The 144,179-nt window shown below is 36.8% G+C and overlaps 1 pseudogene; it reads left to right on the top strand.

Annotated features, from left to right (window-relative positions):
• Positions 1-54,088: 54,088 nt before the first annotated feature.
• Positions 54,089-103,461, top strand: LOC113077214 (nephrocystin-4-like; annotated as a pseudogene).
• The last annotated feature ends 40,718 nt before the right edge of the window (positions 103,462-144,179 follow it).

Raw genomic sequence — 144,179 nt, 5'->3', positions numbered from 1 at the left:
TTCACCAATTAGAGCACACCAAGAGCTAAATTAAGATGTTTTTGAACTGTTTGTGTGAAAATGAAATATTCGCGGCTGCCTATCTGAAATCACTGCCTGCGATCAGCGCGCACAGTGTCACAAGTTCAAAACTAACGTATTTATTCTTGTTTAAGAGCTTTTTAAAATAAGTTATTGCCTTAAATGCACACAATACATCCATTATAACACAACACGAGCTAAATGCAGGTGTTTGTGACCCGTTTATGTGTGCAAGACTATTTGAAAGTGCGACTGGCAGAATAACGTATCTCTGGAGCTGCAGGTTTCTGTCTTTCGTCGTACGAACGAACACATCACGGACAAGATTATTTCAAAATACATAATAGCTTGGCGAATATAAACGAAAACAGCCACGTGAACATAAACTGTTGAGTATTAAATCGGAAGTGGATCTACTGGATTTTAATATTAAGTGACCGCATATACCAGCTGCTTCTGTCTTCAATTTTAATCTATATAAAAAATTTAACTCATTCATCTTGGCTGCTTTTTTAATGTGTGTACGTATTTATTTATTATTTTGCTCTAACAAGACTTAATCTATATTTAATTAAATCAATTACATTTTATTTTACATTTGATTTGTCCATTTCTGCATCTAAACGCCTAAAAACCTAAAACATGCTCTATTATACTATTGTTAGCAATTTCTTTATCGTCCAATTTATCTGGTGTACACACTTTTATTTTCATAATAAACTTGTTTGTTAGATTATACACAGTTACAGTGGTCTATAATAAATATTGACAGGTTTTATTCAAGCTGTTTAGAATGACTGCAGTAGGCTAATTTTTTAAAATGTAAATCCAAAAAAAAAGAAAAAAAGAAAGAAAATTAAATAAATAAAAAACATTGGAAAAGAATAACTGTTGTACTTTTTTATACATTTTGTATAATTTCATAGTTTATGCATTATAGTTATAAAAACAAATAAATTTAGAAATCTTAGGCCTTATCCTTTTCTGACAGTTTTAGGGATTTTAAAAATCCTAAAAAACCTTATTTGTGCTGCAAATAATAATTTCAAACTAATTTGATACTGACCTCTGACATCCTGTGACATGATATTTATTTGAATTTACATAATCTCATGGATGTAACAGTAAATCTGTTCAGCTCACAGATCAAGACTAAGCTCTAATGCAAGCAGAACTTTCACAAATGCTTACAGGTCAATAAAATCATTACAAAACACTTACAAATAATTTAAGGGATTTGATAACACTGTAAAATAATGTCTAATTTGTTAACATTAGCAAATGCATTGGTAACACTTTATAATAACTGCACTCATTAGTAAATAGTCAGTTCATGCTTCATAAAGCCTTGTCCCAATATTAATAGTCAGTATTAAGCAGTTTATAAGTACAGCTATAAATAGCTTGTTCTTGGTTTATAAGCACATTTATTAAAAAGGAGAGTAAAGGGTCAGTTATCTTCCTATGAAAAAAAATCAAATAAAAATAAACAAACAACAACACAGATTGATACAGAACTCAGAAATGTTATTGTGGATTTATGATAAACTCAGCCTGTAAATGAATTAATTCTCCTCCAAGAAGACACAAGTAGTTCACACCAAACTGTTTTAACATGAAGCCATATACTGAAGATGTTAAATTTCGAATGGGTTTAGGATACCTTAAATGGTGTGGCCATAGCGATTTATTAAAGTAACATAAAAAAATACAATAGTTATTTTACTATATCTTTAAAAATTTTAATTCCAACTCTTCATAATTTTTTATATACGTAGAAGTCATCATTTGAAGGAAGCACAGTAAGTTTCATAGCTTTATCATTTTCAAGAGCCAGCATAAAATTAAAACTATCATAACTTATAAATCAAGCTGGCAATTCTTAGTACCAATAATGGCCACCAGATGGAGCGATATGATTACTTTTAAATAATTATTGTAGAAACAAGTATGATTTAAATAATTTATAGAAATCTTTCAAAGAAAAATAATATGAATTTTATGTATTTTACTGATAAAAGGACCCTCACTTAATTAGAAAAACAAGCTGAAGTATTGTGAACCGTATATTAAGAATAATTCTTTATAGGCTTTATGGACAGATACGTTTTCAGAGACTCTTGAAGGATCAGCACCACATCCTCTTTTACCACTGTTTAAAGAATGTATCTTACAGTACAGGTGCGGATGAATTGAATAGCTTGAATGGTTTTGTCGTGGTGATTTTTTGAAATAACAGTAAAAATGTAACCAGTAAATGTCTTTTTTTTTTTTAAGTGCAGCTTCTAAACACTTCAAAAAAATGTACACATAGAAGACAAGTCATTCTGAGCAAATATGCATAGTTTCATGACTATACAACACTATATGGATGATAGAAAATTAAAAAACTATCATACATCTGATGTCACTCTGTCCCTCTGTCACTGTGGGTAATGTGTGTGTGTGTGTGTGTGTGTGTGTGTGTGTGTGTTAAGTGAATTAGGTGTGAAACTATCAGGGAGCATTTAGTCTCCAGCGCCAACATTTTACAGAACTGCCACTTTCCTGGAGTCTCAGAATTACAATGTGTCAGGTTCTGAGAGATCTAAGATTCCAAAAAATGATTTAATTAGAATACCATGAAGTATTGTGAAATACTATATATTAAGACTTTATATATAGGCTTTATGAACAGATTAGAGTGACTCGTGAAGGACCAGCACCACCTCCTCTTGTTCGATGGTTTGAGGAATATATTTTCCTGAATCCGGGATTAAGATTTAGGAGCTCATTTTTATTCCACCTCCTTTCCTGAAAGTCTGTCTTGCAGAATTGACTAAAAATTTATCTTTACATTAATTCCTAATTATTTTGCAATTATTTTTGTCAGTTCTTCTTGACCTGTTTTTTTCTTCTTCTTTTCTGACCTCATGACCCAGTCAGCATTTTTGTACAATGGTCAAGTCTTAACTTATCCATTTCTGTATTGCATTTGTGTTTGATATTTCTCATGGGTATTTCATAATTTTCGACTTTGAGTTAAAACAGTTTGAGTTAAAACTCTTTTTTAGCGCATTTAATTTGTAAAAGAAAACATGGCTAATAATTCTGCACACATGAATATAAGGAGTTTTTCTCTTCCAGCTTTCCTGGACTATTGTATAGCACTCATAAATGATTAAATAAAAAATAATGGTAGTTATTAAGATTGATATGGTTTGGAATTGGTAAAATGTGCTTGGAAAAAAATCACAATAAAACAATGTTTTAATGTTTTAAAGTTTGGAATATTAACTGACATGAATGAATGCTATATAAATATTGTTCATGTTAACATAATGTTTATAAATGAAATCTTATTGTAAAGTGTTACTAAATATATATATTGTTCTTTGAATGTGATTTTAAAGTCTAGATGATTCGGATTAACCCTTTAACCGCCATATCCTTTAAAACCTCAATGCCAGAGGGATATTGTGAATGCATGTGCCCGCTGGACACAGTTTACCTGATGCCACTGGGGTGGCGATGGCATTGGTGGCTTGAGCCCGCCATCGCTGCTTGCAGCTATATTTATTATTATTTTTATTTTTTATTAAACCTTCCGGGGTGTTTTGGGGGCCTTAACATGCTCAAAAACTCTTGAAAATTGGCACACACATTGGAATCTGCGGCCATCAGGACGCCGCAGAGGTTGGGACCAGGGCGTGGCACAGGGGCTCTACAGCGCCCCCTGGAAGACAGTCAGAATTCTTGAACCATAGCTCACACACACTTGCATGTATTTATATGAAACTCGGTACACTTATAGATCTCATTGAGCCGAACAACTTTCACACTTTATGTCATAGGCTCCGCCCAACAGGAAGTCAGCTATTCAGGGCTGTTTAAAAAAAGCATGCTCTGGAATTTGAAATACTCCTCTGAGGTTTTCAACCCGTTCGCCACGAAACTCGGTGAACATGATCTCAAGACATTGAGGATGAAAAATTGCGAGGGGATTTTTGATATCTCGAACGGTTTGCCTGTGGCGAGGCGTGGAACTTATGGCGAGAAATGAGAAACAGGAAATGTCTAATAACATCCACATACATTTCCTGAATTTGATCAAACTTCATGGGTTTGTTCGTTGTATGATACCGATTGTATATATGTGGCTATTAAGAGTCAAAGTTATAGTGCCACCAACTGGCAGCAGGAAGTGTGTCATTTTCCAAATGCTTTGAATTCAGCATCTTATTTTTACTCGATTTACTTAAAACTTCATCAGAATAATGACAAAACACGGCCGATGTAAATCTGTTGTGGGGATATTGATAATCTGATATAGTGTTGCCATGGCAACGTGTCAAACTTGAATGTTCTGTTATGGTGAGTTTGAGGCAGACAACAAGCTCAGATTTACATGAAACTCAAAACACATCAGTATTAGTGATAGCTAGACAATGGCAAAAGCTTTTAAAAGGGCGTGAAGGAGGCACTCTATAGCGCCACCTTTTGTCAAAAGTGGGGGGGTTAGTTTTAGCTATTAACAGGTTTTATTCAAGCTGTTCTCTATAGTGTACAACTCCTCACAGGGGAAGTACACTATACACACCAAACGTTGTCTACATGAAGAAAAAACATCGAGGAACTTAAATTGCGAACAGATTTTGGTTAGCTTGAACGGTTTTGTCGTGGTGATTTTTTGAAATGACAGTAAAAAGTGAAACATTAATCGTCTTGTATTTTTAAATTGCAGCTTCCAAACCTTTAAAAAACATTTTTAATTTAGAAAATCAGTGATTCTGAGGAAATATGCATAGTTTCATGACTTTACAGCACTGTATGATTAAAAGAAAATTAAAAAACTGTCAGACATCTGATCTCACTCTGTCACTCTGTGTGCTGACTCTGTGTGTGTGTGAGTGTGAGTGGGGGAGGGGTGTGAGCTGAGTGGCAGACAGACAGAGAGAGAGAGAGAGAGAGAGACTTAAACATCTCTTTAATCACCAGAAAAAAAACTGTATTTTAAATAGTTATTTTTTGTTGTTGTTGCTAATTGTGCTGTTATCATTACATCTTAAGAAATATCTTAGGCCTTATCCTTTTCTGACAGTTTCAGGGATTAAAAAAAATCCTAAAAAACCTTATTTGTGCTGCAAATAATAATTTCAAACTCATTTGATACTGACCTCTGTCACCCTGTGACATGACATTTATTTGAATTTACATAATCTCAAGGATGTAACAGTAAAACTGTTCAGCTCACAGATGAAGACTAAGCTTTAATGCAAGCAGAACTATTTCACAAATGCTTATAGGTTAATGAAATCATAACAAAACACTTTTAAATTATTTAAGGATTTGGTAACACTTTAAAATAATGTCTCAATTGTTAACATTAGTAAATGCATTGGTAACACTTCATAATAGCTGCAATTCTTAGCTAAGCATTAGTAAATATTCAGTTCATGCTTTATATAGCCTTCTCCCAAAATTAATATTTTAGTAAGCATTTTATAAATACAGCTATAATTAAATTGTTCATGGTTTATATGCACATTTATTTTGAGGAGATTAAAGGCTGTAATCTCCCTAAAAAAATGTAAAATAAAAAATAAAATAAACAAACACAGAACTCATAAATATTTATTTCAAGATGCAATAAAAGAAAACTGTACACTTGAATTTATATATATATATATATATATATATATATACACACACACAATTGCATAAGTTTATATTTAAAAATGTTTAGCAAGTGTACAGCTAATAATAATAATAATGCATTTTATTTAGTTTTAGCTACAGACACCAAACTCGGTACTTAAATTGTTCTTATCAAGACGGACAACTTTCTAATTCACAGTCATAAGCTACGATCAACAGGACGTCAGCTATTTTGATTTGAATGTGTATTTTTGAGATTTTACAGTTGTGAATTAATGCATACTCCTCACATGGGAAGTACACTATACCAGTGTTAATTTCGTTGACTAAATATTTTCGTCATTATTTTCGTCACGAATATATTTTTGCGGACGAAAACGAAACGAAAACTAAAAAAGAAGGCACTGATGGAGACTAAAACTATGACTAAATTGATTGACATTATCGTCAACGAATAAAGGACGAGACGAAAATAGACTGTGACGAAAATCAAATCAGCAGACGGGAGAGATGCGAGGAATGAACAAAAGAACCGGGCAAAACGGAATAGGCGAGACTGCATGAGAGAAGAGAACCAATCCGAGTCTGACTTATTGAGACGTGAAGCGAAGGTTTTCAGTTTTTAAATGAGCTCCCGGGAAGTCGGCATTCGAAGAGGTGATGTCTAAAAGAGCGACAAAATGTCCACAGCTCACTTCACGTTTGACGACGAACAAAACAAAACAAAGTGTATAGCACGCGGAGCGCTCATTCGTGGCAAGAACACAACCAATTTGAAAAGACATTTACAGACGAGCCACCCGGACATTTTCTCAAATGTAATTTTACAACGATGTTCTTTTGTTTATTGAGCTAAGCAAAATAGGAAGACTGCAGTGCGTAGATGTTGTAGCATTAAATATTACGAACTGAAAAGTACTGTAAAATAGCCCCTTCTTCAAGTTAGATGAGAGCACAATACTAATACGTAATAGTATGATACATACATTTGATTAATACTAATGTTTAGTATATTTTATAATGTTCTACTTGTTGACAATATCACAAATATTTCTATATTAGTCATGTGAAACGTGAATGTTCACATCCTATCATTATACATACTAATCTAGCAATATTGTAGTATTTAAAACATACAATATTGCTAGACAAATGAATACCTTATAAAATCTTGTTACTTTTTTTATCCACCCAACTTATTAAATATTTACTTTAAATGTATGCACTTATTGTTCAGCTCAGCTGTAAGCTTTAAGGTCCTGGACCTAACTTTATTTTTCTTTTATTGATGGTCAATTGGCAGCTAGTTATTGTTTACATTATCATGACAGTGTTTGTTGCTGCATAAAAGCTTTTGAATCGAAATAAAGACACAGTTGTGTTGAAATAAAGTTGAATTTGTGTTTTATATATTTTGGTTAAGTTTGTTTCCTATACCAGCTGTAAAAAATTGTCTAGTAAATCTGTTATTGATTTTAGTCTTATTTTAGTCGACTAAAATACCAAGCAATTTTAGTCGACTAAAATACCAAGCAATTTTAGTCGACTAAAATACCAAGCAATTTTAGTCGACTAAAATAAGACTAAAATTAAAACAAATCAGATGACTAAAACTTGACTAAAACTAAAAAGAATTATAGTCAAAAGACTAAGACTAAAACTAAATTAAAATTTCGTGTCAAAATTAACACTGCACTATACACACCAAACTTTGACTACATGAAGAAACAACATCGAGGAACTTAAATTGCGAACAGATTTTGGTTAGCTTGAACGGTTTTGACGTGGTGATTTTTTGAAATGACAGTAAGAAGGGAAACATTAATTGTATTGTATGTCTAAATTGCAGCTTCCAAACACTTCAAGGCATGTTTTCATACAGAGATAAAATCATTCTGAGGAAATATGCATAGTTTCATGACTTTACAACACTGTATGGATAAAAGAAAAGAAAAAACTGTCAGACTTCTCAACTGACATGATCTCACTCTGGCCACTCCGTCTGTGTGAGGAAAGGGAGGGGGAGAGGGAGGGGGAGTGTGAGTGTGAGGGGGTTGGTGACTGTGAATCTTTGGTGACTGACAGTGTGTGTGGATTGTAGGGAGGGGCTGTCTGGCAGAGAGAGAGAGAGAGAGAGAGAGAGAGAGACCTAATCATTCCTTTAATAATCAGGAAAAAAAATATATATTTTAAATTGTTATTGTTTTTGTTGTTGCTAATGGTGGTGTTTTTTTCCTTTCATTACAGGTTAAGAAATCTCTTAGGCCTTATCCTTTTCTGACAGTTTTAGGGATTTAAAAACATCCTAAGAAGCCTTATTTGTGCTGCAAATTATAATTTCAAACTCATTTGATACTGACCTATGACAACCTGTGACGTGACATGACATTTATTAATCTCATGGATGTAACAGTGAAACTCTTCAACTGACAGATTAAGCTGCAATGCAAGCAAAACTATTTCACAAATGCTTATAGGTCATTAAAATCATTACAAAACACTAATAAATTATTAAAGGGTTTGGTAACACTGTATAATAATGTCTAATTTGTTAACATTAGTAAATGCATTGGTAACACTTTATAATAACTGCACTCATTAGCTAAGCATTAGTAAATAGTTCATGATTATAAAGCCTTTTCCCTTAATAATAGTCATTATTAAGCAGGAATACATCTCTAAATACATTGTTCTTGGTTTAAAAGCACATATATTACAAAGGAGATTAAAGTTTCAGTTGTCTTATAAAATAAATCAATAAACACAACCCAGTTTGATTCAGAATTCAGAAATATTTATTTCAAGATGCAATAAAAGGAAACTGTACACTTGAAAAGGTTTTGAGCGATTCTTGAAGGACTAGCATCACCTTCACTTGTACGATGGTTTGAGGAATATATCTTCCAGATAGTACCGCCGCTCCCTATATGCAGAGTATGCAGTCTTCGTAGAGCACCAACTCCCAGAGGGGGCACCAGTTGCTCAAAAAAACAAAAAACAAATATGCGCCATTCTCCCATCCGCGCTCGCGACCACTCAATAGCATTTGAGAAGAAAGACTTGTAGTCACAAAACAATTGTAATGTGTTCATATAGGTGTCAGCTACAATGCACACCTTATACATTTTTTATACATTTTAAAATAAAGTGTTACTAAAGTTATATATATTGTTCTGTGTATGTGATTTCAAAGTCTAGATTGGTCGGATTAACCCTTTAACTGCCACATCCCTTAAAACTTGATTGTCAGAGGGTTACTGTAAATGCTTATGCCCGCTGGGCACAGTTTTCCCGATGCCACCAGGGTGGCGTTGCACTGATGGCTTGAGCCCGACATCGCTGCTTGCAGCTATATTATAATTTTGAAGTTTCAACGAAAAAATAAATTAAATAAAGGAGGAGCCGTTTCTGCACGTGGAAGTTCTTCTGCCATCTTTGGCCAATGGTGACGCTTGAACAAGGGGTGTAGGAAAATCTCATTAATATTCATGATCTCCTTTATTTTTGATATCAGTAATCACGTGGTTACTAGTACAGACGTCGATTCTTGATATCAACAATTTAATTCTTGATATCAACAATTTAATTCTTGATATCAACAATTTATTTGTCACTAGTAACAATCTTAATTCTTGATATCAACAATTCGATTTTCACTAGTTAAAATGTTGATTCTTGATATCAGGAATTAGATTTCTACTAGTAACAACTGCTATTTTTGATATCAACAATTTAATTTCCACTAGTAACAATGTTAATTCTTGATATCAACAATTCAATTTTCACTAGTAACAATGTTAATTCTTGATATCAACAATTCAATTTCCACTAGTAACAATGTTAATTCTTGATATCAGGAATTGTATTTTCACTAGTTAAATGTCACCATAGGCTTCCATTCAAATTTAATTGTTGATATCAAGAATTGCTTTCTTACTAGTTGAAATTCCGACTTCACATATCAGAAATACAATTCTTACTAGTAAAGAACTTTATTTTTGATATCAGTAATGACACGTTACTAGTACCGACGTCAATTCTTGATATCAACAATTGAATTGTTGATATCAACAATTACATTTCCACTAGTAACGACACGTATTCTTGATATCACAAATGACGTCATCAGAAATGCAAAAATGTGTTTATCATATCAAAAATGAAATTACAACTAGTAATACACATAATTCTTGATATCTTTAACTTAATTGTTACATGTTAAAATTACATTTTCACTAGTAAAAATTGTTATTTTAGTTATCATGAATTCCTTTTTGGATATGTGCATAGCAATGAACTCCTTTTTGGATATGTGCATAATTTAATGACGAGTGCAACCTTTTATGAATGTTTATGGCGGATAAACTTCAAGATTCAGAGCATAAAAGAGAACGGGCACATTCGATTGCCCTCTCATGAAAATAAAACGCTCCTGTAGGCTATTTCTAATAATTATTTTGCTTTTATTTCGACAGGGACTATATAACTCCGCCTACAAACGTAGGGTAGTGTTTGTCAAGGATGCCAAAAAACATTAGTATACTGTCGTTTTCTGTGGCGCAGACTATTAAGCGTCAAACATGTGCGTTTTGACCCGACGGACCCGGGTTCGATTCCGCCTTTTGCCGAGCTCTTTCTTTATCCTTTTCACGTCCCGTATCTCATCGGAAAGGCATATATTTTCAATAAAACTCAACGAAATTATCGAAAAGTGAAAAATAACATGGATATTGTGTAAGGTTAGGGCTAGTTGTAGGAGCTCCGGAAAATTACCGTTTGCATGGCATTTAATTTCAAATTAAATAGCACTAGTGTGCATTGCATACATTAGAAATACATCGATTAAAATTTGCAACCAGACTTATGACGTTATATTACTTAACATTTATTTAAGACACTTTTTCGATTATATATCGAAAGCAATTTAGAGAGAAATGGCTATGTGGAATCTGTGTACTAGGAATATGTTACTACATTCCAGGCGGTGTTATGCTAAATAGAGTGTGGTGCTGATGTGCATGTTTCTAATCTTTTTCCGCTTTTATTTATACAGTTGTGTTTGTATTTATTATCGTTTTCAGCTGTTTGTCATGTATGAATTATTCAGAATGATTATTTTAATAAAACATGTTTGTTTTTGTTTTTTTTCACCGTCATTGTGAATTGTACCTTGTTTAATCGGTTCTGTGCATTACTGTAACTTCAGGGTATTACTGGAACACTTGTATAGGTTGTGGATGTTGTAAAAATAAGTACTTAGCTTTTTCTATCTAAAGTCTTACATTACAGATTGTAGGGATTGTTGGACTGGCTGGCTTTAAGTACATCTCACGTCTCGTATTTTTATTATACCTTTTCATATGACAGCACTGAAGAAATGACACTTTGCTACAATATAAAGTAGTGAGTATACAGCTTGTATAACAGCGTACATATATTAGAGGTGTGCGATACCGCTAGATTTGGTATCGATCCGATACCAAGTAAATACAGGGCCAGTATCGCCGATACCAATACCAATACCAATACTTTTTAATAATTAAGGTGGATGCGTCTTCAACCTAAATCTAAATGAATTTTCATGACTTTTAATTTGTTTTTGTGATTTGCATTTTGGGTTATTAATCAGTACTACAAAAGCTTTTGTTCAGAAACAACTTTTGGTTACTTCTGTTTTATTTGAATAAACAAAGTTACAAAATTATTACTTCACAAATATAAAAAAACATGTAAAAACAAATTCTCTTTTCAAGTAGCATGTTAATAAAAAAATGTTTCTCCTCTTTAGTGCACTTCTTTTCAGGATTTTTTTTCTTAAACAAAGTCACAATGTTTTACTTCACAATGTCAAACAAATTCTCCTTGTACAAAATTCCTGAAGCCGACATCTTCCACTATGGAAAGAGGCTGCAGGTCCTTCACAATCATTTCTGAAAGGCGCCTTGTAATATCCACTGCTCTTGGAGAATCAGCTATTGATAAAATAATAAATAATAAAAATAATTAAGTCTGGTGCACATCTATGTGTAGTTTAAATATAGAAACTAGTATCCCTTTCACAGCTAACACAAAAAGGGTAGATCGGCCTGAAAATACAGCCATACAACGCTCCTCTTTCTCTCCGCCTCTGACTGACTGCTGTTAGAAATGCGCGGCTGAGCGGTGCGCGCGCCTGACTGCTGGTGGTAGCGCTAGTGGTGAGTCACGTGACGGTACAACACAGGAGAGGGGGAGGAGAGCAGTGTCGAGCACGAGCAGCACTCTTGAGAGCTTGCTCTGCTCTGTGACAGTAGCAGCATTTTGACAAACACGGCCAGGTCGCAAAACGAAAGAAACTGAAACTTAAGTATCGATATTTTCCCGTTGGTATCGATCAATACCGATACCAACGTTGATATCGATATTATCGATATTAGTATCGATCTGCCCACCTCTAACATATATATACCATTCCTCTTGTCCACCGATGCTTGAAGAACCAGATAACATGTTATATAAAAAAATATTCCTTTTAGGACACGACTCATTCATGTAGCCAACGATAAAAAAAAAAAAAAAAAAAAGTCCAGTAAACCGTTTGTATGATGCATTGTTATCTGTTATATTTTTACTTTAGATGTATTTTTTATTTGATGTATTAGAAGAATGTGTAATAAAAACAAAAATAAACACCTGAAAAAGCGACATGAAGTTATTTTAAAAACTAAATTAATGCCTTGTTCACGTTTCCTTTAATTATACGAAGGACTTGGTGGCCAATAAAAGGAAACAGCATAAACGTAATTATTTTATTTTTTTTTTTTCTTTTTTTTTTTTTTACAATTAACAACATTTTTTACAAATGAATCCAGCCATAATATAATTTTTCAAGTTTCACTGACAAAAATAAATAAAGGAGGAGCCGTTTCTGCACGTGGACGTTCTTCTGCCATCTTTGGCAAATGCTGAAAAAGGAGGAGTGTCGAAAATCTCATTAATATTCATGATCTCATTACCATAGCTATTCTTACATGTAAAAATAGCATTTCTACATATCTGTAAAAGTATTTTTACTAGTTAAAATGTTATTTAAGATATCAGTAATTCTATTTTCACTAGTTGCAAGGACAATTTCAGATATCAACTGCCTTTGTTGATATCAATAATTACTTTGTTACTAGTAACAATGTGAATTCTTGATATCAACAATTTAGTTGTTACTAGTTGAAATGTTAATTCTTGATATCAGTAAATGTATTTCAACATGTTACAATTGTTATTTTTGATATCTGAAAAATAATTTCTGATATCAATATAATTTCTGATATGTAAAATGGCTTTCTTACTAGTAACAATCACATTCATGATATCAGAAATGAACATTGTCACTAGTGACAATTAAATTGTTGATATCAAGAATTAAATTGTTGATATCAAGAATTAAATTGTTGATATCAAGAATAGACGTCTTTACTAGTAACCATACGATTACTGATATCAAAAATAAAGGTCTTTACTAGTAAGAATTGTATTTCAGATATGTGAAGTTGGAATTTTAACTAGTAAGAAAGCAATTCTTGATATCAACAATTAAATTTGAATGGCAGCCTATGGTGACATTTAACTAGTGAAAATACAATTCCTGATATCAAGAATTAACATTGTTACTAGTGAAAATTGAATTGTTGATATCAAAAATAGCAATTGTTACTAGTAGAAATCTAATTCCTGATATCAAAAATTAACATTGTTACTAGTGGAAATTGAATTGTTGATATCAAAAATAGCAATTGTTACTAGTAGAAATCTAATTCCTGATATCAAGAATTAACATTTTGACTAGTGAAAATTGAATTGTTGATATCAAAAATACATATCCTGCGAATGAATAAAAGTTAATTTGGCTTACCTATTGGCATTCCCAGGTTAAAAATAATTGATATCAAGAATTAACATTGTTACTAGTGGAAATGTAATTGTTGATATCAAAAAGTATAATTGTTACTAGTGGAAATGTAATTGTTGATATCAAGAATTAACATTGTTACTAGTGGAAATGTAATTGTTGATATCAAAAAGTATAATTGTTACTAGTGGAAATGGAATTGTTGATATCAAAAAGTATAATTGTTACTAGTGAAAATTGAATTGTTGATATCAAGAATACATATCCTGCGAATGAATAAAAGTTAATTTGGCTTGCCATAGTGTATTACTAGTTGTAATTCCATTGTTGATATGATAAACTTATTTCTGCGAGTGATGACGTCATTGTTGATATCAAGAATACGTGTCATTACTAGTGGAAATGTAATTGTTGATATCAAGAATTCAATTATTGATATCAACAATTAAATTGTTGTTATCAAGAATTAAATTGTTGATATCAACAATTCACATGTTTAAATGTTAAAACGGCGCCAAAACTATTACAGATATCAAAATGCATTTGTTACTAGTTACAATTCTAAATTCACATATCAGCTTTGTATTCCTTACTAGTAAAAATATAATTTTTGATATCAACAATGACATTTTTACTAGTAAAAATGTGAATTCTTGATATCAACAATTTAGTTGTTACTAGTGGAAATGTTAATTCTTGATATCAAAAATGTAATTGTTACTAGTGACACTGTTCATTTCTGATATCTGAAAATTTATTTCTGATATCAACAATTGGGAGGGTAATTTCTGATATCTAAAATGGCATTCTTACTAGTAACAATAACATTCATGATATCAGAAATGAACATTGTCACTAGTGACAATTAAATTGTTGATATCAAGAATTAAATTGTTGATATCAAGAATTAAATTGTTGATATCAAGAATAGACGTCTTTACTAGTAACCATGTGATTACTGATATCAAAAATAAAGGTCTTTACTAGTAAGAATTGTATTTCTGATATGTGAAGTCGGAATTTTAACTAGTAAGAAAGCAATTCTTGATATCAACAATTAAATTTGAATGGCAGCCTATGGTGACATTTAACTAGTGAAAATACAATTCCTGATATCAAGAATTAACATTGTTACTAGTGGAAATTGAATTGTTGATATCAAAAATAGCAATTGTTACTAGTAGAAATCTAATTCCTGATATCAAAAATTAACATTGTTACTAGTGGAAATGTAATTGTTGATATCAAAAATTCTAATTGTTACTAGTGGAAATATAATTGTTGATATCAAGAATTAACATTGTTACTAGTAAAAATTGAATTGTTGATATCAAGAATACATATCCTGCGAATGAATAAAAGTTAATTTGGCTTGCCATATTACAACTAGTAATACACATAATTCTTGATATCTTTAACTTAATTGTTACATGTTAAAATTAAATTTTCACTAGTAAAAATTGTTATTTTAGTTATCATGAATTCCTTTTTGGATATGTGCATAGCAATGAACTCCTTTTTGGATATGTGCATAATTTAATGACGAGTGCAACCTTTTATGAATGTTTATGGCGGATAAACTTCAAGATTCAGAGCACAAAAGAGAATGGGCACATTCGATTGCCCTCTCATGAAAATAAAACGCTCCTGTAGGCTATTTTTAATAATTATTTTGTTTTTATTTCGACAGGGACTATTTAACTCCGCCTACAGACGTTAGGTAGTGTTTGTCAAGGATGCCAAAAGACATTAGTATACTGTCGTTTTCTGTGGCGCAGACTATTAAGCGTCAAACATGTGCGTTTTGACCCGACGGACCCGGGTTCGATTCCGCCTTTTGCCGAGCTCTTTCTTTATCCTTTTCACGTCCCGTATCTCATCGGAAAGGCATATATTTTCAATAAAACTCAACGAAATTATCGAAAAGTGAAAAATAACATGGATATTGTGTAAGGTTAGGGCTAGTTGTAGGAGCTCCGGAAAATTACCGTTTGCATGGCATTTCATTTCAAATTAAATAGCACTAGTGTGCATTGCATACATTAGAAATACATCGATTAAAATTTGCAACCAGACTTATGACGTTATATTACTTAACATTTATTTAAGACACTTTTTCGATTATATATCGAAAGCAATTTAGAGAGAAATGGCTATGTGGAATATGTGGAATCTGTGTACTAGGAATATGTTACTACATTCCAGTTCACCCAGTAGCCTATTGCAGGCGGTGTTATTCTAAATAATGCTGATGTGCATGTTTCTAATCTTTTTCCGCTTTTATTTATACAGTTGTGTTTGTATTTATTATCGTTTTCAGCTGTTTATCATGTATGAATTATTCAGAATGATTCTTTTAATAAAAACATGTTTTTTTTTCTCACCGTCATTGTGAATTGTACCTTGTTTAATCGGTTCTGTGCATTACTATAACTTCAAAAGTATTACTGGAACACCTGTATAGATTGTGGATGTAATAAATATAAGAACTTTGCTTTTTGTATCTAGAGTGTTACATTACAGATTGTAGGGATTGTTGGACTGGCTGGCTTTTAGTACACCTCACACGTTTCGTGTTATTATTATACCTTTTCATATGACAGTACTGAAGGAATGACGCTTTGCTACAATGTAAAGTAGTGAGTATACAGCTTGTATAACAGCGTACATATATATACCATTCCTCTTGTCCACCGATGCTTCAAGAACCGGATAACATGTTATATAAAAATTATTTCTTTTAGGACAAGACTCATTCATGTAGCCAACGATATTCAAAAAAAATAAATAAAAGAGTCCAGTAAACCGTTTGTATGATGCAGTGTTATCTGTTATATTTTTTCCTTAGATGTATTTTTTATTTGATGTATTAGAAGAATGTGTAATAAAAACAAAAATAAACAGCTGAAAAAGCGACATGAAGTTATTTTAAAAACTAAATTAATGCCTTGTTCACTTTTCCTTTAATTATCCGAAGGACTTGGTGGCCAATAAAAGGAAACAGCATAAATGTAATTTTTTTTTTTTTTTTTTTTTTTTTACAATTAACAAAAATTTTTACAAATGAATCCGGCCATAATATAATTTTTCAAGTTTCACTGACAAAAATAAATAAAGGAGGAGCCGTTTCTGCATGTGGACATTCTTCTGCCATCTTTGGCAAATGCTGAAAAAGGAGGAGTGTCGAAAATCTCATTAATATTAATGATCTCATTACCATAGCTATTCTTACATGTAAAAATGGCATTTCTACATATCTGTAAAAGTATTTTTACTAGTTAAAATGTTATTTAAGATATCAGTAATTCTATTTTCACTAGTTACAAGGACAATTTCAGATATCAACTGCCTTTGTTGATATCAATAATTACTTTGTTACTAGTAACAATGTGAATTCTTGATATCAACAATTTAGTTGTTACTAGTTGAAATGTTAATTCTTGATATCAGTAAATGTATTTCAACATGTTACAATTGTTATTTTTGATATCTGAAAAATAATTTCTGATATCAATATAATTTCTGATATCTAAAATGGCTTTCTTACTAGTAACAATCACATTCATGATATCAGAAATGAACATTGTCACTAGTGACAATTAAATTGTTGATATCAAGAATTAAATTGTTGATATCAACAATTCAATTGTTGATATCAACAATAGATGTCTTTACTAGTAACCATATGATTACTGATATCAAAAATAAAGGTCTTTACTAGTAAGAATTGTATTTCTGATATGTGAAGTCGGAATTTCAACTAGTAAAAAAGCAATTCTTGATATCAACAATTAAATTTGAATGGAAGCCTATGGTGACATTTAACTAGTGAAAATACAATTACAGATATCAAGGATTAACATTGTTACTAGTGGAAATTGAATTGTTGATATCAAAAATAGCAATTGTTACTAGTAGAAATCTAATTCCTGATATCAAAAATTAAAATTGTTACTAGTGGAAATTGAATTGTTGATATCAAAAATAGCAATTGCTACTAGTAGAAATCTAATTCCTGATATCAAGAATTAACATTTTGACTAGTGAAAATTTAATTGTTGATATCAAGAATACATATCCTGCGAATGAATAAAAGTTAATTTGGCTTGCCTATTGGCATTCCTAGGTTAAAAATAATTGATATCAAGAATTAACATTGTTACTAGTTGAAATATAATTCCTGATATCAAGAATTAGCATTGTTACTAGTGGAAATGTAATTGTTGATATCAAGAATTAACATTGTTACTAGTGGAAATTGAATTGTTGATATCAAAAATTATAATTGTTACTAGTGGAAATTGAATTGTTGATATCAAGAATTAAAATTGTTACTAGTGAAAATTGAATTGTTGATATCAAGAATACATATCCTGCGAATGAATAAAAGTTAATATGGCTTGCCATAAGAGCGGCCTCTCGCGGCTGTAGACGGTAATGTTTTCTCTTGGTTCTTGGTTCTAAATAAATGCGACTAATAGTCCTTATATATGTTTTTTTCCTCATCATGACGTATTTTTGGACTGATGCGACTCATATTCAGGTGCGACTTATAGTCTGAAAAATACGGTACTGGCCACGAGTCCCAAGGAGAGATCACACATCAGCTGCGTCAGAGATGAATGGAGCACGAGCGCAATCCTGTGACAATCTCGGTCGGTAATAGTGGAACGCGTGAAGGAGAGGTAAGAGGCACGATTCACGAACACTGTTCAAGATCTCCATTAATTGGTGCTTGTAGTATTTTAATGTGTGTATATATTTTGAAAGCATTGAATTGTTATAGACATCGCGATTCATTAGATTCTTAGATAATCTTTTAAATCGATTACTGTCCAAGATCGGCGAGCAAGCCAGTGCTTGTAATCGATACATCAAGAAAACGAGTGAATCGTTACACTTCTAGTCCATAGTGATAAATGCATTACAATCGAATTTGTGAAATAAATTTAATTTGTGATTTTTAATTTGCCATTTAAACATAAAGCTAAGATGAAAACACAAAGTTCACCCGGAAAATTAATTTCTGTCTTCATTTACCCTGAAGTCATTCACGCTTTGAGTGCCTAGAACAGCGCTATATAAATGTAATGTATTATAATTATTCTGCACCTGTTTGATTCTCTTTGTATAATAATCAGTGAATAACGACTTAAATTACAGTGTATTTCTCACATTTCTCACCTTGTATGGCTTTAGCAAACTATATTTTTGTCTCTTAGTCACCATTCACTTTATTTAATGCAAAAAGAGCAGTTTGAACATACTGCTAAACATCTCCTTTTGTGTTTCACGGAGGAGATAAAGTCATACTGTTTTGGAGCAACATGAGGGTGAGTAAATGATGACAGAATGTTCATTTCTGGGTAAACTTTCCCTTTTTATTTTAGTCTTACAACTTCAGTCAACTGCAGATTACATTTCACAGAAGTACATTTAGTCTCAGTGTATTTGTCACATAAAATCATAAAATGAAATGTACCTCACAAGTCATCATTCACATCTGTATCACTGAACCCATCAGACTCTTGGAAATGCACAGATCTGTCCTATTAAGCCATGAACCAGGCACAAAATTACAATTACATCCACTTAAAAGAAGGATTCAGCAGTACTCTGGTGGTTGCTGCATTAGCTGGGTGATTCACAGCGTTAAGTGGGATACGCGTGGACTGCTTCTTGTAGGCCTGCATATAAAACACCACACAATTGATATGCTAATTGGAGGAGCGTTGAGTGGGAGGCCTGAGCAGATAGATGTGACTCTCGCCCTGAGGAGAAGTGAGAGAGAAAAATTGTTAGTCCCAGACATTATTTTACAGATCCTCTGTAATGCTGCAATTAATAACATCTGTCTGCTTCTTCCACAGTGTCTCAGAGCTGATGCACCTTTGAAACACCAGGTGTCTGCCAGGAGTTGCCACACAATGGCAACAGGCTGTCATCTACTTGATGTGTTATTGTAAACATGTCAGGATGCTGACTTACAGAAATAGCTGCTGGAGTCGCACCCCAATACTTAACAACTGGTGACAGTTTTTGGAGACTGGGGTGCAAGTACCAGTGATGTTTTGTTACACTATGTAACGGGAAGGTATACTAACAGCCAGAACTTTTCTCATAGCTCCTTTCATAGGTATTTGTTTCTTCAGTAACTCCAGGGCTGGTGGGCATCTAAACTACACTTTTCAGTACAGTGACCATAGTTAAGAAACTGTTTTTAAAACAGTGTAGCTATAATTTTTTACATCACATTATTATTATTATTATTATTATTATTATTATTAGATAAGGCAATTAAGCACAGCTTTATTCATTTTGGGGAATCTGTTCATTCAGATGATTCATGTAAATGAACTGGTTCATGAACCGGGTTTTTAGGGTAACACTTTACAAGTTAATATTAGTTAATTATATAAGTTAACATGAACTATTAATGAAAAATACTTCTAAAGCATTTTTTTTTATCTTAGCTGATGTAAATTGCAATATTTACGAATGTATTATTAAAATAAAAAGTTGTATCATAATATAATTTAATGGACTTGAGTTAACATTAACTAAGAAGAGTTGTATTTTTATTAAGTAACATTAACAAAGATTAATAACTACTGTAACAAATTTATTGCTCTTTGTTAATGTTAGTTACCAATGTTAACAAAAGGAACATTATTGTAAAGTGCTACAAGATTTGGTCGAATGTAGATTAACCAAAATAATATCATTGATTGATTGATTGATTGATTGACTTTATTAATCCAAAAGGGGAATTTACATGTCACAGCAAAGCTCACCACACAATAGGTAGATAAAATAAATTAATAAAAAATACTGCACAATACTGTATTTCATAAATCCTGCCTTGTTTCAAGCTTGTTCAAGTATGCAATACATGTTATACAAAATAAAATTTAAAATTCTACATCAGTCATCTAATATGACATTGATTATATAATCTAATGGCTGTCGGTAAAATTGACTTTTTTATATCAAGCTTGTTATTCAAATATACACCCAGGTACTTATATGATGTGACAATCTTAATTTCTGGCCCTTGTATATCCACTGGCGCTACTTGATGAAGATATCTACTAAAATCAACCACAATTTCCTTAGTCTTACTAGCATTAAGCCTAAGACAATTTGTTTCACACCAGTCCACAAAACTCTTTAAAGCCTCCCTATATTCACTCTCATCGTGATCCTTTATATAGCCAACAATTGCAGAATCATCAGAACATTTCTGGAGATGACAGTTTTTGGTGTTGTACTGGAAATCTGATGTATAAAATGTAAATAAAAACGGTGCTAAAACCATTCCTTGAGGAACACCAGTGCTACTCGTAACTTCTTGGGACACACAGTTATGCATCCTTACATTCTGTGTTGGTTTGAGAGTTGGTCCATCATAGTCCAGCATTATCATGTTGTTTGGGAAACTACAGCTTCAAAGAAGCTTCCCCAGTAAAGATAAAGTAAGTTTCCAGCATCAAAGAAATTCAAGTGAATTGCTACAAGAAGTGGCAAATTAATTTAAATTAAATTGTGAGAAGCAGGGTTTTGGAACAACTTGACATTGGGTGGAGCTACCGCACAACATTAAAAAAATCCATTCAGCTGACAAACTGTCTTCATTGCTGTCACTTTAATACATCTTGTCTCAGAGCATATAGCGACATTGGAAAGACTGTGGAATCTGTGGAAATGAAATGAATCCCAATGTGTTCCTCATGACTTTCTCTGCACTGAGTCCATTTCATTCTCTGTATCTTTTCCCCTGTAAGTTCCACACTCCCTGCTTACCAGAGAAATGCCATTCAGATTCAGTCCCGAGGATAGAACAGATCAATAGAGCTTACATGCCCCTCTCACTTTCCAGCACAGAGCAATCATAACTGTGCAGCTTTCAAATCCACATGTTCCATTCCCATACCTCCTCTGAGGCTTAACTGTTAACAGACCCTGCCAAACACACTTTGCTCTATGGCAAAACATGCATGGAATTGTTTCACATGTCTGTGTACACAAACACATGTTCCTGTAGTTATGCATAAACGTCTGTTGGTCAGAATGGCTTTTGAATTTCTTATCACGTGTGTGTTTTCCTGATCAGAACAGGGGTGGGAGGGAAGTTCCGTTGTGGTGCAGGAGCGCAGGCTGCTGGTTGGGGTACATGGTGGCTGGGGTTGAGTGGAGAAGCCTCATGTGTTGGTGCTGGAACATGTGGCCAGAGGGATCGAAGGGGCCAGGGCTCATGGAGCCATCGCAGGCAGCAGCTTCAGGCAGACCTCCACAGATAAACTCAGGTGGATACTTGGCCCATCTGGCCTACTAATTTACCTTAATTCTGAGAAATGTTTCCATACTTTTACTGAAATTATTTAACCAAATATCCTGGATCTTTAATGATCTATTTTTCTTTTCAGCTGCTTTCAACTTCAATGGTCTTAATTTTCATAGTTCTGATAGTACTGTCTATAAAGAGATCATTGATTGGTCCCCTTGTCTGTACTGAAAATCTTCACACCTGTATTTATTTTGAATGTTTCTTGCTGATCTTGCAATGCAGGTGCGGTCAGGCTCTAAAACTGACATAAATCAACAAAAACGTGGTTAGCACATAATATTTTGCCACCTTCTAAGTTTTCTAATAGCTTTGATCCAGGAACAGTTTGAAAATTTTATTTAAATAATTTCATTATATATAAATTACATTATATGCCTATACTGTCACTTTCAATTCATTTAATACATTCTTGCTGGAAAGAAACATTTCAGTATATTCCACCCATTTTATTATCTATTTTATTCATAAAACTTGAAATATAGTGCATAAAGTCAATGGATTACTGTTATGCTTATTCTGTTTTAAATCTTTATTTTATCTTTATTTTCAGGAAACACAGCAGCAGGTTGTTCAAAACGTCTTATTTTGTATTCCAACCAAGAACACAAGCATTTTTGTTAAGCATTTTCATTTTGGGGTAAATTATTTCTTTAATATAAACACACTATGGTCTCTCTGCGGCCTCCTCCAATTTAATACTCCATCTGTCCTGTTTCAGTGACTTTAACTCTCAAAGCCACACTGGTTGTCCTCCCTAATGCTTACCCAGCAGAGTTCCCTTTGTCCTCTCCCCACCTCGCTGGTTTTTGTCCCAGTTCCATCTCTTTTTCAACACAGTCCTTATCAAATATGTATATATATATATATATATATATATATAATTATTTTTTTTAAAGAATCTTTCCCAGAAAGTATTAAAAACAGTTCCACTTTCTAAATTAAGGTTTCTTGTGTTTGCACACTGCGTTTAATTACAAAGCCAATAAGCTGTCGCTGTGCATCACAAATGAGAAATGAGGGTTTGATTGTTGATGTCTGCTTCACTCCATCTGCTGTGAAAAAATGAGCCCCGCCCCCCTACCACCACAGAGTCACTGCCATGTGAAATCTCACTGAAAGAGTCACAAGCACTGTTCATGTGCAGTGAGAGAAAAAGGTCTATGATTACCCAATGAGAGAAATTAGGTGTCTGAGAGAATGGAGCATCACATTTTGCCCTTTGGAAGAGATAGAAATTGGGTGTAATTATGGAGACGTTAGCAATAAAAAAATTAGCTGCACGTTCTCAACAACACTGCTGTGATGACTGTAGCGAATGTGTATATGAGAGTGTGTGAAAACCCGTCAAGAATGAGGCAAACAATCTGATGCCAACCTGTCATTTCCTAGATTAGATTTTGGCACGAAACCCTTGCTTAGAATTTCAACACTTTGTAGTAACACTGTCTGAAACAAACTTTTCTGAGTCCTTTGAGTTGTTTTTCTTTGTCTTCCTGTATGGAAAAATTGATGTGAACTTTTATTTTGATGTTTTAAATTTTTTGCACTGTGTTGTGCTCATCTAAGATGCTGTGTACATTTTCTCTGTAGTCTATACCTGCTTATGTAATAATCTGCAATCATTTTTAAATGCTTTTTTGAGATTCAGAATCTGACTATAAGGATATGATGACTACAGAATGCATCATAGCACAAACAAAACAAATAAATGGAATATAAATGCAATTTGAGTGACTTACCATATTAGAACGATAATGGTTTCATTCTAACGTTGCACAAGCATTAAACTCAGGACAGAAAAACAAACTTTTTTAGTTTAAAGCTGTGTATGGTTTGAAAATTGTAAAATACAACTGTTTAACTCTAGGGCAGTTGGAAAATGGGCCCATTTTCAAAAATAGTGGAGTGTTCCTTTAATTAAATAAAGTACCATTCAAAAGTTTTGAGGCAGTTCAAATGTTTTTCATGTTTTTGATACAAGTCTCTTATGCTCTCTAAAGCTTACTTTACAATATTTGATCAAAATGTTATTGCAGTTTAAAATAACTGTTTTCTATTCATATATATATATATATAGTGACGTCTTGAAATCCTTTTTCAGTTGACAGTTGGAAAAATCATGGAAATTCATTGTTGAGCATGTGTGGGAACCCTGTATAGGGCTTTATTCAGCAGTGCACTATATGGGATTCATACTGTGATTTCCAAACTCATAAAACAGTGAACTGAGACACCTGTGTTAACGAATGTCACTCAACTAGTTGTGTTTTTGGGTCAGTGTGGGTGTGTAGGTTCATTACTCAAGATTCCATGCTGATCTGTGATATTTTGGTGATCTCACGCTCTTCTTTCTGCCTCCTGCAGTGATGGAGTGTCTCTTCGTGGCAGTGTTGAGCTGAAGATGATGAGTGACATGGCGTTCAGCATCGTCTTCCAGCTCCAGTATGTTTTCTCTTGTCCTCTTACCACAGATGGGCAGGTGAGTCATATGCTAATGATGCACCTCTCAGCATTTCTTTCTCGACTTCACTCAGGTGAACAAAATTCGAGGAGTGAATATCTTATTTAATGGTACTTGCACTATGTATTTTTTTTGTAATCAAACTAAACATTTGGACAATTTTGCTTATGAAAGAGTTCAAAAATTAATTTGGGAGAACCAGATTATTTACTTGTGTTTACCTGGCACTAGCAGCTGTTGAAATTTTCCTGAGAAGAGGTCAGGGCATTTGTTGTGATTGATCAGTTTTTGTTGCTCCTTTGATTGTGTGCTTGAGTGTAAAGTTGATTGTGATTTCACTAAGTAGAATGTAGACATTTCTTTAATACTAAGGCTGCGTCTGAAAACAGCTGCCATATGAGGCAATGACTTTACAGGAAGCGTTTTTGCAAAAAGGCACCTCATGAAACTGATTCCGGACAGACTTCTAAGGCAGCTTAAGGGTTTAATGATCTACAACAAAATAGAACAAGTTTTTGTGATAACTAAATTAATATTTAATTACTACAATACTGATTTCTTGCAAGAACTAGCATCAAATGTGCAAAAAGTTAGTCAGAAATATACTTTAACACACAAACTGACCACCAAACGCCACTTTCAGATGGCATCTTTTTTTTAGCTCAACCATCATGGAATGGAGTGCACAGGATTGTGGAATATCAAAGGTAATGAAGGATACATCTGTGCTGCCTTCAGAATTAGAACAGAGGAAGGTACCTCCGGAGACAGGAAGTAAAACAGAATTTGGATATGAACGTGCCTTGATACCTTCCTGCCTTGGAATGCATCCTCCGAAGGCAGCATTTTAGAGTTTTCGGGTGCAGCCTAAGACATAGACGCTCACTGGCCACTTTATTTTGTACACCTGTTCAATTATTTGGTAACACAAATTACTAGTCAGCCAATCACATGGCAGCATCTCAATGCATTTAGGCATTTAGATGTGGTGAAGATGATCTGCTGAAGTTCAAACCGAGCATCAGAATGGGGAAGAAAGGGGATTTAAGTGACTTTGAACATGGAATGATTGTTGGTGCCAGACGGCTGGTCTGAGTATTTAAAAAAACTGGTGATCTACTGGGATTTTTATGCATAATCATCTCTAGGGTTCACAGAGAAAGGTCAAAAAAAGTGAAAATATCCAGTGAGAAGTGTGGATGAACATGCCTTGTTGATGTCATAGGTCAAAGGGAAATGGGACTGGTTAGAGAAAGGCAACAGTAACTCAAATAACCACTTGTTACAACCAAGGTATGCAGAATACCATCTCTGAACGCACAATGAAAATTGCGTGCTGTTTCTCCATTGCAGAACTTCTGAGGGGAGATGAGACAAAAATGGAGTGCAGGTAATTGATTTGCTGTAGTTAGTAAACTTAATTTAACATAGTAGCCAGTTATGCACAAAGTAGATGCACATGCCTGATATGTAGTTTATGCAGCTTTGCTCTAAGAAATAGAGACCAACTCAAAGAGTCATGTAAAATAATCCATCAAATCCTGTCCCAAAAAAGACGTAACTTTGCCTGAATTAAATAATATGCAGCCATGAATGATCGCATGTTGGAAATAAAAGCATTGAATTTAATTCTCTCTCGGTTGCCTATGCTCATCGTTAGTCTTGTGAAGTTGGAGTCACTTAAACCATCCATCAAGATCCTCTCCCAATAAAGATGTAACTTTGCATGAGTTAAATAATACTGCCATGAATAAGCGCATATTAGAAATAAAAGCACTGAATTTAATTCTCTCTCTGTTTTAAATTTGCTCGTCTCGTGAAGCCACTTTCATATTGCTGTTCACTCAGCGGGTTCATGCTCAGAAAATGCTCAGCACGGCCACTGCATGTAACTTTTAAAAAGATTAACTTGTTTAAAACAAGTTACAAACAAACAATTCAACCTAAATTGAATTAAAATGTAATATATAACCATTATTTTGCTAATTAACATCTAAATAAATACAAATCTTTGGAAATTAATTATCACCGCAGGTGATCGTAGTTGGAGTAGAGTTGTGTGTAACTGCACAGATACATGGCGCTGTCAGCAGGCATTTCATAATCTAGAAGGACAAAAACATTATTAATAATTCTAATATAACATTCCAGTTGAGAAATGCAATAAAACTTGATCTTTTATTTGTTATATTCCAATACTCCAGAAAATATTATTCAGTGAATTAACATTATCCAGTGAATTATTCTTTACTCTGTAGCTATTAAACAGCTTATAAACCTACTAAAACGGTAGTTTAAAATGAAGTTGATATGACTCCTGTCCTTTATTTATTTTCTCCATTTGAAAACATTATACATTCTACATTTATTTTGCTTATTGTTAATATTAGTGTTGTTTCTGTTGATGCTTTTTATAAGTCAAATGTTTTTTAATATTGTAATATAAAGATTGAATTAAACACTTAAAAAAAAAAGATGACTGAAAAGAGGAAAACCCAAAGTGAAGTATGTTCTTAACTTCAGTCATTTATTTACTTTATAACAGTAAATAAATATTGTTTCCGCATATCGTTTATCTAAATAATTATATAATTGGTATCGGTAAAAAAACAACAACAACACACACACACACACACACACACACACACACACACAAAAATCGGTCGATAACTAATGTCCATCCCTTTATGTCTACAGTGTACCCATCTTCTGATGGCTACTTCCAGCAGGATAATGCACCATGTCACAAAGCTCAAATCATCTCAGACTGGTTTCTTGAACATGACAATGAATTCACTTTACTCAAATGGCCTTCACAGTCACCAGATCTCAATCCAATAGATCAGCTTTGGGATGTGATGGAACGGGAGATTTGCATCATGGATATACAGCTGACAAATGTACAGCAACTGCGTGATGCTATTATGTCAAAATGGACCAAAATCTCAGGGGAATGTTTTCAACACCTTGTTGTATCTATGCCACGAAGAATGAAGGCACTTCATCAGTCTTTTGTTCATTATCTGGCTCGGCTCAGTGTTCATCTTCAGTTCTCTCCTCACAGCAGTTCAGTCAGTGTACTGTTTGAGTAAATGAATTACTCCAGGATATTGGTTTGTTTTAACTCAGAGGGAGTGTCGGCCACATAAAAAAAAGTTAACAGCTTAAGTCATTTGTGGATTAATGCGTATTAGAGATGCGAACCGTTTAAAAGGATTCAGTTCGATTTGGTGAACTGGTTCAAAAAGATCCGGTTACATGGAATGATTCGTTCATGAAACGGATATCACAAACTGCTTTGTTTTGAACTCTCTCTCACAACAGACACGGAAGAGAAAACAATGCTGAATAAAGTCGTAGTTTTTGATATTTTTGGAACAAAATGTTTTTTTCGATGGTTAAAAAAATTCTAACTGACCCTCTGATGTCACATGGAATACTTTGATGATGTTTTTCTTACCTTTCTGGACATGGACAGTAGACTGTACACACAGCTTCACTGGAGGGACTGAGAGCTCTTGGACTAAATCTAAAATATCTTAAACTGTGTTCCGAAGTTAAATGGAGGTCTTACGGGTTTGGAACGACAATGAGGGTGAGTTATTAATGACATAATTATGATTTTTGGGTGAACTATCCCTTTAATGTTTCATGTGATGGTGAAGGTGAATTAACCCATGTCAGCGATTAACCCATAAGAGCCTAGACCAGTTTTCAGTCTTCAGTGTCACCATGTGATCCAGCAGAAATCATTATGCCGAATATATGTGCACAGATCATATTATTTTTCATGTTGAAAACAGTTGTGCTGCTTAATTTAAAAAAATATATATTTTTACCATAAATTTAATAACATTTTTTTATTAATAAAAAGTTCAAAAGAATAAAAATAAAGTTAAATAAAAATCTTTGTGTAACATTATAAATGGTTTTACTGTTACTTTTGAAACACTGAATGTATCCTTGCTAAATAAAAATGTATTTATTTAAAATATATTTATATACATACATATACATCTTAGGCCAGACATTTGAATTGTAGTGAATATGTAAATATATACAGTATATCACCATTCTGAGATTGTCATATTCAACATTTTGGATTAGCGTTTTCCAAATAAAGGACTCACTGACTACCTTGTTGCATCAGAACAATAAATATAGAAGTTACTATTAGATACAATAGTTAAGTCTGAGACCTCCAGTACAAGACCCAACTACTCTGCAGGGATGTAGGAGAGTTTGCCTTTTCTGTCCAGAGCTCTTTCTAATTGAGAATGGGTTTGAGAGATAACTCTTACTGTCACATGCTCACTCTTTCGCTTTCTCCCCTCCCTTATCTCGCTGTCTCTCTCTCTCTCTCTCTCTCTCTCTCGAGCATTGCCATGTCTCTCATTGCCTCTCCCTGAGGAAATTAAACAGCCATCCTTGACCAGACAGCCTCAGTAAATAAACATATTCGGGGTAGAAAAAAGGGAATCTCAGGTTCCAGGCAGCAAGCACAGAAGCAATTCAATCAGGCTTTATTCATCCGGCTGGACCCCCATCCTCTCGTTTCTTTGCTTAAGGCTCTGGTTCAGCCTAAACACCCTCAGGATTAGCCCTCTCTTATGAAATGACACAAATGTGGCTCTTAAGTCTATCTAGAACAGTCTCAGCACATATGCAGTTGTCTGAAACCCCAATACGTCTCCAGAGTGCTTGTTTTTCTCTGCCAGGAAACACAGAAGGCTTTTAAAAACTCTCGTCTCTACAGATAAGTCTTGAGAGATATTCTGCCAATTACACGTGTGGGCGGAATCGCCAGAGTGCTCTATGGGATGGACACTCTTCGTGACCAGCAATATCATTTCCCACCTGCGAGGGCTAAAGATGTCGCCAATTAAAGTCTGTCAGAAAACAATATGCCGTTCCGTAGGCATGTTAAATGATAAATGCTCGGTATTTGGACTAAAAATGCTCATTTCTAAAATTCTGGCTCAGTTGGAGCTGAGAACTCTTCACCATTTCAGATCGTTCACGAAGATGACATTTTCAAGTAATTATATGCAAGTCCAAAGCTTTTTTGGAAACTGAGATTTTCTCGGGCTGTCGAGGCTCCTGGTTGAAGAGACAGGCAGAAGTGTTGGACAAGTATCGCCTGACATGATCTGCACTCTCAAACTGTGCTGAGTTTGAGGTTAAAATAGAAAATCTGAGTGTGTGTGTGTGTAAATTCCTAATGATGTGTGTGAGCGAGAGAGGGTAGACAGACAAGGAGAGACAGGGAGGGATGGAGTAATTGCGTTATAGGTGTATTTATAGAGCGTGCTGAAGGAAGGTGTCTGGAAAGTCATCACAGTGACTAATAAAGGTGGGACGAGACTCGACCTCCTGAAGATAGAATGACCTGCCCTGCAGAAGCATTAAAGAGAGAGATTTTTCTTTACATTTGAACAGCTAATGGATTGAGAACACAGGCTTTTCTCCTGCCATCGTATTTTAGTATAATGACTTTTAAACTGTACAGTTAATTAAACAGATAAGTGATCTTTCTTGTCACTTAATGAAAACATTTCAGCTCAAAATTAATGTTTAATGTCCATTTATTTGTTTGGCAACCAACAAATACCATCATTGTCCTAATAATTATCTTACAGTCTAACACTGTCATCATCATTATTTTTATTAACAATAATTTACTATTTTTATGTAATATATAGTGTCTGGGACCACATAAAAAAAAAAAAAAAAAACACAACAGCAAAAAATAAAACATTGGAAGTTTAATTTAAAACTAGCAATAAAGTCTCAGGACTTTATAACTTCTTTATACACTTATTAATATTTTTTATTCCTAATGCATCATTCATCATTACAACAATTGAAGCACACACCAAATACTGATAACCTATTAACTAAGAAAAAAAATGCAGTCTCAGACTCATTAATATAGATGTATGATTTTGTATACTGTATACAAATACTTCATAATATATAAATATAATTACTTATATACAGTATATTATTTAGGTATTTTTATAGCATGAGTCCTCAATTAAATTATTGTTTGTTCATTTTAATAACAATAAAACAACAAAATGCTCTGTCTCCTTCCTCTGTGATCTACTGGTGTGCTACTTTTCTGCATGAATGCACTGTGATTCCCTATTAATCGGTTCATAATGGCTCATGATGGCCCAAATGCTGTTTATTTTTTCCTTTCTTCTGGAGTCACAAGAGGTAGAACCTGCATTTACTGTTTCACCAGAAGGTGGAGCTGTGTAACTCACAAACAGGCTTAGTAAGAGAGTGTGCAGTGTTGAAGTCATACTGTGTTGACCACTATTTACTGCACCTCATGTCTGTCCAATTGCTCTTGTAATACGGTCTGATATATTTGCTGAATGGAGCAACATTAGGTCGGCGACTAATTAACAAATCCACCACAAAACAGACTGCAGTACCTCACTTTCAAAGGATGTTAGAGCTCCAAAACTCTGTCTGACAGGCTCAGACTTAAGTTTGAGGAATTCTGAAGTGACTGTTTCATGCTTGTGCTTTGGTTCTTTTACTCTTTTCTTTATAGTGGTTTGGTGGACCGGTACTCACATCCTTATCAATATGCACATGGAGAAAGTGAAAGAGAATAAAAGAAGAAAAAAAAACCTAGAGGAAAGACAGTGAGAGACACTTTGGCAAGTAGAAATGAAAGTTGAAATGTGTATGTGAGAGGGATACAAGCTCAAGCAGCACTGTGAATCTCTTCCCAGCTGGATAGAGAGACTGAGGGCCGAAATCAGTTGTGCTTAGAAAATTTGAAAACCCTGAACCTCCCACAGTGCATCTTAACCGCAAAATGTGATGAAAATGCACCGCACCTTGAGCAATTTAAGGAAGTTATTGTCATTGTTTTCTTTGCAAAAGATACATGGCAGATTGTGGCATCCTTTTCAAACTGGCAGTCAAAACAAGCCAGCATTTTTTTGTTTGTGATGTTTTATCTTATTTGCATAATTCTTTTACTTAATCAAATGATAAAACAGCATTGACACGTAGCATGTGCAGATAGACAGCGCTATCAGAGGAATCAGTTCATTCTGACTCAGTTCTCACTGAGGAACTTCAGTGTAGTGTACTTTAGATGAGAGAGAGGGAGAGACTGACAGAGGGAGAGAGAGAAATATGAACTGCTTACTTGGCATGGTCTGATTTGACTCAGCACAAAGAGACTTGTAGTGCTAAATCTTGAGCACCGAGAATCTCCATCATCCAAGCCTCTGGCCTAAAAACACCATCTCCATAATATTGCTTTCTGCATTACTCTGATCAGCTTTTCTGTGCCTTACTAACGTATATGCATAACATTCCTTTGGAAAAATCCTCATCAACTTCATCATCTGATTGACAAAAGAGGTGGTAATTTCATTAAAAGCAGACTTGGACTGTTACAATCATGTCATTTTTGGCTGATGATTAAATAATTGTCAATAAATATTTTTTTTTAGCTTGTTCTTGTTTTGGCATTCGTTCATTGTTAAGTATAAAAGTATAAAAATTACAAGTATTTAATATTGTATTATACTTGTTTATGGAACCCTGTCAGCCATTATATTATGATATATTATATTACTTTACATTATATATTAACACAATATTATCCTGAAGAGGACACAAAAACCGCTGCAATAACCCAACCATTGGGTTACGTCTGACCCAGGAGCACAAAAACACAAAAACTACCCACACACTAATGAAATAACCCAAAAGGCTCAACCCAGCATTTGGGTTGAAAAAATAACCCAGGATTTTTCTAGAGTGCATAACTTAGCACAAGGTTTATTTATACTCAACACATTCTCTAAGAATTGTTTGGTTTAAGTGTTGTGTTTCGTATGGCTAAAAAACTAAATTTATTGCATGTGTCTATTTTTTATTATTGGCAATATGTGACTTATGGTAATTTAATGTGCACGTTGATCGCTGTTATCTCTAGTAATTGCGGTCTGGTGATAATGTAGTAATCATGTCTGCCTCAGTGCAGGCTTTTGTCTCAGTCATTACCATAAATTCTTCTATTCTGCTCTCTATCTTTTTCTTTTGCTCTGTCTGTTGTTCTCTGCTTGAGTTGCAGCTGTACAAGACTGACAACTGATCCCCTGCACAGATAGCTCCTAATGCTGGTCTGTCAACACCAATTCTGTTACGAGGCAGCTCGAACGAAACCAGTCTTTGGCTTGAAATGCTGCTTTTAATGTTCCTGGATGAGCATCTGTCAGTCAAGCCGCACTAATGTAATAAAGTGTTGCGTGATGCTGAGGGACAGGCCAGCTTCTGGGCGATGTGGGGTTTTCTTGCCGGTCCGCCGCTAGCTGTGACTCATGGATAATATAGAATGAGCCAGAGACTGAGACTTTCCCATTCCTGTCCTGCGGCCAGTATATTATTTGTGTTACAGCAGCTTTCATGTGAAGACACTGATGCTGGTGTGAAAAGGGGCTTCTCCTCTGAGGCCTGGAGGAAGGGTGAGCAGTTTCGGTCACATAATTGTGATTTGTAGTAACAAATGCAATGGAAACGGGTCCTGACATGCTCACGGACACACTGACGGTTCTCCTGCAATCCTGAGTGAGTAATGATGCCCCATTCTATCTGGTGACCTACAGCAGTAAGAAGATTAGTAATGAATAATGATTTAAACATTAAACTGTTCCTCACACAAAGCTATTTTTAGACTTCATAAAACATGAGTCATTTGAAATAATTTTTATTGTACTCTTATTCAGTCCCTCAAGATTAATTGTATGTTGGTCTATTTATTGTATTTCTATGTATATTTTGTTGTTTATATTACTTTGGGTATATTACTTTATGACCGAGTGCTACATATTTCTGAAATGAATTACTTTATTTATTTTACTGTTGTTAGGTGATGTATGTGTCCTCAACTGTGTATGTGTAGTGGACTAGTCCTTTGTGTATAAGTTCCCCAGATGTGTCGTTTGGGGGAATGTTGTTTGTTAAGTTAAGTTAAGTTAAGTTAAGTTATTTAGTTTGTAACTTTGTTTGGCATTTAATAAATGATTTTCTTTATTCGGAGATCCTGCATTCTTTGCCCTTGACTACTTGGTCCCTCACGACAAGCATTAAGCAAACCACGGAAACAAACTCAATTCAATACTCGAGCTGACTGAGACATACCCAAAGCATGTAAATCAATCACTCATAAACAGTCGTTTATGTCTTTAATTAATCATAAACAGTTAGGAGAAAATCTAATGTGTGTCAATTAGAAGTCTGCACAGGCTTTAAACTGAAGGCCGAACCTGGCCCGTACCTCAGATCATCTGGCCCGAACCGACCCGAGTTCTGCCAATTTGGTAAACTAAAAATAATCAATCTTCATTTTTTGTGTTTTTTTTTTTTTTTTTTTTTTTTGTGTTGTATGATTTTTGTACATTTAACGTGGTATAATATGGGGAAAAAATGATAATTTTCTGGTATTTTCCAACAAAAATTTGCATAGCAAAAATCATGAAATCCTGGTGGGAGTATTTAGTGTTTTTATTTATTTATTTATTTATTATTATTATTATTATTATTATTATTATTATTATTATTATTATTATTATAGTTTGACATACTTGTTTGTTTTATGGACTGGAGCTTGTGAAGAATCTCTCCTTTTGTGTTCCATGGAAAACATAACAGTATGCATAAATGGCTGAACTATCCCTTTAACCTCTCTGGCATTTGTAAAAGAGTCTCTAAAAAAACAATGGAGGAAGTATGAAGTGCTTAGTCAGATTAACCTTCAATGGAATTCATACCATAAGGCATGAAGACCAACTGGAATCAGGCTGTGAGATCACCTGCAAGTTTAGCAAGGATAATGATCCATTTCGGATTTGACAGCAATTTCTCAACATTTTACTCGCAGTGGAGAGCCGCAGAGGAGGACGTTCCAACGGATGGAAAAGCATGAAAAAAAGAGCTTCTAACTGAACAAAGCACTTCAAAATCAAATAGACCGCAGCGGCCATGTGGGTTGAAACATACAGGGGGCGGACACAACAGTTTTCAAAAGAACAGCTCTTTGACAGCGTCTGAAAATTGATATTAATACATATGGAACACATTTTCAAACAGTGCTCTAGTGTAAATGAAATGTAATGTGTCTTGCTGCAGAGGCAAATAAGAAGGTCACCAGTGACATGCTGCAGGTCAAGGAGGTCTATGATACAGAAAAAAAGCTTTTTGCTAGCATTCCCATTCATCTCCATGGAAGTTGATTGACTGACGCGGAATCTTGTGGAAGTAGTTGGTCTGAAATTTGACACTTATGAGCCGAATCTATTTTTTGCACATTTTTTCAACCAAGTGAATTATTCAGTCACTTTCAGTGAACTTTAGACAAAGTCATGTGACTTTATCCACATCGTCCTGTTTGAATATAGGCAAAAAATAATAATAATATTAATAATAATAAAAAATCTGTGAATGTGGTTCCATAGTAAAAAAAAAACTTAAAAAATGTAGTGTTTTTCAAATAATTTAAAATCTGTTATTTTTATTCTAATTTATTATTGTATTTAACTGATAAATTAGGAAAACATCAGACAGCTATTTTTGGCTGTAAATGTAAAACGCATTTGCCTGCACAATTTTATAGTTTTATAGTGAAATTTATAGGCCTATCCTAGCCGTACTAAGCATTCAAACCTTGAACCCTTGCTGTGGGTAAGTTAATGTTCCATATCACACAATTCTAGATTAAGATCTTAACCAACACTCTAAGAGCAGCGAAGCCATTGGAGCAGAAATCAATGGAGCCTCTACAATTGATTTACCACTAACATTCAGCTCTTTTACAACAGCACTGCTACATGATTTATTTTTGCAGCTAAACCCTGCTGATTAAATTTCAGCCTCCATGTTCCATCGAGGAAGACACTTCTTCTGTTAGTCAGTGTGACCTGCATGAAACTCGGGAGTCTAAGAGCTTGGTGAAGCTCTATTAGCCCTACACTTTGCGTTGAGTAAATCATGGCCAACTTACTGCTCATATGGCGTATAAATTATGCAATGGTATCTCACTGTTGCACACCCCATATCAGTTTAGATTTACGCATGCTCCTTCACATCTGTGGCAAAACACAACAGCATTTCTGCATTTTTAAAAGGTTGCTGATGTTTTTTTAATTGGGATCAAGTCTTGCGCTTAGTTTTTTATGCGCTTGATAAATTATTTTCCTCTGTCTCTCTCTTTCTCGGTGTCTACGATGTTCATTCAGTTCCTCATTAAGGCCTGATTTTCTACAGGCTGTCTGACTGCCCTCAGTCAGTCCTGCGATAAAAAGACGATTGAGGAGTAGTAATACTTATTTATACATGTTTCTTTTATTTAAATGTTTTCCCGTTCTGTCGGAAATGTCACACAAATGTTAATTAAATGTTAATCAGACATCACACAGTAAGAGAGCCCATGTCTTCACCATTGTGCAGATATATTTAGCAGTACAGAGAGGTCAGTCTACAGCAGGGTCTGATGCCTTCGCTCCAGGGGTTTGCATGGGAGAGCAGGAATAGGAGAAACAATGGTCAACTAATTAGTATGAATGTCAATTTCTCCTACTGAGAAGTTCATAAATCTACTAAACAGCCTACTGGGAGTTCACCCTGTCACACTGAGCCGCACTTTCCAGACCTCCCCTGTACATCTGCCTGCACTGATCAATGATTCCATAACATACTTCTAAGTGTGCGGGAGCATGAACAAGGCCCTTCTGGAAAGTGAACAGAAACCTGTAGGATATTCCCATCCATGCAAAAGCTAAATATCTTAAAAAAAAAAAAAAGAAAAAAAAAGAAAACGTAAATTTGTAAATAAATAAATAAATAAATAAATAAAACCTTTTACTAAACTAATGTTTCAGATATTCGTAAAACAAAATATCATGGGGGCCAACTGGCAACTTAAAAAAAGAAAAACGCCGGTGTATAATGAGTTGACATTGTTTTTCAGAAAAAAAATATTTTAAGATTGTATTAAATAAATAAATAAATAAATAAATAAAACCTTTTACTAAACTAATGTTTCAGATATTCGTAAAACAAAATATCATGGGGGCCAACTGGCAACTTAAAAAAAGAAAAACGCCGGTGTATAATGAGTTGACATTGTTTTTCAGAAAAAAAATATTTTAAGATTGTATCCCATCCATTGAGAACCACAGAGCTAAGTACTGTTACCTTTGTCTTCCTACTAAGTACCTCTAAACTTGTTTTTACACTTGAGTTTCTCTCAGTCACATTGGTTTTCTCTATTACCTTCCTTCTCATTTTTTACATCCCCTCCATCTCTTTTCCTTAACTATATCTCTCTAGACTTTACCTAATTTAGGGTCTTTCAACAGAGTTTAATACTTCACCTTTTATCTGTGTGATTCGGAATGAGGATAATCTCACAGTGGGTAGTATTCCAAATTCAGCCGTTTTTCATATATTGTTATCACATTGTCCTTATATATTATTCATACGTTTTGTGTTGAGTTCTTTTGATGTCTGAGTTGAGTTCACTTGCTTGGTGTGAAAGCATTTTTCTGCATCAACAACTTTTTCATATGGATCTGATTCTGTATGAAAACAATTCATCCTAATTTCCATAAGTTAACTGCTGTTGATGACACACACAGTATTATTCAAAAGTTTGGGGTTTCGTAAATATCTTATTTTTACCAAGGCTGCATTTATTTGCTCAAAAATACAGTAAAATTGTGAAATATTTGTACAGTTTAAACTGTGTTTTTAAACAGTAGTGTAATATACAAGCTCTGGTTTGAATAAAGTAATAAAAACAAGTCTGAAAACTACTTTTTAGACTTCTTAGTTTTGGAAGTTAGAACTACATTTAAATGCAGGAGTGGCTCCCATAAATAACCTATTCATGTGTGATGAACACAGGAGTCACTCCTGAAATTGATACTCATTTTGATGTCTTGCTGCACTAAACAAAGCATGAATATGAGGAGAAACCTATTTAATTTCGCCTATTTTTTGTTGAGGAAAATTTAAAGAGAGACCCCTGGCAATTGTTAGCTGACGTGTAAAGGCACAAACTGTAAAAAGCCGAAGAGTCCCACAGAGTCACTGAATTACATTTCTGCACACGCTTAATGTATTAATGAAAATTCTGTCACTATTCGGAAAGTGGACAGCTCTGTTTAGCTGCTGTGTAAACAAAAACCAACCAACCAGCATTTAATAGGGAGTAGCAGTGGCTCCTTAAACACTCTTTTTATTCATTGAACCATGCCATTGTCTTTTGTGTTTCTCTCTCAAAAACGGTTCCTCTCTTTTTATTATTTAAAACAAAGTTTCTGACACATTCATCACTGTTCCTTTGGAGAGTTTTTAAACAAAGACGAGAGACAGTTCTGCGTTAGTGATCTGAGAATGTCCTGAGCTAAAGACTCGACACAGCATGTGCAGGAAAGGTCTGGCATCAGCCTCTCACCATGACGGCGGCGAGAGCCAACAATGTATTGCCTTGTCCCTGCCACCCGCCACATGCCTGAGCCTTCCCTGAGGAATACGCCAGCCAAATGTCTGAGAACACAATTTCATTCATCAGTATGCTGCTGTTTCTGCCGTTGCGGTGGAAAAGGAGTTGTCAGACTACAACAGTTTCACTGTATATTCGAATCAACTTTCGGTTTTAGTGTTATTTCTGCAAAAGCTAGATGAAAAAATAAGGAGGACCGAATGATCTGTCAGACCTAATTGTGTGTGTAGTTGTTTTGCTTTTTGTAATTCAATATGCCTTCCTGTAATCGTTTTGGTGTCTTCTCAGCAGTCCAGGCTCTGTGGCTCTCAAATGGATTTTTAGTGTTGGATTTCTAGAATCTTCCATTGCCTCTCTGATGTCCTGTTTTATGAATTATGGATATTCAGCTGTCTTATGGCTGTGAATTCGCCGGCAGCCATCTGTCAAAGACGTCTGGTCTTTCACCTTGATTGGTTTATGCATTTATATACAATTTTTTTTTGTTTTTTGTGAGGACTCAAACATTTAATCCGTTTCTAATGATGAATTTGGTCTTAATTCACTCTTTGCAGTTTTTGTTGGCATTTTTATGCTTTTTTCCGCTTATAAACACAAAAAGCTTAATTTCTGCCTCTGGCAATTTCCTGTTTATTGTAATTGTATTCTTGCATGGCAAAGTTTTCCTTGTTTGCCCTTTAAAATCATTTTAGCATTTATGTTCTTCAGACAGAGCAGCGATGTTGTGAGTTTGATGTGGAATTCCTGTTAGTTATGTGCTACAGTGAATCTCATCCCCGGCTGCTTTGATTCGATTTCTCTTTGACACTTTTCTTTGTCTATCAGATGCTCTCTGCTGCATTGTTTAAAATGACATAACAAGGACTTCATAAGTGTCTTGCAAAGATAATCGGACATGAAATATAAGCCATGTGAAGAGGTGCACTATTGTAACATGCTTATCAAATTATATAACTACAGTTATGTTCCAATGGGGTCTTTCATAAATTATTATATGATTATTTTATTTAGTTCTTAATACGTCGATATGTATAATCTTTTCCCCCCTCATTAATTTGTTTTTTAGAAGTTTATTAATATTTAAAGGGGTCATGAGTTGAGAAATCAACTTTTACTTCAGCTTTTGAAATGTAAGAGGTCATCATACTAAAAGAATATCCCATAAGTTTGTACTTTTTTTGACTGCAGGCCCAGTGAAAGCCAGATCCTTGAATCTGCCTACCTACAGTATGATATAATAGATAGTTCAATCAAACTGTCAAGTATATTTATTACAATTATATTGCAAACAGTTAGTGTTGGCGGTATGGTTATGTTCTGGGCAACACTCCACACACCTGTCCATGCAGCCGTGCTTGGACAGAGCAGGGATAGCAGCGAGACAACCCCCCCCCCCCATGCATAGATATATGCATACATAATTACATTTCACAGTAACATGAGTTGTAAAACACAATGTGATAGAGAATGCATCCAATGAAAAGAACTGTAAAGAAAGAACAAAGTTAGATCAGATTACAGGTTCAGTTGAGTGGAGTTGGGGTTGGAGGAGGGAGGTAATTGCAACCAGCGATGCGATGAAAGAGATGCTGAAGAATGGGAATTTAAATCAACCGCTTGTGATAGGTGTCAAGACTGGATTGGTACATGTCAGGAACAGCCGACTGTCCGCTGATGCCAGCTTGACTGACATGGCCTGCCTGAACTAATTCGATGCTGAATGTTAAACACCGCCTTCACAAAAGAATATCAACGCCTAATTCTGAACCCCCGCACACTGATTTGCGCATGATATAGTAAGTAAATAACATAAGTGGCGCTAAACCAGATCGAGCAACCAAGGATGTAGGGTTTCAGGGCGAACCGCTTGAACAGCTTTAAACATTAGAACAAAAGAACAATTATCGACAATTCCAATTCGGAAAGGAGATTTTCAAATTTGGGGCTAGTAATCAAGATTGATGGTCAAAGAGATGTACAGCATGACCATCACATGTAAATCCATAATAATAATCATGATCACAAGCTCTTTGGATTGCCTTTACCCACCTAGAGAAAAGAAACAGACTAAAATTCCTTTAAAGGGACGTTTAACCTCTGGTTAGGCACTCAAAAAGACTGTAAAAGACTTATAAATTAATGTCAGTCCATTGCGTGACTCCATATCATATATGTAACTCACACATTGGACTACAATGTTTCTAATCACTTATTGTGGATGTCTTTTTAATAACTTGAATAGCTTAAGGGTTCATATTCATGTTTAGTATATGTGTGTTTGAATCTTCTTGCTTGAAACATTTCTGACAATCAAATCTGTGTCATATGTATCATATTCTTGTTATAGGAATCATGTCCAAAAGTATACACTGCAAGAGCGGAAAAATTTGGATCACATGATTGATAAGATGACATTTGATTTATGAATGGGAAGGAGGAATATACAACGCCCTGAGCAAAGACAATATCTAATTGGTTGAGACACCATTTGGGAGTTGTCCCGCAGCTTGGTTCAAATATTCAGGAAACCATCAAATTATGCTCTTAGCTTTTGCTTTAAGTGTTAGTTTTTAGCTTTTGCTTTTAGTCATGCCAGCCTTTTAGCTCTTTAGCTTTTTGGTCATGGCTTGTAGCCGTGGTTTTAGTCAGCACTTTCAGCCATGCTTTTTGCCATTCCTTTCGCGTTCTCTGAGGGGCCTTCCAGCGTGCTTCGGCTTGCATGCCCGCTGCTACTTAGCCACAATGAGAAGAAATGCCACCTAGTCTTGTCAAACTTTACTTCTATTCTTTTACTTTAGTTTCTTTTCCATTGAGAGTTTTGTGTTCTGAGTTAAGTTTTGCCAAACGCTATGTCTTCGAGTCCAACCTTGAGTGCCTGTCTGAAACTTCATCCAGCCCACAACTCTGTATCTTCAGACAATTTCCAATGACTGGCTTCCCAAGACGTCACTTCAACGACTACTGAACTTCCAGCCAATCAGCAACCTTGAGAAACCCTCTTTTCGACAACAACAAAGGGAACCCCTTTACATAGGCAACACACGTAACTTACCTCCAGATTCTGAACTGAGCTGATGCATTTCATATAAAGTTTAACCTCACTGTGGAACTCAATGCGAGGGTAAATTAAGTGATTGATGGTTGTTCCTGTCTACGCAATTTCACGTTTTCTGTTACAGTAATTGTTTAAGTTAATTAAGGAATAAATGTTTGGTTTGTCTCTCCCTGCTGGCTGCTCTCAGAATAACGCTGTCGTTATCATGTGACTGATCATGTGACTGATCATGTGACTAACAAGGAAATTAGCGCTTACCATGCTGGTATTCTATTCTTGAGTCAGGACACAGTGAATCAGTATCCATCTGCATTCATCCTTGGCCTTTGATAGCTTTGTCGGTATGTTTTATTGTTATTGTTCATATTACCTTCAATTGTATTTGATTAATTTGAAGTTTTGTAATTTGTATTATTTGAGTGCATCTTAGATGTATTTTCTCGTTAGACCATATGAGAGCCATTGATACATTTATCATTTTCATTTGCCTGACAGTGTATTTTTGTGTTATCTAATAAGCAGAAATGTTTGATCTAGATTACAAGATATCTGAAAGACTGATTCCTTTATGTACACATTTGGAATCACAATTCATATTGTTTATTGTTCTCTTCTTATTTCATAGTTTTACTCTTCCCTTATTAAAGTATGAAAAAGGACATTCCATATCTGTGACGTTGATAAGGGTCAGTTTAGGACATATACTGTATGGAAAACAGTACACACGTATTGCTATAAACTTGGGATTTAACATTTTCATTTTATTAAACTCATTCTTTACTTTCTATCTTCCTGCAACTTTTATCAATGTGTTGAATGCGTTCGTAAAACATTGATTCTGTCCAAATTCCATATAAAACCTCAAATGATTCCCTTTGAACTAAATTACCTGTTTCCCTTACATCGAGCCTCCAAGCAAAAAACACGCCGTTGAAGATTGCAAAAAATTGTGCTGTTCCTGGTTGTGGAAGAACACAGTAACTGCATAACCTTCATTCCGAGTCAAATATTAGGAATGCATGGTTGAACTTTATTTTTAATGAAGTTTCAGCTCACGTGAGTAAAACATTTGTTCGCTTCATTTCACAGCGGATTCCTTTGTAAACAAGACATAGGTCGATGCTGGATTTGCAGAGAGACTGAGATTAAAAAGCAATGCTGTGCTGTCTATATTGGATCCAACAGGAATGGCACAGCACACTTACGTGAGTAAAAAATACTGTTCTTGTAATATGTGTCACTACTGCTTTGTTAGGGATTGCTTGGCTTGTCCTGATTAAGTGCATGTGTCTAAACAAAAAAAGGACATATCTTGTCAAACAGACACACAGTAAGTTGGTTTACTATGCAAAACTGCTATCATAGCAGTAGGCGTTTACTTCCAAGTCTTCAATGTGACACGCCCATAAAAAAAAAAAAAAAAACTAGCGTTTCTCGAGCCAGCCTCAAAACCTGGGTAGATAATAGCCTATTACTTATTGATTTTGATGTTTGTTTGTTTTTTTTTTTGTAAAAAACATGCACAAGTAGACCACAGACAACAGTATAAAATAATAATAAAGCCTGTTCATGACCCCTTTAAATTAAATTATATAATATGGAACTTATATATGCATGATTTTTATATTTAAAGGGGGGGTGAAATGCTCGTTTTCACTCAATATCCTGTTAATCTTGAGTACCTATAAAGTAGTACTGCATCCTTCATAACTCCAAAAAGTCTTTAGTTTTATTATATTCATAAGAGAAAGATAGTCTGTACCGATTTTTCCCGGAAAAACACGACAGGCTGGAGGCGTGACGTGTGGGCGGGGCTAAAGAATCACGAGCGCCAGTAGGCTTTTGCGTTGAGAGCGTCTGGAAGCTGTGACACAGATCCAGAGGCTGAAATTTAACAAGAGCAGCATCAGCAAACGACGTCTCTGTGGTATGTACTAAAACTGTATATATTTGCTTAGCGGTTTTGGAAAATGACTAAGTTCCACTTTATGTTTTTTTTTTTTAATTTTATTTTAAAGCTGTACATGTGGAAAGTGCAGTTTGATGACAACATCGCATGTTGTTTACTTGATGTGCTTATGCACCGATAGCTAAGTCAACAACACAGAGATATTTGAAGCAGTTTTACTCACCGCCTGCGGTTCCAACACACGATCGTGACCCTTTTTCGTTGGGACTGCATTATCCTTAAGAAATAAACGATGTACAAACCCGGCGCCAAACTGGGCTTTGTTTGTAAAACAAGCATCTTCGAAATGCAGGGAACAAACAAAAACACTTGCACAACTCCGTTGATGCTCTGTAAAAATAAACTCCATCCACTGGTCCCTTAATGCTGTTTTTTTTTTTGGTAATCTGTGCAGGGTTGTCTTGTCCTGGCAACCAAAAACAGACTTCTGTGACATTTCGGGACGCTCTCGCTCTGATCAGTGAAGTATGTGCTCAGCCTCTCAGTGCGCTGCTATACGGGAGCGTGCGCTCTTCCGGCAGAAGTGCCTTAGGACCCATATAAGGAAATTCCGCTCCATCTAACGTCACACAGAGCCATATTCGAAAAAAACTTTCCGAAACTTGTGACAAACCGGAAGGAGTATTTTTGGAACAAAAATACTCCTTCAAACGTACAACTTAATTTTTGAAACTTTGTCCATGTTTAGCATGGGAATCCAACTCTTTAACAGTGTAAAAAAACTCAGTATGCATGAAATAGCATTTCACCCCCCCTTTAATTTTAAGATTTGATAATTTTGTAATTTGTAAAGAAATGCAAAATGTATTAATTTTTTTATTCAATTTTGTTTTATTTTCAAATTTTGTATAGATAAATGTTGGTGTAGTTAGTACATTTACCAGTAGCTTATATTCTGAAATACTTTTGTTTTGTTTTTTTTAACAGAACTGGTAAGCATTAAAGCTTCAGAACAATTGTATGGTAGATTCTGCTTGGATGTTTTATTTAGCTGCTTTAAAGCAGGTTCTTGTGCAATGGCAACACCGTTCTGACTGAAGTTTGCTACATGACTGGACTTAGGGAAGGATACTTCATTATTATTCCGCCTGCTCATCCCCTTCCCATCAGTCCTGCTGGCAGTTCCAATGTAGCATAGCGCACACCCGCTGACAGTTCTTCACACTGGGCTGCAGCTCACGGCCTCCCTACCCGAAGCCTCGCTCCAACCTCCACACCACCAGCCACTTTAATAGCTCAGCTTGTTACCAAAACCAGCAGTTATCAATTTGTTCTCAGAGCTGGCAGTGATTCCGCCCTGCTTTGATTTATTGTGTGGAAGCTGAGGGTAAGGGCTGTTGAGATGTGTGTTTTATGATCATTGTCTGACATGGGTGCCATGTCATTGTTACTGTCTGGGCACATTTGAGTTTTCTGCCATTTTAAAGAGGCGTATGTCCATAGGGTTTGTTCTGAACAGTGTTGAAATCATACGCAATACCCTAGATTCTTCACAATTCTTTGAAAAGCCACAGCTTAAGTTTATATCTAGTAATGGTTTGATTTATTATAATTAATTCTTGATTTTCTTGCAGGTCTCAAACAAACGCTGGATGCAAATAGTTTGAATACCTCTAGATATTTTGAGTGACTTTTTAACAGCCATGTTTCAGTCTACCATTTACAAAAATTCAGGCCACATTCATATTTCTGCAAAATATTTAATTAATCCAGATTTCTCTGAGCCTCAATGTTGTTGTTGTATATCCATGCCATTTCTCATTTTTGAGGCAATAGGCAGGAAAGATAGCGATTAATATGTTATATAAAAGACATAGTTCTAATCAGAGACATCTCCAGAGAGATATTCAGCATCAGTCTCCTCAAAAGATTTTGCGGGAAACGTTCCAGAATGAAATCTTGTTGACTCCAGTGAGAGGGGAACTTGGGAGCTGACAAGAAGGATTCAGGGTAAATTATGTAGCAGTGATTATTTTCATCTTCAGACCATGTTAGGTTGAACAAAAGCTGGGGAACTTCAGTCTAAATATCTGAAGTGTTCTAAGGATTTTGTAAGGATTTGTAGGAATCGTCTCCATAGTGGAAAATATCTATATGCCGAGTCTACACCTTCATGAATAGAATGCTCTTAAAAAGAAAGTGTTTCTTGGAGCTGGTGCTTTAATTAGAAATATGGTATTGATATCCCAGCATGTGCTATGTACCTCTCCAGGTGTCAGTAATGGAAAAATACATATGAGTTAATTTTGCTTTAATGACAGCACTTGAGCTACATCGGCTCCACAAGGTTGTTGATGATCATATTCTTACACATGATTTAAGAATGAGCCAAAGAGCATCTTGAGCTTCACTGGAAGCAAGAACATCTGACAGTTTATTCAAATTAGTTTAAATTATAAACACCACAAATTTGGTTTATTTGATTAGTAATCTAGAAATAGTACAGTCTTAAAAATTATTATTCTCTCTCTCTCCTTTTTTTATTTACATTATAATGCATATTTAAAAAAAAAGAAAAAAAAAAGACTTTGAATCACAGACTTTCACTGAGGCCTAGACTTTTTGCTCCCCATTTCTAAAATGTGTTATATGATGTTATTACATTTTATTATTATTAATAATAGTATATATTATTAATTAATATGAAAATAAAATGAAATATTTAAAATGTTGCTTCTGTTATTTTTAAACAGTAAATATATTAGTAATAATAAAATATAGCACTTATATAAATATATATATTTAATGTATATAAATTAATAATTTCAGTCAATTACATATGTTGTATTTTATTCGTTTTATTGTAGTTTTGTCTGCACTGTGATGATGTGCACTTGTCTGTGGCTATGCAAGGAAATTCTGAGAGAACAGGGTTTATTTTGAAAGATCATAATTGAGATCATTTGTGGCATTTGTACTCGAGACTGATTGTGTCATAGTGGGTCTGAGATACTGAGGGACTGTTAAAGGTGATTATAAATCTCTTACTCGCTCTTTCTCTGTCAATCAGTGTCTCTCTCTCATGCTGTGAAGTGTAAAATACATCTCTATGTATCAACGCTTTATGCTGAACTGGATATTTAATATACAGCCTGAGCCTATATATCACTTGCCAGATACATCAAACCTCAGAGGGAGGTGGCAATGAGAGAAAGGGGGGCTGTATAATTCCTTCTCTCCCTTGCTGTTTTTCTGTCATGATTAATTACGGTGAGCTGAGCCTGACCAGCTCATTTATTGATTAACTTTAATGCCTGATCCCAAGGGATCATAACAAAGCCGAGGGGAGGCTCAGTTCTCCATCTTTTTCTCTCTCGTTCTCATTTTATGTCATCTTTATTTTATTTTTTTTATTTATGACATCCCCAGCTGTGCACAGAGCAGCGTTTATGCAGTGTGTGCGTCGGTGTGCTTGGAGTCTGTTTTCGGATCCTGAGGGCCCCGGAGAGAACGTGTGCCTTGACTTGCAGGGCCGTGCTCTCCCCAACCCTTGGGGTGACATGGTCTACTCTGCAAGCACACAGCAGGTAATGATTGAATACATAAAACCACACACTGGAATAATGGTAATATCACAAGATGTGCCACTCCCATGCAGGCTGTTTTAGAGTCCTTATGCAATGCCTCTAATCAGGAGGTTGCAATTAAATTAATGGTGACAGACTAATTATGTAATTATACATTTAGAGAATAGTGCTAAAAGAAATCTGACTCTATTGTGGCATTAATGGCACTGATTAAGAAGGAAGACAAAACAAGAGCAGTTGGATTATATCACTCATAAGGAACACATTTTTGGATTTTTTTGTGTTTTTTTGTTTTTCCCTACAAACATTTTTAATTGTTTATTTTGCATGTTCATTGTAAAATAGTTGCGCTGCTTAATATTTATGTGGAAACTGTGATACTTTTTTTCTGAATTCTTTGATAATTAGAAAGTAAAAAGAAAGCAGTATTTATTTTAATACGCCAGCATGCAGATTGTTTTATTTTATTCGGTTATGAGGTTAATGGGAAGCTAAACACTGTAAAACTGTGACAAAATGTACCAAGCAGATTTTTTTGGATAAAATCAACCTTATTCAGAATTGGTACAGAAAAAGGTATTTAAATATTGAAAAATAACAAAACTAGGTTGAGCAGTTGAGAGATAGAAGTACTCAACATCTGGTAAACCTTCATGAATACAGTCCCTTGAAAGAAAGTTTAGCAATTTTTTCACAGACTAATTCGGGGAAATGTGTCATCATGTTCAAGTTTTCATCTAGTGTGGATGTGGAAGGAGCTTCTTGCAGCACGGCATTGAAAGTGAGCCGCCGGGAAACGACACCACCTAAGAAGTTACTTTCAGCATCCCAAGGTGAGTCAGGGTTTATTGTTGTTTTTCTGCTAGGATGTGAGACCTTTCATTTGTGCCTTGTGCGGATTTACAAGGCTGTGATGCTCCATCCAGAGAGATAATCAAAGTGTCTACACAGAAATGAAACCCCACTCTCAGTAGGTCTGTCTTCAGCGCTGCTACATTTCCAGCCAATTTTCTTGCATTAGTCATTGAAATACAGGTGTTTTAAAGTCTTTTACAATAATATTTTTACGGACTATTGTATAGGAAACTCAGAAGCAAAGACCTGGAGACTATTTTGTACCTTCAGCAGGATTCTTTATTGAGAAAGTGATATGTTACGCTGCAGTCATCATAGTCTGACTAGGGATCTGTATGTTGCGCTTCGAGACAAAGCACCTGGGAGACATCATCATCTGATGTCATCATCTTTACCTTAAATATAAAATACAATGTACTTCACCTTAGTTTTTCATGTGATGTTATGCCAGGACAGATATTAAACTGATTCTTAAAATGGTATTGTATTCTTAAATTTGTATTGCAATCATCTAAAGTAATGGGTTACTCAGTTGTGTTGAGTTGTTGTTAAACATTATGTACTGTTTTCCCATAACCAGAAGTATTAAGAATTAATCTGACATTTTTGTTATGAATTGTTGTGGATTTGATCTTGAATTGTTAGAGAAAGAATTGTCATGCCCAAATGAATCACCCTTAATATTTTGTGAGGAGGTAATTACAAAATTAATAACTACTAATTACTTTTCCGTCACAATCTCTGCCTTCCAATTAAAAGGGAGTTTTTGCATATTTCACATTTCCCAGTTTCTGATAGAGATCGACTCCTGGTGGGTGAGATGTTTGGAGGTTGGGGGTCAGACCCACCAGCACAACTTCTGAAGTGCTGTACGGGTGAAATATGTTCTGGTCAATTTGAAAGCCTCAGGGTCATGTAGTCAAGGGCAGAATGAAAAAAGACCGTAGCATATGTTTGCAGTCTTCTTCTTTTAATTCCTCCTCACTTGAGCTCTGCCTTCTTTGGCAATGAGGGATGAAGCTTCTGGCCTGAGGGCCAGGCACTCGGCCAAGTCTATAATTTCTCCCTCTCTCTTTCCTGAGGCATGGACTCCCTACATGCATGAGTCTTCAAACACCTTACCATTTTCTTTGCTTATGTCTCTGAGATTGCTGTCATAGGTTGGTCTGCAAGTAATGTTTTGATACTATTCAGGTGGCTTATTCATTGTTGTCTTTGTGTATTAATCTGGTATTTTTATATAAAAAATGACATGTTTGGCTTTAAACGCTTAATTACAAACTATTAATATTTCATGAACTACCGTATCAACTTCTAACATCTCTTCACAGCAGACAGGAGAATTGTTTTGATGTGTGCTGATTGTCAAAGATCTGGAGAGCAAGAGAAGAGTGTGAAACATGGGCAGCGATGATCAGAATTTGTTCATTTCTCTCTTTGATGTTGGTTGTTCTATTTACTTCCCATGAACGCTGATCAAAAGCAAAAAGATCTCCTGTGATTTTGCCCTTTAGCCTATAGTGCACAGTATTTAAAAATGCGTGATGAATGCACAGTCGTAAGCACGTCCATGTGTATTTATGAGGGTGGTTTTCATAGTGCAGATGTCAGCAGTTCAATTAGCCTGTGTGAACCACTGCCAACGTGGCAGCCTGTCCATCCACATTATGCAGGAAGTCAATCAAGAGTTGATTGGTTCTGTCTCCGGAGATCTCGTTTCTGTGTCTAAATTCTTAGAAGCGGCTGAGGCTGCCGATCAATGCATATATATATATATATATATATATATATATATATATATATATATATATATATATATATATATATATATATATATATATATATATATATATATATATATATATATATATATATATATATTTTTTTTTTTTTTTTAGATCGTTTTTTAATGCAGTGTTTGAAGTGATTTTTGATTTATGGAGTGAGCTGTCAGAATGAGAGCAAGATGTGAGATAATTGTTGATCTCTTGTCTTTCTCTCCATTGTTCTGTCATATCAGGATTAATGAGAAGAAATGTATTGTATTTTGGAGTTTCTCCAAAAACCTCCCAAAATTTGATTAAATAGAGGAGAGTAGGTGTAAATGAGAGTGAAGGTGTAAGACAGTCAGAAAGTGAGTGAGTGATGAGTTCACACATGCAAAAGAAACAGATTGAGCATCAGACTGAGGCATTACTTAGAAACATGTTGTCACCCAACAGTGTGGTCACCTTCATTCGGCAAGGAAACGTCACCACTTACGCTGACACATCTCTGGATGTCCTTTTTGACAGTTCCAGTCCAACAACTGCGCCTGATGTGCAATCATGTAGAGGGAATGCTATTTTATAGTCGTTCAGAGAATGCATGGAATTACTTTATGAATATTTAAGCATTGTATAGCTTGGTTAAGTATTTATACTAGTGTCTGAGTGAAATATTTTATTTGGATAGTTACACTAATAGATTTTTTTTAACTAATCAATACTTTTATTCAGCAAGGCTGCCTTAAATTGATCAAAAGTGACAAGGATGACATTTATTAAGCTACAAAAGATTTTAGTTTCAAATAAATTCTGTTCTTTTATTAATCAAAAAATACTGAAAAAATTTTAACACAGTGTCCACCGAAACATTAAGCTGCACAATTTTAATAATTGATAAGAAACGTTTCTTTAGCATACGAGTATGATTTCTGAAAGAAACTGAAGATTGAAGTTAACGACATTGAAAATTCAGCTTTGCCATAACTAAAATCAATTAAATTGTAAAATATGTTAAAATAGAAAACGGTCATTACAAATTATAAATAGCACCCTAAATGACTTTTTCAAAAACATTAAAATCTTACTGACCCCAGTCTTTTGAATGGTAGTGAAGGTGGCCCATTGGGGATGTATTGTAATCCAAACAGTTTTGATACTGATAGAATTTAAAGATGAAATGTTTAATATTTTCATGTTTAATGTTATGACTGTTAAAATACTAAAAGTAAGTTAGTTACTGTATACCGTATCTTGTCACATCCCTCTGATTATCAGACAGGTTAATCATTAATGTTCCTGTCACAAAATAAAAATCTCCATTAATGTTCCCTTCTCAAACAAAAAAATCACCAGGCAGGTTTGATATCTGTTCCAGACAGGGAGGTGAAAATCCAGCTGACAAAGCACACTAGGGTGGCTGAGAGAATGTTCTCCTTAAATAAAGATCCATCCAGAACATTTACTCAGTCAGGGTTTTGGGAAGTCACAATAGCCTGAAGAGCTAATCCCCTCAGGCCTGTTAACCAGGGGTATTACACTTAATTGATGGACACATCAAGGGTCTGTCATTCAATATAAAGCCTCACAAAAGAACTATTGCTTGTAGCTTATACACATTTTCACTCTTAATTTTTAAAAGAGAACTGATTAATTAACACTTATTTGTTAACCCATGTCCCATAAGCACAGATGGTTTAGCACATTCTGTAAAGTTACATCACCACCATTGGTGTCAAATCCCAGGCGCCCAATTTTAGACTCTCACAGGATTTCACACTTGTCAGGCGCTTATTTTATAAAAATCAGTTACCACAAAAAACAAGAGTGAATCATAAAAGGTGTCTGGTTTAGCATAAGGCAGCTTATGGCCTTCTCATCCAAGGATCTGTTAATTGTGTTTGAAGAGGTTTAGATCAGACAAAGGAGCACAAATGTGCAGCAGTCGTTGAAGATGACAATCTGTCATTCAGTTTCCTCTTACTCTGGCACTGTTTACACCCAGTGTTAACATCCGTCTTAGGTGATCCGATCCCAGGCGGTCAGACGAGAAGATTTTCCAGTTACACCTGTTGGTAACACGTCTCTTGTGTTAAATTAAATTGATTAAATTAAAAGTAAATATATTGACACAAAAAACAATGCTTCACATTAATTGTGCTTTTGAACTTTCTATTCATAAAAGAATCCTTTTAAAAAAATGGTCATGTTTTCCATAGATCTATTAACCAGTTCAAATATTTTGAACATTGATAATAAATATGAATATTTCGTGAACAGTAACCCAGGATATTAGAATGATTTCTGAAGGATCAAGTGACACTGAAGACTGGAGTATTGATGCTGAAAATTATGCTTCAGAGGAATAAATGGAAAATGGTAATTTATATAACAATATTTCAGTTTTTACAGAATCTCTGTTCAAATAACAAAAAGACTTCCTTAAAAACTTGCTCCTGCAAATAAACAGAGACAAAAAAAGTACCCCATTTATCTCCACTATGCTTAATTTTCTTTCTTTTTTTTTTAAGATAACTGCAGCCATTTTTTTTAATTGTGTCTGATTACCTGAAGTCACCGCATCCCATAATTTGTAAAAATACAAATAAAGCTCAATGTAATCTGTTTTTTAAATTTTGTTTTGTTTTTGGTTGACAGGTGAGGGAACAGCTTTATTACTCGCTCAGACTAAACGACGTGGGAGTTGAGTGTGCCTTCTCCACTATAAGGTGAGGGGACAGGCCATTAAAGTATGTGGCACATGCCTGTATGATGTGGCCATATGCTTTTTAAATTACAACTGAATCTTATGTAAATTATCACTTTGCACAATTCTTTGCATCTTTTTTAGAGACTGATGTTAATTCAGGGTATAAACCAGGTCTCTGTGTGAGGTAATTCGTAGTTGCGTATAGAGCTGACCTCATTATCTGATTGAGCAAATGATGTTCTGTTAACTGTTACTCTAACCTCATCTCTTGCCAACCCAGACCCTTTCTACTACTGCCTGGCTTACGTGACAAATGTGATTCATTCGGTGGGTCATTCGGGCTATCTTTGCACCATGAATGCAAATGAGTATTTACCACATAGCCTAAGGCCATAAGAAATGCCACCCTGAGCCTTAGCAGTCCTCAGACTCCACATTTTGCTGACGTAATGCTGTGTAAACTGGGATAGACACACATGCTGTGAACAAATTGGACAACTCATGGACAATGCACAGCTATTATAAGTCCAAGCATGTGACGAAAAAGAGGTACGTCCCAGCGGTAAGTCACTTGAAATCATCACATGCCAAAAATCTCTCCCAGGGCTCAGTTTGTTTCTGTGGCACCAGAATGACAGCAGTTTTAAAACAAACTGTTGTATCCTGAATGTGATGTTGTAATGTCTGAGAATCTGCGCTAGACAAATCAGAGTGGCCTTATCGTTGTATTCTGCTGAGCTAAGCAGATGGGCAATGGTTTCTGTGAATTACGGCAGCATTGCACCATGAAAGCTTGAGAAGTCTGACGAGGGTTTGCAAACTGAAGAAAAAGGTATCGAAGGCCAGGATGGAGAATGAACCACTGTTCTTCATATAGCACACTGTATTTTTTTTTCACGAAGCTCACGACCCCTGCCCAACTAAGAAACATAGTCACTACATAGTACACTGCAAGTGCACATTCAATTCAGTTAAGCACACTTCTTTTAAAGTATAAAGTACATAATTTGATTATTTATTATGAATCAGCATCTTTAAAATGTTCGAAATGTGTGTAAGACCTACAAGGTGTACAAATATACCAAGCCAACTATCAGATCAAAATTTTTGGCTTTGTCATTTTAAAGCAGGGATGTCCGATCCTGCTCCTGAAAAGCCAACATCCTGCAGATTTTGGATCCAGCCTGCCAAAAACACACTTGCCTGGAAGTTTCCAGTAATCCTGAAAACTGAGATTGGCTGGATCAGGTGTATTTAATTAGGATTGGAGTTAAACAGGACAGTGGCATGACTCCCCTTAATTTAAAGTATTTGATTTGATGCAATGTAATTTTGACAGAATTTGATTTGTTACTGCTTTGCTTTGATTTTATTTTATTTGGATACTATGCAGTGTGAGCTGATTTTATTTAATAAATTCATTATTTAGAATTGTATTGTAATTGACTTGATTTGATTGCTTCAGTTTGATTTAGTGAGATTTGATTCAATTTTAAATTGAATTTGATCCAGTTTGATGTGTTTTGATTCAGAATTGATTTAGGTTAGGTTCTATTTTTGATTCAGTGCCATTCAATTTTTGTTTATTTTTGTTTCTGGAATTTGGCTACAGTGGTCATTTTCTTTTCTTTGTGAACCTGATTATACTTGTTGTCTTTGCATGCAACCCAAAAGGTCAATTACACACACACACACACACACATATATATATATATATATATATATATATATATATATATATATATATATATATATATATATATATATATATATATATATATATATATATATATATAAAACATAGAACAGAGTCTGACAATCTCTCAGCTCAACATTATTTATGTAGGATATATAAAAACTAGTTGACAAGAGTGCTTCACAAGTAGAAAAAAAAGGTGAATTGACAAGGCTGCATACACTACTGCAAATGCAAAGTGCAATCAAAATCAGAACAAGTATGTCAACTACCAAAGATTGACCCAATTCAAATACAATGTGTAAAAAAATAAAATAAAATTAAACCTGAGATCTAAAATTTTACATTAATCTGACAAATAAAATGAGTTTAGTCATAGACAAACACTGAATACATGCAGTCAAGTCTTTATTTTCACTTTAATGGCTGGATAAACCCCCTCCATCTTCAAATGTGTATTGCAAGTTTCCCAACAAAAGATTTTGTTGGCTCATAAACTTAAATGTGTTAAATGCAAAGCCTGATTTAACACTTCAGGAAAACAAAAGAAAACAAAGCAGATGCTGTCAGACCTTAACGACCCTTTAAAATATCCAGTGACACTTCCTAGGCTCCTAGGATGGATCTGGTCTCCATCGATTTTGGTACGGCACTAATTTAGAGGGACACCAATTTGGAAAGGTTGATTGGAGCTCTTTTTTCACCGACCCTGCTGCCTGTGTTTGTTCACTTTGTAAAGCCTGAGTCCCTCACTTAGTCTGGAAAAAGCCTGTCAAGGCTGTAGCACATCTTTCTGATTGATGGGCTGCTCTGTCTCGTTCTCAAATGTTCTCTCTTTTTCACTCACACTGATTCAGAATGGCATGCACAGACTGGTTTAGTCATTCTGCACCTTGCGAAGGATGCTATATTTTACCTAATATCAACTAGTTTCATAAATGTTTCACACACATGTGTTTGCTTTTAAATGAACATATATCACAACTGTTCCATAACCCAGTGAGTTTCCTTCTGCAGGCAGCATTTTATTAAGGCATCATATGTGCGCTCTCAAAGTCAAAGCTATTTTTGGAATAATTCTATGACAATGTCACATGCATCCTTCATGGAGAAAGAAATAGCATTGTGACAAGCGTTATGAAAAAATAAAAGTAAGCTATTTTAGTTATAAGCAGACTATAGCAGACTGAATTTGTTATAATTCAATCAATACTGAAAAGAGTAAAAGGGTTTTATAGTCAATAATAATTTATATTGTATTATATTATAATGATATTTATATTATTATATCAATATAAATACAAGATACATTTCCATACATGCCTCCATTTAATCATTTTAACGGGTGTTTGCTTTTTGTTTATACTTATTAAATTATTGCATCCTGTCATGTCATCTGTTTTAAATGCAACTCCATCAAATCTTCCTTTTGAGTGAACACTTGGTTTCCAGAAGAAGAAATTATTTTCTCCTTAGAGACATTCACCCACTGCCAATAAAAAAAAAAAAAACATATTAAGTCTTAGACTTTTAAATTATTTATATATATATATATATATATATATATATATATATATATATATATATATATATATATATATATATATATATATTTTTTTTATATATATTAGATTGATTTGCATATATACATGACATTGTATGTATTAGAAAATATGGTGAAATAATCTAAACAACTATTTGAACCAAGGTTGAAAATATAGGCAGTCACTGTTCTGCTCTATTAATGCCAATGATTTTGAAATAAAATTTTCAAAAAGTGCTTTTGGATGTGATGTTCAAGTGTACAGTCCCTTGTTGCATTCCTGACTTACTGTATGGTGTTTTAATGCGCTCTATTTATAGTTAATGCTTTTTAAAAAGAGCCTTCATCTCTCTCTCTATCTGTTTCTCTCACTCTCTTTCAGACTCTATGGCTCCGTTATTGATTTTATGTTTTTAGTATGCATGAAAGTGAGTGTATGTCAAACAAGAGCTGGCTTTGTGAATATTGACGTGCATGGTTTTTATTCAAACCATGCGCCTTTTTTGTTGGCACTGTGTCTGTCAGTACTTCTGCTGTCATGTGGATCTGTCTTTTCTATCCTCTCCCTCTGTTTTCTTACTTCTCTTTTCGCAGTGATAGGTGTAATAACTCATTGTAGTGAGAGCCATTTGTTTTTGTATCTGTTGTCAGACGGGGATCACAAATATTGTTGCTATTCATCAGTGCAGCAGAATACTGATATCAGTACAATGTAAACTATGGCTTCCCAACTTTTTTTTTTTCTTTTTTTTTAACAGAATACATTTTAAATATTAACCTTAATAATATACAATAATTATTTGTTTTAAGTCTACGATTTCAGATGTTAATATATATATATATTTTTTTTGCAATTGGGATTCCTTTTGAACATTTATTGTTCATGTCTTTTAAATAGCAGACGTGTTTATTCAAATTAATATAGATTGCAACATAACTTGTTGGTTGAATTGGTGCACTACAAAGTTTCGAGGGGTTCACGAACCCTCAATTGGAAAGCTGTGGTCTTAAATTCTTTTTATGCAGTTAGTTGATCAGTCAGTACTGGGTGCCGCGTGAGATTCATTGCTCACTGTAGTATATGTATGTGTTTGGGCATTATTGGGGGCAGTGAGTCATAAATTTATGCTGTTTTGGGGTCAGTGGAGAAATGCTTTTAGGGTCTACTGGCTGTCAGTGATTTAGGCTGTATTGGAGGCAGTTGAGTCATGAGTTTAACACCGCTGACCTCATCACAGTCATCTACTAGATCATCACACAGCCTACGAATCCATCAGCCTTTCTTAAGGGCAGAGAGGTGCTTTACTTCAGCAACTGATGCATGCTAAAGTCAGTACAGATCTCTGAGCATTAGCTCTGAAGGAAGTCTTTCAAACAGTAATATCTGACTAAATCTGATTATAAGCGGCACAGTTACATCCCTGTCTTCATTTAGATAAGCATCAGAGTGCTTTTTATGATTACTATTTAATATATCATTGCTCACTGTAATACAGGGATGCAAACTTTTAACCTTTCTGTGAGTTTGGATCGCTTGTAATGTTCATCTTAAAACGCAACACATGCCAACCGTGTGTCAACGTTAAACTAACTGAAATGAATTAATGTCAATATTGACAAAATATGACAAAATGTCCAAAGACAAAAACTCAAAACTAACAACAACATATCAGAAACTTGACAACTGAGATGAATAATATCAGAATCTCAAAGCTGATGAAATTGGCTGCATCAGAGAACTCTTGTGCATATTGGTGTTAAGGTGTAATGTTACTTTTAACAACAATAGAGTCTCAAAATAAGGCTGGAGGCAAATAGGAATGGTGAAATGCTCTAAGTGAAGAAAGAGAAATTAGGGCTTGTATGAAGATATGTGCATACTGAGACCCAAAACCGGATCTGTCACATTTATACCTAATCAGGTTTCTAATTTCATCCCGCTTTTGTGTTGGCTGGATGTTGGCATTATGTAGATGCCAGCTGCGGGAGATTGTCAGACCGTCAAATGCTTCTGCCCGTTGTTTTGTATGATAAATATGGATTAATTTCTTTCTTTATTTTTTTCTCTCCTTTCTCTGGTTCTGTTGTTCAGCTGTTTCTCTCTCAGCTGGTTGCAACTTCACGCTACCCAACCATGAGCAACACGGTGGGGTCTCCATGGCAACAACAGCTCCCCTCTCTGCTTTCTCCCTCCCTGATGGCATCGGCCCACCAGCTGTCACGTCGTAAGTTTTCCACCCACATATGTATGCACACACTCATACGACCACACAAATGTACATATGCTTTTTTTTTTTAAACAAAGCACAGAGATACATTCATGCAAAGGAATAAAACACCTACACTCAAAACATATGGCATAGAAAAAAATCACATACATTACCTTAGTAAACAGACACCTGTACACCACAAAAACCACAACCTGTCGAGAGCAGAAGAAAATTCATATTAAAGCAGGGTTTTTTAACATGTTAGAGCTGCAGCTGTTCACTACCATTTTGCAGGTTAAAAATTCTGTATCAAACTACAGAGTACTTCTTAGAGCCCCATTAACTGTCCTATTGGTTTGATGAAATTAGCTACTCCATGATAATGTTTCATGCTTGCCAAAGATCTACTGTAAGTGCCACTTTCACATTTTCTATACTGCAAAAAACTGAAATAGACCAGAACTTTAAAACTTGATCAGGTTCAGTGAGTGTATGCCACTATATTGGAAAATCATGCAAATTAGTTTTATATCCATCAGTGGTCCCAACTGCAGTTCAAACTGCTGATAAAAACATCACAGTAATCCACAAGTAACTCATGTTAAGTCTCTCCATTAATTTGTAGTGAAGTGAAAAGCTGCATGTTTGTAATAAACAGATGTATCATTAAGGCTTTTTAACATTTAAACCATTGCTTCTGGCCAAAATCCATAACAGCACTTTCTCCAGTAAAAAAAAAAGTGCATCGCCTGTTGCCTTCTCATATTGAAATCTAAAACATGTTTAGAGCCATTTTGAACTGCTTTCACTAGGTGGATGATCTGTGCAAACAGTATTTATTTTCTGATTCAGACAAGACTTCTTTTTACTGGAGAAAGCAATATTATGGATACAGGACTCATACTGTATATAAGCTGAAAGCAATGGTTTGAAGTTACAGACATCTTGATGGATTTATCTAATACAACTACAAAGATTTTATTTTAACAATACATTAATTGGTGGACTGGAGTTGTGTGATTTACTTGTGGACGATTGGGATGTTTTCATAAATTGTTTTTAAAAGCTGCATTGGATACATTGGTGAGCAAGGGATGTAATGCTAAATTTGAGGAAACAAACTCATCTACATCTTGTATGGCCTGCAGTTGAGTAAATGTTCATCATATTTTGGGAAAAACGATTCTTTTACCTTACTGTTCGTACTTCCTATGTAAAAATATACTGTGTCTGTATTATACGATAAAACCATCAGTGCATTATTACAGCTAGCCATGCTGAGAAATCAGGACTGGGAACGGTTTGTAATGGTAATGTACTTTTTTATTTTATTTGAAATACAGTGTGGTTATATGCAGCCGGTATAGAGAGGGTAAATATCACATTTTGCCCAAAGATATCCACAGATATTATGTTAATCATGTGTGGGAGCATGTATGTTTGTGCCGTTGCCTTTAGTCATGCAGTACATTTGACTATATGATAGTGTGTAAATAAACATATAAAGTGCTTTGTTACCGCCTCCACATTTGTTTAAGGCTGTTTGTGCCACACATGGACTCTTCTGCATAGATTAGGGAGGACATTCCTGCTATGTTCAACTCCATTTCTGGGTGATTCTGTGATAGTGTTAAATTATTCCCTATGCTTTTTATTTTTTGTCTATGAATCTCCCAGTCTCATCTTTAAGCTAGAATTTCAAAATCATTTTGGTTTTGGTTGCAGCTGACTTATTACAAAGCTTTGTGAACATCCTGAGCTGTGCCCCTTTTAATACAGATATGCAGGATGTTGGAATTCACTTGCAGTTTTGCTGAAGTGCTGTGATTGTGTTTTTTTTATTAGTAGTATAAGTAGTATTAGTAATAGTATTTGTATGTGTGTGTGTGTGTGTGTGTGTGTGTGTGTGTGTGTGTATTTGACTGGATGTGATTTTCAATGCATATACCAGCATGCCATACTAAATCTAGACCTGCATTTATTCACTTTGCAAATGAGGATCACTACCACACAAGCAATTCATCAAAAGTGGGCACCAACATTAGAAGGGTGATACAAAGAGCCAAGGATTGCCAGAAAAGTACAATCTTATAGTTAATATAATTTATAGTACAGTACTGTTCTATATCAAATGTTTTTTTTTTTTAATTAAGTCTGTTATGCTCATCAATGTTGCATTTATTTGATGAAAAATACAGTAGAAACCATTATATTGTGGTATATTAATACAGTCTAATAACAGTTTTACAATTAACTGGCTTCTATGTAAAAGCCTTTACTGTCAATTCTGACTAATGCATCCTTTCTGAATAAAAATATTAATTTATTTTCTTTTTTTCTTTTTTTTAACTTCTGACAAGAGATTTTTGTATGATAGTGAAACGTATTCATCCATCCATCCATCCATCCAGTCATTCATCCATCCATCCATCCCTTTTAAGAAAGGTTTTTTGTAATGATTAGTCTTACTTTGACTGTTGGCATCTTTCGTTTTGTTTGTTCATTTAGGAGTAGGTTTGTCTAAATAATATGATTTATCTGATATGGCACTTTCTTAGACCACTGAGGAAAAGTGCAAAACTGCGTTAAGCTATTCCGCTATAAAGAAAAACTATAAAGAAAAGTCTAGAATTTCTGTCCATTATTTCACAGACATATTATTGCAACAAAACATCCAATTCTATTTGCATTAAGTTAGTAGTTTCAAACTGATCTATCATATATCCAATCTGATGTCACTAACCTTGCAAAAATTTTTGTGGGGGGGGATTTTAGTACTGAAATTTCCTGACAATGTCTGTATCTGATCTGTTGTCCTCTTTGTTGTCTTGACATCTATTCTTTCCCCTAAAATATGGATTTTTTTCACATTTTAGAAGGTGCTTTTTTAGATTTGCTGATGAAATATTCTCAGTAATTTTCAGAGTCCTCACAGAGAGAGAGATAATTGTACACTGAAAATTTATGAGCCAAAACTTCATCAAAGCCTCTGGGGGGGGGGGGGGAACTTGAGTCCAAAATCTGACCTTCGCTCCAGTGCACGCCCCTGTCATCACCCTCAGACTGCTGGGTGAGAACCAGACAGACACACACACTAACAAATAATTCAGTTATACAGTGGCCATATTCTTCACTTTTGTAGCATTGCTTTTTTTTTTCACTTGTGATTCTGGCACTGAAAACAGCCTTAGGTTTATACCCATATTCCTTTGTCATTTTCATGACTGCATTTGTTTCTGTTCCTTTTTAATTTTTATAAATGTAAACGCAGGCACACTAAGTGCTAATACATGTGAATGTTGTTCAACTAGAGCCTAATTTGCTGAACATTGAATAGATGTTGATATGTAAAAACACAGTAATATGCTCATAGTTCTGACATCATTAACCAAAATGAAAGATAAATGAAGATGGTTGATGATGGATAGATGAATGGATGGATGGATGGATACATGAAAAGACAGACTATTTCTTTTCAAAAGAGTGAGTAAAATCCTTTTTTCCATGATATATCCTCTTTAGAGCATCACTCTCCCCATCATGCATGAATTTGCTTCTTTCTCTAATGCCAGTTTCTCTCTCAATATCCCTCTATGCTGCCGTTGTTCCATTTTCAAGACACCAGCACATTTGTTTATGTCATGTTTATTTTAGCTGAAGTATTTCAGGGCCCTGTCTGTTTTTATATGTGGGTTTGTGCTGTTCTTTAAAAGTGGCAACAGTTCTGCTGAAGCTGTTAGTTGAGATGTCTGTTTAAAGTCTGTCGGAGTGCAGAGTTGTCATTCAGGAGCTGTTCGGTGTCAGTTCATCATCTGACTCTGACCAAAGACAGTTGACGGGCCAACATTATTTACATCTGGCCCTGCAGATTCACACAGCACACGGAACAGAATTGTGTCACATGAAACTTTATTCAAAATAAGAACTCTTATTTGAATCGGCTGTCATATCTGATTGAGAGCCTTGAAATTCAAATTTGAAATCTAAATACTAAACTAGCTGGAAAGAATGAAGTTATATTCTACTGAAGGTGAATTCAAATTATTTAATTAAGGGACCTTAATTTGGTCAGATCTGTATGCCTGTATTTTATAAAGAGCTCAGACAATCACACACAAGGACAGAAGTTCTTTTGATTTCCCTAAGACATTGTGATAAAACATTTGCATAATACATCTCTTGTCTCGTGTTCTAAAGGTTATAAATGAGCTGCTGGTTACAAGTCCAATTCCCCCGTAGTCCTTTGTCATTATGAGAAACCAAATGTCATTAAAGATGCAGTTTTGAGATCAAGTTTGTAATAACTAGAACTTTTTTTTTTTTTTTTTTAATAAATGTAGTTTTAATTTTAATTTAATCATGCTCACTAAACAAAATTTTGGTATGGATTGCTGTGGACTCTGTAGGCCAGTTATAGGATAATGTTCAGTAATAAATTAAATTAAATTGAAATTATTTATACATATTTTTACATATTTATAAATTACATGCGCACATACATAAATAAATAAAGCTCACTTTATAATGTTTATTCAGTAATTTTGTCTGCCACAATAATGTTTTGAATTATCTTCACTTGTGAGCATTCCCCAGCAAATATTGATAGTGCTAATTAACTATGATTTATGTTAATTAGCATATCATGTAATTCAATATTTTTTATCCAGTGTACCGATTATGCATTAATAATGGATACAAATAAAGTTAAATAAATTGTTACCGAAGCATTTGTTTGCCTTTGCCTTTGTTTATGTCTCTCTTCTTTCTCTTTCAGTCTTAATCTTTTTTTTTTCTCACCGTATCCTGGTAAAAATATATTGGGCAGGTGAGTGTGGGAATAATAAACAAAGCTTATTAATGTGTAATTCAGCAGAAAAATGACCATGATCCATAGGTGATATTATATTCCTCATATAACATATGTTTGTTTTTTCTTATTGTTGGAAAAGGGCTTCGTACACCATCAATAGAGGGTCAAATATTTTTATTAAGGAGTCATATTAAGGGTGAAATGTTTTACATATATTTATTTTAATTTTTAAATTATTACAATGAAACGCTTTTTCGTTTGGAATAATAATATGCACCCTCTATTAAATCATAATAAGACTTGCACTAAGGAAGTAAACAGTCAATTTTGACATCGTGTTGACTTTTATTTTCCTTATTCAGAGTTCAGCAGTAGATATAAGCTCTAGCAATGGAAATCTATTGCTGTATTGTGTTCTCAGATCTGTACTGACAGCAGGCAGATTGTAGTTCTGAACTGTTAAATAAACTACACACATATATAAAAAAATCCACCATTTCATATCTTGTGCTGCACAATTCTGCGCAACAGCTGTTACACTACCCTCATTTTTTTGTATTTGCTCCGTTTTGCTTTCTCTCTGTGTGATTTTCTTTCTATGTCTAACAGAATATATTTCAAGTGCTTGTATCTGCAAGCATGCAATTCTTCCAGGAAAGAAGTCATTTATGAAGTTATGAAAGTGGTGCTTGATGTAAGCCTCATAAAACCATGGATGATATCTCATGTGTGAGATGCCATTTAAGATATCACAGCAGGACATATTACAGATCACTCCAGATTATTTCACTGCAGCTCTGACATTTGACACACTTGTACATGTGAAAAACTGTGACGACATATTGAATGTATCTGATAGCGCACAGTAGGCTGCCGCATCTGTTTACTGATCTGTGTCCTGTGTTGTCTTGACAGCATTTGGCAATTCATGCTCTTCAGGTATAGTACTGTAACTAAAAATCTGTCTAATCTAAAAAAAAAAAAAATTCTACAAGTCACACACAGAAATGAATAAGACACAGTATGGTATTTGGTAAGAAAATGCATAGGTAATTGGAAAAAGCTACATTATCATTGCAAATCTCGTGAAATTGTATGACGGCCAGTTTTTTTTTAGGTTTTTCATTTTTTTTTTTTTTTTATAACTGTGCAAGTGTGATTTGTCTATCGCAGCTCTTCCAGATCGACCTCCTGGAAATCTTTGGCACAGTTCTTCTCCTTTGGTTTTTCTCAGATCCTGGACATTCAGAACCTGGTGGCCGAGGTTCTGGATCCTTCTGAGCCTGTGAACTTTAACCCCCAGAGAGAAGAAACAGATCCTCTGCAGGCCAACACTCTCATTATTTAGTTCTTGGCTTTATCAGGTAATTCTAAATGTCAGGCCATAACATCACTGATTGCCTTTCATCTTATTTTATTGTTATATTGAGTTATTTTCCAACATGTTTTTTTTCTGTATGAGTTATATATTCATCTATCTACGATAATTCTCTGCTTTTATCTGTGGGCATTAAAATTTGCATTTAAAAAAAATAATATAGAAATGGTTAACTAAAAAGGCTTTATGCTCGTTAAACACATTGTCACTGATTACTTCCTTGCATGCAATCTATTTAAATTATAAACGTGTCTGGGATAACACAGACATTGTGTTTTTATTTTATTTTTTCTAACATCATCCGTCTGGAATAATGTTGTTTATTTAAGTACTCCACTAAATTAAATCATTATTCCAGGAAAAACTGTTCATATGGGGAAAGGCCGTAACATAGCACTGAAAATGTATAATGGTATTAAAAAATGAATATAATATATTAGATTTGTAATAGTGAATTACAAAATGACAATCTGCTTAAAAAGATTCACATGCAGGTATGTTACAGAGCAGTATGTTTTAGTCTACAGCCTCTACGAGCAGTGCTGAAACTCTAGTTTTTAAACGGGAGATATCAGATCCTTTAATTCTATAGTAGTGCAGTTAGGGCCAAGCATCTCTGGCTAACTTATCTCTGCCTCCAATCAGCCGGTGTTCTTATATCACTCAAGTATTGATGCTAACTTTTCTACATAAGAAACAGCACTTATCAAGTGTGCTTGTGACAGACTGAGGCACTTCTCTGTTCTCAGATCAGACATTGTTGGATTTAAAGGCACACTCTCCCTCTCTTTCTCCTCTATCTCTCTCACTTGTCTCTGTCAAATCATTGTTTTTCTCAAATGGGAGATAAGGTGATTAAATGTGTCTCTTTTCAACCTTGAGATACATTTAATACAAAATGACATACATATAATACCTTTTAATAATCTTTTATTATATATAATACATTTAAATTGTGATATTGCTTAATGGCTATGATTTAGTCTAATGCAAAAGATAATTTTTGAAATTGTGTAGCCCTATGCTGTAAATCATTGCAAAGTAAAACAGTCAAAACACTTTAAAATATACACTTAAAAATATTAAATATTTTAGTTCACTTATATTTCATGTGACTATTAACCAACATCAGAGAACCCCGAACAAAATAATTTTGAGAGTCCCCGGTTTAATGCATTTAATTTACCTGTTTTATACTGAATTTATGATATCATGTAATATTAAAATAATAAATTGATTGATAGCCCTAATAATATAATAATTTATATAATGTTCATATGTCTTAATATGAGGTTATTGTAAAACTCTACATTTGAGATTTATTTATTTCTTGTCTTCAAATTTGATGTAAGAGAAAGAGTGCAAACACTTTGACAGGCTAATGGATTGGATGGATTGGTTCAACATTTTTTTGTAAACGCTCAGTAAGAAGGCTGGTGAATCAACTGACATGACATTGACCTACTACTGGTTAGAGGTAGATGGAAATACCTGAATACATTTTCTGTTTTGTAAAGGAAATAGAATTATGACATTTATCTACTTAATGAATCTCAATTTTAAAAGGCACCATTATTGTTTATGTGTGTGCATTCTGCATTCCCTCTCAGAAATTTCCTCTCACCATGCTGAGCTATCCAGCCCTTTGTTTACCAGATGAATATAAATGTGAAATCCTTGCATAGCTGTAAGGCCTATTCTTTTAATTGAAGAAATCAAGTCATTTGATTGGGTCTGAGGTCAGAACTGACATTTTGAGTGAATAGCACTTAAACTCTGGAATTGTGATGTGATCGCGCTCAGTGGGCCTGCCAATTGTCCGCACTCTAAATAGTTTCTATCCTTATCTAATTCTGAGTGATTGATTGCTAATCTTGCTCTCAAAGAGAAAAGAAACCAATCATCTCTCCCTAATCTATCCCTCTGTTTTAATTCATTCTGCTGAGGATGGAGGCGAACTCTTCACACTGCCCTGACAGCTCTCAAATGTCACCTAGGACTTTGATTAATTCATTTATATCATTTAATTTAATTATTTATGTCTTTTGTTTATCCTCGTGTTCATGTAACGGCAGCCTGGGGTTCTAAGCCCATGTTGGTTTTTAAACTTCAGGTTTGAATGACTAAACCCATCGCCCCTGAGCTCCTGGTGTTGAATGAAGTTGTTCGTGTGGAGCAGTTCAGTGATGGATGATTATTGCTTGCATAAAATGCAGTGGACCATTAATGGATAATTAAATAGATTTAAAACATTGTGTTTTTAAGGAAGTATCTTCCTGCTGCTTCAAAAAAAGTCCTGCTTCAACAAATCACAAATAACTGTATTTATATATTTATTTCTTTATTGATTTTTCCTCTACTGTGAAGGAGCCACAGTGCAACGAATTTGAAAAGTTATTGATTTTGCTTTCAGGAAATGCTGAAGCTTCACATGATTAAATGGGAAGTTTTGTTTTATCATTTACCTGCTCTTTCTGATAAAAAAAAAAAAAAAAAAAAAGGATACTGTTTTATTGTTTTAATCAGGTTAGCGGTTCAGTCAGGCTACTATTCTTTATTTACATTATTATTATTATTAACTTAATATTATTGACATTATTTATAATTACAATAAATGTAATAATGTTAGTGTCAGAATGGTTAAGGATTGCATGTTAGTTTTAGGGTTATACAATTTAGTTCCCCATTGAGGGAAAAAAATAATTATATTGTGTCCTGTTTCCTATTTTTGCCAAAAAGTTTAAATACATGGGAAGGAAGTTTTCGTTTTGAAAGTTACAGTTTGCTTTTATAGTTCAATAAACTCCTCATCTAAAAACGATCAAGGACATTTTGATTCCTAGTGATATGCCCTCTGTTTAAAAAAGAAAAGTTTAAATCAGTTACTATTGATCTGGTGGAAAGGAGTTTGTCATGGAGTGACAGATTCTTCATGATAGAGTCGCTTGAACTGGCTTTCCATTATTGCATCACTGATACTGGTTCTTCTATGAAGGAGTCACTCACACTTGCTCTTTATCATCAAATTACTGAGATTTGATCATCATTGTGAAGTCACTCAGATTGATTCTTCATAACAATCCACCACCAAAGGACTCCTAATAATATCTCTTTTAAATCATTTGCGATGTCCTTACAGATCCAGTTGTATCTCAATGTATATCAAAATTTATTTTCAATTATGCCACATGCCCCAATGCCAACCAGTTGTCTGTCTCTCCCTAGGGTCCCTCAAGCTAGTGTGAATTCAGACTGGCCCAGCACTGTCCATTTCACCTTCCAGCTTTACCGATTCCTCCCTGTCACCACAGAGCATCTGAAGCTGCTTGACCTGGAAAAGAACAGCAAGCTGAAATCCAACTCTGATTACCCCTGTGTCCTCTCTGTTATCAGCAAGGATGGCACACTTAGCTCTGGTATGATTACATCCTCCTTCAAATGCTTTTTGATTCTCTTCAGCATTCCACAACATTATTTCATTTGAATAATCGTTTTTTTTTTAGAAGCATCCATGAAAGCAAATTTATATTTCTAAAACTTCTCAAAATCACCACTATCACTTTTTTTGTTCTGTTGAATTCGATCAATGCCTGTGTAAAACTTTACAGCCGTAGTTAACTGCAATGCATGCACTGTTTCAATTAATAAAGCTCTAAAAAATGAGCAATTAGAGTTTTACGGCTCTTGGCCGAAGTCCAGTAATTGCTTTTAAGAAGGAATCTTCATACACAGCAGCCCGCTGAGGGGAAGTGTAGAAGCGGCATGACTTTGTGATGAACTTGGTCATGCTGAGAAAACAGTTTTGGCTCGGCTGGTTCATACGGCTGCCAAAAATACTTATTACCTGCTCCTGATGTGAGTTATTTTTATCAATAGTTTCTCACAGACTGGCAAAAGTGGATATTTCAAAGCACCTTAACATTTTTAACTAAGAGCACTTCAAGTACACTTTTCCCACTGCCAGAGTGGGGCTTTTTGCTCTCATTTTATACAATGAAAATCTTGGCTAAAGCTCATTGCCTTGATTTATTTGTGTTGCAAGCAACATCTTGCCTGAACAAAACTCCCTCTATGAGGGAAAACTGTAGCTGTGCAGTAATATCACCAGCTGTTGCATTGAAATGGCCTTTACTGATTAGCTAGATAAAGTATCCAATGAGGTGGAACATACAAGACATGAAAACGTGTCTGTCTCATGCGTAGACAGCCTCTCATTTGCCTACAGAGACCAGCGGTTCTCAACCTTTTTTACTCCAAGGCCCTGTGTCTTCTCCAAATCAGTAGTGCAGTGCCCCCCAACCTCTTCCATTAAAAAAAACCCTTTGTTTTCTAGTGTTGTTACTTTTCTCAGGGTTCGGGTAGAGTGATTAGGCAAGGACTCAGTAATGCAGAGAGAAGGGCTCTTTATTAATATTAAAATAAACTAAACTAAAACTACCATGTAGGGTAAACAGACAGAACTTGACTTGCAAGGCAGGACACAAGGAGCACAGACAAACATTCGTGAATGAACTCCCACAAGACTGCAAACACAAGAATAAATAGGGAGCTAATGAGAGCAACGAGGGAACACATGTGGGGCAAATTAAATCAATAATCAGGTAACAAGATTGATGGGGTCAAGACAGTTGACATGAGAGCACATGGCACACAGAAACTAAGAAAAAAAGCCATGTGCTCACACAAAACAAAAACACAAGCACATGGTCAGCAAACCAATCACAAGCCATGTGCTTGAACAAGACAAACTACAAGAAGACAACAAGAAAAGCATGCGGCCAAAAACAAACCATGTGCTACACAAAACACAACACACGTGGACAGAAGAGCGCACGGACAAGTGAACTCGAGACCGCATGCTCGCACAACAAGACAGAACATAGAGCACGAGTGTCCGAACCCTTAAACAAAACCGAAACTCAGCAAGACATGAATGCCAGGATCCGAACACCACGCTTCAACATGAAACAGGACACGCAGACGAGAGCGCATGGCATCCCTAACAAGGAACACCCAAAAACAAGACAGGAACATTACAGTACAAACCAGAACACACATGACAACACAAGACTGACACACAACAACAGAAAACAAGACAGGGAAATCAAAACACAGATACAAACAGGGGAGGGGAGCCAACAGGAAAACCCAAACAGTAATTAAAGGGACCAAGGAGGGGCGGGAGGGCTAAGCCAAGGAGGCGTAGGCAGTCCAGGAGTCCTGGCAGTGGGCCAGGGCAGAGCCGGAGGGATGAACCAGCCAGGTTCCAGATCCCAGCAGACCACCAGGGCGGAGCCAGAGTGATGAACCAGCGAGGCTCCAGCCCAGGGCCGTTTCTAGGCATAGGCAAACTAGGCGGTTGCCTAGGGCGCAAACAGCTGGGGGGCGCCAGTGAGAGCCCCCAGCCCACCAATAGTTTATATATATATATATATATATATATATATATATATATATATATATATATATATATATATATATATATATATATATATATATATATATATATATATACAAATCTTTGGTGAGGGGGGGCGGTTGGTAGAAATCTCGCCTAGGGTGCCAAAAAGGCTAGAAACAGTCCTGCTCCAGCCTATCAGGAACCCTGGCAGTACACCTGGGCAAAGACAGAGGGGCAGACCCGAGAGATTCCAGCCGAACAGGAACCCCAGCAGGTAGCCAGGGCGGAACCGGTAGTGCCTGGCCATGTGGGATGGACGAAGCCTTTTTCTTCCTCTGTTTCCAAGACTTTTCTGAGACAGCTGACAACTTTTCAGTTTTATGTAATCATTTTTAAACAAACTAATTAAAGAATGTGCAACATCCAAGAATTTTAGAATACATGATAACACTAATGATGATATGATTTATGTCAGTATAACAACAATTAAAGTATTAACACTTGGAACATTTTAAATAAAGATAATTGTTTTTACCAAGTTCAAGATTGAGGATGGTTCCGACAAAACTATATTTTCTGAAAAACACTTTTAAATTTTCATAATTTACAATTTATGTACAAAGTGCAAAAGAAAGAAAAAACTGTGAGGGAAAAAATAAATGCACAGGAACAGGAACACATGAAGATGCCAACAGGCCACTATGCCAGTTGCCTTAACCTGAATTTACGGACATATTTACGCATCCATTAAGAATTATTTAACAGAGCAAAACACAAATTAAAAAAGCAAATAAAAGCTTCTTTCTTTGTTTGTTGGCATATTAATAATAACAGACTCACATGTCTAATAATGTATGATTGCGTAATCATCTTTACCTCCATTACAATCATCTTCCATCTAAACTTTACTGGTGAGATACTGGTTTGATTTATTTAGCACAAACAGAATAGTCCTGACTTCATATTTCTTATTAATATAGATATATTTGTCCCCACCAATCAGTGCACAAGTTTATGTATGATGACGAAAGCACGTTAGTGCTAGCCCTCCCGGAACTCATATGCAGATAGTACACGTATGTCTGCAAGAAATCTGTTAAAGATCTCTTCATCTGGAAAGTATCTGCCATGTACAAACATCTGACAGACGTCTCTAAGATGTCAGTTTTACATACACATCTTAAAGACATTTTCTAAACATCTATTTGACATGTAACAGGAAAAAGATAGAGATCTCCTTTATGTATGTGTGCTATCTGGGATAGAGATTGCATTGTGGTCCCCACAGTTAAAAATAAATAAATAAAATAATAATAATCTCTGAATGGAAATCTATGAGAACAGTTTGGGCGATTCTCGGCCAGGGGTGCGTTTCACAAAAACATAGTTGCTAATCTGTTAGCAACTTAGTTGGTTTGTGTAATGAAAGGTTCAATCAGACTAGAGGAAGGAGACCAGAGTCGGCGTACGGGGCTCGTGAGATGCTTTATTTCCAAAAAAAAAAAAAAAACAAATAAACAAACAAGCGCGGCAGGTGCGCGCACTCTCTAACTGCACTTTGGCAACGGTTACTGCGTCTGACTGGCGCTATCGCTCTCCAGCTTCCTCCCGCTCACGAGTCCCCGTCTCTCTCTCCTTTCGCCGGCTGTCGCGCTCCTTAAATGCAGGTTCCCCACGCCAATCACTGAAACGAGACCCAGGTGTTACTTGTTTCTCACCTGAACCACTTATCGCCGCTCGTCTCTTCACTCGCGCTCCCGTTGCAGACTTCGCTAAACCACGCCTCCGCCACATACCCCCACCGCCCGACTCAGGCCGGGGAGCCATCCGGCCTGCAGCCCCCCCCCCATTCCTGGAGAGGAAATCGGCCACAGCCATCTGCGCCCCCGGCCTGTGAATCACCTTGAACTTAAATGGCTGTAAAGCTAGATACCAACGGGTGATTCGCGCGTTGGTATCCTTCATGTGGTGGAGCCACTGGAGGGGCGCGTGGTCCGAGCAGAGGGTGAACTCCCGTCCCAGGAGGTAGTAACGAAGGGTGAGAACCGCCCACCTGATGGCCAAACACTCCTTCTCTATGTTGCTGTACTTAGTCTCTCTCTTGGAGAGCTTCCGACTAATGTACAGCACCGGGCGGTCTTCCCCCCCCACCTCCTGGGACAGGACCGCACCCAGCCCCCTGTCCGATGCGTCGGTCTGCAAAAAAAAGGGGAGAGCAAAGTTAGGAGAGTGCAGGAGCGGCCCGCCACACAGGGCCGCTTTAACTCGGGTAAAGGCCCGTTGGCACGGCTCCGTCCACTGGACCGTATCTGGTACCTCCTTTTAGTGAGGTCAGTCAACGGGCTGGTGAGGTCCGAATAATGAGGAATAAACCTCCTGTAATATCCCGCCAGCCCCAAGAACTGCCTCACCTCCTTTTTGGTCTTGGGCCTGGTACAGGTTGCAACTGCTGCCGTCTTATCAATTTGGGGATGCACCTGCCCGTGGCCCAAGTGGAAGCCCAGATACTTTACCTCCACCCGCCCAACTGCGCACTTCTTCGTGTTGGCCGTTAGCCCCGCCCGTCTCAGCGCCCTGAGGACCGCCCTCACATGCTCCATATGCCGCCACCAGTCCCCACTATAGATGATAATATCATCCAGGTAGGCGGTGGCATATGCAGCATGGGGCCGCAGCACTTGATCCATGAGGCGCTGAAACGTAGCCGGGGCCCCGAACAAGCCGAACGGAAGCGTAACAAATTGGTGTAATCCATACAGCGTGGTGAAGGCGGTCTTTTCTTTGGATATGGGCGATAAGGGGATCTGCCAATAACCTTTGGTTAAGTCAAAATGTCGAATAAAACGAGCCGTGCCTAACCGATCGAGCAACTCGTCAATCCGCGGCATTGGATAAGCATCAAATTTGGAAATTGCATTCACCCTGCGATAGTCTACACAGAACCGTACCGAGCCGTCCGTTTTGGGCACCAAAACTATCGGGCTCGCCCAATCGCTGTGTGACTCCTCGATTACTCCCATCCCCAGCATAGCCTCTAATTCGGTCTGAACTACCTTTTTTTTGTGTTCAGGTAATCTATATGGCCGGCTGCGAATTACGACTCCCGGCTCTGTCTCAATATGGTGCTGAATCAGGTCCGTACGGCCGGGTAGGGGCGAAAACACGTCTGCAAATTCTACCTGCAACTGCGCAATGTCAGTGAGCTGCGAGGGCGAGAGGTGGTCCCCTCCTAGAGCCAGTGCGAGGGGTTTTCCTTTAATAATCGCCTCTGGCCCGAGATCCTCCTCCCCACTCACTACCTTCGCTAGCAACACTGACTCCTCCCCGCTCCATTTTTTAAGGAGGTTGAGGTGGTAGATTTGCCGTGAGTCGCCTCTATCTGTCCGTACTACCTCATAATTGAGATCTCCTATCCGCCGTGTGACCTCAAATGGTCCTTGCCACTTGGCTAACAATTTGGAGCTAGAGGTTGGCAGTAAAACGAGCACTTTATCTCCCGGTGCAAATTCTCACAGCTTAGATCCCCGGTTATATAGCTGGCTTTGTCTGCCTTGGGCCTGAAGCAAATTCTCCATAGAGAGCCGCCCCAGTGTATGGAGTTTTGCGCGCAGGTCCAGGACATATTGAATTTCATTTTTGCTATCCGAGTGTCCGTCCTCCCAAGTTTCTCTCAGGACGTCTAGCACCCCCCTGGTCTGACGTCCATAGAGAAGCTCGAAGGGGGAAAACCCCGTGGAGGCTTGGGGGACTTCGCGCACAGCAAATAAGAGGGGTTCTAGCCAACGGTCCCAATTTTTCGCGTCTTCATGCACGAATTTCCGGATCATGGTTTTTAATGTGCGATTAAACCGTTCGACCAGACCGTCCGTTTGTGGGTGATAGACGCTGGTACGCACCGCTTTAATGCCCAATAATCCGTACAATTCGTTTAACATGCGCGACATAAACGCGGTGCCCTGGTCCGTGAGAATCTCTTTTGGGATTCCCACGAAGGAGATTAAACGAAACAAGGCATCCGCCACACTTTTAGCTGAGATGTTGCGGAGTGCCACTGCTTCCGGATACCATGTCGCGTAATCCACTAAGACTAACGCGAAACGGTGTCCCCGTGCGGATCGCTCTAACGGCCCGATCAGGTCCATACCAATTCGCTCGAAGGGGACCTGCACTAGAGGAATAGGGCGCAAAGGCGCTTTTGGAACGGCCGGTGGGTTAACCAGCTGACATTCCCGAAAAGACGCGCACCACCTGCGCACGTTCTCGTGTATGCCCGGCCAAAAGAATCGGGTCGTTAGACGATTTATTGTTGCTGCTACTCCTAAGTGCCCTGCCATAGGATTACAATGCGCCGTCTTGAAAAGCATTTCCCGACGGCTCCGCGGTACTAACAGCTGGGTTGTATCTTCATTTGTCTGAGCGTCGTGGGTCACTCGATACAACCGGTCTTTAATAACGGCAAAATACGGGTGGGATAGCGGACGCTCCGGGTGGAGGACCCGCCCATCGATCGAGCGGACCTGCTCGAAGGCATGCTTCAGCGTTTCGTCCTGGGAATGTTCCAGGGGAAAGTCATCGCGGCCGGCAAGGGTTAGCCTCGCCATGCCGCTCGGTTCCCCTGAGACCGCCCCGCTAGGCCCCGGGACAGATTCTCCCACCTGAGCGCTCGCCCAGCCCCCCGGCCGGTTCTTTCCCCCGACGGCACCCGCTGTCAAACACCCGAGTAACTGCTGAAACGCTGGCCAATTTGTACCCAAAATTAGCGGATGCCGGAAGCGCGGACTAACGGCCACCTCCACACTATGCTTATGGCCCCCAAATTTAATGCCTATGGCTTTTAATGGATATTCCCTTATATCCCCATGCACACACCTCACCTTAACCATGCGGCCCGTATCCAATGCCCCGGATTGTATCAGGCTTTGATGGATGGAGGTCTGGTTACAACCTGAATCCACCAGAGCCTGATAGGTACCCCCCTTAATACTCACGGGTATTTGGTACAGCCCGGCTTGATCGGGGGCAGCCTGCGGGTCGTCCGGGATCCGGACCAGTGTCCCCACCTCCATCATCGGGCACCTGTCCACAAAGTGGCCCGGATCCCCGCAACGCCAGCAGGCTGTCCCGGGTCTCCCCGCTGCCCTAGTGGCGGGAAGTGGCTCAGGGGATTGACGTGGGGAAGCAGCCGGAGTGTCTTCACTCCCCCGTCGCTGGGGAGCGGCCATCCCTCGTGCGGGACCTCGGGCCCCGGCCGCAGGCTCCATCGCCACCCTCCAGCGGGGCGCAGCCCTCGGTGGCCCCACCCAACGGGACCTAGGGAGAGGGAGAGATTTCGGAGTGGGGGGGGGGGACAGAGGGAGAGAGAGAGACAGCAGGGAGGGGCTCGCCGACCCCGGAGCACGCCGCCAGGTGATCCTCCGCCAGTTGGATGGCCAGATCCAGAGACGCCGGGCAGTGGCACTGGACGGTCTTCTTTGGAAGGCGGGAGATGAACTGCTCCAGTACCACTGCGTTGATGATTGATTCGGCGTCGCCGTCCCCGGCCAACAGCCATTTGCGGCACAAGTCCCGGAGCTGCTGCGCCAACACAAAGGGTCGGCCCGCCTCGGCCAGCTCCAGCGACCGGAAGCGCTGGCGATGTTGTTCTGGGCTGAGGCCCACCCTCTGGAGGATGGCTCGTCTGAGGTCGGCGTAGACCAGGAGGTTCGGGACGGGTAGTTGTTGGGCCGCCTTCTGGGCCTCCCCCGACAGCAGAGGGATCACCCTTGCGGGCCAGCTGTCCACCGGCCACCCACACGCCTCCGCCGTCCGCTCGAACAAGTCAAGGAAAGCCTCCGGGTCGTCAGCGGGTCCCATCTTGGTAAGTGGCATGTGAGGGGGCCGGGCGCTGGGGGAGCCCGTCCCCATCCGAGCCTCCCGGTCCAGCAAGCTCCAGACCAGCTCGCGGTCCTCCTGCTGGGCCCGCATCATCGCTTGGAACCGGTGGTCTTGGTCGGCCCGCAGGTCCAGCAGGGCCTGGTGGTGTTCTTGGTGCAGGCCCGCGAGCGATGATATGATGTCCGCAAATGGCGAGGCTGATGTAGCTGACGGAGTCTGCATAGCGAACGCTCTCCTTCCTCCCGGGTTTCGGCACCAGTGTAATGAAAGGTTCAATCAGACTAGAGGAAGGAGACCAGAGTCGGCGTACGGGGCTCGTGAGACGCTTTATTTCTAAAAACAAAAACAAAACAAATAAACAAACAAGCGCAGCAGGTGCGCGCACTCTCTAAATGCACTTTGGCAACGGTAACTGCGTCTGACTGGCGCTATCGCTCTCCAGCTTCCTCCCGCTCACGAGTCCCCATCTCTCTCTCCTTTCGCCGGCTGTCGCGCTCCTTAAATGCGGGTTCCCCACGCCAATCACTGAAACGAGACCCAGGTGTTACTTGTTTCTCACCTGAACCACTTATCGCCGCTCGTCTCTTCACTCGCGCTCCCGTTGCAGACTTCGCTAAACCACGCCTCCGCCACAGTTTGCAATGGGAAATTGTATTGCAAACAACAAAGTTGCTAACTTAGTTAGCAACTATGCTTTTGGGAAATGCACCCCAGAGTGAAATCACCCAAAAAGGGGCGGTACTCCACAGGACGTGACTTGACAATGATTGCACAATATATTCAGAGGCAAAAACAAACCATCTAACAGTGACACAGCTGTGGTTGAATGTGATTGATTGGTTCATCGCCCTATTGCCCTAATGAAGAAACCACCCCTGTACTGAACGGTTTTCAGGAGAAATATGATGTTATAGAGATCAGTGTGCCGAGAGTGCACATACACGGTTTGTTTACGTATCAATAATAACGAATATGCATATGCCTAATGTACGACTCCTGTATCTCGCTATAATCACCTTTTCCTTGATTACAATCATCATCCATCAAAACTTTAGTAGCGTGACACTGGCATGCTTTATCCAGCCGAGAGCTGTAGTTTGCACATCTTATGCTCGTGCAGCGGTCGGGTGTTGTGAGCCGCTGTTCAGTCTGTATTTCACTCAGTGTGATGAGAAAGTGCTTGAGCTGCTCATAGAATATCATAGAATATTTAATATGTTAATATTTAACATATTAATCATGAAATGTTTAATATTTTTAAGTTATTTTGCACCCTACCCAGAGGATCACTGAGACCCCAACTACTTGGTTAAGAACCACTGGAATAGACAGTAGATATAACAAAGGTTTGAGTGTTAGAGTGGTTGAGAACAGAAGAAATGAGACAGATAATGAGAGAGCGATAGAGTGCAAGAGCATACGAAGAGATGCAGGGGTAAAAGAGGATCAGCTCTAACAGCCTGCTTTCAGTCTTTATTTCAGAAGATGTGTAATATCATACAAAAGAAATGCATCTAGTGTGAGCATGCAAGCCCTGTCCTCACAGTCAGCCCTGTAAGACGGAAGACTCCAACCATTTTCAGGCCAAGGACCACTTGGTGAAAATAAAGACAGAGCAGGATCCCTATTACATATTGTATAACACCGAGTGTTACATTTTAATCCTGGTCTAGAATAGCATGTGTATCAGGGATGTGCAAATCTATCTGTCTGCCTGTCTGTCTATTTATCAGTTTATTTATTGGTCTGTGTGACCAGTGGGGCGGGTGGCGTAATTGGAAATGAGTGACACCTGCGTCACTCACCGGTCTTGAGTCCCACGGAGGAGCTCTGGAAGGATAAAAGAGGAGTTATGACGGTGAAGAATGAGAGAGGACTAGGCCTGGGTTTTATTTTATGTTTTGGTTTCGCTTGTGCACGGCAGTCGCCCGCGAGGTACTGTCACGCTGTTTTATGATTATTTGGTTATTAAAGTTTTATTTGAATGTTCGCCAGTTCCCGCCTCCTCCTTCCTGTACTATGAGGGTTTTTATAGCGTTACATTGGTGCCGAAACCCGGGAGGAAGGAGGGACACGCTGCCAAAAAATCCCTGTCTGTCTGTCTATAGATTTCACTTTTACATACTGTTTGCTACTTCAGTTGAAATTAAATTTAATCAAGTTTTAAAAGGTATTCAATTTAATGGTGCACAACCCTGGTTCATATGGAACCACATTAATGCATTTACATGCTACGTTATGCTTCCATTGCAAATAATACAAAACAATTAACAGTAATGTACAGTGTATATTGCATGTGGGAGAAACTATGAAACATTTACAGTAGCTTCTTTATCCTTGGATTATCTTTGTATTTTGTTTAACTACATTATATTTATTTATTTACAAAAAAAAGAAAAAAGTTTGTGCAAATGATAATTGTCTGGCACCTTAGGAGTTACAAACCACCTGTTAAAGATCCCTGCTATTGTCACGTTCATGAACTTTGTTTCCTTTTTTGGTCTTCCTGTTCTTGTTTTTGTTATGTCATAAAGATTACAGGCTGAATGATGATGTTGTCCAAAAGACCTTTTGATATCTGGAAGGAACATCTGTATCCTGTGGGATATGATGCTGTTATAGTGCAATTACTGGTTGTTGCATAACTTATCCCAGATTCTCAGCTGAGTATTGCACTTCTCTCCAATGAAGAAATAATATTTTTGTCTTTCTGTCTGAAGTAGTACAATGTAAAAGCAACAGTCAGTTTAACATTTTTACTTCATTAAGCATTACTGTTGCATTTGCTTGTTTTGTTTTGCCATGAATGAAAATGCATCTAGGATTTGTTGTTTTCATTTGCGTTCAATTTTGACTCTGCTCAACCTGCTTTACCCCATCAATCAGGCTTCAAATCCAGTCGTTCCACTCAAACTGCTGTTTGTTTCCATAACCTCACATCACCAGAGTGTCCCTGGTTAATGCCATACTGTTTGTTCTGAATCTTTTGCCAGCATTTGACGCTACAAACATCAAACTATTGGTCTCTAAGCTGGTAACAATTCTAATTTGTAGGTCAGTGCTTTTATCCTACCTGGATGACAGTAAGTACCAAGTCAACTGGAAAGGCTCATACGCCTTACTCCACCGAAGTTCCATAGGGATTGGTGCTTGAACCTTTACCACTTTCTTTTTACGCTAGATAACTCAGATCTAAGGATGTACTGTATATTCACATCTTAATAATGTATTCAGTTAAAAAGAAATGTATAATGTTACAAAAGTTTTCAAATATGCTTTTCTTTAACACTTCATTAAACAGCACAACCATTTTCAACAAGTAATAATACAAAGAAAGGTTTCTTGATTGCCAAATTGGCATACTAGGGTAATTTCGCTTTTGCTTGGCTGCTATTCCTTATCCAGTTTATGGACATGTCATGGTTTAACTACTGCACTTGCCTTTTTGCTAGACTGTCAACATCTCCACTGTACATCAAACATGCTCTTTTTACACATGTTGCTCCTTTTCTGGCCTACCAGCATCTGCCATACATCCCATCGAGCACATTAATGATGCAGCTTTACACTTCTCTTGTTTATTCTGATTTTATATCTCTTCTTAGATCTACTTTAAATTATTGCTCAGGCCTACACATATTCTAAAGTATTGGTCCAGAACCTTCTCCAGCTTTGCATAAAAACATAAATGTAAATGCAGTGTTACCCAAACATTTTCAGAACTGATTACTGTTGTCACTTTAGAAACAGGGAAACATTTGGGAAAATATAGAAAACATCAGCGCCTGTTGCACTGCCAGTGTTTGATATTCATGACTGACAGGATGTGGGGTGTGCAAAAGAGATGGAGCTCAGAAATGTTTATGTAAATTCCCACACATTTCGTCTGGTGGTTGAACCGAGCTCAGAGTGTTTGGTTTTTACATAAAAGTCCTTGATTGCTTGCTTCGGAGAATTGGACATTGTGTTTTCTCACCCACCTGAGATTTGTGTTATAGATGGGTGATTTACTTCACTCTCATTCGAAATGGCCACTAAACCCATCCCTTTAATCACAACCACTTTTTCTTTCTCTTTTTGGTATTCAAGTTTGTTCTTTCCTGTTGTACTTTTCTTTTCTTCTTACCCAGGTTGTCCTTGCAGTACAGAGTTCACCCACAGTTACTCAAGCCAGGCGAACGAGGCTGGTTCCTGCAAAACCTGGCACTTCATTCCCTGCAGATTGATTTAAAATGACCTATCAGGGTCAAAAATGAGCTTTTGCCCCACCAGCTTATAGTGGGAGAATTAAGGGAATTTTCCAGCCATGAAATTGCATTACGCAATGGAAAATGTTTGTCTGTCTACCATTTCAAGAATTTGTAGTTAGTTAGATATTTCAATATTTTACAAAAATGCTGTACATTTGAACTTTCTTTTTATCAAAACAAAACAAAAAGGGTTAAAAAATAGGACCACTCTTTTCACAAAAATAATAAGATGCACAATTGTATTAAACAATGATAATAATAATAGGAAATGCTTCTTCAAATCGGGAGATTAGAATGATTTCTGAAGGATCATGTGACACTGAAGACTAGAGTGATGACTGCTGAAAAATCACAGATCACAAAATCACGTTTTGAATTGAAGAAAATAGTTATTTTAAATTGTAGTAATATTTCACAATATTTATGCCTTTGTTATATTGTTTAATCAAATATATGTAGCCTTCTTTCAAAAACATTTGAAAATCTTATCTATCCCAAACTTTTGAATGGGACCATATTTAATAATAAAACTTTCAGAAACAAAAAACACACAAAAATGGTTTTGACATTATCTTACAGTCAAAATTGTAACAATGTAATTTGTTACAAAGACATTTGCTCACTGAAGCTGACAGAATGCCAATAAAGACATTTACATGACCTTTCATGTTGTCAACATGTTCATACATGTAAACACGTTAAAAAGATTCAAAGTACTGAATATCATGAGTAATATTACAATAACTCAACTCGTTCCACATAAACCGTAACAAAAAAATATTACCATACACCTCACATTCCTCTACTTGGCAACAGCCTCGCAAGTCCTCAACTTGCCATGTTGGTAATAACCCCACAAGCCATACACAGAATTTTGAAACAGGTACAGATACTGTCCTCATTAATAGCCCAACAGAACTCACACAGCTGTTTCACTCAGACAGACAGTCAACCTGCACATCCAAACCTTTCTGCGGTAGTCATTATTTAGTGTGCTCAGATGGAAGTGTCATGTCGTAATAATAAAATATGCATGCCATACTTCAGGACAGCTGCATCTGTTAGATCTCACCACTGCAGGTCGATGTCAGCTGTTGAATAAAGGTTAAAACAAAACAAGACCAGAAATAGATACAATCGGACCAACATAACTGGATTGTTCATCTTTAGCATTGATTCTGACCTTTCCAGAGTTAACAAAGGGCCCATTTAGGATTCAAACACAACCACAAGGTGTGGCATTTGTCAGTAGCCTGTAAAAAATGTCTTTGTTGTTGCTTGTTATTTATGTTTATCTTTTTGTTCTATAGGGTTAATCAATAAAATTGATTCAGGGGTCATGACAAATAGCCTTAATTTTTAGCACATTTTATAATTGATCAGTCTCTATTTAAGAAACTTAAATTGACAGCTTTAATATTAGTATTTCACATTTGTTTCTGCAGCGTATTCTGCGTCAAGGCCATGCTGCCGTTCCAGGTGAACCATGAGCTGGAAGTGATCACTACTGAGTACATGCAGGATGCCAACTTTGCCAGCAGACATGACAGCAAGCAGAGCACTACTCCCGCCATCAGTGTATACACTAGAATAAAACCAATTCTACAATCCTCGGCAACACTGGTAAGGACTGTTTGCTAACCCCCATAAATCCATGTCATTTTTATAGCAAAATACTTTAAAAAGCCATTTGTAAGATTATTTATCAGAAAAGTGGAAAGCATAATCAATGTTTTTCACTTTTCTGAGAAATAATCTTACAAGTAGCAATATCAAAATTTCTGTATTTGTCAAGGCTGTGTGCCATTCAGAGTTGCCTTTTAAATTACAGTTCAGTTATTAAATTTGAAGTGAGATAAACTAGAATAGATTTTTTGTTTTCAATATTAGAAATACAAAATTAAATTTGTAATTTTTACCTAGGAAATTTTGAATGAAGAGCTGACAAAGCCTTATGAATTCTTATTTTTTTTGTATTAAAAAGCCATGCATGTAGATGATTGGATGAATTTATGGATGGATGAATGGATAGATGCATAGATATGCTAGTGGTACAGAAATGATACACTTTGTCTTTAAAATTTCTCTGAAATCAGCTTTCTGAGACATCACTATAGTGTAAGAAGCATCCTTCATTAGTTTTTAGAGCTGTTTTCCACTCTGGAAATCCAAGCTGAATAAAAGTTATTCACAGGCTGTCGTCATGTTTATCTGCTTAAGCTCCATCTGAGAGGCCCAGTGAAAATGCAAGTGTTTCTTGCGAAATTACCCAAAAAGTCAGATACCCATCGGCTTTCCTCTGTCTCTGGCTCTCAGTGGTTGGAATCAATTAACTTATCCACAACCCGCTCAAAAGCTGCTCAATACCATATCTCAATCTGGGATTAATGCCTTGTCCATTTATTTGTTTCCTAATGAGTGGTCGCCATTAACAAGAGATCGAGGTTTACTCACTCTCTAAGGCTTACTGAGATGTTTATCCTTTGAAAGCACCTCAGAGGATCAGCTAAGACAAAGCAAAGACAATTATTAGTCAGAATAATGAAGTATTGGGGGGGGGGGGGCTTTTATTATGTACACTACACACAAATGTATTTTGAATGGCTTGATTGGTCCATTGAATACATTCAGTCAAATTTTGCTAAGATGGGGCATCGTGAGTCTACCGCTCTGGGTAATGTACATCGGTTTTATGTCTTCCTTTACGATCATGCCCTTTTTTGACATTTTCTTCTCAGATAGGATGTCACGTCATTGGGAATTAATGAAGCTCCTATGTAACTGGACTTGTGATGATTGGCGTCTTGTCATATCCGAAAACGCAATAGAAAAAGCTGTTAATGAAATCCTCTTTAATTAACTTCAGCTTGATGTGAAGAGACAAGTGAATAATTAAACAAACAGCGAATCCACATAAAAGAAATGGATAACTTAATTCAGCACTAATGGAACAGGTTTAGCATCATCTCTGAATTCAGAGTGTTTCGGTGCATCTGTCAAATGCTTCTCACAGTAGTAACACGCTCTATCAACTCCGGATTCTTTATGCCTTTATACCAAACATAGAGAGAGAGAGAGAGAGACGCATGGCCAGATGGAGGGGAGAAAAGATTAGGATTTTATAATTTGCCTGCCTCTGGCCCCACACTGCTCATCTGCAAATGTTTGATAAGCATGACGAAGATTTCAGCACAGAAGAGAGATGAGGAACAGGAGAGAGGAAAAGAAAATCGCATTTCCTCAACAATTTTTTCCAAGCGAGTCCCCTATATCTCCTCTCATGGTGAAAATACAAAAAAACAATGGTATACGTTTGCAACAGGGGCCAGTGTAGACTTCTGTCTATCTCCTCTAAAACAAAGCTACATTTAGAAGATAAGAGAAAGTGCTTCCTAATGGAATCCTATCATGTGCTCTACTACAGATAAAAAGCTCTATATGTGAATGACTTCCAAAGCTATACAAAGGTATTCTCCAGGGTAAATAGGGGTCTAATGGAGGCATCTAAAAACAATTAAAAGGCCAACTGGCAACTGTACAGTTATCGGACACACTGAGGAAGAACTGAATGATATTTCTGATGTTTTCAGAATTTAAACTTGCAGAAGTTATCGATGCTCAACAGTCTTATATGGATTCGTTAGGCTATAGGGCTCTCTTTGGTTCCCAATATTGTACAAGAAACCAGTGAAATCTGCTTTGTTAGTTTAAGAGCAAACTTTAACGAGACTACAAATCTTAAAGGGGGGGGGGGGGGGTGAAATGCTCGCTTTCACTCGATATCCTGTTAATCTTGAGTACCTATAGAGTAGTACTGCATCCTTCATAACTCCAAAAAGTCTTTAGTTTTATTATGTTCATAAGAGAAAGATAGTCTGTACCAATTTTTCCCGGAAAAACACGACCGGCTGGAGGCGTGACATGTGGGTGGAGCTAAAGAATCACGAGCGCCAGTAGGCTTTTGCGTTGAGAGCGTTTGGAAGCTGTGACTTTACCGTGAGGAAAAACAAACCATGGCTAACAGTCAGATTCAGCGTATATTTATGATCCAGAATCAGATCCAGAGGCTGAAATTTTTTTTAAGCTGTACATGTGGAAAGTGCAGTTTGATGACAGCATCGCATGTTGTTTACTTGATGTGCTCACATGCGGTTCCAACACACGATCGTGACCCTTTTTCGTTGGACTGCATTATCCTTAAGAAATAAACGATGTGCAAATCCGGCGTCAAACTGGGCTTTGTTTGTAAAACAAGCATCTTCGAAATGCAGGGAACAAACACAAACACTTGCACAACTCCGTTGATGCTCTGTAAAAATAAACTCCATCCACTGGTCCCTTAATGCTGTTTTTTTTTGGTAATCTGTGTAGGGTTGTCTTGCCCTGGCAACCAAAAATACACTTCTTTTGTGACTTTTCGCGACGCTCTCGCTCCGATCAGTGAATGTCTGTGCCCAGCCTCTCAGTGCGCTGCTATACGGGAGCGTGCGCTCTTCCGGCAGAAGTGCCCTTAGGAACCAAATAAGGAAATTCCGTTCCATCTAACGTCACACAGAGCTATACTTGAATAAAACTTTCCGAAACTTGTGACAAACCGGAAGGAGTATTTTTGGAACAGAAATACTCCTTCAAACGTACAACTTAATTTTTGAAACTTTATCCATTTTTAGCATGGGAATCCAACTCTTTAACAGTGTAAAAAACTCAGTATGCATGAAATAGCATTTCAACCCCCCTTTAAGATGTACATTCTTTGAAATGGTATTCTTTAATATTAATGCTATTTTTTCTTAGAACAGCAGTATATCCAGCAGTATCTTGATTGTGAAACCTTATGTGAGAGATATGTGCGAAAATGCTGTTATCTGTATAACCTGGTCATAAAACTTGTTCTGATCTTTATTAAAACAACAATATATTAACACAGTCTGCTTAAGCAACTATCACACAAACAATGAGTAATTTTTATTTTCTTTCATTTTTATAGCATGTTATATATAATAGATGCATCAAGCAGAAGAAGCAGAAGCAGAATGAGCTTTATTGCCAGGTATGTTTACACATACAAGGAATTTGTTTTCGTGACAGAAGCTCCGCAGTACAACAGAATGATAAACATAAAACAGAACATAAAACACATAATAAAAGAATAAAAAATACAAGAAAGTAGATCGTGAATGACAATATACAAATTGACAATTGTAGGCAGGTATATTACAAAATGCAGTTATGTATGTACATGTATATTATGTGCAAAATGTAAGTGTATACGAAGTATGTGTGTTAGATAAATAAGTGTTTGTGTATATAAATATGGTCCCACTTTATATTAGGTGGCCTTAACTACTATGTACTTACATAAAAAAATAAGTACAATGTACTTATTGTTTTCATATTGTATTGTAAAACACTTTTGCTGCTATTGAGGTGGGATGGGGTAAGGTTAGGGAGAAGGTTGGAGGTATGGGTAAGTTTAAGGGTGGGTGAAGGTGTAAAGTATGGGTCAACAGTGTAATTATAAATGTAATTACAGAAATTAAATACAGATGTAATTACATGTAGTTATTATTTAAATATAAGTACAATGCAAAAACATGTATGTACACAATAAGTACATTGTACTAAATTATTAATTAAAATTTAAGTACATAGTAGTTAAGGCCACTTAATATAAAGTGGGTCCATAAATATAAAGTATAGTGTGTTCGCAGTTATTATCAGCTGTTCATAAGATGGACTGCCTGAGGGAAGAAACTGGTCCTGTGTCTGGTCGTTCTAGTGTTCAGTGCTCTGTAGCGTCGACCAAATGGCAACAGTTCAAAGAGGGAGTGTGCTGGATCCAGAGTGATTTTGACAGCCCTTTTTCTCACTCTGGATAAGTACAGTTCTTGAATAGAAGGGAGGGTTGTACCGATGATTCGCTCAGCAGTCCGGACTACCCTCTGTAGTCTTCTGAGGTCAGATTTAGAAGCTGAGCTGAACCAGACAGTTGCTGAAGTGCAGAGGATGGATTCAATGATGGTGGAGTAGAACTGTTTCAGCAGCTCCTGTGGCAGGTTAAACTTCCTCAGCTGGCGAAGGAAGTACAACCTCTGCTGAGCCTTTTTCACAATGGAGTCAATGTGAATGTCCCACTTCAGGTCCTGAGAGATTGTGGTGCCCAGGAACCTGAATGACTCCACTGCAGTCACAGGGTTGTTCATGATGGTGAGTGGGGGGAGAGCAGGGGGGTTTCTCTTGAAGTCCACGATCATCTCCACTGTTTTGAGCGTGTTGAGCTCCAGGTTGTTGAGACTGCACCAGACAGCCAGCTCTTTAACCTCCTGTCTGTAAGCAGACTCGTCACCGTCCTGAATGAGGCCGATGAGTGTGATGTCGTCTGCAAACTTCAGGAGCTTGACAGAGGGGTCCTTAGATGTGCAATCATTAGTGTACAGGGAGAAGAGCAGTGGGGAGAGAACCCAGCCCTGGGGAGCTCCGGTGCTGATTGTACGGGTGCTGGATGTGTATTTCCCAACCTCACTAGCTGCTGCCTGTCTGTCAGGAAGCTGTTTATCCACTGACAGATGGAGGTGGGCACGGAGAGCTGATTTAGTTTGGGCAGGAGGAGGTTTGGGATGATCGTGTTGAAGGCCGAGCTGAAGTCCACAAACAGGATCCTCACATAAGTCCCCGGTCTGTCTAGGTGTTGCAGAACATAATGCAGTCCAATGTTTACTGCATCATCCACAGACCTGTTTGCTCTGTAGGCAAACTGAAGACTGTTTTTGTTTGCTCTCATATTTGTAGGACGCCCACTCTTATGGAGAGTAGCAATGTTGCTGAACTATTTCCATTTCTAGATAGTTTATTTTACTGTGGACTGGTGAACTTTGCAGCTTTAGAGATATTTTTATAACCCATTCCAACTTTATGCTTAATCTTTGGCATTCTGAGAGCTCATTTGCCTAGGGACATGCTTCATATCTGGCAATGCTTCTTGAAAACTTTGTGAGAGAGTTTTGTTTATACGGCAGCTGAGCTCTATCTAGTCTCATTGTTTGGACTCCATTAGCTGACTTCTGTCTCCTATTAGCTATTATAGAAGTCATTAGACTAAGGATTCACCCTCTTTTCCACCTTGCACTGTGAATGTTTAAACTGTGAATTCAGTAAAAGCATTAAAAATGTATAATTTTTTGAGTAGACTGTTTCTTTGCTCTTGTGTATAGATCACATCAGTTGACCAACTTGTGCAGAAGTCCAAGAAAAATCCAAAGTTGAATATATGTTTGTCACTGTTAAATCTCTGACAATGTGTACATGCAGTGTGAAAGGGTACACAGGTCAGAAGTTTGCATGATATTATTTATTTTTATTAATTAGTGAATATTTAAATTGCATAAAAGTCAAAAAGGTTAATACTAAAAAAATTGGAGCACATTCCCTAATGTTTTTCCTCTAACTTGAGCCTCCACTGAGAAATCTAATCCTGTCTAGGGTTGAATGTATCTCTGATTTTGTACCCCCCCCACCTTGCTTCTCCGCATTTACTTTGACCTTACTTGAATAGTCTGTAATTAAAGCTAAATTTCACATTGTGCTGCCTGGAGCACCTTCATTATGCATTTAGATGTTTTCTTTTCTTTTTCTTTTTTTTCACAAAAATCTAAAGTTGGTGGATCAAGTGCTGCTGGCAACTTAAACAACCAGAGACAAATGTTTCAGCTTAGCATTAAACTGAATTGCATTTATTTTAAGATCATTATACTGTAGTGTTTTATAAAATGGTGACTGAGTGAGCAAGTGTTACAACAAGGAATAATATTTGATCCCAGACAGTAATAGGTGATTTATCTATCATGAAAAAAGACTTATATATGTGATATAACACTATGTGAATAATTAAGAGACAAACAAAAAATTCAACTATCTATCTTAATTATGTACATAGTGTTATATCACATATATAAGTCTTTTTTCATGATAAATAATCACCTATTACTGTCTGGGATCAAATATTATTCCTTGTTGTAACACTTGCTCACTCAGTCACCATTTTATAAAACACTACAGTATAATGATCATAAAATAAATGCGATTCAGGTTAATGCTAAGCTGAAACATTTGTCTCTGGTTGTTTTCTAATTAAAAAAAAAAAATTGTGTTTAATGTGTAGACATCTGACTTATGTATCCCTCTATTACTATTTTCATTGGAGTTTCATTCAGTCACAGGATGTGCCCTGAAATACACACACACGCACATTCCCACCCGTTCTGTGCCGGACCTGTGTCTCAGACTTGTAATTACTGTTCTCACCAGTCAGTAATCACAGGTAAAGCCCACTGAATGTTTGGGCCGGTAGGTGCTTGTTGTGAAACCCATGGGAGCAAAGCACTTATACTGCAGTTTAGACAATTTGCTTCTTCTCAATGCACAGCAATCACTGCTTAGAGATAGAAACCAGCAAGATAAGGGTCATTGGCCAAGGAGAATTCACCCACACCAAAATTGCAGTTTTTCTACATAAGTGTTGTTTTTGTATTTTTATTTTTTACTCTTCCGCCTATTCTTCCATTTCTCCCTGTTTAACATTCTTTTTGACCACAGAATGTTTCTCATTGCAAGGCACCAGTCAATTCATCAATTCATAACAACAGCCTCAGTCTCTCTGTGTGAAACAAGCAAGAACAGCCCAGTTGCAATTAGAACAAACACATCTCTAATAGCAAATCTAACTCTTTGACTGTCATTCTTAAGTCTGTCTTTGAGGGATGCTTTGCTTTACCTATATTTCTCATACTGTGATCGGAGAAAAAAAGAAAGAAAGAAAGAAAGAAAGGAAGGAAGAAACAGCAACCGATCTGGCTTCAGAAGTGGATATTCAACTGAGAATGCCTTGGTCTCAGTTGTTGAAGCCCTAAGACTGGCAAGAGCAGAATCCAAATCTTCAGTACTTATCCTGCTTGATCTGTCCGCTGCTTTTGACATGGTTAGCCACCAGATTCTCCTATCAACCCTACTGGCAAAGGGCATCTCAGGAACCACACTTCAGTGGTTTGAGTCTTACCTATCAGATAGGTCCTTCAAAGTGTCTTGGAGAGGTGAGGTGTCCAAGTCACAACATCTAACTACTGGGGTGCCTCATGGCTCAGTTCTTGGACCACTTCTCTTCTCTGTCTACATGGCATCATTAGGTTCTGTCATTCAGAAACATGGCTTTTCATACCACTGCTATGCTGATGACACTCAACTCTACCTCTCATTCCATCCTGATGATCCGACGGTAGCATCTCAGCTTGTCTAACAGACATTTCTTGCTGGATGATGGACCATCACCTTCAACTCAACTTCAACTTGACAAGAGAGAACTGCTTGTGGTTCCAGCAAACCAATCGTTTCATCACAATTTCACCATCAAGTTAGGCACATCAACCATAACTCCTTCAAAAACAGCCAGAAGCCTTGGAGTTATGATTGATGATCAGCTGAGTTTCTCAGACCACATTGCTAAAACTGTCAGATCCTGCAGATTTGTTTTATTCAACATCAAGAAGATCAAGCCCTTTCTTTCGGAACATGCTGCACAACTCCTTGTCCAGGCTGTTAAAATGCTCTCTTGGCAGGTCTTCCAGCCAGTTCTATCAAACCTTTACAATTAATGCAGAATGCGGCAGCAAGATAAATTTTTTATGAGCCGAAAATTATACACATCACACCTCTGTTTATCAATTTGCACTGGCTACCAATAGTTGCTTGCATAAAATTCAAAGCATTGATGTTTGCCTACAAAACTACCACTGGCTCTGCACCCATTTACCTAAATGTATTACTTCAGACTTATGTGCCCTCTGGAAGCTTGCGTTCTGCAAGTGAACGTCGTTTGATTGTGCCATCCCTTTTAAATTAAATGTTAAGGCTTAAAAACACATCTCTTCCATCTTTATTTGACCTTCTAACCGTATCATTCTTCTACTATTTTAATTTTATTCTTAAAAAAATCAAACTACCTTTCTAATAATTTGCATTTTCTTTTCTTTTAATCTATTATGCAATTATGTGTGTGTGTGTGTGTAGAAGACCTCTAACACTAGATTGCTCTATTCTTTTTCTATTCTATCTGTTTTCTTTTCATTTATTATATTATTTAAAAGCCCTTGCTATGTGGACTGTGTTAAGCTAACTGAGACTTGTTATAGCACTTACAATATATATCATTACTCTTTTTGTTGTTTTTGATTGCTTCCACTGTCCTTATTTACAGTATAAGTTGCTTTGGATAAAAGCGTCTGCTAAATGAATATATATACAGTACAGACCAAAAGTTTGGACTTACCTTCTCATTCAAAGAGTTTTCTTTATTTTCATGACTATGAAAATTGTAGAGTCACACTGAAGGCATCAAGGGTTATTTGACCAAGAAGGAGAGTGATGGGGTGCTGCGCCAGATGACCTGGCCTCCATAGTCACCGGACCTGAACCCAATCGAGATGGTTTAGGGGTGAGCTGGACCGCAGACAGTAGTCAAAAGGGCCAAAAAGTGCTAAGCATCTGTCGGGGAACTCCTTCAAGACTGTTGGAAGACCATTTCATGTGACTACCTCTTGAAGCTCATCATGAGAATGCCAAGAGTGTGCAAAGCAGTAATCAAAGCAAAAGGTGGCTACTTTGAGGAACCTAGAATATGACACATTTTTAATTTTTTCCACTTTTTTGTTATGTTTATATAATACCATATATAGTTCCACATGTGTTAATTCATAGTTTTGATGCCTTCAGTGTGAATCTACAATTTTCATAGTCATGAAAATAAAGAAAACTCTTTGAATGAGAAGGTGTGTCCAAACTTTTCATCTGTACTGTATATATTAGTGGTGGGCATAGATTAATTTTGCGGTTGAGGCCCGTCAGTGCATTCCAGGAGCGTTGTGTCTGCAGCAGTGCAGCGATCGTTTACGTACCGAGTAGCGGACTGCAAACGCATCCTGTGTGAAAGCACAATGAGTCCGTGCTGCCTCAGCACCTCATATATAACTCACATGGACTGCATACGCACTGCAGACGGATTATGTGTGAAACAGGCATGCATCTAGTCGATGTTTCCATTGGGAAGCTTCTTTAAACAAAAAAAACAAAAAAATCCCTGAAGCAAACCCGGCGGCATCTTAGCTGCATCCATGTTAGCACAGCACGTTTGATGTGGTAATTTCACAGTAGGCATACACACAGGTGCAAAGACTCGTTCTTGCTCTCTACAGATTCGGCTAGGTATACATCCGCGCCAAAATATCAAGGTGAAAGTCATCATAGCTCGCGTGGTATAGACTCAGCTCCCAACCCAACTTTGAGAATATTGCTGGATCTGTCTTTTCTTTACCTTGTTTTGTAAAACAATAATCTTTAGGCCTGAAATATGAGATTGGCCAATGAATTGCATGTGGGAGATGGTGTTTTACATACTACTGAAGTGTAGTATGTGGAGTCTTCCACTACTGAAGTGGAATAAACCTGATAGATCTTCAGATATCCTGCCATTACACTGAATATGTTTTTACTAAGTTTAACTATCCTGCTCCGCAAAGTTTTTCAAAACACTTTCCCTGCCATGACAGTAGTTAAAAAAAATAAATTTGACAGGACAAGATGCCCGTTATAGCATGCCTTGCAGCAATGCTGAGAATGCAACATGTATTAGGATTGCATTATGAATTGCATTATGACACATTTTAGAATGCAGTGATGTGTGAAACCAAACTTGCAGCTAGCAGCATTCAAACAATTAGGCAGGGTGGTGGGTCGTGACCCAAAAAAACGGATTATATTCTGATTGGATAAACTGTATAATCATACACAGTTAGGATAAATTAAAGGATTAGTTGACTTCCAGAATAAAAAAAAAAATCCATATAAATTACTCGCCCCTATGTCATTAAATTTCATCTTTTTCTTTCTTCAGTCACAAAGAAATTAAAGTTTTTGAGGAAAACCTTCCAGGATATTTCTCCATATAATGGATTTAAAAGGTGGCCAACTGGTTGAAGGTTCAAATTGCAGTTTAAATGCAGTTTTAAAGGTCTCTACACTATCCCAGCCGGAAAAAAAGAGGTCTTATCTAGCAAAAAAAAATTGGCAATTTTCTAAACAAAATTGTACAGATGAAGAGCTAACCATACGTGACCTTTCCAACGTTATTACGTAATGTGTGAATTTGCGGACACACTTCACGGAGCTAGTGCAAGATGTGCATTTGTGGTTAAGGTATAAAAACATTTCACTAGATTAGACCCCTATTCCTCAGCTGGGATCGTGTAGAGCCCTTTGAAGCTGCAATTTTGACCTTGAACCAATTGGGCACAATTGAAGTCCATTTTATGGAGAGAAATCCTGGAATGTTTTCCTCAAAACCTTAATTTCTTTGCGACTGAATAAAGAAAGACATGAACTTCTTGGATGACATGGGGCTGAGTACATTATCTAAAACAATTTATTCTGTAAGTAAATTAATCCTAGTAATTTTTGCATAGGTGGAAAAAACATCCTGTATCTTTTGTTGATGACATCACAAGGCCATATAAATATAATACATTTATATAAAAAATTATATTAAAATTATATACGTCACATTGTATATATAATTTATATAATATATATAAGAAAGAAAAAAAAAATATATATAGCAGATATATAAGTAGATATTGTTTATTTATATAAAAAATATTTATAAGTTTGATTGTAAGGACAGTTTTCATGTAATCTCACACATAAATGTACATTGTGCAACTGTGCTGTACATTGTGCAACTGTACTGTGCAACAGTATCCATTCTGGTTTGTCTGTACACTGAAGAGCAAGCTGCTTATGACTCTGGAAGACATCAGTGCCACATAATGTTGTGTCCTGCAAAGATAGCTGAGACACAGCCAGTGAAAAATAATACAGAAGCTCCCACATGTCTTTGGGCCACAAGTGGGCTGTTACAGGATAGGTGTGTGTATGTCAGCCTGATGATATGGAGATAAGGAGAGTGCTTCAACATGCTCTTGTTCATCACAGAGATGTCCTATTGTCTCCAATGCAATGTCAATCTTTCTCTCTCTCCCTCCCTCTCTCTCTGTAGGAAGGACTACAGTGGGAATTTAGGTTTAGGAAAAACACTGGCAGTCTCTTTTTGATCCTTCGTCTTTTGATCCTCTGTGGTTCTGTCTTTATTGGCGTTAAATCACAGGATTATGTTGGTTGTGATGTTGAAATCGCATTGAAGCATGAATCTCAGAGCAGGTATATCTGAAAGTGGGTCTCATTGGGTGGGAGGGATAACTGGAAAAGACCAAGATGGATTTGAGGCCAAATGGAGGTTGAAAATTGGCCCCCCGAGAAAGTAAGGAAAGACAGCATGTGTGTCTTGTAGGGCGAAGGATGTTGTTTATGCATGTGTATATGTGTGTTGCAGCAAGCAATGCCAGACGAGCCTGCCGATTGCCAGAAATTGACAGCGAGCTGGTCAGACTGCTTCAAAGCACCATGAGGGAAGTAGGCAGAGCTGCACTGCATCAGTAGGCCGAAGCGAAAGAAGTGCACCAGAGGAAGATCGACAGAATGGCAGCTGTCCATCAACACAAGGAGCAGAAGACAACACCCTCTTTTCAGGACAGCTCAAATATCATGGTAAGAAAGAAGGACAGTTTTCAGTTGAGCTGGATCGAAAAGCTGTCTGTCTCAGCATGAGCTGATGTTCACTAGCACTGTGCTCCATGTGATCCTGAAGGGATAGTTCAGACAAAAATCGATTATTTATTCACTCTCATGTCATTTGAAACCCATTTTACTTTCTTCTTTAATGAACAAAGGTTTGGATCACTTAATTCATTGAAAAGATCCAATTCAAAAGAGTAATTTGTTTACAAATTTGAAGTCTCTTGAATGTGCTTATTAGAACAAGGGCAGATATTCTTATTGTCAGTTAATAATGAGAAAAACTTTCATTTGTACCTTTCACAAAGCTTATCATATGACTTCAAATGACTTGAAATACTGAACACGTGTCGTGTCGTATGGGACAATTTTGTTGAAGCTTGACAGCTCCAGTTTTCATTCACTTTCATTATTCGGAAAAAAGCTCCCAAGATATTCTTTAGAAATTCAACTTTTATGAAAGAATGTAAGTCATATGGGTTTTGAAAAACAGAAAAACCAATGAAAATAGTACTTTTTGGTGATCTATTGTGTTCCTTTCAAAACAAGTGCTTTATTTTAGCTCCAAAGAGGAAACGGGTGAAACTGCGTTGCATTATTCACCAGTTCCTCCCACTCTGTGAGAATGATGAAATCGAACCTAAATTCACTTTTTTTTCCCACTCAACAGCCTGGCACAGTCTTGCTTCAGGCACATCAGTTTTATTAGTTTCTATGTCTTTCCGGTGTAGTTTCAGCATGTAATTTCTTAGGATACTTTCTTTCAGAGGCATCGGGCAGAGCGTATGCAGCATTCCCGTGACCTGCGTGTGATTGAGGCCTATCGTGAGTGCTGTAAAGTACAGGAGATCACCAACATGCTCTCTCAGGCCAACACTACCAAACACACTCTCTATGCCACACCCGGAATGGCAGAGTTCTTTGAATTCGTACTCAAGATTCAATGTTCCTCCCACTATCACCATTGAATATGATGACTCAGAGTCAAATTAGGCTTTTGAATCCTATACAACAGTTGTTGTCAAACTTTAGCATTGAATTACCATTTAGTCACATTTATATCTCAGTCTGAGCCTTATAATGTCAAATAACATAATATTTTTATTAATTTCAATATTCCTGCACTTAGATTATGGAGTTTTGGAACCTTGACCGCTGATTAGAGCAACAGTCTGGCAGAACTTCTATTTCAGACTGTTAACATTATCAATAAAATGCATTATCAACTGAGTGCTGAGGGTCAAAGCGGGTCACTCTTAAAGCTAACCTTAAGGAAACTGAGCATCTAGATGCCACTGGCAAACAGCATAATTTCTTGCGTTTTTGTTAATCCCTTCAGTTTTACAGCTAACAAATGTATGTTCTAAGAGTATTTTCTATTTTCTACATTATGGTAATGCCACTTTTGACTGTTCTCTAAATAGTAAAAACTACAAAAATATTTCATTAAAAAGTTCCATGGATGATGCATAGTGCAAATAATGTTTTATGCTGACATTTTGAGAACGTTATAAAAGACCAGATTTGACTCTGAACGAACATTCTACTGAAATTACCGATATTTTGGTACCTTTGAACCTCACCACACTGCTCGCCAAAGTTCTGAGAATGGTCCCTGTTAGTTGGGTATCTATGGGTCTAGTTATCTATTCCTCTATCCATCCTACTTTTGGCCTTTTGCCTCTTTATTAGAGAGATTGTGTAAAACTAAGTCAAATCTGTTAATACTGTTAGTAATTTCAATCAGAACAACAGTGTGGTGACACTTTTATATGGAAATCTATGAGAGTGTGTCTGTGTGCGATAGTGAGTTTTTGTCTGAGAAGTTTGAATACTATAGTACCTTAATGTGTGCTTTCATTATAAGACTAATGCCAATAATTATTATTTTTTACATTCTCAGTACATTATGCAGATGCTTTAAGAAAAATGCTTTAAAGCTAATATGTACATACAGTAGTAAACCTATACTTTAATCATGCTCAGCAGGCACTTTGTCCATTCAAAGATTACATAAAGCCTTTGCCTCTGGCATTACAGCCCTGAAAAAAATTATGCATAGATCAATGTTCCATTCACATGTGAACAGCCTGAAAATGAACATCTGAATGAATGAGTTTTCCTCAGCGGGGCATTACAGGGGCCAAGCGCTTCCCAGGGGGTTGGTAAACAACACTGAATAAATAATCAGTCCCCCTCCCCCATTCCAGCTTATTTTAATTGCAGTTTGATGTAAAATATCTTCGCCCATCCAGGGCCCATGTGAAGCTCGAGGATCCAGGATTATATCGCACAAAATATGAGTTTTCTGCAGGCCATAGACTGAGTCCGCACACTCCATCATGATGAACACAAGCCAAGAAAGGGAGAGAGAGAAGTTAGGAGGATGAGGTGGAATAAATTACAGCATTAACACCCCTGCATTTCTCAGTGTTTAATTAAAAAAAAGACATTAGTAGCCTAAACTCCACACACACACACACACACACACACACACACACACACACACACACACACACACACACACACACACACACACACACACACACACACACTTTGCTTTGCTTTAAGACAAAACAAATATTCTCTGCTGCCCTTCTTCATGAAGTTTGTTTGTATGGCAAACGTTTTCCCAGTTTGCATTGTGTTGTGGCATAAAACTGAAGCACTTTGTAATGTGTCATGGAGGTAGCTGCTCACCCAGGAGCAGTGTGTGCTTGTCTGTGCGTGAATCCTGTGAGTCAGTCCAAAGAACTCTTGTATGCACAGAGCTGTGCCAGGGAAACAAATACCTGAGATCTGGAGTTTGCATTTGCACATTTGTGTTGAATTGATGCTTCTCTCTTCCAGTGCAAAGGATATGTCAGGTCTGTTTTTGTATTGCTGATGTATGTAACAAATTAGCTCAAAGTGAGATGAACATAATTAATCATAACGGGTTATGATTAATTATATTCATCTTCAGGAATTACTTGTAGCATTATAGCATTAATAGTACAATACAATGATTTGTTCGTCCACAGGACAGACAGTGTTAATTGTTTATTGACTCTAAGTAAAACTATTTCTCTGGCCACAAAAAATAATTGTACTACTAATACATTGCTCACAGAGCATGTAACAAAACCGGAACGTTAAAATGACCTCATCCTGTGAGCAGCAAACTCAGGCAACCAATGTGAATACATATGGATGTTTAATAAACTACGCTACAGGGGAACATGCAACATCTGACTAGACACAAACATACAGACATTAAACATAGATGCCAACGCAAGGAAGCCATGGATAGAGAGAGAGAGAGAGATGGAGAGAGAGAGCACGCAACCTGTTAAGAACCATCAAAGAATCTCATCACCTTAATTAAAAGGGGTCAAAGCCTAGAAGCGCATCTAAATATTTATCAAGCGGTTACTTGCATTGGTTCTGTGCTGAGTAAAGTGTCCCGGTGCATGTATAATGCGTAGATTTCTGTTAAAACTGTTAGGAGTAAAACATTTGTCATTTCATCCATGGGTTGACTGCTCCGAAATGAATCTGAAAGTTGCTGAAAACTTTCAGAAGATCGGACTCCCCGAAAGGGGAGTCGCGAGGCTTCCAAGGTGATGGGTGTCTCCAGGGAACCGCAAGCTAAGAGAAGCTTCCTTTTCGGGTGTGGAAGAGGTTTTATCTGGTTTCCCAGTAACACCCCTTTTGGATGGATTGACCATTAACAAGGCATGTAGTTTCAGTGGGAAAGTGTTTCTTTGTCCTGTTGACACCTCATTTGCATGCTTTATGACTGGCGTGAGTAATTGGTGTAGTTTTACCCAAAATATTGAACAAATAGTGTGAGGCATTTCATGATCACATAGAGTACATCATGGTTTAAGGAATAAAGAGCAGATCATTTTGATACCAAGAATGAAACATTTAGAAGATATTAAACCAGAGATACATTTATACACCTACATATTAGCATTTAGAGCTTAACTAATGCAAATAAACTGTGGTAACAAGACTTATGTAATAGGGAAACATAATGACAACACATGCATATACCAGATGCATTGGTAACTAATTGATTATAGTCTAAAATAAAGAAAATGTCTTTATGTGTGTGATGTGTTTTGAAATTGTGGAGACAGACCTCTGGTCTAGTCAGGCCATTGGTGCCTGGGACGAGTCATTTGCTCCTCCTGGAATGCGTTTGAAGTCCGATGGAGAGGAGCAGATGGAAAGATAAAGTGAAGTTTCCTGGAAGTAATAAGGTAAATCTTATTCTAGATTTTCAACAAATAAATCGAGAGATTATTTGTTAACTGACATCAGTTATATAAAATATAAATGCAAGATGATCATATACAGACAATACAAACTAATGTCAGCGGTCTCTGGAAAGAGGTTCGGAGAGAGTTATATTTTTTTCCATGTCTGGGCAGCAACATCTTATACTTGTTGACCTGGGCTTGGGCATATTCCCTATTTAGGCCTGATAAGTGTACTTTTTTCTCTTTATCATCCTCTTTTTCTCCTCTGTTTTGCAAAACAATTTTAAAAGAGCTCTTTGCGTATACTGTCGCCTTGGAAATATAAGGTTTTATCTGCCATTTTTGTCAAAATTGAGTTATTCACATATTCTTATTCTGTGACAACTTATTTACATTGTGTTTTTATAAGTTGTGTACATTTTGTGACTGATTTATGAAAGAGACTTGTTCCCCATATCCCATATCACTATATTGAATGCAAACACTTTGAAGCTCAATATATCGAAACTGCTCAGAATACTGATAGAAGCTTATAATTCCAAGGTGACGATATGCTTCTCTATGAAAGAAAGGGAAATGGGCTTTGCTTTTGTTTACATAAGTATACTTTTCTGCCACTTGCCTGGCTCTCTGTTATTAAAGAGAGAATGTCATTTAATTTTCTGAGACTTGGTGTAACATCTACTGAAGTGTATACAGTAAAAAAGAGTTTTTACACCTCTACATTCTTTCTTTTTCTTATTTTTTATTTTTTATAATTTTTTTCATTTATGTCGAATGATCCCTTCTCGGGCCCGGAGGTGCTGCCTTTGATTTTTCAAATGCCCTTTTCCTTCATATATTTGTGCATGAAATTTGTCTCTATGAAACAGAAAGTAATATTTCACACCCAGTATGTGTTATCTTTAAACCTACCCTCCCAGGAGTTTCAGTTCTGTGAGGCCTTATGTTTGACTGTATCATGCATACTCAAATACTCTTTTTCCACTGCCAATAAGATACTGCTGGCAATGCAAAGAAAATCCTCAAGCTGTTCTTTTCTTCTCCACTCTGTCTCTCTTTTTGCTGTTTTTCATCTTTTTCTGTTTTTATCCCTCAGGCTAATCTTGAGAAGTGAGGACTGGAGATAGTTGAGTTGACGAAGATTTAAGGTATTTCACCTAAAGAAGAGCACACAGACTCCACAGGTTTACCTACGGCCCAAAGAAAGTATCCATGTCTCCTTCAAGTACCAAACCTTTATGCATGGTCACACTTTCCCTATTCAGGTAAATCTAGGGTGAACTCTCTTGGACATTTACTCAACTTTTTTCGTTGTTGTTTTGTGGGTTTTTATTTTGTATTTAAATTTTTTCACCCTGATGTGGTAAAGTCTGGACAGGCCACTACATAGACACAAGTAAATCTCAAGTGAACCGTCCACTGAACTGTTGGTGCTGGAAAACAACATCATTTGGAGAAAATGTGGACTATTTAATTGTTTTTGTGTGTTGTGCTGTAGTATAATTCAACCATGTGTCATCACTGAGAAAATGCATTTGTTTCCTCATTTCCCTTTTGCACTGATGAGACTTGGATTAGTTCACATGTTTCCGGTTTAATTGGATTTGGGTTTGCTTATAGTCTGTGGTATTACAGAGGCACCCACAAGTGAAGGAGAGAGGTTAAAATGACTCAAAGCATCAGCATTAATGAAATGGATTAAAAACAGCCTCATCCAGATGGTCTGAACAAACCTGTCCAAACAATGTTTTCCCCATCCCTTAATGATATTATTTAAATGTGATTGTTCTCTCGCTGAATGCTGCACTGTTTATGATGACTCTCCAGTCATACTGCAGGATACAAAAAGCTTAAAGATTTCAAGAAGTCCACAGATGGCTCAGAAACATCTGTCCAATGCCAAATGTTCAGTTTCTTATGGTGGCAAAGCTGATTTTTCTAAAATATTATATTATATTATATTATATTATATTATATTATATTATATTATATTATATTATATTATATTATATTATTCATAAAATATGAAAAAAGATCCTTATCTTATTTATGACTTTTTTTTTTTTTTCCATACTTGCATATTTTACACATTGAATGGTTGGGGTAATGTGCTGTTATTTGGCATTGTGTGGTTCATTGTGCCTTTGGGCTGTTCCTGCCATATGTAGCCAAGAGAGACTGATGCCTTGCAGTTCTGCTGACAAACACTCAAACACACACACACACACACACACACACACACACACACACGTGCAACTCCCATATAATATTTAGGTCAGTTGGGGTCAAGCATTGCTGTGCACAACCTGACATCACCTCCAGAGGAATGCCAATGGGTTGTCTTGAGCTGTGAATCCGACAGCTAGCTCAACTGTATCTCAAGAGAGGTTATGCACTCAGACTGCAGATGACTCACAGTACTTCATATCACATTACATACTGTCAGTGCTGTTCATTCGGTGGGGAATGATTTCAGATAGGCTTGTCATTTAGTGGTAGACCATGACCACCTCTGCTGAAAAGAGCAGATTACAACATCATACTGGGTCAAGGGTAGTTTTTGCTGATTTGGTGTTTAACTACAAAGAAATCTTGTGAGTTGCAATTTCAGTTTTGTTAATCTCTTAAAAAAGTATGTTTACAGTAATGCACTTACAATGGAAGTCAATGGGGCAAAGCATTGCACTATGACAAATGTTGTTATGAAACAGTTTGAAAGTATAGCCAACAAGACAAATAACTCAATTTTTTGTGCAGAATAATTCATAAAAGTGTATAAAACAAGATGCAAATTTCTGTTTTTAAAGGTGCAGTTTTTAATATAGCTAGTGGATGAAATGGGCACTTCAGTCTAAATTCAAAATAATGTTTCTCCTGTCCTATGTGTCCTACAAGTATATGAACTTAACATGTTTCCTGAATATCTGCAAATGTATTATGGTGTTTTTATGCTTAAGTACAGCACCTTTAAACCATCTAGGATACCTTTCCCCATAGACATCCATTGTGCTATATTCTACACCAGAGTTGTTATAGTTAACTAAAACTTGATTTACTAAAATAACAAAAACACAAATACAAATAATACATCTATATATATTTTAAAATTACAAAAACTAATACAAATTACAAAAACATGGACTGAATATAAACAGCAAAGCAGAAAATAAAAAAAGAAAGTCCTATTCAAAATATTTATAAAAAAGTATAATACCAATGATGCTAAAAAAACACTTTTATGTTTTTACAAACTGTGGGTCAAGTTAAAATTACTATCTGTGGTAATCGACAGCATGTCGCTGATGCAGTTGATACCTGTCAGTTTATCTTGTTGTGAACCTCTGGCATTCCTTTATTTTCTAGTGAAGGCAATTGATTTAGTTGAACCGACACCACATGTGGTGGACCAGACCTTCTGTTTCTACCAGCCTGGACTCACTTTCCTAAAGAAGGACATTCGCTTGCCTGCAGCCTGGGATGACACAGCAGGTGCTGCTGATTACAAACATCTCTGCCGCTGTAGATGCACACACACACACACACACACACATACGCACACAAACATGCTTCAGTGTCTGCTATTAGTCGTGAACTAAAGACCCCATTTGTGCTCTGTCTCCTTTTGTACTTGATCACAGATGGTTCTACCACCCTCCATGTGCGCTGCAGCGACCCAATGTCATCTGCCACACCACCAACCTGGTGAGCCAATCAGGAGTCACTTTTAATAGCAGCCAGCCATTCAGAATGATGATGAGTTATTAATTAGTGTCTGAGGCTTTGTGCTGACTCATTGTGGTGTCATGGCCCTCACACTTATTGTTGACAATTCTTCATATTCAATATTAATTTTTCATACACATTTATTTTTTTCTTTTTATGTTTAATAAATCATTATTTATTATATCAAATATTTATTCTTAGATTTTTAATTACAGATTATTTTATTTTTTCATAAAATGCTATCATTACATACAATACACTATAATATTCATATAGTTTTTATAAAATGTTTACTTTTAGATTTTTCATTAAGTGTTTTTTCATATTTATTTTGTTCATAAAAGTGTATTATTAAATATTTTTTATAAAAGGCCATAATATGTTTCCAGTAGCCCATTAGTAATAAGTTAAATGAATCAGATATTCATTATAGATTAAACATTAATGTTTTATAAGAAATTTATATTTTAATTTTTAGAATAAATCTTAATTATTTTTATTAAGTTTCATAACCTATTTATATTTCATAATTGTTCATTTGTATTTTTACACAAAAGTTCATTTTTTATATACATTTTTTATGCAAGTATTTTTTAAATAAAATATTTATTGGTATTTTAATGACTTAATGAATTATTAAACATTATTATTTTATAATTCATTTCCTTGTATTTTGAAACTTAATTATCCAGGAGAACCACAGAATATTTACCTGAAAGTACCAAGTAGCCCAAATCCACAGATTAAGAAATTCTCCATTACCATTTTTGCGTACGTAAACCTCCATTATCGCCTTCTCTCATTTTTTTTTTTTGTGCTAACCTTTTCATTTTCACTCCTCCAGATGCACACTGAGGTGTGTGTGTGTGTGTGTGTGTGTGTGTGTGAATCTCACTTTGGCTGTGTGCATTTGTGTGTGTGTGTGTGAGAGAGAAAGCCAGTCCCTGATTAGTCCCTTCATGTGTGATTAATGACATTTGCTTAAACAGGATGTCTCATTTACTGTCTGATTGCATCAGATCATAATATTCATTTATTCATAAAAATCTGCAACATCTTTGAGTTCATAATCAGTGAACATGAATAAAAACACAGTTTTAGAACTTGCACATCACACATCTCTCTCTGGAACTGAAACCAGTGAGAGTGACAGTAAACATAGAGCAACAGATATTAATTAAAGGCATACAGCTCACTTGCATTATGCTTATATTTTACTATTATCCTGAATGCTATATATTATAATGTGTATAATATTATATAATTTTTCATATTTTAATTCACAGATTCCCAAATTTAGTTTTTTCAACTGAACCAATTCGACCTATAATATTACATTGGTCTACCCACATTTTAATGAATGATTAGAATACATTTGCGCATTCAAGAGTTTCAAGAGATTTTCTTCAACCTATTCAATTATCTCACAAAGTTTCAGGGGTTTCGCGGACCCAAGTTTGGGAAACCATGTTTTAATATTTGTAATCTATTATCATAAATATTATAATAATATATTATAATTTTTCTTGAACACCCCCATCTGCTGTTGGTCATCAAACAGATAGTCACGCCCCAAACTCATGCCATTGTTTGCTATGTTTCACTGCTAGAGATACTCAAACAATTTCACAATGTGCCATATTATATATATATATATATATATATATATATATATATATATATATATATATATATATATATATATATATATATATATATATATATATATATTAAATAAAAAAAAACACAAACCTACTTTAATGATTTACAGTGTTAGATTTAGTTTATGTACAATGTTATTTTAAATGTATCTTTCCACAAAAGGCTATTATTTTTTTAAAATAAAATTTTCATGAAATATTCATTAAATTTAATAACTAAATAAATCAATTATTCAATTAATCCTTCTAAATTTTTCTTATAATTTCTTTGGGCTAGTTTAGAGCCTTAAACTAGTTTAAAGAGTGCCATTGTATGTAGACTTTTTTGTAATGATTTATATCGATTTAAAGCTTTTTAACATCAAAAACTTGAACGTTAAAATTATCTATGCTTTCTCCTTTTTCGTTTTTAATCTTACAAAAATGTTAATGTCGCTTGGCAGTGGAACAAATGCATTGGTATCCACTCTAATTAACGAACTAATAATGGACTTAATGGTTTAAAGATGATTGAACAACAGACAAGCTCATCAAACACACAGTAACCCATCAAAACTGAGTTTTTGAGTATTTATAATAACCAGGAGGTCAATGAGCTGTAGTTTTTTTTTTTTTTTTTATCCCCAATGACAGCTGTTCTTAAGGACCATTCGGCAACCAAGGACGGTACAAACGTTCTTCAAATTTTGGCCCTTGAGTTTGAGCCCCTCAGGCAGGGTGAGGAGCCCACGCACAAAGTCCTTCATTTTTAATACAGTCCAACTGTAGAAACCCCAGCAGGCAGAATGACATCAACATCTGCAAACCTCCTGCGGGACACGAGTGCCCGCTGGCACGTGAGATGCTGTTAAAGAAAGGGTGAATGGATGAATTTAAAAACGCTGACTTTTTGAACATCTCTCTTTTGAAGATTTGCGATATGTGTGTGTCTCTCTCAGGGGAAGTGTGGCCTGTCAGGTCCGTCCTGCTATTGTGTCAGTGTATATGAGGAGAAAAAGTGATAAAGTGTCTTTTGTGTCTCTGTGTCAATCTCTCTATGGCAGTGACCCTTGGCTGGCCTCCCCTGCACAGATCTGGCAGGTATACGTGCATTACCTGCAAAGGATGGACCTGAGCTGTGTGTGTGGCACTCTGAGATGGCATTCGCTGGTTCTACACGGCACACAAGCCATTCGCAGGGTCAAGGGCTACACGTCGCATCCCCTCGAGCTGCAGGTACGCACTGTGGGGTCAAAGGAAAACACACTGGTCCGGGTAGTGAGCTCTCATGGGAAATTATGTGACCTTTTTTCCTGCAATGGGAGGTTGATGAAAAGTAATGAGATGGCAAGTATATAAGATGACTAGGTTATGTATATTTTATTTCTAATTTGAATATGATTTTAAAAAGTTAAACTAATTAACTACATTTCTTTCTGCGATTTAAGATATTTTTTCAGTTTTATGCTTTCCCTGGGAATCGAACCCATGAAGCCATGTTGCTAGTGTTTTGCTCTGCTGTAGGAACTACAGAAATATACATACAGTACACTGTAAAAAATGACTGTGAGTTTAACGGTAAAACACTGTAAAAATGCTACAGTAAAAACCTGTTAAATGGTTTACAGTAAATTCCCCTACTATCTACAGTGAAAAACTTGTATTGGACTTTACATGTAATTTTATACATTTACATTTTAAAACATCAAAACAAATATTAATTTGTTGTAATAAACTATAGTTTTTCAATATTTATTATTATTTACATATGCTGTACAGTACTATTCAAAAGTTTTATTCATAATTATTCATTATGATTTTTAAGTAATTTTAAAATGTTTTTGAAAGATGTAGGATTATTTGATGAATAGAAAGTAAAAAGAAAGTCTTTGAATCTATTTGAAATTGTAAAAAAAATGTATACTTCTTCCTTTTTTAAAAATCAATTTAATGCATCCTTGCTGCATAAAAGTATTAAAGTAAATAAAAAAATCTCACTAACCCCAAACTTTTGAAAAGTACTGTAAATAAGCATAGAAAGGTTTATGCATTATAGTCACAAATCCATTTCTCTATAGAAAAAATGTATGTGGCTTGAACCTTGTTGTACTCTATTGATGTAGTTTGCTTACTCACCTTAGAGATTACAGGCTGTCGGCATGTGATGCACAGCAGCCAGGAGGCATCTAGCTGCTGAGTGTCCATATCGACTACACTGAGGTAAAAGAAACTGCTTTCAGGGCACAGAGCCCTCAGGCCCACGCAGACATATTGAACTCCCTGTGCAGGAAGAGCAAATATTTCACCTGGATCCACCTGGAACACACAAATCTAATGATCACAGAGCTTCTGGCATCAACCAAAGAAAAAAGAAAACTCAGACAGCAAAAAAGCAACTTCAGGGAAACCCTTCTCTGCAGAACTTCAGAAAACATGAGGCTGCACCTGAAGCTCAATGTTAACTATTTTGCCTCATCATCTTTCTTGGCACCTGCTGTACAACTTTAGCACATGACCAATTAAACCACCAGTAAGGTCTCTACGAGCACACAGCGCTCTGTTGACATGGGAGCTGCTGTATTTGCTCTAATTGCATATTTCAGATAAAAGGAAATACCCATTTTGAGATTTATGATGCTCGTATAATCCACATATTCCAGTATTCTTTCATTTTATGTATTAATTAGCATTTTTGCTTTCTTTGCTGCGGTGTGCTGAAAACAGGAAGTTAATGATACTGCTGCAGCCAAATGTTTTATTTTTTTCATCCTTTTAATGCCTTGCTCACACAACTTTAACTGCATCTACATTTTTATACTCGACTATTTGCCTTGCAGTCCTTTAAAGTGGCAACTGACAGATAATCAGCAAATATATAGGCTAAAGAGGCTTAACAAACAGGCATGCTAAAAACCTTCCCGGAGGAATCGGCTCAAATCCAGTTCCTGTAAAATCACTGATGGACTGAAAAAATAATACATACATTACTTTCTGCAAATAATATAGACTGTTTAACATACAGAAACACAATACATTTTAAATTAATAGTTATAATAGTTATATACAGCACTGCAATGATTTGTAGTTTAGGATTATTTAATGCTAAAACATTATGGCTTCCAAATTTAATATTGAATGGTTATAATTATTATTTTATATAATTAATTAAATACGACCTTCAGATACTGCTTTGGTAAAAAAGCGTGAAGTCAGTGCCATTGATTTAAACCTCACATTTTTATTTCAGTTATTTTACGGTATGTCTATGTGCTTGAATCTCCCCAGGCATTTGAAATCAGTGTTCCTATAAATGGAGGGAAGAGCAGCAATAAGAAAATATGTTTCACAAACCCCTACTCTTCCTCCAGAGTATTCAATTTGCACACAGATCTCCCAGACCTGCTTCAGTTTAAAGAGGAGTAATTTCAGGTTAGAGAACCCGAAGCTAATTCTTGTTCTCTCAACAGACCTCAGACTTTTGTCTGGAGGCCTTGCTGTTTAACACTGAAAAAGAACCATATTTTTGAAAGCCCATTCACCAGAAAGGTGTCTAGAGCCCAGAGGAGAAGAATCTTGACATGCCTCTGTCTAGGAATCAATTTGTGTCTGTCTAAACTGTCATTCTTAGACAAGTTTCACAGTGTGTGAAGTTCTCTGTACAGTACATTGGAGAACTCAATTTGTGCCCTGGCTCCTATCGCAATGCCGGTCCCCTGAGGAACCAATAAAGCTGCGGTCCAAAAAAAAATGGATCAAAAAGACAGAGATTCTCACAGTTGGCTTGGGAACGTCAATATCTCTCACCTTGAGGGCTCGGAATGATGCGTGTAGGTCTTACAGCTCTACGTTAGACTTCAATTAAAAGCTGTTAATTGATTAGGTGATCGATACACAACCGTTGGCTATTACTCCAGATGGAGACAGAGAACATTAATTAGCCACAGGGACCGAGAGTCTCAGATATTTTACTGTGGCTTTGGGGGCCACAAAGTAATTTTTCCTGATCATCATTTTGAACAGAAATGGTGTAAAACAGAACGGTGTATAATGTTAATTTCATCATTCAGTGCTCTCTTTGATCGCTATATGGTTTAGTGAGTTTCACATCCCATATCTGGGAAAAAAAATAGCGAAACAATGTGAAATATGCAAGTGACAGTATTGAACACAACGGATTAATGACACATCGGTGTCAAAAAAGAAAAAGCGATGAGACTCATAAAGAAAGGAAATGGCCTGTTCCATTTTCTTGCTAGTCAACACGGCTTCAATTATCTTCGCCCGGGATTTATGCCGTCTATATTTTTGAAAAATGTAGAGATGTTGCTTTTTTTCTGTCTTTGAGAAATAACAACTGTGTCACTGTAAAATAGGCGCAGAGCCAATAGACAGTGGAAGAATCGATATGACCATGCTTTTGAGGAGATTATGAACTAAATCCTCAGCTGTGTTCCATATGTCTTAGTCAGCCATTACAGATAATGTATAAAGATGAAGAGAGAGCAATTTCTCTACTCTTCCTCTAAGCATTGGAGTCCAATTACATTTAAAACCATATGACAGAAGATTTGCAGTATAGTCGTATAGACCACATTTCTAATTTTATGGTACTTTTGTATACTTTGAAACTAACTGCATGGGAAAAAAAACTAAAGTGCAATTATTCCATGGAAGAAAGAAAGTGATAAAGGTTTAGAACGACATGAGCCTGAGTAAATTATGACAGAAGTGTCATATTGGTGAACTTTTCCTTGAAATGATTCTTTTAAAACAATGATTTTACAATTGAATAAAATGGGTCGTACTTGACGTACTGTATTTGATTAAGGGATTCTCGCCACATTGACTGAAGAATAGAGCCAGCCTTGTTATTGTTAACTAAAACTTAATGAAAAACTATTTTTGGGAAATGAAATAAAGCTGTAAAAAATATACATATTAGACGAATATATATATATATATATATATATAGATGAACAACTTAAAGCTAAATAGTATTTTCAACAATTTATAAAAGTGACAAAAGCACACAAAATTAATTACTAAAATAAATATGATTTTTTAAATGTGTGACTAAATTCTACACACACAAACACACACACACACACATATAGTGTTGAAATAACACTGTACAGAATTTACAGACTTAATTAAAGAAAGGAAATGACAAGAGCACAAAAAAAGCTTGTAGTTTCTTAAGGAACCCTTTATACAAAAAGCTTTTTTGTTGTTGTTGTTTTTGATCTGGTTATGGCTGAAAACAGTTTTTCGATGCCTAAACTTTCTCTAGTTTCATTGATTTCGATATTGAAAAGTTTTTTTTCAGTCAGAACCATCTGAAAAATCAATGACATACAGGATAAGAACGAGGACTCTTACTGTGTTAGGGTCCAATACAGATAACACAACACCATCACCCTGCATTACAGCTGCTGCTTTTGCCCACAAACAGACCATAAACCAGCAGATCGATCCAGATTTACTCATATCATGGACATGTGTTTTAGCTTATACAATGTGATAAACTGATCCAAATAAGATATCTAGTAAAGTACAGATCAAACATACGCTTTATATAAATGCAGACAGAAAGTAAGATTAACTTCATCCAGCTCATCGAATACACAGAGTAAAACATCTCTCACGTGTTCTGGAGTAAAGCTACCCTGCGGGGCTGAAGGCTGAAACCGAGAAGAGATTCCTAGTAGGGCTGATTCTCATATCCGTGCTCTTGATGTGTGTATTTATCGTTACGCTGAAGCCCTGCTGTGATGTGTCATTAGCAGCAGAGAGTGGATGGCCACTTGCCCAAGAATTCAGCTCTAGATCTTCTAAAAGTGAGACGTGTTGTATGACCAATCATTTTATTTTATTAAGTGTTCAGAGTACTACGTTTGCACTCACTGATGATGGAGTGCTTCATTTGAGGGAAGAAAACACAGTCATCCTTCATTCTTTGTACTGTATTTTTGACTAGCATCAATAAAAACGGCTCTGGTTTGTGAGTATGATACTTTGTATCGATGACATGCTGTGCTTTGAGTTTTTGCGTATGCATGTTTGCAGTAGCTGTGAAGGGTTTCCATTAACATCCGTGGACTAATCTCCTGGCTCCTATTAGAGCTACAGCTGTCTGAGTCTGACAAAAACCAACGAACCGGTGCAGACATGGAAGACAGGAGGAAAATAAGAGAGGACCATAAAAGAGTACATGAAATATACTGTGGGCTGTGAAATCTGAGACCACATAGAAAATAGAAAATCTTGAATTTATATAATCTCATTCGAAAACTGATTGTTTTCTTTAAAAATTTGAACCTCTGGTCTCCACAGAAATATTTGTCAAGAGAATGGCAAAGAAACTGTCTTTTGTACATATATATGGACCAAAATGAACTCAAAAAGACTTATAAATGAATCAGTCCATCGCTTCACTCCATATTCATTTATGTGTAACCCACACATTCGACTATCATGTTATAATCACTTATTGTGTATGTCTTTTGATAACTATGGGATAGCTTAAGGATACACAGTCATATCTAGTATCTATGTAATTGAATCTGCTTGCTTTAAGTTGTCCTGACAATCATTTATTGGTCAAATGTGTCATATTCTTGTTATAGGAATCATGTCCAAAATTAGACCCTGCAAGAGCAGGAAAATTCAGACCACATGCTTGGTAAGATAAACATATGATTTATGATGCTCCCAAGCCAAGACAATATCTGATTGGTCAAGACAACATTTGAGGTGTGGCCAACAGGCCAGTTTAAATACTCAGGACACCATAAAATCTTGCTTTTAGTCTCTAGCTATGCTTCTGCTATTAGTCATGCCTGCTTTTAGCTTTGCTTCTTAGCTTTAGCTTTTAGCCATGCTGTTTGTCATCACTGTTCTTTGAGCGTGGTTGCAGCGTGCTTCAGCCTGCACGCCTGCTGCTACATAGCCATAACTTTATTTCTTTTCCGTTTGAGAGTTTCATGTTCTGAGTTAAGTTTTGTAACGCCGTCTGACCTCATCTGCGCGTTCAACTTCAACCAGCCACACAACTCCATCTTCAGCCAACGCCCAAACACGGGTTTCCCAAGACTTCCAGCCAATCAGCGACAACAAAGGGACACCTTCAGGCAATGTACCTTCAGACATTTGTGCTGGTGTATCTAATATAATTTTAACCTCATTGAGGAACTCCATGCGAGGGTTAATTAAGTGATTGATGGCTGTTCATGTCTATGCAATTTAACGTATTGCTGTAAACTTGGGATACATATTTCCATTCTCTTAAACTCATCTTTCCCTAACGTTCGATCTTCCTGCAACTTCTGTGAATGTGTGAGTGTGTGCGTTTGTGTTAGATTAGTTTATATTTCCTAGATTTATCTAATAAAGCCATATTCATATTGAAAAGAGAAGTATCTTCTGTTTTGTGCTTACAAGTTAATGTCTTAAACTGCCGATCTTGTTACTGTGCTAATTGATAGTGTTTTCAATATACTTTGGATATTAATATCCAGCGCAGATTTGATGTTAAACGGCTCGTTTAGTGAATCGCAGGGCGTCTAAGTGATCAGCCGTGAAACAGTGATTCTGTTCAAATTTTCTTTAAAATCTTAAAGGGGGGGTGAAATGCTCGTTTTCACTCAATATCCTGTTAATCTTGAGTACCTATAGAGTAGTACTGCATTCTTCATTACTCCAAAAAGTCTTTAGTTTTATTATATTTATAAGAAAAAGATAGTCTGTACCATTTTTTCCCAGAAAAACACGAGCGGCTGGAGGCGTGACGTGTGGGCGGAGCTAAAGAATCACAAGCGCCAGTAGGCTTTTGCGTTGAGAGCATCTGGTAACTGTGACACTACCGTGAGGAAAAAAAACATCATCCAAAACAAACCATGGCTAACAGTCAGATTCAGCGTTTATTTATGATCCAGAATCAGATCCCGAGGCTGAAATTGAACAAGAGCAGCAGCAGCAATGACTACAGCAGGACGTCTCTATGTATTATGTATTGAAACTGTATATATTTGCTTAGCGGTTTTGGAAAATGACTAAGTTCCACTTTATGTCGTCTTTTTTTATTATTTTTTAAGGTGTACATGTGGAAAGTGCAGTTTGATGCCAACATCGCATGTTGTTTACTTGATGTGCTTACGCGCAGATAGCTAAGTTAACAACACAGAGATATTTGAAGCAGTTTTACTCACCGCCTGCGGTTCCAACACAAGATCGTGACGCTTTTTCGTTGGGACTGCATTATCCTTAAGAAATAAACGATATGCAAATCCAGTGTCAAACTGGGCCTTGTTTGTAAAACAAGCATCTTCGAAATGCAGGGAACAAACAAAAACACTTGCACAACTCCATTGATGCTCTGTAAAAATAAACTCCATCTACACTGGTCCCTTAATACTGTTTTTTTTTTTTTTTTTTTGGTAATCTGTGCAGGGTTGTCTTGCCCTGGCAACCTAAAACACACTTCTTTTGTGACATTTCGGTCTCTCACTCTGATCAGTGAATGTCTCTGCTGTGCTATACGGGAGCGCGCGCTCTTCCGGGAGAAGTGCCCTAGGACCCATATAAGGAAATTCCGCTCCATCTAACGTCACACAGACCCATACTCGAAAAAAACTTTCCGAAACTTGTGACAAACCAGGAGTTTTTTTGGAACAAAAAAACTCTTTCAAACGTACAACTTAATTTTTAAAACTTTGTCCATGTTTAGCATGGGAATCCAACTCTTTAACAGTGTAAAAAACTCAGTATGCATGAAATAGCATTTCACCCCCCCCCCCTTTAAATGATTCCCTTTGAGCTAAATTGACCTGTTTCCCTTACACGACAATTCAAATGTTTAGGGGCTGTAATTCACAAACCCCTAAAAAATGAATTACTTGAATACTTTATAAAAAAAAAGACAATTATTGAGAACCAAATCAGCATATTCAATTTCTGAAGGATTGTGTGACACTGGAATTGTGCCTTCAAAGGAATACATTAAATTTTGAAACATATTAAAATAGAAAACAGCTTTTTAAAATTCTTATAGTTCACAATATTACTGCTTTTATTGTATTTTGATCAAATAATTGTAGCATTCTTCCAAACTTTTGACTGGTAGTGCATATTTGTCTTTATAATTTTGCTCTGGTAATAGGGTTTAATTTTACTATGTATCATGGGCAAAATCCAGAGGCAACAGGGTTGCATGCAAAAGTTGTTACATTATTTTGTGAAATCGAGGCAGCTCAACTGCTGCTGTTATTAAAACAAATGGGGGATGAACCAAATAAGACACTGATAATTTTTCAATTAAGCTTTATCATTAAACTTTTTTCAGTCAAATGGTTATGCTGATAATGTAATTATTGCAAAAACTTCTAAGTAGAAACATTTTCACTGATTCTTTCAAACTTTTTAGACCCCACATTATGTATGTATGTGTTTGTGTGCAATTAATCTTCAGTTCAGATCAGGCCTTTCGGTGCAGCGATGTTCAGAGAGGACTGCACTGTCCACAGAATGTTGACACTGTTTGTAGAAGGTTTTTAATTTTTATTTTATTTTTATAGTGTATATGCATTTCTCCTCTCACACGCACACTCTCAGAATACACAGTCTCTGCAGAGGCAGCGCCTTGATGTTGTTAGGTTTTGCTCGGAGGGCTTTGCTCCTGCTTGCGTGTGAGCAGAAGGAGTAGGAAACACTATCAAATACCCAATGAAAATGTATCATCTTCCTCCGAGGTGCATCACGAGAGGAGCTTCGAGAGTCAGGCTGATTTTGCTCTCTGCGCTAGTGAACATACATCTGAGTGCTGGTGTGAAATAGTGTATTTTTGGTGAGTGAGAATGAGAGAAGGTTTGAAAGTGTGAGTTTGAGAAGACTTGAGCAGAGGGAGGGAGCGAGTGCTGATGGAGAGGTGTTGAGACGAAGGTTAAAGGGAGCAGCTCTCTGGTAGAGTGTAGGATTAAACTCTGTCTCTCTTTGGTAGAGAATAGATTATCTCAGCAGAAGTTAACGCAGTGGTGTCTTACTGAGAGATTTGGGTGAACATATGGAGTGTGTTTGTAACACGCATAAGTTTCCTCCCGTCGTTACCACTTCCACCTCTTTCTTGTGATTCTTACCGGCCTGTAGAGGGCAGCCCTTACCATGAGAGAGTGAAAGAGTTGGAAAGCAATAAAACAGATTGCCTGGAAACCACATATCTGATGGTGGGTTGGTGGATGTATCCACTCTGTCTTTTCTATGACACATGCTGTCCTCCACTCTCTTTTTCATTTGGGCTTTCCGAGGGATCAACTGCCTTCGACATTAGGAGAGCCTTTGTAGTGTTAGAGCTGTACTATTTTGATTCAAGTATATATTGTGGCTCTGGCTGAAAGGGACCATTGCCCAGGGCCAGCGACTGCCTGGGGCCTCAATTCCTGCAAATGAAAATGTTTGTGTTATCAATGTTTTTTTCATTGATATTATTTTGGCAGTGCATTATTTTTGGTGAATACTTTTATTTCTGACCTTCATACTTTTTCTCATATTTGAGATATTTTTCATAAATTTAACTTAACTTAATACACTGCAGATCCACATCATTTTGATTGGCTGTTGACAAGTGTATTTCTTAGCTTTTTATACATTTACAATTATAATATAAAACCTATAAGAATAAAAATATATTTTGTTTAAAATAATTGTTTTATATCAACTTTAAATTGTAATTGTGATGTCAATTTGCAAATATGAGAATAAGATTCTTAGTTTTTTTTATAAAAAAAGAGAGATAATCCTTTTTTTTTAATTTAGCAACTTCTTTTGTGTATTGTGTATATGTTTGAATAATGGTGGCTTTGGTGGGTCAGTTTTATGAAATATATTTTAAAATATAAAACTTTACAGGAAGTGTTTATATCTAATATTTTTGGTTTCTCTGTTGTACTATGTTGAGGTCATATTTCTCAAATTAAGTTTAAGTTTCATCAAAAGCAAATAGCTGCTTTGAACAACACACATTTAATTTTTGTTCCATTGGAAAACTTACATGTGTAATTCTCTCTATTTTTGAAAATATTACAAATATGACAAAACATGTAGATAATTGGTTTATTTCAGGTGGTATCAGGAGGTGAATTTTCTTTTTAAAAAACATAGCAGCGAAATGTGGACTAATAGTTCACCTTGAGAAAAGTCTTGTCTAGAAGCTGCAGCCTGACTTTATTTAACTTCTTTTTTTTTTTTTTTTTTTTTTGGACAGCTGCAACATTAAACCATTAAAACATTTGCGTTGATTATATTTTCAGTATGTTGGGCTTGGTTTATACAAGGGAGAAAAGAAAATGACCTAAAGTAAATTATGGATTGACTGTTGAGCTTGCTGGAAGTAGAAAGACAGTAGAGAGAGCATCTCTTTGATCACAACACCAGAGATCTATACATGTCAAAACAAGTATATAGTTTTAGGAAGTGTTTTGTACTGCCAAATGTACTTTAAATTCAGCTGTAGGAAGTCTGTTTAACTTTTAACACTTTTAAATGGAATATTACATCATATCATCTGAAGCCAAGCTTTCTCGTACTTTCAAGGCCTTAGAACTAAGCATATGAATAATTTAAAAGGATCAACACCAAATTAAATACCTTGAAAATATTTATCCATGTTAGTGTCAAGTACAAATTCGATTTAAGCATTCGTGTCTTTAGAAAAGTTTCTGGCCTTGGTGATTTTCTCCCGGAAGCTTCACACAGCTATATTGTAGATGATCTGCACAAAAGAAAAACAGTGCTAAATGCAATGTCTCAATCTCTTTTTATTCTTTTCCTGCAGTGCCCACTGACAACAGCCTGCCATTTCTGTCACAGAATAAAGAACAATAGACTTTCCTATTGTAAAGATGCTGATGTCACCACTCCTCAGATGATCTGTATGCATTTTGCTTGTTTATTCTCATTGAGAAGCACTCAGATAATTACGTAAGTGCATGATAGAAAGAGAATTTAGCAAATAAGAAAGTCACAACATCATAAACAGACAACAACACTGTGCATTTCGGATATTAACTAATCACCGCCATATAGTCCTAATTACAGCTCATAGAACTAATTACAGTGAGTAGTTACCACTCCTTGACTGTAGTCTGACTTTCATTTGCATTTCAATGATGATTACCGAACCATTTGTTTAGCACATTCTTGTATTCTTTTCCGGTGTTGTCTTGGCACTTTCAGCCTCGGAGTAGGCTCGGAGTGACTTTATAGTTTACAATGTGACTTATTTTGTAAGATGTAAAGTTGAAATTATGAGAGATGAAGAGATAGACCAATTTTAGGTTTGTAAACATTCAGGATGCACGCACATCATTAGTTGTAGAAAACCTGGGAGCGAATAGCCTTTACCGATAGAGAATTACACGGATACAGTATAAAATTGTTAGGTTTAAAAAGATTGGCGATTATATTGATTAGATTTCATTTTCAAAATGTGCTCTTCATATTACAAGAGCTTGACACTCAGCGATAACCACTGTTAGATAGTGGGATAGTCTTATAGATCTGAAACAGGGATGATGTTTTTTTTGTGTGTGGAGACTATCTAGTGGCAGAAAATGACGGTTTTTAACTGGAATATAAGAATGAAAAAAGAAAAAAAGTAAATTTATTTCTATATTTCAAAATTCTGACTTTATTCTTGCAGTTCCGAGATTATATCTGACAATTCTAATAAGGAAAAGCAACTCGTCATTCTCTCTTTTCCCCTCAGCTCTGCAGTTGTTTTTTTTCTCAGAATTGACGAACTTAACTCGAACTTTTTTTGAGTTAAGTCGAGTTATATAGTCTGAATTTAAATATATAAACTTGCATTTGCGAGGAAAAAAAAAGTCAGAATTGTGAGATAAAATAAATAAATGTTATGTAAAAATGTTAATTGTAAGGTTTGTAGGGCTAATAAAATACATCATTGAACAGCAAATGTGAATATTATGTAGACCTGTTGTTTAAATGAAATGTATGCTTTAAAAGTAGAGTAATCATAGCAGTTTTCACCCAAAATATGTCCATTTAAACGTCAGCGTTTAGCTTCAAATGGTATCTTTGACGACAGTATTCTATAAAAGTATTTGCATTCCGATCTTGACATCAAAAGGCACACAAATTTATATATTTTTCTCTTATACCATGGATTTTACCCATTTACCTCCACTTGTTCCCAGTGTTTTTCTGCAAACACTATGTGCGTACAGCAGCAAATGACGTAATTGTGAGTCTACTCTGAATTGGTCTATTTGAAGTGGCAACAACACCAAATCAGGTTACAGTTGTCTTTCTTCGACTCTGAAGTTGAAACAGGCTTCTGTAGTCCGTTCTTATATAATCGATGCGATCAGAAATACTTACATTAGTTCTTGTTACAATTTATTTGAGTTGTAAATCTATTTAATGAAACACTTTACAGTCATTACAGGGTTTATGCCATCCTGTTGGCATTTTTGTTTTCACACCAAAATTGTGTTAATGCTTGTCTTGTGTAAATACTGTTGAAACAGTGGGTATTTCAATGTTTATTAGGGCTGCTCCGATCACGATTGGCCGATCGTTATGCGCATCTCGTCAGTAAAGCCGGTTCTATAATCAGCGGTTAGTTCCCTCAGGTGCGTGATTTCATATAGAGCAGCTGTTACTACTCAGAGCCGTTGTTAACTGAGAAGCTGCGCAAATCCACGTTCATTTTCAGCGTTTGCAGCGTTGCAGACTTTTGTAAGGAAAAGAAGTAGAACTTAATCTTTGAGCTAATCAACATCATGCCACAAATGCTGTTGATTGATTTTAACATGTACTGCACCCAAAATCTTAATTTATGACATCACCTTGTAGATTGAAATCATCATGAATTTATCAGTATAGTTTTTCATTTCTATATGGAGGCTTTCCAGTTATTCAGCTTCAGGTGTTTGTCCAAGGTTTATGCTGAATCTTAAATATACCGAGCTTCACAAGAGGCATAAGAAATATCTATAATTAGGCCTCTGTAATAATCAGGATCAAGCCTAATTAGAGCAGCGCTGGTATTCCATTACTTCAAGGAATGGGCCTGAGGCATAGTCTACATATTAACTTGAACAAAAGAGCATTCAGTGAGCACACGGTAATGAGTAGGATTGTTTGTATATATCTACAGCTGACAGTGCTGTCTCCTTTTACAATAAACATATGCACTGGAATGATGGTTTTGTGATAATTGAATATCTCTGACTGCCTGAGAGCAAATAGTAATTATCATTTATTTTCAGGCGCATTTTTTTCTATTGGATTAAGTAAGCAAATCTATGGTTTTTCCTCAGAAAAGTGCCACAAGGAAATGTACAGCTTTTAATTGTGTGTTTAACCTTAAACAAAAGCTGGGGATTATTTGATGTGCCAAACGTTAGGAGCAAAGACCGGATCTAATGTAACATCAAAGTGAATCCAAACTGAAATTGCAGGTGATTGAATGTTTTTCACATAATGTACTTTTTCTTTCTTTGCAGTTGTACATGAATATGAATTTCAGACACTCAAGACTGAATTTAATTTAGATTATTGTTTTAATATAATGCTTATCGTTTTCATATTATAAAATGACAGTCAATAACATTGCTTTAAGGATGTTTATACTGAAAAATGTTGTTTTTGTGTGAATCATGTGCCGTGGCGCAGAACACACTAAAGTTTTGCTAGGGTTAAAAACTGTGTTAAAAATATTAACGCATTAGTTAGGAGGATTTTTTTTTAATTATTAGAAGGTTCATGGTCCACAAACATGAGATGATCCTCGCATCCACATCGTGGTCCATGACTCATTCAGAAATGTGTTTGTTAATTTTGTTTCATCTCTCTCAGCCACGTCAGCATTGATCAGATTCCGGTGCACACTGAAAGTGTGTTTGATCTTTAGCTGATCATTAAATTAAATCTCTGTATGATGTTTCCATCTATGCTCAGCTAGATATAATGACCTCGAAATCTCTTCAGGGTTTTTCCCCCTGCCTCCGGCATTCCGGTGTTCATTTCCAACAGACTACTGTACCAAAGGAATTCCTAGTTGGGTTTTAATTACAAGGTCTTTGTTTATAGAAACAATTGATTCACACAAGACAAAATACCCCTTTATGCTAATTATATTCGTTTAGTGTGTTACCAAGCTTTTTCATTGATTCTGACAAGCAGGAGTTCAGGAGGAAAGTCAAGGGCAAGTCTAGAAAGTTCAGGTTGAAGGATCAGCTCTCTTAGGAGCATTGTAGTTTAGCTAGCATTTAATTGTTTCACTCATACACATACAGTAACTCTGAATTTCTTTATAGTTCCTGTAGCTTAGGTTACATGAACATGTATCATATTTAAAGTCAAAATAGAGTTTAAATGCAAATCTGAGTTTATATCTCTTATTTTTCCCTACAATTGGAAAGTTCATGTCTTGTAATTATGAGTTTATACAATTATTTATTTTTCTCAGAATTGTGGATTGTGTGTGGGGGGGGGGGGGGGGGTCCGGATTGTGAGATAAACACAAACGCACACACACACACACACAATTACCTCTTTTATTCAGTAGGCCTTAGTGCGTGTCTATGCATATATTTTTCAGGGAAGAAGAAAAACGGGCTATAAATGGAAGGATTGGGAACAAAAGGAATAATATATTCATCCTCTTAGCCTGTAAATGAATCTTGTTAAGGAAGACCAAATGTTTTATATGAAAAAGCCAATCCAAATGAAAGCACTCATAAACTCAAATACATTTTCAATAGTCTTTTCTTCTCTGGGGAGAGAAAATTAATGTATATGGCTCAGAAAGAAAGATATACATGAATGAATGAGTCATTTTCTATTAACTGACTGAACCGGTAGAACAAAATTCATTTTAATTGATTACTCAGTATCATTTGACATTTTTTAAGGAAGTAATTTCTCTCTCTCTGATTAAATCAGAGCCTGTTGAAAGCTGGGCACCAGATATTTGCTGCATCTCATTATGAATGCTGTGTATTGGACACACGGATGGGGAAAATGAAGTGGGCGAGTGGGTGTAAGTGTAAGAGCTGGTGACTGTGGGTGCAAACTGTCTGTCTGTACATTATTCCAGCATAATTACAGCTCCACTCCTTTCATGTTTGCTGTATGTCTGATTATTATTCAGATGCATTGCTTGTTTCTCTGGACCTGACACAAACAAACACTTCTGAGGAAAAAAGCATTCATCCATCACAACGACCAAGCTGAAGTCAGAGGTCTGTGTTTTAATTAGTGATGGGTCATTCATGAACAAAAGACACAGGAGGTCAGCTTTCTGATGATTTATCTTCGGCTGCATCATAATAGCTTCCTGATCAAAGATTGCATGTGAATGTGTGCAGGGAATTTTGCTATTGAAAATATCATTTTTTAACTCGGACGAAATAGCATTTTGTTCAACAAGACTGAATGCTCTAGTTTATCAAGACTGAATCTGATAATTATTACCAACAGGTGAATTTGGTTAGACAAGTGACCATCTCGCTGTATATTTTAATCACAAAGTATTGCCTAGATTTTCTTGCAATCACACATGCTAATGGCAAAATACTGAAATATTTTATTGTTGGCTGAGTGCAGTGCAGGACCCTTTAGAAAGCACAGAACAGGTTTTGCACGTCAGCACCTGTTTTTTTTTACAGTCTATGGTCAGAACCACTCTCATTTTCTTCAGAATATATGTCTAGCTTTCTTTTAAAGTATGTGTTTTTGAATAATGAGTCATGCTTTGCAGTGCTGTGGGCCTCAGGTGTAATTATCTGTCCAAACATAGATGGTAAATGTGCCTTTACTGTAAAAAGCTAGAATAATCAGGACATGAGACAGCAGAGTTACTCTGTGGATGATGACAGAGGTCTGTCTGCTGCTAGATACTATTCACTCCATCTCTGTCTGTTCAGATAATTTTTAATTATTCTTGAATCATTAGAATTAATCACATACAGTATACGAATTCTGCATAAAAAAATGTTACATCAATGAGTATGATACTTCTGAGGATCGGATGTCTGTTCCTTCTGAAGACCGAAAGAGTCCGTTGTTTCACAAACAAAGAATAGCACTTTGTAAAATGGTGGCCAGTGGAGACTGGGTCACAAACCTCTGCACACATGCTATCATGCTGCTCCTCATTTTCTCCTCTATGAGACAGAAAAAAAAGCTTTTTCCAGCACTTCTGTTTCTTCACGTTTTGGTGTCCTGAGAGTAATTGTGTAATCACTGATAAAAGGCTGCAGCATATTGTTGAAGAGCAAAGACGGGGCGAGTTGTATCGTCCCCTCGGATTTCAGAGTTGTTCTGTGAGCATAATGAAATCTGACAGATATTTCTCATCACTGCTCTGACACTGTTCTACATCGAAATAATTCCGGAACAATCAGATTTGTCCGACCCTTCATGCTCTCTCCCAGGATTACCTAATACACGGCTTTTCACTTTCCCCTCTTCAACTCAAAACTCACCAGTGTGTGTGTGTGTGTTTGTGTGTGTTGTTGTGTGTACATGTACTGTGTGTGGGTGTGTGTGCCTGGAGGCAGCAGAGGAGGGGGGGAAGGGACCCGTGGCTGTCATATGTTTAAGCGATGGTGTTTTTTAATCATCGTCTAGATTAGTGTAATTAAGGAAGCATATGGATGTACACCTGCTCTGGAGCTCCGTGACTCACAGCTCTATAAAGATCCCTCACTCTTCCACAGGTCTTCACTTAAACACTTTCCTAAGGCTCACTTGCAGGTGATGCAAGCATGACGTGAAACTTACAGCCACCTTTTTTAAATGGATGATGTAAATGACATAATTCCAACATTAAAAGGGAAGAAGAAAAATCTCATAATCCTAATTTACTCAGATTTCAAGGAAATCTTGTGCAGAGAAGAAGTGTTGCAATCCTTTTTAATTTCAGCTATCAGAGGCAGGCAAGTTTTAACCAAACTAGATCAAACTATACATTATACGTATGGCATACTTGACTCCCTACTAAGTTATAAAACATAATCATTTACATTTAGCAGATGCCTTTATCCAAAGCTACTGTTTGATACAGAATTTTTCTTGCCAGCCATAACCATCTTTTGCTCTTATTTATTATTTTTTATATAGTTCACTTTTGCTGAAACATTTCTATTGTTCTTGCCATTTTTAAAATCCATCAAGTTTAAAAGCTGTGTTGTACTTTGTTCTTATTATATTTGTGGAGGTTTTAGGTTTTTCAACAACGCTTCTTAACTCATTGTAATGCTTTGCCTCTTGTGGCATATTGCTGTATTTAATCACACACCAGCATTTAATGATTACCCATACAAAATTGCATATTAATCAAGAGCAGGGTTGGACAAAATTCAGAATTGAACTCTCTTCCTTTTAATTAACGAGAATGAATTTAACTTAAATTTGCCACACACCACAGAAAATGAAATAGGCTTTAATCAATGAAAAACAATTGTGGGATTTATTATTTTATCTTATTCTAATTCAAAGAAATTGAGGGCCATTCGAGAAATCAAGAGTTTTTCCACCCTGCTCCATTACTATATTTTAACTATAAAGAGTAATATATATTTATTTATTTAGTCCACACAGTATTTATAGTTTGTCAAGTTGGTCTTTTCTAATTAAAGAATACTGTACACATATTGCAATGCTATTATCTGGAAGTTTTTTTTTTTTATGTTTATGTGATTAAAGATTTTTATGATATAATAAAATGACAAACATAATTCAGAATATTGCAGAATGGGATCTCCAGATGTTGTGAATGTCACTGCGTGATTAGTTTGTTGAGCGGTGCCTCATTTGACACATGCTGTGAAGACACAGATGTGTTCAAGAAGCCTTTGAAATTGGCTAATACTGTTTAAGTGAGTTTAATGTTGTGCATCACAAAGAAAACACAAACAAATAATACTGGACTCCACTAATAGACTGCTTTGATCAATAGTTGTTTTTGGAATGAAAGCCAGACTTTTACTTTATATATTTCTATATAGCAAAGCTGACACAAAGAGACAAATTAAGAGAATTGACATGCTTTCATATGCTGTTGAAAAGAAATAAATAAAAAAACATTATTATTAGTTAATTAGGCTCAAGCCATATTGCTTATTGAATGTTTGTATGATAGAGAGAGAGCATGTGGCTTTGGTTGTACGTTGAAATATTTCCCATATTCACATTCTGTTCAGTTTTGAATATGGAGCCCCCCCCCCATACACACACACACCACAGCGAGACTTTGTCATAAAAAATTGTGCTTTTGACATCACAGCCTGAGGACATGACCACAGTAAATCAAATAAAGCTTTATAATCCAGTGTGTGAAGAGGCTGAGCTTAGAGCTGAGGAGAAGGAACAGCATCCTGAGCGCATTAATTCACTATCTCGGCTCTGATGAAATCATATGACTGCAGGCAGGGAGCGTTATTTTGCGACAGGAAGTCATAGATGTCATTGGCGCAGCTTTCCGTGTCAGTTTATTTATTCAGGTCTGGCCTCGTTTTGGCAGATGCTTGCTGTTTTAATTAGGAAAAATGCCACCTAACAGAACCTCTGTTTGAGAGGAACCACAACGTGCACGTTGTTACAGTGGCTGATATGAATCAGGCGAAACACACATATACACAGACGTGCAGTGCAGTCTGTGTATGTGATCTGCACTTTGTTTTGCTACTGATCTGGATGGCACTGATAAAACTAAGCCCACGATTCTGGTTTAAGCTCCAGTCCCAGGCCTGCTAAGGAGCCGCAGTTATTCTGAGGGCACAAGCGCTCTGGGCCCCACGGTATTCTGAGTCTCAGCTGAAGAATCCTGATCTGGGATCAGCTTACTCATGCATGTGTAATCCTATTAAGCAGGAAATGAAAAGCACAATCTGATCTAAGACCAGTTATCACACAAACCCAATGCTTTCAGTTTGTGTAGCTACCAATAATGTGTGCTAATAATATCTAGGACTAATTAAGCAGATAATGTTAATCAGAATGGAAGGTGAGGTCAATCGCAATGCAATCTCAGAAAAGATCCTACTATAAGGCAATTAGCAGATCAACTTAAATATTCTAATTAAGAATGCTCAATATATTTTATTTACATTGTTTTAAATGTGTTTGTATATGATCATCACTATATAATTGGCACCTTGGAATTATTGAGTTATTCACATTTTCTTGTTCTGTCACAACTTATTCACAGTTTGTGAAGTTTTTTTTAAAGTTGTTTACACTCTAGTGCCCTATTTAAACGATCTGAAACGCAAGTGTCAAAGCGCGAAGCGCAAGTAACTTTGTGGGCGGGTCTCGGCGCTGTTGCTATTTTCCCGGCGGGATAAATGGCTCTAGCGCCTGGCGCAAATCTAAAATGCGTTGGTCTGAAGTAGCTTCATTATTCATAGGTGTGGTTTGGGCGTAACGTGAAATAAACCAATCAGAGCGTCATCCAACATTCCCTTTAAAAGCAGGTGCGCAAGCTCCATTATGGATTGCTATTATTATGGCGTATTTACCAGGCGCACGCCAGGAGCGGTTCACAGCCGAGGAGACTGATGTTCTTGTAAGAGCAGTGAAAGACAGAGAATTTGTGTTGTATGGGGATGGGAGAAACCCACCCAAAATAGCGTCGGTTAAACAGGCGTGGGAGGAAATAGCCACAATTTGTCAGATGTCCTTATATACATATATGTCTTGCCACTATTGGGCAAACAGGTCTTATCCTTAATTACTACAAGTAGCCTGAATAATTTGTAAGCTAAATTTATGCCTATTTTTTCACATCTTAGTGGCACACCACAATAATTTCCGTCATCTCATGTGTTAATATTTTTTTTAGTGTAACAATTTATGATTTGCAAAAATAACTGTTGCATCTGTGTAGATTACATGAGCAAAGTGTATGCGCGTTGTCCACGCTATACATTATGGTCAAGCATGCGCCCTTAAAATAGCATAGTGAACAACGCGCAACGCGCCACTGACTTTAGACTAGGTTTTTTCTGGTCAGTGGCGCAATTGTTTAATGGAACAGCAAAATAGCACCTGGGATTGTTTGCGCCGGAACACGCCTCCTTTTTTGCGCTGAACCGCCCAGGGAGCGCAAGTTCATTCACTAGTTTAGCAACGTGCTTCTGTGGAGGGAAAAGCGCGCTTTGCGCGGGTGCAAAATAGGAATGACACATGCGTCGGTGTACAAAGTCAATTGCGCTGGGTGCAAGATAGGGCCCTTAAAGTCCTAAAGTGCTGGTTTATTTCCCAAATGTTTTACGGTTCATTTCCTGCTGAGCACAATATTTAACTGGGTTATGAAACATCTCTTTTAAGGGATTAGCTGCTAAACATAAGGAAATGTAAATCTGCTCAGTGCTTTTCATCATATTTAAGGGATAATGTGCCCAAAAATGAAAATTCTGTCATCACTCACTCTCACGACGTTCCAAAACGTATGGCTTTCTTTCTTGTATGACACAAAATACGTTTTCAATACACTGAAAGCGAATCTGCTTTATCACTTAAGTGCGAATCACTTTAATTCTAAGGAAAAATTAGCTCAACAATAGTTCCTTTAGAAAGAAAGTCAATTTTGAAAAATATTAGAGTGAGTAAACGATCAAAGGATTTTCATTTTTGTGTGAACTGTTACTTTAGTGGTGAGATGAGGACAGAAAAGACAATCACCCTGTCATATTCTCTCTATGTTTGCCTCTGAAGTCAGCTATGCTGCTGATTACTTCATTGTTATCTTTCTTGCTCTTCATTCTTAATGTTGATCATTATCATTCCTCTGTCTATAATGACAGAATCCATAAAGTGCAGAGCCACACCCGTGGCTGAAAACACAATATCTCGCTCTCACTCTCTCTCTTTGGGAATAAGCGTCACATATAGATTTGAACAAAAATGAAAAAGTTTCTTCAGTGAAACACAAAAGATGACATTGACAACAGACACATTATATTATATTATATTATATTATATTATATTATATTATATTATATTATATTATATTATATTATTCAGTAATTCTAAATTTCAGTCTGTTCCTCACACAAAACTATCATGTAGCTTCAGAAGATTTGGAATATAGCACATAAGTCATGAATCACATTTGTATGATGATTTTTGGAGCTTGATGTTATGGGTAGGTGGTTGTAGGAAGCGTATGATGAAGGAGATGATGAGAAAAACAGAATTAAATAAAAAAGCAAACTCTGGAAAATCACAACCATGTACAATACAAACAATAACCGACAATGACTGAAGAGAACAGGGAGTATCTTCACATGGTAAATGAGGGAACTAAAGAGGAAAACTTAACAGAACATAATCGTAACACTTGACATTAGCCCATTTAGCATCGTATGGAAGAAAACTTCTCCTTTTGTGCTCAACATGAGGGTGAATAAATAACTTAGTGTGAATTTTTAGTGTGAACTGTCCCTTTAAAACCGTTAATATTTATTTATCTCCCTCTGTGTCTCTTTTGTCTGTTCTCTTTGTCTCTTTCATCTCTCCACCCTTATCCTATCTGACAAGATGCGGCGGTAGCAGATGTATGCTGGGCTTCCGATAGTATGACAGGTTCATATTTCTCCCGTGTTTGGCTTGGCAGGCAGCTGGTAAGTTTGGCAGGGGAAGACAGTGGGGTGCTTGAGTGTGGGTCTCCTGACTCCTGGATAGACAATACCTGCCTCTGCTTTTCTAAGTGGTGAGAACAGACAGCTCCTTAATGCTGCCTGTGATATCCGCTGACACCACCTCCATAGACCTTCACCTGTGAGCCTCATAGGTACAAGTAACACATGCAAACGTGTGACAACCATATCAATCTTATTATAGACGCTATACTTTAGAAAATGTACTTTCGATTTTCACCTTTTCAATTTTTTGGTGTTTGTTTATAGGTAGACTCAAAAATAAGAATTTACTGAAAATGTACTCACCCACAGGACATCCAAGATTTAAACTAGTGTCTCTCTGCTTTGGAACAGTTTTGGAGAAATTTTGTTCAACAATGGATCCTCTGCAGTGAATGGGTGCCGTCAGAATGAGAGTCCAAACAGCTGATAAAAAAGGGGATAAAGTAGTAATACTATGGATTAGGGACTTATTTTGGCCAGAAGCAATAGTTTAAAGTTAAAATGCCTTAAATGATGGATTTGTTTCTTACAAATACACAACCTCTTAATTCACAAGACATTAATTGATTTTTTTTTTATCAGCTGTTTAGACTGTCGTTGTGACAGCACAAATTCACTGCAGAGGATCTATTGGTGAGCAACTCATGTAACAGTATGTTTTTCTAAATATGTTTGGATGAAGGGACAAACCCATCTACATCTTGGATTGCTTCAACTTGAATTAGCTTTAAGTTCATTTTTATTTTATGTGAACTATTCATCTGTCATGAAATGGAAAAGTCACCTTAATAACAATAATAATAATAAAATTATATATATGCATATATGCATTCATATATATATATATATATATATATATATATATATGAATGCACTAAATGTTGATTGACAATTAATCCATGCATTGTGTTGACCTTGAATTTCTTTTTTTATTAAAAATATAAATCTTCCAGTGAAATGACACTTTTCGCTGGTGACATAATCTGGACTTCTTTAAGTTCACATTTAGATCTGCCTCCATCCAATCAACAACCAAGAGACAGAACCAAGACCCTACATTTATTTTTATTTTATTTTATTATCTGTCAAAATATGGAAGTAAAGATTGGTTGCTATTTCCTTTTTGGGGGATGTTCTCCCCCAAAATCTAGGATGCATGTCATTTTTATATGTGGATCAAGTATCTTATTTATTGTGAATCTATGATATTTATCCATTTATTTATTTATTTATTTGACTTGTTTTTTACATCCACAAGGTGAACATCATTAGTTTATTTGCTTAGAAAATAATAGCACACCTCTCCTGAATAAGCCACATAATTTCAGTTATCATTCTTGTGCATGCAGGTGTTATATTAAAATCCCTTACCCCTAAGTATGAACAATAATAATACCAATGATTGCCTTAGAAAGCGGCACAAAGTAATAATCATCATTCACATCACAGCTGAGTGTTCTCAAGCATGTAATACCAGTTTTCTCTCCTCCAGATTATTATTCAAATGTTGGTCTACACCTAAATTTAATTAATACAGACTGACCGAGAGAGAGAGAGAGAAAAAACTATTAACATATAACCCCAAATTCTCTAAAAGAAGGATGTGAAAGAAAAGTGTTGCGGTAGGGTAGTTTTGAGTATCACCATTTTAAAGTGTGACTTTCATTTCCTTCTCAATGCTCCTCCTGTGGTTTAATTCAACAAGGAGTGCCTGCAATTCCAGACTGACCATTAGTGCTAGATTTAAAGGCTCTGTATTGCATTAGTATTTATATCTGTTATCCCATTTTCAGCTCGTACCCATGTTTAATCAGATTACTAAAATTAAATCTTCAGTTGTAAAAGCCAGTGGTTTATGATGTTAATGACGTTTTTAAACCTCTAAAATCTTCCATCTAAGGTATATTAAAATGTTTGGTTAAAGGTCATGTTTATTGCACATTTTGATTGATTCTTGGGGATAATTACTATAGTCACTCTTAGAAGTAAAAAGTCTCTGTGTGGATTTTATGTCTCCATTATGCATGGAAACACAAGACCCACACAAACTAAAAACCATTGCTTAAGTCACACAATAAGCATGTACGTGTATGCCTCATGTGGAGCTCTCCAGGGTCCTGAAACCAGGATGAAGGCTTAAATGTCAATGGTACCAATATGACTGCAGAGCTGAAGAGCTGTCCATGGTTCTGAACTAAGCTGGAGGCTCCGCACAATGCCATGGTATGACGATGCTGTCCGTGGTGCTGATGAGAACTTTTGATATGGCCCTGGATGACATTCCCTCTAATTTGTCCCAGATGTGGAAACTCATATGCATATTTAAACACACATTGACATTAATGAACAGTATTAGGCCTGATTCACACCTCACATGAAAGAATGTGTTTATTTAAAAATGATGCAGTAGCTTAGCATAAACTGGTTCAAGCAATGTTTTGGTGCTAAACCCATTTTTGCCATGCATAAGCATTCTGAAAATATGGTGAAATATGCTGTATTCCTGTTCATTAACATAATATTTTGCGATTGTACTTTTATTAAGCAACATAAATTACTAGAGCAGGGGTAGACAATGTCTGCCCTGGAATGCCAATGTCCTGCAGAGTTTAGCTCAAACCCTGAAAAAAAAAAAAAAAAATATATATATATATATATTAAATTAAATTAAATTAAATTAAACATTTAATTTATGAATTTAGCAGACACTTTTATCCAAAGCGACTTACAGTGCATTCAGGCTATCAATTTTTACATATCATATCATATCATATCATGTGTTCCCGGGGAATTCGAACACCCAACCTTGCACTTTATAACGCAGTGCTCTACCAATTGAGCTATAATTACAATTAATTATATTTAACAGCAATTATTTATCAATATATTTATCAGCTGCAAGTAGTAACTGTAGCAGAATTAATATTATCTTCATCTAATGTGTTCATCCAGCAAACATTTAGTGTAATTTCATATAAACCCTAAGAAATAATATTGATGTGGCCATAAAAAATAACTTGCAGTATTAGTGCATTAAAGCATGTAACAAGATCTGGAATTGTTAAAGGGACACTATCCACAAAAAGTGACTGAATCAGAAACTTGTGTAATTGGTGCACAAAGGTTTTATTAACTAAAGACTAACACAAAACTAATCTAACACAAACACACACACACACACACACAAACACACACACACACACACACACACTCACACACATACCTGCATGGAAAGGGGAGTTAAACTGGATGAATGAAACTTAGAGAAACCATAGAATAAAGCTTATACTAGACCTCTGTTTCATTTAGTTAAATGTACAATTTCCTTGGCTGTTGAACAAGCATCCAGATGCAGTCTCAGATGAAAGTCCAGAAGGTTTAAAAGTTTGGTGGTGTTGGAATTAAATTGATGAACTCCAAAGATGTTATTTTGACTCAGTGGTTGTCGAGATTTCTCCCAGATGGAAAGTGAAGACGTGACTGTAACTGAGGCTTGTCACTGGCCTCGGGACTTGGTGAGTCCCACATGAGCAACAACCAGAAGACTAAGCAGAATAGCATCAGAAGATGATAAGAGAGGGAGGTCACTGATGTAGTGGCCTTTTAACTTTTGTGGAGGTAACACCTCCAAGGGGTCATTGAGCCAATGCTGATTTATCATTGCTTGCCATGGTAACTAGAGGCCTGTTCTGTCTTTTGAGGCTTTTAGTTGCTCTTTGGGGGTTGTCCAAAAAACTTTAACATATACAGTAGTTTGCATTTGGGTGAGGGGGTTTGCTGGATTATTCATTAAATATAATGAATAATTGTCTGATTGGTAAAGTTGCTCCAGATCATATCTCATAGTCCAAATGCTTCACCATGATTAGCTTGTTCAGGTGTGTTTGATTGGGGTTGGAGCTAAACTCTGCAGGACAGTGACACTCCAGGAGCGACGTCGCCTATACCTGTACTAGAGTATACTCTTCAAACATTAGCCCAGTAAAACCAGTAAATTGCCATCTTTTTTTTTTCGGTAGAGCACTATTCACACATCAGTTTCAAAATACTGGTAAATTCTGTGACATCATTAACTGGAAATGACCTTTAACTGGCTGTTGTGTTTGTAAACATGGAGGGAAAAATGTGGTCAGTGTTTTTGTTGATGTTTTCACTTTTGTGCAATACGTTCATATTCATGCAGCTGGTTTTTGCCCAAAGACATCATATTAGATGATTTAGACATATTAAGACATTTCTTTGACTTCTGTAAACAGCGCAGAGTAAATGTGTCATCGGCATCAGAATTTTATGACAGAGGATAGATAGATAGATAGATAGATAGATAGATAGATAGATAGATAGATAGATAGAATAGTATTAATATAATAGTGTGTTTCACAGTAATCAACCCCCTAAAACAATTTAATTAAAGAATATGATTAAAACAATTGCTCAATTTATTTTCATTATGCAGTATAAATCTAGTCAGGGGTCAATAATTGAGTTGCCCTGTTGCTTTGCTAATGCAGTGTTTGTCTGTGCACTGTAAAACAGCCTTTAGCCCATTCTTTACAATAGTATGTGTCTGTATGCCCTTTTATTTGGTCTAAAAGCTGTCAGAACCAGACAGCATTTGTTTGCATCCAGCAAGAGTAAATACAGGCCTCTGCTTTTCTCTGTTTATCAGCTCTCAATGCTTTTCTGCTCATAGTTTATATTGTGAAAATGGAGACCATAGAGCTTCCGTCTATCAGAGCTTATATAATTACATTCTGACCTTGAGGCTATAGTTACTTCTCTTTCTTGCTTTCTCACGCTCATATACACTGGAAAAAGGAATATGATAAACAACTCCTATCCTGGCGGTTTATGAGGACTGACCTCATCAAGCAACACTTTCATTCTGTGTTGTAAGTCTTGAGTGCAAAGTCAGTGGGTGGATGCAAAGTGCTGATAAACATTCCTCTGATTGACTGAATCATTAAAAACTGTGCGAGTGCTACCTGCCTCTTTGGGTTGAAATAATGAACTCCACTTTCAGCTCGTCCTCATTTTTAAAGGGATAGTTCACCAAAACAACAACAGCACCAACACCAAAAAAATGACATTTTGTCGTTTGTTTATTCAGCCTCATATTAATTCAAACCCATATGACTTTCTGTCTTCTTTAATGATACGTTATAGTGCTTTGTCTACTTTATACCTACTTTTTAAGATAATCCTTCCTTTTGAAAGCTTGATCATTCCAGTTACCATTCATTGTAATTGCATAGAGAGAGAGAGAGAGAGAGAGAGATAGAGAAATTAAATTCTTAAAAATATCTGTCTTTGTGTTCAACAGCATGTGGAACAACAGTTTGGAAACAAGATAAGGGTTTAAGAAATTATGACAGAATGTTCATCTCTGTGTTTTTGTTTTAAGAAATGGATCCCGCTTTTGTTGATGGTAAAAGATGACAGGATATTTCAATGGTAGGTGTTTTTCAGTTAAATTTAGTTTGAAACAAAAGGTGAGACAAAGAAAAAGACAATAGGAGATGCTTCACATCTGGCTCATTTGATGTCAGGTCAGTTTGATATTTGGTGTCTGGTCAAACTCGCCTCAGTTGTAGTAGTGGGTTCAGATGTGCTGGGCTGCTCGATGACTCAACTTAAATGGATCAGTTTCATCTGAACCTAAAGAGCGTATAGACCTTTTAAGTCTTGCAGATATGTATGAATGTAATCCTTATCAATCCTCAATAACAATTGACTTTCAGCTCACCATCAGTGTCCAGCTTTGCCTTGCTTGAGCAGTTTTAATTATCTTCAAGTATCAAAGTTAACAGCTGTTTTTCTGTGTGACAAATTCAGTGATTGAAAGGAACTCCTTCGGTTTATATGTCAAAGTGAATGGAAAAGCAGCACTTCATAAAGCTCTTTTTTCATTCCTTAACTCTCAAGGATGTCTTGTATCATACTGTTAACCTTTTATTCAAAGCTTATAATGATCATCTAATTAGTGGACCATCATGACAATGTGTTTGTTTTTGCATAGAAAAAAGAACACGCAGCATTCACACTTTCTGCTCACCATGAATTTTCTTAGCTAACTAAATGTAAAATAATTATTCTTTACATTGTCTTGTTAATGGTAAAAGTGTTCTTGCATATAATTGGTTGTGCATTCACAATTTTGCTCCTAACTAACCCACATATTTAAATTCCCACAAATTACAGCACATGACCTCATGGTATAAAGTCTTTTTCTGCAAACCCAAATATTCACAACAGAAAAAGAGTATTTTTGCTTTTTATAATTCTTTTAAAATTGAACATAAGCATTGCATTTGGATTTAGATGTTTCCATTGATTGTTTACAAGGAATTTACACATTTAGAGTAAGTTTGAGATATAAATTGTTTTAAAAATAGTTGCATATGTGCATTATTTGGTGTTAAGTGTGTGTGTGTGTGTGTGTGTGTTTGGCAGTGCAGTGGGAGTAGTTTATTCTTTCTGCCTGACCTGCTTTTTTAAAGAGAGAAAGAGAATGAGAGGAGCCGCACTTTACATATTAAACATATTACAAGAAAATCCTGACAGCTACACACAAACTGCAGGATTGTTTCACAGCAAATATTTGTGTTGTAAGCTTGTAGTTCGATATTTCTGTCAAAGGAAGTCACAGATACTACAAGAACTCTACATAACTAAGTACTCGGTAGCCAAGTCAATGCAGTCACCTGACATGACCTGGCCAGTTCTAATAAATCTAACATTGCTGTTGTACAAAACATTCCATTGCTCATTCCAGTAAATGAACATAACTGTGGTCTCAATGGCAGTAGAGTGACTTTATGATTGTAGGCGCCCTCCTTCTTCAGATACTCAAAGATGGAGGCAGACGGGGTTTACAGACTTGATGGAGACCAATTCAAGTGTTTGAAATAGGGTTGAAGGAGGGCACGGAAAGTTCAACCCATCTTCGACCTGCAATATCACCATGTCTTCACTGCGGGGCAGTGATAGTGATATAAGCCAGGATGAATAGTCATGTAAAATCTAGCCATGTTGAAATCATTATGTACCTATAGTATTTGACCTGTAATGGATGCTTTATGTGCTCATTAGAAAAACTTGCCTTCCTGCATTTTTTGCTAATCTAAGAAAACATTAAAGTAAAATTAGCTGCAGTTTCCAGCTTAAATAACCACTAGTGGAAGTATAACACCAACAACTTGTATTTATTTTCATAAACTTTCCTGTCACCAAGTTCAATTTCTTGTCTATGTAAACATACATAGTATTAAAGCTAATTCTGATTTTGATTATCAAAAAGTGTGGTTATTGGGCAGATTTTTTTCCTTGCGCAATACTATTACTTTAAGTACTTTTATTGCAGGATTTATAAACTAATACATTTTGACATTTGCATCACATAATCAGACGTATATGAATGGATTTTCAGTAAGGTTCCCTCATGTTTGCTTTTATTAACACTATTGATTAGGTTTAGTGTAGGTGGTAAAATACACCTGAAATGGGTGCTATTTTCATGTTTCTTGCAACACACTGGATTCACTCTCTCTTGTTTCATGCAAACATCTTGCATCTCAGTTCAGAATTAATATTAGCCTACCGTAATACTGTTGCAGTGTTCATCTTGTTGCTAGGCTAACTATTTTCCACATTGTAATGGACTATTATTTCTTAGCAGAAGGTTTAAAATAATATTTGAGAATGTTTTAAATGAATGTACTATTTCATTTTTTTTTTATTATATGTTTATTTTAATGTGTTACTTGCCTTTTTTTGTAATTGTTTGTGAAATTTACTAGCAATGACTGAGTGAAAATTGCTTCTTTGCAAATAGACTCAGGGCAAGAACTACGGGTTTTGTAAACACTTTAACCGATAGACAACAAGGTTTAGAAAGATGAACATAAATGAGAAATGTCATAACTAATCCTCATTAAATGTCTTTTTCATGCTCAAGAAAAGATTTAACAGATTTCAGTTTGTTTTTTTAAGTCTTGGCCTGTAGGTTAATGATTCTTGTTTGGCTGTGGGGTTATTGCTTTCTCTCGCTGCTGACTGCATCTATATTGTAAAGCGTGAACAGGGAGACGGAGCTGAAGACCTTAATTAACTCAGCTCTAATTGTTGTGATGATCAGGACTTCAGGAGGAAGAGGAATAAATAAAGAAACAAAAAGCTATAAACTTTGAAAGTTTAACCTGATATGAAAAACATCATGTTTATAAAACAGTGAGAACTTTTGCAATGGCAGAAACATGAAAGTCTTTTGAAACGGTGCATATGCCATTTTAGGGACATGATCGATAACTTGAAATAATATTAAAGGTATCAGGGATATAGAAAACCATAATACATCAATCTCAATGGTAGTCCAGAAAAATTGTAAATGCTAGAAGTAAGCATTAATAATACTAATATTTTCTTCTTATTATTGAGGATTTTATTGATTTATAATTTTATGATTTTTTTTTCATGGTTGTTTCAGTAAGTCTTAATTTTGAATAGAAGGGATTTCTGACTATATCTTGCCCACATGTGACATTTCTCCTAACAAGGTTTGTCTGTGGTATCCACTAATGGCAGATTGATTCTATGACGTGATAAAAACCTTTCTTCTATTTTGTGTCTTTAATGATTCTCTTATGTCTCTATCAGGTTGGCATTTCCCTGCGGGACATGTGTGATCTTCTGTCCACCCTTGTGTGTATGTGTGTGTGTGTGTGTGTGTGTGTATGCGTGTGTGTGTGTGCGTGTGTGTCACTGAGACCTGTTGAAGCGGCTTGAGTAGAAGCCTGATCAATTTAGAGCACACTGTGTATATCAGAGGAGAGAGAGAGAGAGAGAGAGAGAAATGTTAGAAATAAAGAGAAGAAGAAAATGGTGAGATTAGGAGACAATGTGTTTAAGCATGAATATAATGTAAAAGCTAAAGAATGTTGGAAATGAATTAGTGTTTGTCATAGAAAGGAATAACAATGTAGGGGAAAGGGACATTTAGCCTCAATTAAATCCACTTATTTTTCCACTGTAAGAGAGTGATTAGTTGGAAAATGGCAATATAAAATGGCATTCCAAAGCTATTTTACTTCTTTGATATAACATATTTATGAGCAAGCTACAATATTCAACGATACAAAGAATATTTAGGATGGTATTTTATCCATCAGGCATTGACATTCAAAAAGTTTTTTTGACCTGAATGTGACGACTGAAACTGATTCAGTGAATTTTATTCACTCTTTGGAGCAAAGTAATTCTGTTTGGAAATGTTAGTGGCAAAGAAATGACACAGTTCAGCTTCAAGTGATCTAGTCTTAAATGTACATCCTTGTTATCAATCAGTTTCACTGGGATTCTCTCTCTCACCCACATTTTATTTAGATCATGACTGAGCATCCTCTTGACCAGACTTAAACTCTAGGGCTGCATCCGAAAGCCTATGCAGCTGATTTGCTGCCCCGTTGCAATGACTTTGCAGGCAGTCTTTTTTTCACAAAGACACCTCATGAAACTGTTTTCGGACAGGCTTCTGAGGCGGAGTAACGGTTTAATGATCTACAATAAAATTGAATGTGTTTTGATGATAACTAAACAAATATTAAATTATTATAATATTGATTTCTCACAAGAAATAACATCAAAGTGCAAAAAGTTATTCAGAAACATTCATTTACACCCCAACTGACCACCAAACGCAACTTTCAGATGTCATCTTTACATTTTTATCCCAACCATCACGCACAGAACAAGACAATGTACAGGATTGTGAGAAAACAAAGGCAGTGAAGTATACATCTATGCTGCCTTCAAAATTCGATCAGAAGTAGATACAGTACCTCCGGAGACAGGAAGTGAAGCAGAATTTGTATTCTGGAAGACACGTTTTTACTACTCGTAGACTTACTGTTGCCTCTGTTCTGTGGTCATTACCCTTTTTTTGTTTATATGAAGAAAAGTGAGCCATTCTGGTGTCTGTCTGTCTGTCTTCAGGGTCTCCATGGAAACTGCAATTGAAAAATGGAAAATTGTTGCATTTATTTTCCAATTGAACAATTTTATTAAATGACCTGCAGACGTAATGTCAGAAATCACAAGCTTGTCAGGTTCTAACTTGTTTTTCCACGTCAGAAAGCAAAACCAAATTGCCAAAAGGGACAGGAAATGTGACGCCCCATAAAAAAGCATTTGAGTGATAAGGGTAAAGTAAACACATGGGAAACTGGTGATTGTGTGCGAATTTGTGTGTGCGTTAGTTGAAATGTCCACAGGGTCATGTGAGATGCGTGTAGCACAGAAACAGACAGACAGTTGCATGTTTGCTTTTAGGCTTGTGTTACATCAAACGCTGCTTTTGCTGCTTTGAAGTGTCAGACTTTAACCAGTGGCACCCTTCTGCCCTTAAACATTCAGACAGCAGCACTTTACACTCTTTTCCTCCTCCCCTTCTCTCCATCCTTTTGCTCTCTCTGTCTCCTGTTATGCGTTTCATAATTTCATGTCACTCACATAAATGGAGCATAACTCTTTACAGATGTTTTATGTATGAGTAGACTGATAACATCACGGTGCGGTGCACTTTAACAGTCTTTTTTATGCATATGCTGTTTATGCATGTTCAAAGTGAATAACAGTACATTGTACCTATCCCTTTATACAGTATAGCTATCATAGTGATAGTGCTTAAAGTAAATTTTCAGCTTTTTGTGCTTTGACTGTATATGCAATGATAAATCTTTCTTTGTGTTACACTGAAGAAGGAAAATCATAGTGTTTTGGAAGAACATGAGTGAGTAAAGGATGTCAGAATGTTAATTTTGGGTCTTAAATAAAGCTAAAACCTCCTAACCTCTTCGGATTGATGTGAATAGGACCTGTCTGTGCTGGAAATGAAGTGACGTGGCTCCATATCAGTATCTCCACTGCCCTCCTATTCAGAAATGGACAGAATGGGCTATAGACAAATGGACTAAGCTGTGGAAGAATTGCCCTCTTTTTTGTAGATAACCACAATGACACTCTATCCTTTGAATAGGCTATTTATTCCACCTGGCCATCCAGAAGAGGATGGGTCACCCCTTTTGAATTTTGGTTATTTGTGAGGTTTCCTATTTGCACTCAAAAAATATTTCCTATAGCCACTGGAAATGATTTAGACAACCTGTATTATTAAACATTATGGAGCCAAAGTAAAGTGTAGTTGAATAATGATAATGCTCAGATTTAATGTGATGAAATGATTTCAGTTTTCCCAACTACTTTCACTTCTTAAAGAAGAACCCCACCGTGAATCATTTCTACTGACATTAACACCAATCTAGACTAGTATAACACCTTTTATGTCTCGTGCATATGAAATCTTTTTATTTAGTAGGATGTTTTATTGAATTATTATTTAAGCTAATATTATCCTTAACTATTTTTGGCACATTTTGTTATTTTACTCTTTAGTCTTTTTTTAGTTTTTGTTTTTTTGAATGTGCAAATCGAGAACTTTAACAAATATTTTTTGGGCCTCTCTTTATTAGCACTCACTCTGTCTGATGAGTGGCCTGGACTTGTGTAACAAGCTGCGGCTTGTCAAAGACTAGCATTAGAGTTTAAACTGCATTTCACCTCTGCTGTTATATTAAATATGGATCAGTATTTGTTCTTGATGCAGAAAGAGCAGAGAATCCTGCTTTACACAAATAAGTGTTAACAAGCCAGCAGTTACGTATAGTTACCACAGCCATAAGGCCATCAGTCATTCCTAAGCTGGACTTAAAGGGTTAGTTCACCCAGAAATGAATATTAGGCTGTGTTTTACTCACCCTAGAGACATCCTAGGTGTATATAACTTTTTTTTTTCTTTCAGACAAATCCAGTCTGAATTATATAAAAAATTGTCTTTGATTTTTCAAGCTAATTAAGTGTTTATTGCCACTCAGTGGGTGTTGCATGCATCAGTCCAAAATAAGTGAAATAAAAAGCACCCATCCATAAAAAAGTGTCCCACACAGCTTCGGGGGGTGAATAAAGGCCTCCTGTGGCGAATCAATGTGCTTTTGTAATAAAAATATCCATATTCAAAATGTAATAATCACTTTAATCTAGCTTGCACTCACTGTTGTAAATCGAAGCAGCTGATGACATCTGCGGTCAGCGTTCCGCATGCACCGGTGAGTTTGGTGAAAACCAATGTTTGTTTACAGGATCAAATGAAGTAAAGTTTCTTTACTTTAGCAAAGGAAAACCAGTCTCATATCTCAGTCTTATATTGAAATCCTCTGACATTCTTCTTTAAAAATCCTAGTTTTGTATTTCTAATTAATGACTATTGTGTTATTTTGATCTGCAATGGAGAGAAATTTTTGTATTAATAATGTGTGTTTGTGTGTGTCTGTGTGTGTGTGTGTGTGTGTGTGTGTGTGTGTGTGTGTGTGTGTGTGTGTGAAAGAGAGAGGGAGAGAGAGAGAGAGAGATATTAAGTCAAAACATGAAATGCATTTGTTACAAATTACCAGAAAACTTCAAACATGCATCATCAGTAGAGTTGTACCATGCTTTAGGCCAAAATGTAGAGCTCACTCAACCTTTTTCACCGGAACATCATTTGGCATATTAATTTAACATAGAAAATGAATTGGTGTATAATTCAATATATTTGAAGATCAAAGATACAGACAAATTATAATTGAACAAACTTATAGTCATGGTACATCTGTCAATTTTTATCTGTTTCTCATTTCAGTTCTTTTTTCACATGTCAGTCAGTCATTTTTCCTGGTAATTAAGTAAAACAATCACAACAACAACAACAAAAATCCATTGCAATCAATAAAAATTTCCATCAGTTTGCCATGTTCTCTGGTATCTTATACACAAAATGTGTAATATTTAATATTTCTAATATTGTAGTGTTTCTAAAATAAGTTCCTAACTACTGGATATTAATTTAATTTATGTTCTACAAATGTGAAAGCAGCAGAAGAAGACACTACTGGTTTGAGATTATACAGCCACACAGATTTTTGTTTTTCATAAGCATAAGGACATATATAATGAATTTAATATTGACCAAATAAAAAATAAAAATAAATTGTATATATATATATATATATATATAAAGGCACGAGCCGCAAAACGCTATGAGGAACGATGTGCCCAGTTGATGTGCCTTTATAGCTTCCTGGTCACTTATGTCGCCCCGCCCGTGACGTCACGCTCTTCTATAAGACAGATTACACATGATATTCAGAGTCGCTCACGCTAAACGTGTTCCCCACAGCGTTTTGATGCAGTGTCTCATTCCCTCGAGGAACCATGGTTACATACATAACCTAGAGACGTTTTTTTTTATCCACTAAAAAATACCTTCTCATTTGTCCGAGTCATTTGTTAATGAATCGGAATATTTTTAATCACTAAGAAGAATAATTTAAGCAGATCATTTAGTTCTATGCGACGTTGTTTATTTTTGCAGACTCCACTATATCTGTTTGCAGGTCACAAGTACAAACAGGTCAATAGAAAGACGTTTTATACCACTGTTTTGCGACACCGTCTTTTATAATATGCCATTCAATACTGACTGCAAGCTCGCAAATAGGTATTCGTTCAAGCAGTGAAACAAAACGTAGCGTAAATAAGAAGATGCACAAGAACACGACGCTCAGAAAGGAAGACAATTCTCCAGCAGGTTTTATTCGTTATTTAGATATTTTTCCTTTCCCGAACTTACAAGTTATTAGTGTCAGAGCCCAAAGGTTCAACACATTTTTTCTGGATGCACCTGTAGGTATGTTAGTAAGTTACTTTCACTATTCTAGTTTCAGCAGGCTTATGACCTCAAACATGCTCCCCAATTTAGATTTGTGAGCTGGAGGACTCACCAACTGAAGGCCCAATACAGCCATGGAAACACTCCACAAAACACCTGACAGACCTGCTCCTGTTCAAACACCTGCTGCAGGAATCACAGTCTACCATCAGGGGTTAGGGGCACTGACTTTTTTTTCTCTATGACACTGCTGTATATGGAGAGTTATAAAAAAACATGTGAAGTTGGACACGGTAGAAGAGCATTGCTGCAGGAAACAGAAATAGTTTATAAGTGGAGCACTGTGTCTGTGCATGTATGAGCTGGAGTTCATTTCAAGTGCTTACAAATGAAAACATTGCTTTTTCATCTTGTGCATTGGCCTTAAAATGTCTTGACCCAAATGCCATCTGTTAAGCTTTTTTGTTATAAGGCATTAGTCACTTCATCTCCAGCAGCTTCAGTTTACAAATGTAAATCATTTATGCTGAAAATACTAAAGCTAGTTAGTGCTAATTCTGCACTTATCCAGCTGGGGGATCAGCATAGCTTTGCTGTTAAGCTAGTTGACAAAAATGATCTTGCCGGTTAAGCTAGATATAAAATCGCATAGGGACACCAGCATACAAAGTTTAGGACCTGCAGCATACAGTATGCTGGTCAAGCAGGCTGCATACATCTTTTTGTTCTATTTCAAACTATAAATGCTTCTCTCTGACCAGGATCCTCTAAATCTTTCATAAGCACAGGGAGGTCAAAGGTCAGCTCCCCTGTAAGTAGATATGGCATTTTGGAGTTAAATGACAGGTAAATAATTGATGCAACATGTCATGGTTCGTGGGCATGCTCTGGGGGAACTTGTCTACTGTATAATTTAAATTGTTAGGCCTTTATCAAGAGAAATATGAAATATTCATCTCCGCTGGAGACCACACCACCCCAGAGTTTCTGATCATAGCAGCAGCACCACATAGATTCCGACAGCTTCTAGAACAGAAACACGTATTAAAAGACACACCAGCCACTGGGTTATTGATGTTTAATGGAGGAGAGTAGCAGCCTTTTGGGAATTAAAATGGCAATTCCCCTTTTAAAGGCTGTGTTCCCTTTAGCTGAATAGATTAATGGCCTCCATAGTGTAAGTATCTGGGATTACTCCAGTTACTGTGAACTTCTTCAGAGTCCCATTTTAGAGTTTCAGTATGATATAAGGACACATAGGTTATTCAAGAACATCAGAGCTAGGGGCGGGCGATATGTCCAAAGTCTTATTTCACAGTATGATAAATTTTATTTCAACAATAATGATATATGTATGCATGTATCATGATTGTTTTATTTTTATATATAAACAAAGAAGCAAAGAGAACACTCGAGAAGTGTTAAAGATATCTTAATGCCCTTTTTGATTTTGGGTCTTAACAAACTTTCCTTTCACATCTTTATTAAGGTCAACAGATTTTACTAATAGACATACAAAGTTCGGTGTAAAACAACATGAAGCCGTAATTTTTCTAAATTAATTTTACCCTCCTATAATTTGGCTCTGTATCTCAGGTGACAATGGTCATTTTGAGCCACCTCTGCTAAATAGTGGATTACACAGTAATTAGGCATCCATGACAATTAATATTTTGGCTTTCATCACTATACATGTTAATCATTCTTCAGAAAAAAATAGACATAATCAAAAATTTGAGCCAGGGACCTGGAAGTCCAGTTGTCACAGAATGAACCTTTACTCATCTTCCACTCTGATGTCTTTGAAATGTTTTATTTGAGATGTTATTTTTCAGTAAAATCATTATATGAGTAATTTTATTACTCAATCACCATATCCTATAATTAATTTCTTTGTTTTTTTCTTTGATTAACAGTCCTAGTAGTTGTGCATATCAGATGCAAGTGCAATACATCCGGCTCTGTTTAGTTAGTCCACAGACTACACGTTTGAAGAATCAGTTGAAAGGTGAAAGTGTTGTTCATTCTGTGAGATGCTATCCAGGGCTGTATGCTAAACACAGCTCTTTCCACACAGCTGGGTTTAGCACTCTCTTCCCTGGAGACTCGACAGAGAACGGTGTTTAGAATCAAATTCCCAAGAGATCACACACTTCTGCAGGGAGCCCAAGGGATGTGTTTTTTGCTCAAGGTGATTGAGACAGGCTAAGGTTAGTTCTAACGATAACCTCTGAATTAAGCTGAATCACAGGTGTCTTTTATGGTGTGGGTGTTGGGAAGTTTTTGGAATGGCTGAATTTGTTTCTCGTGGAAGGTGTGTGGAAATTGTCTGAGAATTTTAATTCCATTAGTGTGTTACAATGAGATGTGGTCATGCACTAGAATTGGCTGTTATTGGTGATTTGTGGATGATGTTGAGTGTTGGAAAAAATTTGTTTAAAATACACTACCATTTTGAGTCAGTACTTTTTTTTTTTTGTAAGGAAGTTCATACTTTTATTCAGCAAATATGCATTATATTGATCAGAAGTGATAGTTAAGACACTTATAATGTTACAAAATAAATAAATGCTGTTCTTTTGAACTTATATTCTTCAAAGAATCCTGTCCATTGAAAAACCTATTATTAACAGTTTTCAAATAATATTTAGCAGCACAACTGTTTTCAACATTGAAACATAAGAGCTGATTTGTGGCTTCTGTCAGCCGGAAACGGGGCTGTGAACGATATCAAACAGACGAGCTGAACACTCTGAAACCTCTACAAGTACATGTTCGAAAGTGATATGTGTCCTTATATGTGCCTTTTATTACCTCAACATATCTCCCTGTAGCACCAAAAAAATTGAAGTGAATGGATCCTTATTGATTGCAATAAGCATGGCAAATGACCCCTGAGGTATTTTTAGATGCCGACCATATGACTGAGAAGGAAGCAACCACTGATTTCCATGAATGAAGAATGAGTGGCTTTTTAAAGCCTTAAGATGGATGTGTGCTTCAGGGTGGGTTGGTAATTACTTATGCAAAGGGTCTGGAGTGAGAGGATCTGTGATTGAATTGTTTGCTGACGGAACGGCCTCTGCCATCCTTAAAGAGCATAACGCCATAAATCATGCGCACAGATCCCAGTCGCCTCCCACGACACTCCTAATTTCTTTCACCCTGCTTCTATTTCCTTAAAGAATTTCTCACTACATAAATTGACGTGCAGCATGGAGGAGATGGGAGCAGCGATAATGGTCGTTCCAGGCCTTTGCTGATACTTGGCTAAAGAATAATAGTAGTCAGACCTTTGTGTTCTTGCCAATATGGAGCCGTCATCACGTATAATTTAAATAATCACAGTGCGACCAAATTGATAACATAAGTTATGAGCTTAACTGATACATGTGGGCCGTGAGTGGTGGATCCTCAGGCCTCACATGGAAAGCCTGCTGAGGATGGGAAGTGCTTAAAAGAGCCCACCCATCTAATTTAAAAGGAAAGGCTTCAGATAAATGTAGTGTGAGTTTTTCATATTTTATTAATTTTTCTCACAGATGCTACAACAACACAGAGAGTAGAATGTGCTGTAGTTTGGAGTGGTTTGTCACCAAGAGCACTTGGGGTCATGATCGCAGGGGATGGGGCTTAACTGAAGAGACCTCTTGATGGAATTCATCATGTATCAGTAAACCTTTTAAAGTTAAGTTCAAGACTAATGAGGCACAGTAACTGTGGACATTCTGAAACAGTCCTTATTGACCGTTGTTTTATCAACAAGTTTATTAATAATCTGTGTGTAACGCATTAAAACTCCATACTCATCGGGAAGAAGGAGGCGGGAACCGGCGCACAATCAAAACGAAACTTTAATTATTCAAAATAAACACAAACCAGCACACCAGCCCCTCACGGACGACTGGTGCGCACGAAATAAAAACCAAAACATAAAATAATGTCCCAGGCCTGGTCCTCTCTCGTCCTTCACTATAGTCGCTCCAGTTTTATATCCTTCCATCTCCTATGTGGGACTCGATACCGGCGGTGGGGCGCAGGTGCAGCTCATCTCTAATCACTACACCTGGCCTCACTCCTCGTTCCCACGCCTCTCGGCCCCGCCCCACTCGCCACATACTCCCATCGCCCCTCGCAGGCCGGGGGGTACTCCCGAGACTGCGCTCTACTCCCCCCCCCCTTCCCTCCGGGGGGGACCGCTCACGGGGACCTGCGGGAACCTGGGGGTAGGACAGACGAGGCGAGAGAAAAGGAGATGGAAGGAGGAGCGACAGAGACGGTTTCCAGACGCACTGCTGCTTGGCCCTCCACCAGCTGGATGATCTCCTACGCGGTGCCTGGCGGTGGCACTGGACGGCCCTCGGCGGACGGCACGACACTCCTCCGCCGCCCGATGGACGACGACGGCTCCTCCGATTTTGGGCAGCGGCAGGAGCCCCCCGTTCCCTGCCCCTCCGGATTCCATCGCGGAGGCAGCAGGCTCCGGCCCCCTGGCGAACGGCGCCGACTCCTCCGAGCCCACCGCCTCGAGCGTCCATGGCAGCACATACCTCGCCAGCTCGAGGGCACCGCGGATTCACCACAGCGGCGAGGGATCTTCAGAAGCGTCCCTCCTTCTCCCGGGCTTCGGCACCACTGTAACGCATTAAAACTCCATACTCATCGGGAAGAAGGAGGCGGGAACCGGCGCACAATCAAAACTAAACTTTAATTATTCAAAATAAACACAAACCAGCACACCAGCCCCTCACGGACGACTGGTGCGCACGAAATAAAAACCAAAACATAAAATAATGTCCCAGGCCTGGTCCTCTCTCGTCCATCACTATAGTCGCTCCAGTTTTATATCCTTCCATCTCCTCCGTGGGACTCGATACCGGCGGTGGGGCGCAGGTGCAGCTCATCTCTAATCACTACAGCTGGCCTCACTCCTCGTTCCCACGCTTCTCGGCCCCGCCCCACTCGCCACACTGTGTAATCATAAAATCTCCATAACTATGGGAAGAAGGAGAAGGGAACCCGGCGGACAATCCAAATGAAACTTTAATAATTCAAAATAAACACAAAACAGTGCATCAGCCCCTCACGGACGACTGATGCGCACAAATAAAAAGCAAACATAAACTAAAACCCAGGCCTGGTCCTCTCTCGTCCTTCACTGTCGTCGCTCCAGTTTTATATCCTTCCATCTCCTCTGTGGGACTCGAGACCGGTGGTGGGTCGCAGGTGTCGCTCATTTCCCAATCACTCCACCGGCCTCGCTCGTTCCCACATCCTTCGGCCCCGCCCCACTCGTCACAATCTGATACATGGGAACAGTTGCGGTGTAGATTTCAGTGTTAAAATGAAACTGATGGCAATACGGATTAGCAATGAAATGAAGGTCAATAAATTATGACAGAATTGTCATTTTTGCGTGTACTGTCCCTTCAATTTTAATCAGCTAGCAGATTTAGAACGTAAAAATCGACAGTAAATGGGGACTAGAATTGCACACCATGCATCTTAAATAGAACCAGCATGCA

Source organism: Carassius auratus, unplaced genomic scaffold, assembly GCF_003368295.1.
Source record: "Carassius auratus strain Wakin unplaced genomic scaffold, ASM336829v1 scaf_tig00021987, whole genome shotgun sequence".
Lineage (NCBI taxonomy): Eukaryota > Metazoa > Chordata > Actinopteri > Cypriniformes > Cyprinidae > Carassius > Carassius auratus.
This window is presented reverse-complemented; position numbering and strand designations above follow the sequence as displayed.